Below are 144,179 nucleotides of genomic sequence, written 5' to 3'. Positions count from 1 at the left end.
TCATATGTTGGAGTTGCTGCCTCAGGTCTGTTTTCACCGCTACGACACAATTTGGTCCTCTAGCCAGCTTGTCTCGCAATTATTCCTACTCACTTGTGCCTGGTGAATCATCTTGTGCAGACACCTCTAACTCACAATCTATACAACTCAGGATGGCAACTCCTGTATTGAACTTCTTTTCTCTCCAACAACAGAGAATGTAACCTTATCCTCTTGACATTCAATGGCATTACCATTGGTGACTATCCCCCAACCTGCCCCCACACCCCCTCACCCCACTCAATAAACATCCTCAGGGTTACCATTGACCAGAAGCTTAATGGACCAGCCAAATAGATATTGTGGCTCCAAGAGCAAGTCAGAGGCTGTGAATTCTGTGGCGGGAGTCCACTAGTCTCAGCCTGCCAACCTGAGAATGACCCGTTTATTCCTACTCTCAGTTTCCTGTCCATTAACGAATTCTCAATCCATGTCAGTATATTCCCCCAATCCAATGTGCTCTTTGGGGCCTTTTTGAAAACCTCCAAATACACTACATCCACTGGTTCCCCCTTTCCCCCTCATCCTGCTAATTACATACTCAAAAAACTCAAACAGGTTTGTTAAACATCATTTCCCTTTCTTAAGTCCATGTTGACTCTGTCCAAGCCTATGATTATTTTCTAAGAGTCCAGTTATCTCATCCTTTATAAAAGATTCTAGCATTTTCCCTACTACTGATGTCAGGCTAACAGGCCTGGAGTCCTCCGTTTTCTCTTTCTCTCTTTTCTTAAATTGCTGGGGTTACATTTGCCACCTTCCAATATTCAGGGACCGTTCCAGAATCTATAGGGTTTGGAAGATGACTCCCAATACATTCAGTCTCTCTACAGCCACCTCTTTCAACACTTTGGGATGTAGATCAACAAGTCCAGGGGATTTACCAACTTTCAGCTCCTTTAATTTCTCGAGTGTTACTTTTTTGTGAATACTAATTTCCTTCTGTTCCTCATTCTCACTAGCTCCTTAGTTCTTTAGTATTTCTGGTTTTTGTATCTTCCTCTATGAAGATAGACACAAAAGGCAACATTTTCCGGTTCCGACAGTGGCAGGCATTATGGCAGGCGGAACAGGAAAATGTGGAGAACGACAAAAAGTCTGCTTCCCGCTGGTGTAAAAAAAAAGTTTGCGATTTTCCACTCCTGACTTTCTTGCTGGGAAGGGCGTTCGAATACCATGAATACTCATTAAAAAGGCAGCTTGTCAGAACCACACCCCCACTCCAGATCAAATGGCTGGCACAGGAATCACAGCCAGATATAAGTGACATGCAGCTGGTGGGCACCACTTCACTCATGGCCTGGAGGTATGTTTGCCTACCTTTCATTGTGCTGCGCTCAACACTGCTCTGACTTAGTGCCAAGTCTGCTCAGGCGAGACCAGCGGAGACTCAAGGGGGAGTTCAGAACAGGGACAGCAGGAAGGCCGTTGGGTGGGGGGAGGGTGGAAGGGGCTGGAGAGCAAAGGCTTGACTGTGGTGGGGTGAGACAAGACAGAGGCAAAGCAAGGGGCTGGAGGCAAAGACTTGTCTGGGGTGGGGTGTGACTGGGGAAGAGCACATGCAGACACATGTCAGGGGGAGGGTGGCGCAGTTAGTCAGGGCCAGAATGCCAAGACAGTCCTGGACAGTTGTGCAAAAGTAGTCAGGGCCACAAAGCATAAACAGTCCTGTGGATGTGTACCACAATTCAGAGGGCTGTGCTTGGCATGCCTGTCCTGGTGCCATTCCAGGGAGAGAGAGGGCCTGTCAGTCCTTTGCCAGTCATGCCCAGCATGGTGAGCAGGATGTGGTCAGTCCCCCACACAGGTTCATCCTGGGGATTGGTGGCTTCATATACTGGGCCGCAGATGGCACGTTCACAGTCAGGAGAGGAATCCGCAGCCTGTAGATGGGGAAAAGGTATTGTGAGTGGGGCACTCAATAGTCTCATGGCAGGAAGGGTCTCTGTAGGTCACAGTACAATGAGTTTCAAGATGGGGAGTGGTCAGGTCTACATGTGGCATTGGGGCATCAACATCAAATGGTTCGGGGGGTTGACAGGGATATCAACCACTATAATGATGAGATCAAGGATTAGAGGGGGAGAAAAGAGAGTGATTGGAGGTAGGGAAACCTGAACATGATGCTCCTCCAGCAGGATGGGAGGGATTTTGATGGTCATGGTGAGGGCTCGAAGCTGGTCTGGTAGTAATACCTCAGTACCACCATTGTTCAAGCTGATCCAATGATACAACTCAAAACCAAGCTATGAAAAACATTACCACAGGACAGCTCTCAGGGTTTGTGGGGGGAGTTGACTACTGCACTTGTGGGCCGATTGAAAGGGTACCTGACTAATTTCCACTTAACCAAATAGAGAGGAAGGCACAGCTGAGACATATTAGGAACAGTCAAATGCCAATTTAGGCAATGTGGTGTCTTAACTCTTGTTGCACATTCTGGGGAGTATATAAACCCAATTGGGACCATTCTCTGTTTGGCTTCCAAAGACTCTTTGTCCCTCTTGTGGGAAATCCTAAGTGTATGAAGGAATCAACTGAAAAGGGGCCACAGACCAAAATGCATATGCCTAATGGCCCTAAGACCTCTAAACATTGCAGCCTGCAGCTTAAGATTTTGAAGGCCCCCCTCCACCACAATACTCTCATAGCATGAGTGCAAGTTGGGGCTATTGTGTAATCCTAAGGATACAGTCTGACAGTGCCCTGACTGAGGCTTCTCTCACCTGGCAGAATTCAGTCAGATCCAAGCCCCTGTGTCAAAGCTCTGGCATTCTGTGTCATTTGAGGGGTGGTTGGTCAGTGAAGGGGGCGTGGTGTGAGGCGGGGCGGTGTTCCCTACCGTTGGTCCAGGCCATAATAGTGCTCCAAGGGATTCAGTGGGGACGTAATGGCTGGAAAGAAATTGTCCCATGGGCTCCACAATGACTCCTTAGTTAGTGATGGAAGGTGACCATTCTTCCTGAAAAATGCAGATCAAAACTGAACACAATATTCCATTTGAATATTCCAATTTGATCTCACCAAAGCCTTGTACAATTGGAGTAAGACTTCTTTAATCTTGTACTCCAATCCCCTTGTAATAAATCCCAACATGCCATTTGATTCCCTAATTGCTTGCTGTACTTGCATGCTAACTTTTTATGTTCCTTATACAAGTGCAGCAAAGTCTCTCTGAACATCAACATTTACAAGTTTCATGCCCTTTAAAAACCATTCTGCTTTTCTCTTCTTATGATCAATACTTATCCACATTATATCCCATCTGTTACCTTGTTCCCCACTCATTTAACCTGTCCATATCTTTGTGCAGCCTCTTTGTCCTCCTCACAACTTACTTTGTAATGTCAACAAGTTTAAATATATTGCTCTCTGACTCTTCGCTTAAGTCATTAATATAGATTATAAATGGCTGAGGTCCCAGCACTGATCCTTGCAGCACTCCACTATTCACTGCCTGCCAACTTGAAATTGCTCCATGTATCCTTAATCTTTGCTTCCTGTTCTTTAATCAATCCTTCATCCAATCTAACATCTCACCCCCAATTCCATGAGAGTTTATCTTATGCATTAACCTTTTGTGTGATACCTTATTGAATGCCTTCTGGAAATCCAAATACTACATCTACTGGTTCTTCTTTATCTAGCCTACAAGTTAGATCTCAAAAGCTCTAATAAATTTGTCAAACAGGATTTCCCAATTGTAAAACCATGTTAACTTGTTCTAATGATACCATGGTTTTCTAAGTGCATTGTTAAGACTTCCTGAATAATAGATTCCATTACTTTCCCGATGACTGATGTCAGGCTAACTGGCCTGTAGTTCCCTGTTTCCTCTCTCCCTCCTCTATTGAATAATAGTGCTAGATTTGCTAACTTTCAATCTGCTGGGACCATTCCAAAATCTAGGGCATTTTGGAAAATTATAGCCAGCGCACCCATTATCTCTGCAGGTACCTCTTAGGCCCTTCAGTTTCTCCTTGAGTTTTCCTCTGCTAATATTAATTGCCTTAATTTCCTCACTTTTACTTGCCCCTGATTAGTTCAGTTGGCTAGATGGCTAGAGGTGATGCACAATGCTGGTGGTTCAATCCCTGTACTGACTGTGGTAGTTCATGGAGGTCTGCCTCCTCGCCTTGCCCCACACTTGTTGAGTGGTGTCCCTCAAGCTATATATAACCAACTGCCTCTCTCTAATGGAGAGAAATTCCAATGGGTTATAGTTAATTCCCTATTAGCCCCTAGGTTGCCCTCTATTTCTTATAACTTGTACCTTCTACTGTGAAGACAGATACAAAATATTTATTCAATGTCACTGCCTTTTCTCATTCCCCATGATAATTTCTCCTATCTCTGCTTCTACATGACCGCAGTTTACTTTAGCTATTGTCTTCCTTTTTATATATGTGTAAAAGCTCTCATAATCTGTTTTTATATTCCTGACAAGTTTACTCTTGTTCTTTTTTCCCTTTTGATTAACATTTTGGTGGTTTTGAAAACACTCACAGTCCACTGAATTATTGCTATTTCTTGCAACATTATAAGCCTTTTTTAAGACCATAAGACATAGGAGCAGAAATTAGGCCATTTGGCCCATCGTGTCTGCTCTGCCATTCAATCATGGCTGATAAGTTTCTCAACCCCATTCTCCCGCCTTCTCCCCGTAACCTTTGATCCCCTTACCAATCAAGAACCTATCTATCTCGGTCTTAAATACACTCAAAGGCCTGGCCTCCACAGCCTTCTCTGGCAATGAATTCCATAGATTCACCATTCTCTGGCTAAAGAAGTTTCTCCTCATCTCTGTTCTAAAAGGTCTTCCCTTTACTCTGAGGCTGTGCCCTCGGGTCCTTGTCTCTCCTACTAATGGAAACATCTTCCCCACGTCCACTCTATCCACGCCTTTCAATATTCTCTATGTTTCAATCAGATCCCCCCTCATTCTTCTAAACTCCATCGAGTATAGACCTGGAGTCCTCAAACGTTCCTCATATGTTAAGCCTTTCATTCCTGGGATCGTTCTCGTGAACCTCCTCTGGACCCACTCCAGGGCCAGAACATCATTCCTGAGATATGGGCCCAAAATTGCTCACGATATTCTAAATGTGGTCTGACCAGAGCCTTATAAAGCCTCAACGGCACATCCCTGTTTTTATATTCTAGTCCTCTCGAAATAAATGCCAACATTGCATTTGCCTTCCTAACTACTGCGTCAACTTGCAAGTTAACCTTAAAAGAATCCTAGACTAGGACTCCCAAGTCCCTTTGCACTCCAGATTTCTGAATTCTCTCCCCATTTAGAAAATAGTCTATGCCTCTATTCTTCCTACCAAAGTGCATGACCTCACAATTCCCATATTGTATTCCATCTGCCACTTCTTTGCCCATTCTCCTAATCTGTCCAAATCCTTCTGCAGCCTCCCTGCCTCCTCAATACTACCTATCCCTCCACCTATCTTTGTATCATCTGCAAACTTAGCCAGGATGCCCTCAGTTCCTTCATCTAGATCATTAATTTATAAAGTGAAAAGTTGTGGTCCCAACACTGACCCCATGCAGAACTCCACTAGTCACCGGCCGCCACCCTGAGAAGGACCCCCTTATCCCCACTCTCTGCTTCCTGCCAGACAGCCAATCTTCTATCCATGCTAGTACCTTGCCTCTAACACCATAGGCTCTTATCTTACTGAGCAGCCTCCTGTGTGGCACCTTGTCAAAGGCCTTCTGGAAGTCCAAGTAGATAACATCCATTGGCTCTCCTTTGTCTAACCTGCTCAAAGAATTCTAACAGATTTGCCAGGCATGACCTCCCCTTGATGAAACCATGCTGACTTTGCCCGATTTTACCATGCACTTCCAAGTATTCTGAAATCTCATCCTTAATAATGGACTCTAAAATCTTACCAACAACCGAGGTCAGGCTAATCGGTCTGTAATTTCCTGTCTTTTGCCTCACTCCCTTCTTAAACAGGGGGGGTTACATTGGCCATTTTCCCGTCCTCTGGGATCCTCCCTGACTTCAGTGATTCCTGAGCGATCATCACTAATGCCTCCACTATCTCTTCAGCTAACTCCTTCAGAACTCTGGGGTGTAATCCATCTGGTCCAGGTGATTTATCCACCTTCAGACCTTTCAGTTTTCCTAGCACCTTCTCCTTGGTAATGGCCACCATACTCACCTCTGCCCCCCCCGACTCTCTTGAACTTTGGGGATGTTACTCATGTATTCCACTGTGAAGACTGACGCAATGTACCTATTCAGTTCCTCCGCCATTTCTTTGTTCCCCACTACTACTTCTCCAGCGTCATTTTCCAGTGGCCCAATGTCCACTTTTTCCTCTCTCTTACCCATTATATATCTAAAAAAACTCTTGCAATCTTCTTTTATATTACTGGCTAGTTTACCCTCATATTTAATCTTCTCCCTCCTTATTTCTTTTTTAGTTGTCCTCTGTTGGTCTTTGTAGGCTTCCCAATCCCTTGGTTTCCCACTGCTCTTCACCGCATTGTATGCTTTCTCTTTAGCTTTTATGCTGTCCCTGACTTCCCTTGTCAGCCATGGTTGCCTCATCCTCCCTTTAGAATGCTTCTTCTTCCTAGGGATGAATTTTTGCTGTGTCTCCCAAATTACTCCCAGAAACTCCTGCCATTGCTGTTCCGCTGTCTTTCCTGCTAGGCTCATCTCCCAATCAGTTCTGGCCAGCTCTTCCCTCATGCCTCTGTAGTTGCCTTTATTCAACTGTAATACCGTTACATCTGGTTCCAGCTTTTTCCTCTCAAATTGCAGGGTAATTTTATCATATTATGGTCACTTCCTCCTAAGGGTTCCTTCACCTTAAGCTCCCTTATCAAATCTGCCTCATTACACATCACTAAATCTAGAATTGCCTGTTCCCTAGTGGGCTCCACCACAAGCTTCTCCAAAAAGCCATCTCGTAGGCATTCCACAAATTCCTTTTCTTGGGATCCACTACCAACCTGATTTTCCCAGTCTACCTGCATATTGAAATCCCCCATGATCACTGTAACTTTGCCTTTCTTACACGCCTTTTCTATCTCCTGGTGTATCTTGTGCCCCACATCCTGACTACTGTTCGGAGGCCTGTTCATAACTCCCATTATGGTTTTTTTACCTTTGCGGTTCCTCAACTCTACCCACACAGATTCTACATCATCTGACCCTACTTCATTTCTTGCTATCGATTTAATTTCATTTCTTACTCACAAAGCAACCCCACCCCCTCTGCCAACCTGCCTATCTTTTCGATAGGATGTATATCTTTGGATATTTAGCTCCCAGTCCTGATCCCCTTGCAGCCATGTCTCCGTGATGCCCACCACATCATACCTGCCAATTTCAATCTGCGTCACAAGCTCATTTACCTTATTTCGTATACTGCGTGCATTCAGATACAACACCTTCAGACTTGTATTTCCCGTCCCCTTTCTCATTGTCGTCCCTTTATCTGATGTGCTTGAAGTTAGATTCCTAGCCCTTTCCAAACACTCTGGTCCTATTTTGTGTTCTGGGGACTTTAATGGTCTCTCCTGGGCTCTCCTTTCTTTTCAGTTTTTTCATAATTTTCCATGAAATTGAATCCACCCCCCCACACACTAACCTGCTGCTTTGTTTCCCATTAGTCTTACATCTTGGAGTTTTACCCTTCCCTCCCCCGCTCCACTTCCTAGTTTAAAGTCCTGTTGACCACCCTATTTACCCTTTTCGCTAGAACATTGGTCCCAGATCGATTCAGGTGAAGATCGTCCCAATGGTACAGATCACTCCTGTTCCAATACTGATGCTGGTGCCCCACAAAATGGAACCACTTTCCCGCACCACTCCTTAATCTATTATTATCCTTAATCTCCTTAGCAAACCATGGTTGGATCTTTCTTGATGAGTTTTTGTTTTATAACAGAATCTGTTTTTGTTAACAAATTCTAATTTCTTAAATGCTTCCTGCTGTTTATCTACTGCCATCTATTTTAGTCTATTTACACAAGCAACCTTAAGCAGGTCTCCTCTCAGACCTATGTAATTGGCTTTGTTTAAGTTTAAAATTCTTGTTTGTGATTGGAATATGGTATTTTCAAACTTAATATGGAATTCAGTTGTATTATGATCACTATTTCTTGGTGGATCTATTACTATGACATTGCTAATTAACTGTGCCTCATTGCACAATTCTAGAGCTAAAATAACTTTATCCCTAGTTGCTTCCACATCACATTGCTTCAGGAAACTGTCCCAAAAGCATTCTACAAATTCAACTTTCAGGCTACCTTTACCAATGTGATTGCTCCTGTCTCTATGAAGATTAAAGTCCCCGACAACTATTACATTAATTTTGTTACAAGCTGCAATAATTTCTTATTTAATGCTCTGTCCAATTGTATAACTACTGTTAGAGGGCATATAGACTACCTCTACTAGTGTTTTCTGACCATTACTATTCTCAATCTCCACACATGCTAATTCTACTTCCTGATTTTCTGAGCCAAGATCCTTTCTCACCAATGTTCTTATGTCATCCTTTATTATCAGAGATACCCCTCCTCCTTTTCCATTCTGCCTGTATTTTTGAAATGCTGTGTATCCTGAAATATTTGCTTCCCGACCTTGGTCACCTTGTAACCACCTCACTGTAATGGGAATATCTAAACTATTTATCTTTATTTGTGCCATTAGTTCATCCATCTTATTATAGATATGGTGGATATAACTATGTCAGGCTGTAGCTTGATTATTCTGTGGGACAGCCCTCCCAATTTTATTACAAATCCCCAGGTGTTAGTGAGGAGGACTTTGCAGAGTCAACTGGGCAGTGTGTGGCTTTGGTGCCTCGGTCAATGCTGGGTGGTCTATCTGATTTCATTTTTCAAGATGCATTTCAGCAACTCACCAAGACTCTTTTGACAACACCTTCCAAGCATGTGAACTTTATCACATAGAAGAACAAAGATAGCAGATCCATGGGAACTCCACCATTTACAAGTTCCCTTCAAATCACTCACCATTCTGACTTGCAAATGATGTTGTTATTCCTTCACTTTTACTGGGTCAAAATCCTGGACTTCCCTCCTTTAATAGCACTGTGAATGTATGTACACTACATGACTGCAACGGTTCAAGAAAGTTCTTCTGAAGGGAAATTAGGGATGGGCAATAAATGCTAGCTTGCCAGCGATGCTCACATCTCAAGAATGAATAAATAATTAATTAAACAAGCAAACAAATAAATAAATAAAATTTCTCCCATTTGCCTAAAAGCATAACTTTCCTTGGCAACAGTTCCATGAGGACCATCACCCAAGTAGCCTTTCTTTATTTGCGGATCTAGACATTATGGGAGTAAAATACAACTTTGGTCTGGGCACAAAACAAGCGTTAATGTCTCAACCATCTATTAGTCATTCTGTACAATTTTCCTTTACATTGTCATCTGAATAACAGATGGCCAGTTCGTTACCAACCATTACTCCCTAACCAAAATTGAATTTCACTCCAGGGGATCAGTGGACTGTTTGAACTCCCAGTCGTTTTCTTCCCAACATCCATATATGCACATTTATCAGCAGGGCCAGGAGAAGGAACCCTAGTTGATTTTCCTTTATCTAGCTGAATGTTGAAGCACCCATATAGCTGTAATGGCTAAATGTCTTAGCACTGATCTGGAACAGGACTGCAAAGCTTCTGGATTGTATGGCTCAGTACTGCAATTCATTGCTGTTTTGTAGAGCAACAAATTTGCAGTGCAGATTTTTCAGCAATAGGAGTGTAAAAAGTTACTCAGTGGCTCATGCATTAGCCTATGTCAATTCACAATATTATGGATCATATTTCTTAATTACTCTAGATGAGGAGATACCCATTTGCATTGATACTTGTGCACCTGAATTTATAGTATTTGGCCATTAACATGTCCAGGTTGCAACCCAGGCATAGACTCGATCCCTGCTAGAGTCTTATCCTGGGCAAAGTGAAGGAAATCGAATAGGAGCTGTAGGTCTGGTTGCCTGATTCGTGTAGGGGTTCAGCAGGGAATGGAACAGTTTACCAAAGTGCTGCTGGGTCCCTTCAGACGCCCCAATTTGAGGAGGGTTCCAGTGCAAACCTCACTGGCAGCTTCTTGGCACACCAGGAGTACCCCCACTTAGTTTGCATTGACACACTTACTCCACCTATTCCCTGCTCTACTCTGGCATACCAGGCAAAAGTGGGTGAGGACTCAGTTGAAAGAATCTCCACCTTATTTTTTTAACCTCTGTGCCTAAGAATAGATGTTCCATTGGGACAGGTCAGGAAAATGGATCACTATTAACTTCTGTTTCACCATTATAACATTTGTGATTTTACTGCAATTTTATTGGCTGGCTATGTGTGTGATGGATGAGAAAAAAAATGAGAATTTATTATTCTGCCCTGTAATCAACTGGAATGCGTGGTCAATACAATGCAGCATCAATAACTGAATAACAAAACAAGAATGTTGGCTACTTCTCAGTAGTTCCAATACAGAAATAATTACAACCCAAGTCCTGTCATTCCTTGGGATCTATTAAGTGACACATGGGGATGTAATTGTTACCTGCAGAGAACGTATTTTGGTAAAGCATTTTTTCCATTGTTTTCTCTCATCACTGAATCATTCTGGGGTGTGGCTCACCAGCCACTGACTCTCCTCTGGTATCTCACCTCAGCTGCACAGTCTTTATTTGTATCTGTAGACAGTAACGGTTGCCAAACTATTCAACAGGGTGTGTGTAACAGCTACATTCCATCTCCAACAAGCAAATATGCACACTTGCCAGCAGAAGTCCGTGGGAAATGAATAGGATTGACAAACCTCCCTGATGCTTTCCATCACTAGATAAATATCTCCAAATTAGTTGTTAATATTTTATTTCAAATCTGATAAAGTTTTTTTTTATTCAGGAACAAAAAACATTCAGCAAAGGTGATTTTTAGCTTGAACCATGTAACCCACAATACCTGATGTACAGACTGTGTAGGTTGTGACCAATATTATACTAGATTTATTATATATTTAAAAGGACTTGAGCATAAAATTCATAAAATCCAGTGAATTACTGAAGGGGTATTGCACTGTCAGAGGTGGCGTCTTTCAGATGAGACGTTAAACCAAAGTCCCATCTACCTGCTCATTTGGACGTAAAAGATGCCATGGCACAATTTCAAAGAAGAGCATGGGAGTTATCTCTGGTGTCCTGGTTTTTATTTATCCCTCAATCAGCTTCACAAGAAACAGATTATCATAATCATTATAGTCATAGTTTTAAGTCATTATAATGTTATATAGTTACAGTCATTAAAATCATAGTCATTATCATAATGCTGTTTGCTGATGGCAAACTGGCTGCTGTGTTTCCTACATTATAATAGTGGCTACCTCAAATAAAAGTACTTCAAATAGTTGTTTGGTAGTACAGAGCTTGAGTATTGCTGAAAAAAGAGACATTTTTTGTCAAAGCTTTTCATCTTGCACTCATCAGGAAGATTCGCAAGAAAATATCAAGTCAGGGGGAACAACATATTTATACTGTATGAGAAGAGAGTGCTGATTGGTTAGCAAGTGGACTCTGATTGGTAGCAGTGCTGTCATGGAGAATGTACCAGTGAATGGTGACTGACAGATAACTGCCAAGCATTGTTTGAAATTTAAACCAGGCAGTTTGACTCAGATTGTCAAGGCATTGCCCTGAGGAATGAACCAGCAAATGGCTGTCATTCACTTTATTTAGCTGAAAAGAGTGCTATGTATGTACATGTTCTTTCTACCTGCAAAGAACAGGGCCCTGTGTATTAATATATGTAGCTTTCAGTACATGCAAATGCACTACACTGCCAGCTCGACTAACAATCCTAAATCGGTATAGACCACATCCGAACTGCCCGGGCCTATAAAACTCCAACATTAGATGTGATTCCTTGATTGGACAACATTTGCTAAATAATTCTCAGTGTGCTAAGAATTAGGCTAATAAACATGGGAAGGATGGCAGACATCATATAGACCCTGGTCCGGCAGAACACCCAGTTTCTGCTGGAGAAACGCTCAGACCTGATTGGTTGGCAAGTGGACTTTACAGACAGAAAAAACATGTACACACATTGTGCCTGTTTCAGCTAAGTAAAATAAGTGACAGTCATTTGCTGGTTCATTCCCCAGGGTAATATCTTGACCAATTAGAATAAAGCTGCCTGGTTTAAATTTCAAACAATGCTTTGCAGTTTAAATTTCAAACCATGGTCAGCAGAGTGGAATGGAATATTGGACCACTGAAGTGTGAAGCCAAAGTAATGGTATATACATTGGATTTGCTCTTCCCAAAAACCGGAATTTCTGGAAACAGGAAAAGTTGGTAGGAATGTCAGCCAACTGGATATATGCCATGCTATCAATTTTAATATGTATGGCTTGGTCAAGGATAAATTGGCACTGTGGTCTCTTAAGAAACTTAGATGTGCTTAAATAACCTCAAAATTTTAGAGGAAACCAGAGCACCACCAGTACAGGTTAGAATAATAGCTGATGTTTAAGATCAAGATTGTTTAATATCCTTTTGTATTCTTTATGTAAGGAGGCACTAATGTTGTGAAGGTGATGAATCACTGATGCTTGATTAGCCACTTTCATATGATTCATTCTCAAGAATGGTCCAATTTGATAAATAATTGTGCTATAATTGTCAATTCTACAAATGTTTTCCCTGTGAGTACAGAACTTTCTACAAAAGGAGCTTATCGCAGGAATTCAAGCCTGGAAGTCAGCAGATTCTGCAGGATTTTCTATCTCACAATTTTATTTTTATATCCGAGGAACTGGTTGAACAGCTCCTTTTGCACTGATGGAGAATTTGGGCTCTAGGGTCTGAGGAAAGACTCAGAAAGTTGAACTTGATTTCATCAGAGAAAACTGACAGGAACCAATATCCAGCATCTTAAAATGCTCAGAGGTCTAAATAATGTGAATTTGATAAGCATTCTTAATAGTAATTGAGAATTGGATAATGTGCAAGATCCTACTTAAAGGGCAGCTGTACTCATGCAACAGGAGCTGCTGTAATTGTCTCTGGAAAGCTTGGTTAGAAGTAAAAGCAGACTAAATGGAGCAACGGGCAAAGGAGAGGGCTCCCAGGTTTTCTGATATGGCGCTGGAGGCTTTAGTAATGGAAGTGGAAAGGAGAGGCACAATGCTCCCACTGGGGATGGGGAGGCTTTCAAGACACAGCCCGTGAAGGGAATTAGAGCAAATTGTTCTGAAAGTCAATTCCCAGAGACTGGCCACAAGAATCTGGCTGTTGTGGTGGAAAACGTTCAAACGCCTCACATGGGTGGTCCAGGTCAGTGTCTTCACCTGACACCACACTACCAACTTCTCCCATTATTCAATACGCCACAGTCCCATCACTCACTCAGCAGCACTCCCTGGCACTCAGGGCCCACGCTTAACATTCTACCTCATCCTCAGCACCTATCAATGATGTCAGCCTCACACCTAGCTCTTGCTGCTTTCGCATCCATTCAGTTATTCATCTGTGCCAGGCACATCGTCCAAATATATTGTAACACAATCACTGACATTCTGCCCTCTCTCTTATAGAAAAAGGTGACCGATAACCACAGGGAGCAGCAGAGAACCAACAGGGAACAGGCGTGCCTGCATCAACTGAGCCCTTTGGGGGATACAGTGCTCTACATAATGAAGACAGCAGTGGCTGAAGCCATTGCATATGGCGTCTGCAAGAAAATCCAGAATGACAGTATGTTCCTGCTTTGTCCCCCTTCTTATGTCCTATCTCACCCTCATCCTGCCATCTGGCATGAAGTGCAGATGCTATGACCATGGACCTCTGTTTTCCACCTCACCCACTTCCCTCGCCTGATCTTCCTTTTCTGCATTTCTGCTTTCAGGTGTCCAAGGGTTGCCACCTAGCCAGACAGTGCAGCCTCATTATGAAGGGTGAGAGCTACACCAGATTACTGATTAAGAAACACCATAGCTTGATCTCACGCCCACAGCCACCAGCTCAGATACTGGCACAGCGTGAACTTTAGTCGGTGGCATAGAGCTAGAATCAACATATGTTGAATCACCGGCATAAGTGAGGAACAATCCATTGCCGGAATAAATACCTTAATTGGCCACCTGCCACTGCCAGATTGGAAACCTGCCTCCAGGAAAAGAGCATGGAGGAGGTAATATGTCACCGAGCTGGCCTGACGAGCTCTCTTCCAAATTTTCACACCACCACTGCCCAAACTGCAAGCAGCCTCCACATAGCTATGTCTTCCGCTAGCGGTAAATATTTTAAGGCAACCAGAATCACAACAGGGAGACACAACAGATATGATTGAGCTTATTGTGTATTATTGTACAGATGTTAATGTAACAAATTAATGCAGCACTTATGTGGCATTCTGCTTCAGTTCCTATCTAGTAATGAGTCTTGTGAGAAAGGGAGGCATTTTTAAATGTGTTGAGTGATAAAGATTCCCAGAAGAGGCTAGGCACATAAAAGATAAGTGTTGTTGAGAGATTCATCAACACAGACAGAGCAGTCACATTCAAAGAGAATGGTCTCGGGTCAGGTTTCAGGTTCCTGCAAAACTCACAGAGCCTATGATCTGGGAAACTGGTTTATTGTTCCTCAGATAGGCACATGGAAGAGGGGACATGTACTGTCCCCTTCATGGATAATTCCATACTTTCCTCAATTTCCAGGCGTAGAGTTAGGGCTGTACAATCCAAGCAATTCCACACGACCTGCGCCAATTAGCCTGAGTGGATCCAGCGAGAGGACACCCTGTGCCCCATGGCACACAATGCTTTACAATACAGCAATGAGAAAAATCTAGAGGGTCATTTTATTTTTTTCTGTTAATTTTTTGTCATTTTACGGAGGTCTTGTGGCACATTGGGTAGCATCCCTGCCTCTGATCCAGAAGTTCTGGATTCGAGTCCCACTCCAGTACTTGATGACCAGGGAAGGTGCACTCATAACAAAATCAAAACAGGTCGATTATCAACCTGTAAATATTTCCAAAATGCCTACTGAAGGTGGTAAAAGTGGGAGAGTTGCCTGGTCAGCCATGCTTAATGCAGAGTGGTGCCCCTCAAGCAATATATAATCTCTGATAACAGGCTGTATACCTGTGCCAGGAAAAACTAGCCATGGAAACACACATAAGCCCATGTGTCACTGGACATGGGGAACCATCTAAGTTGTCATAATAAAATAAGCAGCCAGCCCACCTTTATATTGCAAAATTACTGTAAGACATCAGTGAGACTGCAAATAAGCAAAGTGCGATTGAGTGAGGGAGAAATTGAGGGAGTGAGCTTGAGAGAATGAGACTGAGTGTGAGAGTACATATCAGGGTAAACGGGTAAGTGTGGGATGGTCACTTATTGAATGAGTAAATGAATATGAGATTAATTAAGTGATTGAGAGAGTTTGAGTGAATGAGTGAATAAAACTGAATGATTGTGAGAGTTAGTGTGTATCAGTTAGGCGCTGTGAGAGCAGGTATGCGTCAGTGAATGTGAGTGAAACATGAGAACATGTCAGTGGATAAGTTTGGCAGAATGATAGCTAGGATTCATAACCCAAAAGACACATGGTAACATACACAGCTCTGACCTCAGCTCTAGCCTTCTTATCTACCCCACTCACCCTCATGCAGTCATGGCTGAGGTGTAGAGAGGAGAAGATGAAATTCATTTCTTGCAAATTAAGTACCCCACTCAGGGTCTCAGAAATTATACAAGATCTCATTGCAGCTAAAGCACCAACATTTAGCTTCTCAGTTGACATATGGATCAAACATTAAAATAACTGTTCATTGTCATTTAATCTCACTATTGCTTACCATTTTGTAAACTATTTTTACATTACATATTCCAAACATGCCCTTTCAGAAATGTACGTGTGCAATTTGATACCATATTAAGTTGGTAGTATAGAGTATCATTGTCCAGAAAATTTGGGGCCCCAAACTAAATATTTATGCAGGGGCAAGGCAAATCACACCCCAGTCAATCTTCTATGATGCAATTCCACCTTTCTCTGTTCAAGGTTCAATGCCAAATTTAACAGTATGCTGAATAGTAATGTCATGTGATCAACCTTTCCAGGAGAAGGATGTTTTCCCGTTAAGAGGCAAGTTCAACCCTTTTGAATGGCTTTCAATCACAACCCACAGCTTCAGCCCTTGGAAAGTCAATAAACTAAAATGCACTCATTAGAAATAACAGAACCAGACAATAGATGATAACCTCTCTCTCTCCAATTGCATCAAAATTGAATGCACTGAACTTTAAATTCGGCACCATAATTGTACATCTATTGGATTTATTCATAGACTCATGGGCCCATCTGTTGTGATTCAGTGGGACCTTTATCCAAAATAATAAAATTCAGGATGGCAGGAAATGTGACAGATGCCATAATTCTATCACGCTGCCCTCATATGTATGGTGTAACCAGTATAGCACACCTCTCAAGGCTAAGTGTCAAAAAGCGTTGGTGTGGTATGTGGGTGGACTCTACTGGAATGCAACCCCAAGTTAGTTTCCAACCACTCTCGTGCCAATTTTCCAGAACCTTCTCGAGGGTAGGCAAGTGTCACAGCTAATAATTTGCTAATAGGAAGGTTTTTTTAAGTTTCAATAATGGGGGAGAAGATCAGGAGAAAATATCCCAGTGTCAATTTTCAGGCACTATAGGCGGGATTTTATGGTTGGTGTGTGAGGGTGGGCCCGACATTTATGCGCGTAAACTGACACGTGACGACGTCAGGCGTATGTCCCAACATCACTGCGCACCATTGCAATATTTTGGAAGGCGGGCCCCATGAGTTCGGAGGCGAGCCCGCCATTAATTAGCAGGCCAGTTAAGGCCCTTGAGGCAGCAATTGAAATCGATTTTGCGCAGCCTGTGCGATTTTCAGGGCATCGAGCTCAAAAGACAGGCAGGTAGGCCGCATTTTCAAAAATCTCATCCACAGGCAGGATAAGAGGGGTGAGTAGGCTTGCTAGTGCGAGTTGTTAGTACTTTGGATTATTACTTACTGCTACTTGCTTGTGTGAACAGGACAATTTCATTTCGCTTCACAGCTGCTTTGGCAGAAATAACAGGCTTCAGTTCAGGACTCCGGAGGTGACATAACACTTGGGGCCTCCCAGCCTTCCCTTACCCTGGGAATGGGGATTGTGATCTCCACTGGAGGCACCTCCTCTGAGGAGGAAGAGAGGGCCAGAAGAGGGAGGAGGTCAGGTGTCCCTGTTCGGCGTCCAGGGGAGCCAGCTGTGGGAGGACATGTACAGGCACAAGGGGCACAGGGCCAACTGGAAGTCCAAAGTGGAAGGGGTCACAGAAGACATCATTATCCTGCAGCCAGAGTTTACAGGCGGCGATGCAGCTACCTCAATATGTCTGAGGTGCAATGCCGAAGGAGGCTGCGCCTGTCAAGGTAGACTGTGACCTCCATTTGTCAGATGATTGGCCCTGAGATCAGCTGCAACTGTGTGGGTGGACACTCCATGCCAGTGGCGCTGAAGGTGGCCCTCAACTTCTATGCCTGCAGCTCTTTCCAGAGGTCGGTAGGTAATCTTTGTGGAATCTCCCAATCAGCTGTCCGCAGTTGTATCAAGGTAGTGACAGACACTCTGTTCAGGTGTGCATTGACTTTCATTCATTGCCGCACGGACAAGGCCAGCCAGGTAGAGCGAGCCAAAGGCTTCGCAGTGATTGCTGGGTTCCCCCGCATCCAGGGTACAATCGACTGCACACATGTGGTCATCAAGGCACCAGCTGGTGAGCTAGGTGTCTTTGTCAACAGGAAGCGATTCCACTTGGTGAACGCCCAGATAGTGTGTGACCATAGGATGCAAATTCTGCAAGTCTGTGCAAGGTACCCAGGCAGCTCCCATGACACTTACATCCTGAGACATTCCCAGGTGCTGATGTTCTTCAGTGCTCCAGCCTGGATGGTTGGCTGCTGGGTGACAAGGGCTATCCCCTCAAAAGGTGGCTCATGATGCCTCTCCACCATCCAAGAACAGAGGCTGAGCAGCGGTACAATGGGAGACATGCCTCCACAAGGGTGATGGTAGAGATGCACTTCCGATGCCTGGACTGTTCAGGGGCGCACTGCAATACCCCCCAGATCATGTGTCACTGATAGTGGTTGCATGCTGTGCTCTCCACAATCACTAGTGCACCCAAATGTGTATCAGTATATTTCTAACACTGCTTGGGCCTGGAAAATTGGCTCCTTATAAAATGGACTCTGTGCCAGTTGTTCTAGAAAGTGGTCTCGGCAAGGTCTAATTTTGTTCCCTACACATTCAATGTGATTTTCTCTGGGCCTGACTGGGTTCCAACTAGACACTCAATCAATGGGTGGGCAGTCATTAATATGAATAAAGCTGTGAATTTAGGAGAACTGATCACTTTCTGCGGAAAGAAACTGGGAAGCAGGAAATCATTGCAGCTGCTGAAGAACGGTGCAGGTCACACCAGTTGCCTCCATTCACTGACACAGTTATGAACCTGTTCCTTCAAGGGATGGAGGAAAAGCACTGAAGAGTTTAACGTTGGGAAAATAAAATTTGGTGAAGATTTTAGTGTGGCAATAGCAACAGCAGCAGTAATTTAGTAGGTCTGTGAAAGTTCATGAGCCAGTTAGCTACAAAAATGTAGCAATGTTAATGAGAGTGTAACTTAATCAGTTAGAGCACAGCAACACTACTGCAACTGTATGAGGAGGAGGACAGTTGGCTTCAGTTAGAGCACAGCAACACTACTGCAACTGTATGAGGAGGAGGACAGTTGGCTTCGTCACCCAAGTCAAAAGATAAAGGCAAGAGGAAGATTAATGTTAATTGACTTTAATATAGTACCTGAAAATAAAGCTAGGCCGAAATTTTACAGCCCCATTGCAGCGGGGCCAGGGCCTTAAAATGTAGCTAAACTCCATTGACTCCAGCAGGACCATAAAACCCCACTATTGTAAAATTCCAACCCCAGTGTCAGGAGGTAGAAAGCAGGAGCAAGGACAGGTGCTTCATTTAGTGATTGACCTCATAAACTCAATTTAGAACAACAAATGAATAAAATAAACCCAATTAAGATAACAGAGCGTTGTTACAATAAACTAAGGTAACTAAAGTTCAAGGGAAATGGAAAAGTATTGATGAAATGACATTAATTAGACACTGTGAGAAATGCAGGATTGAGTCATATTGAGGACTGGTATAGATAAGAGTTAGGGCCCTTAGTTCCCATGATTTTGAATCATAATCAGTCAAATGATATCTTTTTTGGATTCTCCCATCACTTCAACAGGTGAATGTTCAGCAAGGAGATCAGTTGTTCCTCGTCCAGGTTGGTGTTGGCTCATATGTGATCTTAAGCCAGTCCTGATTGCAGACAATACACATGATGTCATTGTTAGAGAGGTAGGTGAAGGCACTGGCTTTGCAGCATGCTCGCTTGTCCTGTAGAGACCTGATTCTGTTCTCTTCAAATGTTGAGATGCTTGATGACAAATATTTCTCCATTTGAATCTGTTCAGGGTTGTTTTTTTCCATAAAACAGGATTCAACTTATAAGCTCCGATATTCGCTTTCAGAATGCCTTTGTTTTGAAGTTGGGACACTCTATGAGACGGGTTCCTATGCTCAGTTGGCTATACAGTACTGCTTTTGATATGCAGAAATCCTCCATGTGAACCATATGGCCCAGCGAAGCTGAGCCCCGGTGAACATTTCTCAACACAACATCTTGCAAGAACTTCAGTGATAGGGATTTTGTCCTGCCACTTGATGTTGCAGATGGGTCTTAAGCAGTGAAGGTGAAATATGTCTAGTTGCTTTATGTGACACCAGTAGGTTGTTCATGCCTCGCAGCCATAGAGGCATGTGAGAACCACTGCCTGGTAGACTTTGATTTTGGTTTGCAACAAACTTCTTGGTCTCTCCAAAAGCTGTGGGTGAGCCTTCCAAATGCTGAGCTTGCTTTTGCCAGGTGATGGGCAATTTCATCATCCAAGGTGATGTTGTGGGAGAGGATATTCCCAAGATGGCTGAACTTTTAAATGGAATTGAGGGGTGTATTGTTGATTGTGACTTTGTGGTCTTGGAGTATATAGTCAGGAGGCCAGGTTGGTACAAGATCTCTTGTCTTTTTCAGACCTAATGTAAGGTCAAAGTGTGCTGAGGCTTGGGCAAAATGGTCAACGAGCAGTTGAATATCTCAGGAAAGTGGACTATGAGACCACAGTTGGCAGCAAACAAGAGTTCACTTAGTAACTGTTCTGTGATCTTGTGAGAGCTTTGAGACTTTGCAGATTGGTGAGGTTACCATATGTCCTGAATTGAATGTACTCTGATGGCCAGATTTTTAAGAGCATGGCAAATAGAACTGGAATCATTACCAGTCTTGCCTGATGCCATTAGTGACAGGAAAGGTATCTGATGAGGCACAATACTACATCCCACTAACCACCATACCATCATGAAATGAGCAGATGACCCCCAACATTTTTTCAGGGTAGCCATATTTGGACAGCATCTTCCACAGGCCTTCATGGTTTATTGTGTTTAAGGCCTTGTTCAGGTCAGCAAACACCATTTAGAGGTCCTTGTTCTGTCTGCGGGCTTTACTTGAATTTGACACGCCACAAGGATCATGTCAACCATTATCATCCAGCATGAAAGCCACATTGTAATTCTGGGTACATTGAGTGACAATCCTGTTGAAAATAACACTTGCAAGAATTTTTCCTGCTATAGAGAGAAGTGAAATACCATGATAATTGCCACGGATAGACTTGCTTCCTTTCCATTTGTACATTTCCATACATTTTTATGGAACATAGAAAATCATAAGACTTAGGAACAGGAGTAGGCCATTCAGCACTTCGAGACTCTTCCACCATTCAACAAGAACATGGCTAATCTGATTGTGGTCTCAACTGCACTTTGCCATCTGCTCCCCATAACCCTTGGCTCCCTTCTCTATCAAAAATCTGTCTAACTATGCCTTGAATAAATTCAATGATGCAGCCTCCATTGCTTTCTGCGGAAGAGAGTTCCACATACTAATGGCCCTTTCAGAGAAAAAAATTCTCCTCATCTCCATCTTATAAATGGTAGACCTCTTATTCTTAAACTGTGCCCTATAGTTCTAGTCTTTCCCATGAGTGGAAACGTCCTCCCGGTATCCACCCTGTTAAGTCCCCTCAGGATCTTATATGTTTCAATAAGATCACCTCTCATTCTTCTAAACTCCTATGGGTATAGGCCCAATCTGCTCCACCTTTCTTCATAAGATAAGCCCCTCATCCCAGAAATGAGTTAAGTGAACCTTCTCTGAATTACTTCTAAAACAATTATATATTTTTTTCAAATAAAGAGACCAAAACCGTACACAGTATTCCAGATGTGGTCTCACTAAGGCTGTACAGCTTCCCTGCTTTTATATTCCATTCCCCTTGCAATAAATGCCAATTTATTATTCTATTATACAATATTTATTGTAAGTATGAATTATTATATATTATATTAATATTTATCATATAATAAATGGAAGCGTCCAGAGGATGGCTAGTTTATTTCCAACCATATGAGTTCCTCTGTACTTGAATAATTTGAGTGGAATGTCCTTGGCTCCTGGAGGCTTTCCCAAAGACAGTTGCTTTATGGACCGTGATGATTTCAACTTGAGATGGACTGAGGGCCTCATCCAGAACATGATGCTGTGGAAGTGATGCTATGGTATTGTTGCACACTGTCAGTTCTTGGCTCAAGGATTTTTAAAATGCCCTGGCCAATGAGATAGAATCTCATCAAAAACAAAAATACCTGGAAAAACTCAGCAGGTCTGACAGCATTTGTGGAGAGGGTCATGCCTCTTTGTTAGAAGTTGATTGGTGTCTGCTGAGAGGATGGGTGTCATATTGTTGGTTTTAAGGCCATAGACAGATCGGAGATCTTTATGGAGAGCATTCATGAAACAGCTTCTCAGCAGCTTCCCGAAGCTCCACAGGTTTGTTCTTCCACCATTAGTTCTTCATCTCTTTCTGTTTGGCCTGCAGCATGTTTTTTACTTGATGGTCATATGTAGGATCTGTAAGCATTGTTGCAAATCAGCTTGGCTGTATCTTGGTCATTCTTGTTGAACCAACCTTGATGCTTCCATTTCATGAATCCAAGGACCTCACATATCTTGCTGTGAGTAGCATCCCTTAACTGCTTCTAACAATCTTCAATGTCTATGTTATCTTCTGGGATATCAGCAAGATCTATGACTAATTTTTGTTCCAGTTCCTGTCTCTTGGCCAAGTATTTTAGAATAATTACATCAAGCTTCCTTTGAAGTTTGATTCTGTGTCATAGACCTTTAGGTGTTATCTTCAAGGATATGATGCTCCTGAAAGACAATGGTCTGACCAGAATTTAGCACCTTTGAGGCAACAAATAGAGAGCACATTCTTGAGTCTCTCTGTCATACAATAATATGGTCAAACATGTGTCAATATTTAGATCTGGGGTGCATCCATGTTGTTTTCAGTTCGTCACTTGTTGGAAGACTGTGTTTGTGGATGGTGAGGTCAAACTCGCTGCACTTAGAGAGAAGAAGCTGGCCATTGAAGCTTACTCTTGCCATGGTGTCCCAGTACTCCCCTCCACATATTACAGTCTGTACCAACATGAGCATTGAAATCACCAAGGATGTAAATTTTATCTTGATGTGGTACTCCTCTGATGATCCTAGTGAGATCATTGTAAAATGATTCTATGGTCCCGTTTTATGTGTCATTGTTGGTGCATTGATGCTGATGAGCATTGCATTCTGGTTTCTAGCAAGACTTCTTCGAAATACTATAAGTCAATTGTTGATACCCTCGGGAAATGAGTCAAGCTTACGTGCCAATTCGGATTGGATGGCAATGTCCACACCTGACTGTTACGGCTGGCCTTGGACTTGCCAGTCCAGTAGAATGTGAAGCTTGTGCCTACTTCCTCAAGATGAGAATCCTCTGCAAATCTTGTTTCACTTAGAATGGCTACATCAATATTGTACATGCCCAGCATTCTGGCAGTGAGGGCTGTTCTACATTCTGGTCTTGAATTATTGTCCAGAAGCATTCTGATTTTTAATGAGCTGACTGTCATTTGATAGTTGTTTGTCCTTTGAATTTTATGTTTTGACCACAGTGAATAGTGACCAATCAGGAGCAGTGACCTGGCAGGTGGAGGGAGGACAGGGCATGTTTAGGGTTTCTTTTTACTCCTTCCCACAACGTTGTACTTAAAAGATCTGCTCTGTCGCTTTAGATGAACTCTTCATCTGCCCTGATCTGTGGACAGAGACCATCACCCTCAGGCTATCTTTGTGCAGGTTTATGAATGAAGACTGCCAGTATCATCTCTACTTGTTCAGTCACCACTTCCCCATTGCCACAGGGCTCAGTAGTCTGATATGTTGGTTGATTTGATTTGCTGAACAACCTGCACTTAGAGTATATTTAAGTGTGTGAAGTTTTATGAAAAGCCATTTGCACTCTCTCCTCTGAGACAGCTAATGCTGCATTAGTGCAACCTGTGCCATAAATGCGGCAGCTAAAAGGATGTAAGTTTTAATTTTGAGTTGTCCTCCCCCTAGATGAGCTAGCTAAACAAGTTGGAGAGCCTCACTGGCAAAAGAATGCAGTAGCCTACACTTCCCCCAACTTAGTCTACTGCATTCATTGCTCCCAATGCCGTTTCCTCTACATTGGAGAGACCAAACGCAGACTGGGTGACCGCTTTGCAGAACACCTTCGGTCTGTCCACAAGCATCACCCAGACCTCCCTGTCGCTTGCCATTTCAAAACTCCACCCTGCTCTCATGCCCACATGACTGTCCTTGGCTTGCTGCATTGTTCCAGTGAAGCTCAACGCAAACTGGAGGAACAGCACCTCATCTTCTGACTAGGCACTTTACAGCCTTCTGGACTGAATATTGAGTTCAACAATTTTAGGTCATGAACTCTCTCCTCCATCCCCAGCCCCTTTCCAATTTCCCCCCTCCTTTTTGTTTTTTCCAATAATTTATATAGATTTTTCTTTTCCCACCTATTTCCATTATTTTTAAATCCATTGTCTTATCTCTACCTTTTAACCTTTTTCGATTCCTTCACCCCACCCCACCCCACTAGGGCTATCTGTACCTTGCTCATCCTGTTTTCAATACTTAATTAGCACATTACTTTACTTTAGATGATATCACCACCTTCAACACCTCTTTGTCCTTTTGTCTGTTACATCTTTTGGTTATCTCCACCTATCACTGGCCCTTTATCCAGCTCTTCTTGTCCCACCACGCCCCCACCACCCCCCGTCCCTTAAACCAGCTTATAATTCACCTCTTTTCTATTTTTCCTTAGTTCTGTTGAAGAGTCATACGGACTGGAAACATTCACTGTGCTCCTCTCCGCAGATGCTGCCAGACCTGCTGAGTTTTTCCAGGTATTTTTGTTTTTGTTTTAGATTTCCAGCATCCGCAGTTTTTGCTTTTATGTTTAGCTGAGTTGTGGTGGCTATATGAGGGAGATGTCCTGAGGCCAGATCTGTGCGGGAGAAGGTGTGAAAGCTGTGAATTTGAAGCCAGAGAAGTCCTTGTTGCAGAAAACAGTCTGTTTCTGAACTTTTCTTTTGAATTTGGAAGAGAGTGAGAAGCCATGTGGCATACCTTTACTAAAGTGACAACAGTTTTTGCCTTGGGTTAAGTTACTGGATTTTTATGGTTAAAAATCTGCAAGGGAGTTGTTGGCAAGTAGTTGACATGTGTGTTCTGACCAAGTGGGGATTTTATTGGGGCGATGTTTTGTAAAACTGTTTTAACTGTGTAACTTTAATCTTGTGTTTTTATGTTCATTTTTCTTCTTGTTAATAAATCTTTCAATTTTAAAATTCTAAAAGTGTTACAGGGATTCCATACTTTTGCAATCAATAGTTCTTTCTCTCATTTTCAAAATACAAAAAAAAAGGTTATGAACAGGAAGACAAGTTTCCCTCTGGGATTTGGTTTGCTCAGCGATTAACATCAGCTATGGTCACTGTCAGAGCAGCTCCGTGGAATTCTCTGGCCATGATTATATCATGTGTGAAGGGGAGCTTACTAGTGAGCTGCCCTGCATTAATTCATGCTATTCTGTATTCCATATGTTTATAATGAAATTGAGGAACAATCCCTTCCCTCCAGCTGCTGCCCTGCCATAACACCATTACCCACACTCTCATTCATTCTTTTGCTTTCAGTGCAAAAAACGGCCATGGAAGAGGAATGGCAAATGAGTTACATCCCACCCCCACCACACCCTGCCTAAGGATGAGGCACTCAGTATAAAGGGGGTCCAGTGGCTACTGGTGTAGATATTGGGAGATTAAAACAACCAGGTTTGCTTAAGAATGACTTAATTTTGCTACTGAGCTTTATGCAGCAACAATCAGCACACAAACACAACAAAGATATACGTGAGGTAATGCCTTGGCACTCTTTCCCTCACCCCACCCCCCCCCCCCCCCCCACCCCCGCTTCCTTTCACTTAGCCAGAAGTACACTCTCTTTACGCACATTAACAGTGGTTTCATGGCATTTTGATCAATGCAACACTGATGGAGCAGCTCCGTGGAATTCCCTGGCCATGATTATATCATGTGTGAAGGGGAGCTTATTAGTGAGCTGCTCTGCATTAATTCATGCTATTCTGTATTCCATATGTTTATAATGAAATTGAGGAACAATCCCTTCCCTCCAGCTGCTGTCCTGCCATAACACCATCACCCACACTCTCATTCATTGCTTTCAGTGTCAATCCAAATACTACACCCAGAGACATCAGACTAACATCGGGAAGCTTGATGCTTTGAGTGAAACACAGCATATAAATGGCCAGGAGAAAGGGGGAATGGAGAAAAATAATAGCATCTCTAAAAAGGGGAGTTAGAGGATGCAGACTTTAGCTGTGGTGACCCGGAATGTGACCTTACCGGTTTTTCTTTCAGGATAAGAAAATTGGTGGAGCATCATCCCAATGTGTAGGCATTGCACGCAACCTCCAAAAAAGTGTTTTATCCGGTTGTTTTGCTGAATGAGACTGTCATCAGTCAGCACAATTAGAGAGTTTCTCCTCACAGCACAATTCCCAGAAAAGGATCTCGAGCCAGGGAAGGCCTGTAGAGCATGCCACTGTTAATTAAGCTTTCACAGCAACATCTGCACCCTGTAAAGCAGCTTGTGTTCAAACAATGATTGAGACTTTTCCAGTTCTATGCCTTATGAGATCAGCCATGAATGGCGGGGCAGGCTCGAGGGGTTGAATTGTCTACTCCTGCTCCTAGTTCTTATGTTCTTATTGGGTTCACCTGCCAGGAGATCAGTGGCCAATCAGGGACAACCGTTTGGCAAACATGAATTCACTGGATGTGGATTTCCCTCAGGAATCTGGTTCCAGTGAGACAATGGGCTGAATTTTACGGCAAAGTCCAAGGTTCTGCTGCCAGGACCAGAAGTGAGAGCCACTGCCTCTTGGGTGGGGCCAGGCTGGGGAATGGTATTCTGTGGTGACTGCTCAATTAACAGGCAGGAGGCAAAGGAGGCATCCAGTAAGGTGACAGTGGCAGTGTGATGTCAAGTCCCCAGATGCGCTAGCACCATATTTAGAGGGCTGCCAGCACTCAGTGAAATTGATCCATCCACAAAGAAGCAGCAGTGAAAGCCCCAAGGAAGAAGGTTGGTCAAGGAATGGCAGAAGGAAGATCCCAGGACCCTCGGTTCAGCAGTGCCTCCCTGCAGGTTCTTATCCAGTTTCCTCAGGCAAGGATCGAGGGTCTCTTCCCCCAGGAATGGGGAGACCTGCCCACCACACCAATCAGGCCTGGACAGAGGGCACAGAGGAGGTCATCCCTCAAACCTGGCTGCAGTGCTGCAAGTGGATTAAGGTCCTTATGCCGTCCACCAAAGTGCGTGCATCAAATATTGCTTTCATTAGCAGCTGACATGTGGCTATGCACTGTCAACATCCTGGGGGTTACCATTGACCAGAAACTGCACTGGACTAGCCAGATAAATGCTGTGGTTACAACAGCAGGTCAGAGGCTAGGAATCCTGCAACGAGTAACTCACCTCCTGAATTCCCAAAGCCTGACCACCATCTACAAGGCACATGTCAGGAATGTGATGGAATACTCCCCACTTGCCTGAATGAGTGCAGCTTCCATAACACTCAAGAAGCTTTACACCATCCAGGACAAAGCAGCCCACTTGATTGGCACCACATCCACATTCACTCCCTCTACCTCCGACGCACAGTAGCAGCAGTGTGTACCATCTACAAGTTGTACCGCAGAAATTCACCAAGGTTCCTTAGATAGTACCTTCTAAACCCACGATCACTACCATCTAGAAGGAAAAGGGCAGCAAATAGATGGGAACACCGCCACCTGGAATTTCCCCTCCTAGTCACTTACCATCCTGTCTTGGAAATATATCACCAATGCTTCACTGTCGCTGGGTCAAAATCCCGGATGTCCCTCCCAAACAGCACTGTGGGTGTACCTACACCACATGGCCTGCAGTGGTTCAAAAAGGGAGCTCACCACCATCTTCTCAATGGCAACAAGGGATGGGCAATAAATGCTGGCCAAGCCATAGAAGCCCACATCCCGTGAATGAATAAAAAAAGGCAGTGAGATTGGTGGAAAAGTAATGCCAACCCAGTCAGTGGCAATGGGGCAAGTCAGCAGCATTGCTTGCATATACATGACAGTCCAGCAATGGATGGCTATGAATCACCAGTGGTGATTCCTGCTCTGTTGCTTCTGAGTGGCTGCATTCTGGAGGCAATCCCATGACACCATCATGGTCAGTCAGACTGCCACCAGCATAGGCATTTATGCTTGTCTTTGGCAGACCACTAGCAATTGGTCACTTATGTGTTTGCAGAAGATATGTGTGCGCAATATCATAAGAAAGGTGAAGACTGGCAGCAGGGTCATTTACCACACAATCATGATTCCCACAGAGGAGGGGGCCCTAGAAGTTGAGGCCAACATGGGGGCCATTCCATCACAGGTCATGAGACAGGAGTGAAGACATGAAAAAGTGAGGGTCTAATGGATAGCCACAAGAGAGCCTCTGGTAAACATGAAGCATAGTATGCCCACCACTGGTCACTTGGACCTGCACAGTAGAAGAAGATAGAAGGATGTGATGGAATGTGCATTACCCTCTAATTAATCTTCTCTCTCATAGTGCAAAGACAAGAGCAGACAGTTCCAAATATTGCGGGACAGCCAGTTATCTCTGAGGAAGGGGGGGACCTCAGAGGCTGCACAGTCATAAAAACAAAAAAACTGCGGATGCTGGAAATCCAAAACAAGAACAAAAACAGAATTACCTGGAAAAACTCAGCAGCATCTCCCACGCATCCGCCCTCACGCCTTCTCCTCCCTCCCAGAAACATGATAGGGTCCCCCTTGTCCTCACTTATCACCCCACCAGCCTCCGCATTCAAAGGATCATCCTCCGCCATTTCCGCCAACTCCAGCATGATGCCACAACCAAACACATCTTCCCTTCACCCCCCTATCGGCATTCCGTAGGGATCGCTCCCTCCGGGACACCCTGGTCCACTCCTCCATCACCCACTACTCCTCAACCCCCTCCTATGGCACCACCCCATGCCCACGCAAAAGATGCAACACCTGCCCCCCCACTTCCTCTCTCCTCACCGTCCAAGGACCCAAACACTCCTTTCAAGTGAAGCAGCATTTCACTTGCATTTCCCCCAACTTAGTCTACTGCATTCGTTGCTCCCAACGTGGTCTCCTCTACATTGGGGAGACCAAACGTAAACTGGGCGACCGCTTTGCAGAACACCTGCGGTCTGTCCGCAAGAATGACCCAAACCTCCCTGTCGCTTGCCATTTTAACACTCCACCCTGCTCTCTTGCCCACATGTCTGTCCTTGGCTTATTGCATTGTTCCAGTGAAGCCCAACGCAAACTGGAGGAACAACACCTCATCTTCTGACTAGGCACTTTACAGCCATCTGGACTGAATATTGAATTTAACAACTTTAGGTCGTGAGCTCCCTCCCCCATCCCCACCCCCTTTCTGTTTCCCCCTTCCTTTTCTTTTTTTTCCAATAAATTATATAGATTTTCCTTTTCCCACCTATTTCCATTATATAAAAAAAAACATCTTTTATGCTCCCTCCACCCCCACTAGAGCTATACTTTGAGTGCCCTACCATCCATTCTTAATTAGCATATTCGTTTAGATAATATCACCAACTTTAACTTTAACACCTACGTGTTCTTTTGTACAATTGTTGTTGACATCTTTTGATGATCTGCTTCATTACTGCTTGTTTGTCTCTACAACCACACCCCCACTCCACCTCTCTCTCTCTCTCTCTCTCTCTCCGCCCCCCACACACACACCTTAAACTAGCTTATATTTCAACTCTTTCTTGGACTCGAACTCAAGTTCTGTCAAAGGGTCATGAGGACTCGAAACGTCAACTCTTTTCTTTCCTGCTGCACAGTCATACTGTTTCCCCCACACTCTCCACCAGCGCAGATATTCTCACTTTGGTGGGTATCCCCTCATGATTAGATTCATGGCCACAATCTGGTGAACCCAGCAAAGAAGCACCCAAGCAATTGATGGAGTCTATCACAGCTGAAGCCACTGACAGTTGGAGGACTCTGGGGGCGCCCAGTGATGCTGAGCTTCAGGCTGATGTGCATCTGGAGTTGTTGGCATGACAGCAGATGCTGGAGCTATAGTGCCAGATGAGGGAACATCTGGTGGAATTTCCAGAGGTGAGGTGCACTGGTGATGGAGGAGTCCATCCAGACCATGAGTGCCACCGTGTCTCTGACATGTGTGTGCTTGGTTTCTTCCACAGAGAGATTGGTGATCCTCATGGAGAGCCAGATCCAGCAAACCACCCAGTGGATGCCAGAGATGCGCATGGACATGCATGCCATTGCCAACTCCATGAGCTTTCTGCAATAGTGCCTGAGCAAGAGGTGGGCAAGGCACCTGGTCTCACTGGCAGATCTTCTCACTCCCCAGGTGAGCAGGGTGGTACAGGCATATCTTGAAAGGGAGAAAGAGCCTGATGCATTTGAAATCTCCTCAGTCCCTCTGTTAATGACATCTGCGCCTCACTTAGCTCTGAAGACAGAGGAGACTTTTGTACTTGTGCAGGAGGCCCTTAATGTGCCGGGCCTCCAGGCCTCAGGCAGCCAGAGGACAACGTTCAAGGTCATCCCAAGCAATGGGGCAGAAAGGTCAACCTGCCTTCACCTCAGCTGCCAGTAGAGTGGAGCACAACACAGAGGCACACATACAAGATTTAAGAAGAGCACCTACCTAGTTGCACCTGGGGTTCATGGGCCAAATCTTTGTTAAAGAATGCTGCCCTGAAATTTTCTTGTTTTCCAACTTATATGTGATGCGGCAAGGCAAGAGGTATCCTGTCATTTCTGTGGACCACTGAGCTTTGTCAAAGGATATGATGAGTGGAGTCACACTGCTTAAGGTCAGTGCCTTCCCCAGGCCACAGTGTACTGTCTTACTGGGGGAAGAAAAATGCAGGAAGTGGCAACAGGGCTGCAGAGAGTTGAAGCTTTATTGTACAGATCTGTCAATGAGGACCAGGTGAACTCTGCCTATATTAATGCCTCCTTTGCACGTATCGTATTGCATCTTGCCTGTGGTCCCTGGGGCTCTTCAGCATCCTGTGTCTGGTCTTCATTTCTTTACATCCTTGAAGCTATGCAATGGGGTGGAAAAGCTCTGGAACCTGGGGCAGAGCATTGAGGCTGCTTCCCAGCTATGGTGAACATACCCCCAGAAATCACTTGCATTGGCTGCAGACCTGTTGTGCTGGCCCTCTTGAAGTTGGCAATGGTGGCCATTGATATAGCCGCTGACTGGGACTCTCTAGTGGATCCCTAGAGGATTTGAAATTCAGCACCACGATGATCCTGAGCACCACTGGTATTGGGTAGCCATCACCTCCTATGGGGCTCAGCTCATCCTCCATCTGTAGCGGCCTCCGTGGGGAAGCACAGACTTTGGTGACACTGCTGCTCTGACATTTGAAGGTAGCTGAGTCTAGGATTGTAGAGCCTCTGTGAAGGGTAACCCTTTCTGTGCACAGGAGGTTAGTTGCGTGCTGCTCTGCACCCTTCCCCTGTGTCCCACCGCACACCAACCTGCTGCTGGCCAACTGTCTCTGGCTGCAGTCCTCTCGGTCTCAGATGCTCCTCCTCCCTGGAGATCCCAAGCTCAAGCGAATGATGTCCAAGCCACATTAGTCTTCACAATGGTCGTCATTTGGTTCTAGCATTGACCTCCTGCTAACTCACTTCCTCCTTATACCTAAGAGGCCCTGAAGCCCACTGCATTCTTTGAAATATTAGAAAACCCTGCTAAGATTGAAGTTAATTGCCTGTTTAACGGGATTCCCACCTTGTTTGAGCACGACATCTTCCTATCATACTGGCCACTAATCTTCATAGTATCTGGTTGCAATGTGAAGATGTGGGACTTCTGTTCTGTTATTCTGACCACCCCTGCCTCCCAGCCTGACTCCAAAGGGCTGGGAAGATTCTTGCCTTGTACCCCAACCCCCCAAAGCCTTAAGTTGCTGGGTTCAGCAGGATGGGTGTCTCATGTTGTCAAAACTGAAAATGAAAGCTGCAGCTGGTGCTCTCATTCCCATTAGTTTCTAATGGATAGAGAAGAGCTGGCATCCATTCAGGCAGCCAGGAAGCAGCTGGAAGAAGTTCACAACAAAGTTAAGAATTTAAGGCATCCAGAATAACAATGGGGTTGTGGGTTGGTGTTGGGTGGTGCACATAATGATGACTGCGCTTATTGTGCTGTGTTGTACAGATTTTATTGTAATAAATTGGTGTGGCACTATCATCCTGCTTCAGTTCATATCTAATAACCTTTTCCGATAAAGGGAGGTGTTTGTGAGTGCTGAGCGATAGGGATTCCCAGAAAAGGTAGGGCACATCGTTTGATAAATTTTTAGACACCTCAAAAGGCAGTGGAAGTAGAGTCTTAATATTTTTAAGGCAGAGTTGATGGATTCTTGATAAGCAGGGGTTATCGGGGTAGGTGGGAATGCAGAGTTGAAGTTACAATCAGATCAGCCATGATCTTATTGAATTGCAGAACAGGCTCGAAGGGCCGAGTGGCCTACTCCTAATTCGTATGTTTGTATGATTAGAGATTCTGGGTTTCTCCATGAAAAAACGAATCAGTGCATTACTTCTCATGAGCAAGGGTCACTGAGAAGAGCATTTCTCATCAGATTACAGGAACATTTCATCTGCATTAACCTAATCTTAATTCTCTGCTTCCAATGTTCCCTCTCAAATTTAGTTGTTATGCCTGGCTCAATTTTTTCAGTGTGTGGTGCCTTTGGATTTTCTTTTGTAACTATACAAATGCATTATGTACCAAAGGACAAGGTTTGCACGGTAACTTTCAGACTGTAGTGTGGTTGCTCACCCGTGCAGCTTGTTGGCAGCATTGTCCTTCTACCTTGGTGTTCCTCCTCCTCCTCTTCCTCATGCTCCCATAGTTAAATTTTTCTGGAATTTATTAGCCTGCACTGACTCTCCTGCAGGTCAGTGAATGTGCTGTCCAATAAAATATCTTGCTAATTGATCAGATTCCTGAATCTCAAACCTTTATGCACGGAGTGAAAGGCCACTCTGACAACAGAAAACACTGCCAACTCTATAGCAGGAGGTGGTAGGGAGGGTGAAAGTCATATCCACCACTCAGATGACCTATCCGCACATGAGAAAAAAGTTAAAAATAAAAACAGAAAATGCTGGAAAAACTCAGCAGATCTGGCAGCATCTGTGGAGACAGAAACAGAATTAGCATTTCAAATCCATATGACCCTTCTTCAGCTCCTTTACTGCATCACGGATATGACCATATTGCAACAGGACACACTTTCTAATGGCAAGTTAAAATTGGAATTATCACATTAAAGCTGAGCCAACAATACAAACTTTGAACAAAACCTAGTTACTTAATACATGTTAACTTATTTACTTACGCACTTGAGACATGCTGTTAAATAAATTAATCTGGAACATGAAACTACTGGTTTGCAATGAAAACCCATCTAGTTCACAAATGTCCTTTAGAGAGGGAAATCTACTGCCCTTACATGGTCTGGCCTAAATATGAACAAACATTGGTAGTTCATTGAAACTAAGAACAGAGCACTAACACCATGTGTGCTTCTTCAATCATCTCCAGCTCTAGACTTACAATTACCCAAGAATTCCCTGCTGTGTAGCGATTGGTCAATACAGTCAACTAACTACATTCTCTTAAAAGTACATAGCACTCCACTTTACCACATCCCTCCCCCTTTACTTGAAAGTACAATTGACAAACATCGCATCATCCCAATTATTTATGTGAATAACTATTTACAAGTCAAGTCTCTCAGGAGGCTTGCCCAGATATGTCGAGTGTCGTAGCTCAACGGCCTTGGCTGGTTTTTCTTAGACCCCCCTTCTCAGGGGTCAACTGTCCACCAGGTTCTTCGGTGGAAGTGGACAAGTTTGTGTCTTCAACACTCCTGGGTCCAACAGGCCCCAGCGGTACTTCCAAATCTTGTGACATTTCTTCCACATGCGGTGCAGACTCAAACATAAATGATGATAGCATTCCTTCTTGTGGGACTGTCTCTCTTCTCCGGAGATGATCCGCATGTCATTTAATTATTTGGCTGTTTACTGACACATTATAGGAGAGAGGCCCTGTCATGGCACACCGCCTAAAAGCCACTGGGCCCATCTCCAAAGTTCTTAGTGAGAACTGTGTCTCGCACCATGAAATTTCTTTCATGATTATGGCCATGATGTCCAACCTTCTGGGCCTCTTGGCTGGTCTCCATCCTCCCCACTAAGTTTGGCTTGTTAAGAGTTAGACGGGTGCGGAGCCATCTCTACATCAGTAATTCAGCAGGGGCAATACCAGTAGTTGTGTGTAGCATTGTCCACTATGCGAGCAGGAACTGTGACAATCTGGTGCTGATGGAATCCCTGTCCAGCTTTTTCATCCTGGATTTAATAGTTTGGACCACCTGTTCAGCCACACCATTAGAGGTGGGATGGGAAGGTGAGGTTTTGACATGAGTTATTCCGTTGAGGGTTTTAAACCTATGGAACTCCCCACTGGTAAATGCAGCCCTGTTGTCTGACACGAGCACCTCTGGTAACCTGTGCACTGCAAAACTCTGTCGTCAATGGCCTATGGTGACAGCAGACGTAAGTGACCGGGCTTTGTACACATCCATCCACTTGCAATGGGCATCTGTTAGTAAAAGGAACATCGTACCCAAGAAGGGCTCCACATAGTTGACGTGGAGGAACACCCGTGGCCGCCCCAGCCATTCCCAGGGGTGCAGCAGAGCTAAGAGGGTCAGCTTTTGTACCTGCTGTCATTAAGAACAACTTTTGACTAGGATTTTGATGTCTGCATCCATCCCTGGATGCATGCGAGCATCTTCGTCCTACCAGGGTTAGCACTATGTAATTTGGCTGGTAATAGCTTTTGCCCTCTCTGGGGCACGATAACCCTTGCTCCCCAGAGCAATATACTGTCCTGGCAGGTGAGCTCATGTCTGTGATTGAAATAGGGCTTCATGTCATTAGGCTTTGGCTCACCTGATCATCCGTTCAAGATCTGCTCCCGGATATGAGATAAAAGTGAATCTTGGCTTGTCCCTCACGGATTCGTTTGGCCTGGACTGGGGAGGAATCCAAAAAGTTCAGTGCTCAGACAAGTTCCTGCGGAATTGGAACCTTCACGTTGTTATCTGGCAGGGGGAGGCGGCTCAGCGCGTCAGCATGTGTGATCTGGCTTCCCATTTGGTAAATAAAAATGTATTCATAAACAGCCAATATCAGTGCCCACCTCTGGATGCGAGCAGATGCAATGGGGCGTATCGCCTTATCCTCTCCAAATAATCCCAGCAGAGGCTTGTGGTCAGATATAATGTGAAAATGGTGATCGTGGGGGTATTGATGGAAGTTCCGAACACCAGACACGACAGACAAGCCCTCCTTCTCAATTTGAGGATATCATCGCTCTGCAGCACTGAGTGTGCAAGATGTAAAACCAATGGGTCACTCGGAGCCATCCACCATCCAATGTGAAAGTATAGCCCCCTACTCCACAAGGAGATGCGTCACGAGTTAAAATCAATTCCTTCTTTTGGTCAAAGTGGACTAGTAGGGCCAATGATTTTAACAATTGCTTTACCTTCAGAAACGCATCCTGGTACGGAGCTTGCCAAATCCATTTATGGTTTCTCTTAAGCAGTGTGTATAACGGAGCCAATATGGTTGATAGATTTGGGAGAAATCGCCTATAGTAGTTTATCATGCCTAAGAAGGCCTTTAGTTCTGTAGTGTTTCTCGGTGCAGGTGCCTCAGGAATAGCCTTGACCTTTTCTTCCACGGGATACAGGTCCTGCGTGTCAACATAATGGCCCAAGTAAACTACCTCTTTGGCTTGGAAAAGACATTTTTCTCGCTTCAAGCGCACCCTTGCTTGTGAGAAGCATTTCAGCACCTCCTCCAAATTAGATAAGTGTTCTTCGTCAGTTCATTGAGTGGCTAAGACATCATCCAGCTAAGCAATGACATGGGGCAGTCCCTGAAGCAGATTTTCCATGGTACGCTGGAAAATCATGCACACGATGAAACCCCAAAGGGTAGTCGAGTATATTAATACAATCCTCGATGCGTATTGATAGTCACAAATTCTCTTGAGCCTTCTTCCAACTCTACCTATTGGTTGGTGTGGCTCATGTCGAGTTTTGAATATGTAATGCCCCTGCCAATTTCAAACATAATTGGCCAATCTTCGGTTTTGGGTGTTTATCAAGTTTGGCCACTCTGTTTACAGTTAACTTATAGTCACTGCATAAGTGAACACTTTGGTCTGGCTTCAGTACGGGTACTATGGGTGCCGCCCACTCGGAAAATTGCACTAGTTGTAAGATACCAACTTTTCCAGCATGTTTACCTCGGTCTCGACCTCGTCCCATAGAGCATAAGGAACTGGTCTGGCTCTGATAAATACAGGAATTGCGTTAGGGTGGATTTTGGCTTGTAGCCCACAAATGCTTCCTAGCTTGTCACTGAAACAATTCCTGTAAGATTCTCGTTCTGATTTGAAAAATCTCGGCCCATTGCAATTCAATCTTTTTGAGCCAGTTGTGACCAATTAAAGCAGGGTCCACCCCAGCTACTACTATAAGGGGTAGATTTGGAGGCTGATCCCCAAACTGCAACAGGGCTTAACATATCCCTTTCACTCTTATTTCTTCGCCCATATTTGTTTTTGATTTAGTGTCCAATTGTTCCAAACTGAAAGGATGGACTCCTTTATTCAAGTGTCTGAACATATGTTCTCCTATGACAGACACTGATGCCTCAGTATTGATCCGCACATTGATGGATTGTTCATTGACTCTAATCACTATCTGAATTTCTCAGTTCTACCCACTTTCAGGCTTTTGCTTCCTTTGGTTCTTCAATGAGACAGATTTCGTGATTTCTGCCTTTATTTTTAAAATGCTGACTCAGCCTATCTTGACAGTGCCGCATTATGTGACCATTGCTGTGGCAGAAAAAGCATTTGATATTTCTGAACTGTTGATCACCTGCAGGCTGCCTGGGTGCATTTCTCTCATTAATGTCGTGGGTTTTCTCTGTTGTGCTGTTGTTCTTCAATGGTCTGTACATAGTGGGCGTTCTCCACCTTTCTGCAGAGTCTGACATTTTGGCGCCTTTTGTTACTGGCCGTTCCCGCCCCACAAGATGGATGGTGCCATTTTGTGTATCTTTTATTTCCTCCAAGTCTCTAACAGCACTCTCCATGGCTGCTGCCAATTCTAATGCCTTACTGAAGTATAGATTAGCTTCAGATAGCAATCACTTTTGAATAGAATCATCCCCAATTCCGCATATCAATCGGTCTCTCAACATGTCATTAATTGAAGTTCCAAACTCACAATATTCCGTTAATTCCCTCAAATTCAATTTAAAATGCTGCATAGTGACTGAGGGCTTTGGCATCAGGTGGTTTTTTACAGTGTTTACTTACTCGTCGAAAGTCTTCGTATTGGGGGTGTTAGGTGACATGAGGCTGCGGATCACTCCATACATTTTGCTCCCACCTGTGGACAAAAGAATCACCCTCTTCTTGTCCTCCCCAACATCCCCCATGATATTGTTAGCAGTAAAGGAGAATGCTAGGCATTCGATGTAATGAGACCAGTCATCGGAAACGGGGTCGAATGGTTCAAGATACCCAAACTGCGGCATACTCAATGACCAAGGAGGCTGCGCTTTCAAACAACTTTCAAGGTAATGGCGAAGTAATGTAGCTGACTTACCGCAGCTTTCTTGATTGCCGTCAATTGACCAGATTATCCTCATCGCCAGTTTTATGCTTTTGGCTATAAGGATCGCTTTGTCTGGCGATCGCTAGCTGAGCCCTTGACATTAACAAATTAGTCAGTGCTTGAAACAATCCAGGCAGAGAGACTGATTAACTGAACAAACACTGGTAGTTTATTGGAATTAAGAACAGCGCACTAACACCACACGTGCTTCTTCAATCACCTCCGGCTCTAGATTTCCAGTTATCCAAGAATCCCCTACTGTGTAGCAATTGGTCAATACAGTCACTTGGTCAACTAACTACTTTCTCTTAAAGGTACATAGCACTCCACTTTACCACACCAAAATCAACCTAAGAAATAGACATGACAAAGGCCAGACAGCCCAGTAAACCATGTAAAGGTCTGCTCACTAACATCTGGGAGCTTGTGCCACAATTGCACAAGCTATCCCATAGGCTAATTAAACAACAGCCTGACATAATAATGTTCAATGAATCATTCCATCAGTCTACATCCCAGACCTTTCTGTCCCTTCTGATACCCATCCCTGGGTATGTCCTAACCCATCCATAATGGCAACACAGCGTACACATTCTGGAGGGAGTAGCCATGGAAGTTCTCAACAGCTTATATCCAAACCAGCCAAATATCGCCCAATCATTCTACGCTCAACAATTACCAGCAGTGGAAGGTGTCATTGACAATGCTATTAGGTCGCACTTACCGTAGATGTCAGTGTATAACTCGACTTCTAAAGCTGCAAAAAATCCCTCCTAAAGCAGGGTCCAAATTATACATCAAGTGTAAAAATGAGCCGCCAGCCTGGGTCCAAATATGGACAGAAGAACTGAATTCCAGATGTAAGAGTGACTGCACTTGACATCAAAGCAACATTTGAATGAGTGTGGCATCAAGAAGCTTGAGTAAAATTGAAATCAGTGGGAGTCGGGGGAAAACTCTCCATGGTTGGAGTCAAACCTACCCCCCACAAAGGAAGATGTTTGTGGTTGCTGGAGGCCAATCATCTCAGTCCCAGGATATCACTGCAGGAGTTCCTCGGGGTAGTGTTCTAGGCCCAACCATTTCAGTTACTTCATCAACTATCTTGCCTCCATCACAAGTTCGGAAGTGGGAATGTTAATGGATGATTGCACAATGTTCAGCACCATTCACAACTCCTCGGATAAGTTAAATCAAATAAAAAGCAAAAACAGCTGGAAATACTCAGCAAGTCTGGCAACCCCTGTGTGTATAGAAACAGAATTAACATTTTGAATTGAATGTGACCCAGCTGAAGAATAGTCATATTTGACAAGGTTTTGAAGAAAACTAGGTGAGACCGTTGCAAATGCCTGAATATAATCTTCCAAAGTCCTCTTAATTTGTTCCATTAGGTCTGAAAATTATGTATTTCGCTCACATTGAAGAAAGATGATGGAGGGAAACTGGGGAATTATAGACCAGTTAGCCTAATATATGTTGTCAGGAAATTGCTCGTGCACATAGTGAAGGATATGGTGACTGAAAGCCCGTACAATTTGCAGATACTGGTCAGAGCCAGCTTCCATTTGTAAAAAATAGGGCATGCCTGACAAATCTGACTAATTCTTTTGAAGAGGTAACTGAAGTGGTGGGCAGGGAAATGTCTGTTGGATGTTATTTATGTGGACTTTTCAAAAGATAAAATTCTTTATGAGACTGTAAGCTAAAGTTGAAACTCATGGAATTAAGGGGAAATTATTGACCTGGTTAGGAAATTGGCTGAAAACAGGGGACTGAATTCCAAACTAAGGAAATGGATGGGGTTTGGGTTAAAGTCTCAGAAATCTCTTTCCTGACTCAACCCACCCACTTCTGGTTTTAATTCTTTAATTGAAGCTTGTAAATGGGTAGGTGACAATCCCATTCAAGGAGGCTGGTTGGAACTTTGAATGTGATAAGCCTCATTGTCATTCAGGTTTTGAGTGTTAACTATTGTTGGCCAGGTTTCCAAACCTTTGGGGAACCCGGCAGCTTCATCGAGGCGAGGTCTTGGTGGATTCAGGAGGTAATTGTCTTTACATCTGCTTCCTGGATCCAGATGCCTGCCTGAGGAGCCTCTGCAATCACTGTTTTCGACAATGCTCTACCCCCTTGTTAGGGGAAAATTAAAAATGCTAAAAGAGAACACTGTAAGAATTTACTGAAGAACACTTAAAATCTCCAGGCAGACATGGCTGCTAAGCATATTAAAGGTTGACAATTACTAGATGAACATCGCACAACCTTGGGAGTCAGGTGGAAGACACAAGGAGGACATAAAATAGATTAAGTGTACTCCCCTCTCACATAGGGAAGGGGCAGATGGTTTTAGCTTAGATATGGGAAGACATACAATTGACAAAGAGAGGACTTTGATGAAACACAAGCAGTCTTGAGCTGTGAGAACCGAGGTCTTTCCGTACGTGTTTTAATTTTGATTGGATAATATAATTATGTATACATCCTTTAGAATAATCACATGTTTATGTATTCAATGCATAAGAGCAGTGTGTTGGTCACCGATTGGATATATTCAAATGTACTCAAATGTATTATGATAAGAAAAAGTATAAAAGTAATGAAATGTAATCAGTCTGGGAGCTGGGTCTTCATTCTTAGGAGTGATTGTGGCTCCCTTGCATATGCTTGAATAAAACCGGTTAAAGGAAGTCTGAGTCTCTGTGGTCGCTATGTGATCAGGGATTGTAATTTCTCCTCTTCAACTATGTGGTAGTTGCTGGATTGGAGGGAGTACCTTCTTCACTGTGGCAGCGAATTCCACAGGCTCACCACTCTCTAGGTGAAGGAATTTCTCCTCATCTCAGTCCTAAATGGTCTACCCCGTATCCTCAGACTGTGACCCCTGGTTCTGGACTCCCCCACCATTGGGAACATGCTTCCTGTATCTACCCTGTCTAGTCCTGTTAGAATTTTATAGGCTTCTATGAGATTCCCCCCTCATTCTTCTGAAATCCAGCAAATATAATCCTAACCGATTCAATCTCACCTCTGGTAAACTGCCCTCTATAGCATGAACATTCTTCCTTAGATAAGGAAACCAAAGCTGCACACAATATTCCATGTGTGGTCTCACCAAGGCCCTGTATAATTGCAGCAAGACATCCCTGCCCCAGTACTCGAATCCTCTCGCTATGAAGGCCAACATACCATTTGCCTTCTTTACCGCCTGCTGCACCTGCATGCTTACCTTCAGCGACTGGTGTATGAGGACACCCAGGTCTCGTTGTACATTCCGCTCTCTCAATTCAGATAATAATCTGCCTTCCTGTTTTTGCTACCAAAGTGGATAACCTCACATTTGTCCACATTATACTGCATCTGCCATGTATTTGCCCACTCACTCAGCTTGTCCAAAGCACAATGAAGCATCATTGCAACCCCCTCACAGCTCACCCTCCCACCTAGCTTTGTGCCATCTACAAATTTGAAGATATTACATTTAGTTCCCTCATCTAAATCATTAATGTATATTGTGAATAGCTGGGGTCCCAGCACCAATCCCTGCGGTAACCCCTTGTCACTGCCTGCCATTCAGAAAAAGACCCGTTTATTCCTATTCTTTGTTTCCTGTCTGCCAACCAGTTTTCTATCCATCTCAATACACTACCCCCAATCCCATGCTCTTTAATTTTACACACTAATCTCTGATGTGGGACTTTATCGAAAGCCTTCTGAAAGTCCAAATAAACCACATCCACTGCCACCCCCCCTCCCCCCCCCCCCCCCCCCCACCACCACCCAACCCTTCAACAACTCTACTTGTTGCATCCTCGAAAAATTCCAGTAGATTTGTCAAGCATGATTTCCCCAGAGCTGAAGTCATGCTTCAGCTATGCAACAAAGACCACACTAATTCTGGGCACCGTATATTAGGAACAATATAATGGCCTTGGAAGGAGAGCAGTCAATTTTAGATTTACTAGAATTATACCTGGTCTCCAAGAGTTAAATTAAAAGGGATTACACAAATTCACATTAAACTCACATTGAAGCATTCAAGAGGACACTAGATGATTAGTTAGACAGAAAAAATGCGCAAGGTTATGGGGAAAAGGCAGGAAAATAGCACCGAGTCATAACGCTCATTTGAAGAGCTGGTGCAGACACGATGGACCAAATGGTCTCCTTCTGCACCATAACAATTCTGTGAATTCCAGGGAAAACAAAAGGTTAAGGGGTGCGATCAAAGTTTTCAAGACATTACGATGAACAGATAAGGTAGATAGGGAGAAACTATTCCCACTGCTTGGGGAGTCTAGGACAAAGGGATATAGTATAAAAATTAGAACTAAAACTTTCAGAAGTGAAATTAGGAAACCCCTCTGCACTTAGAGGGTGGTAGAAGTTTGGAACTTTCTTTGCAAACAGCAATTGATGTTAGATCAATTTTTAATTTTAAATCTGGGAGTGATAGTTTTGTTGTTTTCCAAAGGTATTAAGGGATATGGAGCAAAGGTCCATATCCCACCATTCCATATGAAGCTAAGTCACAGATCAGTCATGATCTCATTGAATGTTAGAACAGTTTTAAGGGAGGCATGGTCAATTCCTGTTCCAATATTATGCAAGATACTTTCAAAACTCACCTTCTCCTTGGATGTGATAAAGATGTTCAAAGTCATGAAGGCTTTAGACAGAGTAGCAAGGAAGTAACTGTTCCTATTGGTGGAAGGGTTAAGAACCAGAAGAAACAGATTTAAGGCGATTGGCAAAAGAAGCAAAGACGACATGAGGGAAATTATTTTACTCAGTGAGTAGTTTTAATCTGAGATGCACTGTGTGAAAGGTTGGTGGAGGCAGATTCAATTGTTGCTGTCGATAACTTTAGATAAGTAACTGAAGGAAAAAAATGAGGGGTACAGAGAAAGGCTGAGGGAGTGGGATTAGCTGGACTGCTTTTTCCAAGAGCCACCGTAGACTCAATGGGCCAAATGGTCACCTGTCTAGTGCCCACAAGATAATATCATTCTCAGTCCCTCCCACTCACTCTGCACTCAAGTTATTTTGCAATGCTACCTTCTACTCACTGTCTCCTTCAGGTGTTTTCTGCATCCCCTCCTGTGGACTCCCCTCTACTCCACATTAATTATGGTGACATTTCTATCTTGATCTTGCATGCAACCTCACCTCTATAGCTTGAGTTTCCCCATGCCCATTCACATGTATGTTTTGGCTGCTGTCTCAGGCCCAAACTCATCGCCCAGAATTTTCCGTGCCTGCTGGCGTCAGGCATGTCCGGTGGTGTGAGCGGACAACATGGCATAATCGATTTCACAACGGCGTGAAACCAGTTTGCGATCGTCTACTCAGATCACTGATGGCAGGTGATGTTCTCTGGACATCGGGAACCTCATTGTAATACATTAGCATAATATTATTAGGCCTGCCTAGCGGACTTATCTCCCACCCCCTGATGGATTGTCTATTTCACAACAGCACATAAGAAACGTGCACTTGGTGGGCTGCACTTCGCTCAGGACTTAAAGGTTTATTTGCCTATCTTGCTTCAGTCAGCACTCGCAGTCATCAGCGCCAGGCTTCACAGACAGCACCACATCACTTTTACGGGGGCTCATGGCAGATCTCTACCTGCCAGATTAGTCATACATGGGTGGGTTTTCAATGGTTGCAGTGTTAGGGCTTCCTTGCCGAAGAGGGAGAAGTGGCCTTATGCAAGGAAAGAGGCTGCAGGATGAGGGCTGTACTGTGGAAAGAGGGTATTCCAGGATGTTATTGGGGGCACATGTTGATCTGTGCAAATGGCCTCAAGATGATGATACCTGAAGAGGCAGTCTCCAGAGGAGATGAGACCGGACAGACATGTGAGGGTACATGTGTGAGAATGGTGGTGATATCCCTTGGGCTGGCAGTGAGTGAGATGCCAGTGAATGTCTGATGGGCTTGAGCATGTGAGTTTAGAGTGATGAGGTGGTTGCCGTACTCTGGTGGCACAGGTGAGATTATTCATCCTCTATCTGAATTGGATGGCCAACCTCTTCTGTGCAGCATTGTCACTGATGATCACTGCCATCATCTACGAAGACATAGTGGTAATGTTGCTGCCCCTCCTGCGGCCAGAGCAGGGGTAGAGGACATCACAGTGTGCCTCCACAGCATCCAAAAGACACTCAAGGGCTGCAGTCTTCTTGTCTCTTGGGGCCATGTCTTGTTTGCTGCAGTCCTGGGCTGGAAGTACTGAGCGCAGCTGTACCTTACATATGGTGCCTAGCATGATGAAGCAGCGAGGGGATGGCGTGGCTGGTGAATTGGAACCCACCCACCATAGAAACAGCATTTTACGCACATACTGCAAATCTGGGACAATTCCGCCCATTAAATTTTTTTCCCCTTTTCTATTTCTGTTTTTTCTACTTTTCTTTTTATGCCTCCTTGGCAAATCTATCCTGTCGATATGCCCGCTTTAATTTCTCCCCTCTTAGGTACTTCGCCCTTCCCCCCCACCAACCCCCCCAAAATCCCTATCCTTATCCTTCAGCACTCCATGTCTTTTTTTATTATTCGTATGGCTAGGGAAGCAGTTAAAATTCAAAGTTGGTGTCAACAGTTCATGCTACAGCTCAGCTGATGAAGTGTGAATGGCTGCAATGCCACCTGGAACAGGTTTCTCAGGGCAGGAATTCAGTGTGCGGGTGATGGTCTGATTCGGGTGGTCACAGTCAAAATTTGAGCTGTTCCATTTGCAGAGATTTGTGGAGCAAATGGCCACTTCTTTCCTGGCCTATTCTCAAGTGTGTGGAGTGTGTTCCAGTAGGGACAATAGGATTTTAGGTGAGTATGTGAGTATTTTTTAGCCCCTGTCTCAATGCAAGTGCTTCATTAGCTAGTGGTGTTCTTTCAGAAGGATATTTTCTCTGCAGACATCAGGAGGTTCAATATGTGCTTGCACAGGAAATTATTTGAGCTATGTTGATCTCAACATCATAGAAATAATCCTCATGGATTCCCAAAAATGGATATCAACATGTTTGTGTGCTGGCTCCTGAGCCTGGTTGAGCAGCAATATTCTGCTCTTGGGTAGACCAGGGTGAGTGAAGCAGTGCATAGTGTGTTGGCTCTGTTGCCCCAGGTGGTACCTGTCAGTTTTCATATGAGTTTAATTTTTATTTTGACCTTGACTCCATTGTTCTGGAGATATTGCCAGCAGATGAATATATGGTCAAGAGTGAACCATGGAAAAGTTACAGCACAGAAAGAGGCCATTCAGCCCAGCGTGCCTGTGCCTGCTGCAAAAGAAAAAAAAACTGGCTGCCAATTTTAATCCCATCTTCCAGCACCTGGTCCGTAACATTGCAGGTTATAGCACTTCAGGTGCAGGTCCAGGTACCTTTTAAATGAGTTGAGGGTTTCTGCCTGACCACCAAACCAGGCAGCAAATTCCAGACACCCACCACCCTCTGGGTGAAGAAGTTTTTCCTCATGTTCCCTCTAATCCTTCTAGCAATCACCTTAAATCTGTACCCCCTGGTAATTGACCTCTCTACTAGGGGAAACAGGGCAGCCCTGTCTACTCTGTTTAGGCCCCTCATAATCTTGCACACCTCAACCAGGTCACCCCTCAGCCTCCTCAGTTCCAAGAAAAACAACCCCAGCCTATCCAATCTTTCCTCATTGCTGGAATCTTGAATCCCTGGCAACATTCTTGTAAATCTCCTCTGTACTCTCTCTAGAGCAATTATGTCCTCCTTGTAATGTAGTGACCAGAGCTGTACACAAAATTCCAGCTGTGGTTGAATCAGCATTTTATACAGTTCCATGATTACATCCCTGCTTTTATATTTTATGCCTCATCCAATGAAGGACAGCATTCCATATGCTTTCTTTACCACCTTATCCACCTGTCTTGCCACCATCATGGACCTGTGGACATGCACACCAAGTTCTCTCACTTTTTCTACCCCTCTCAATATCCTCCCATTTATTGTGTATTCCCTAGCTTTATTTGTCCTCCCCAAATGCATTACCTCACACTTCTCTGGATTGGATTCCATCTGCCACTTTTCCACTCACTCAGTCAAACCATTGATATCATTCTGGCGACAAAAGCTATCTTTTTCACTATCAACTACACAGCCAATTTTTGTATCACCAGTAAATTTCCCAATCATGTCATCCACATTTAAGTCCAAATCATTAATACATACAACAAACAGCAAGGGACCCAACACTGAGCCCTGTGGAATGCCATTGGAAACCGTTTTCCATTTGCAAAAGCATCCATCAACCATTACCCTTTGTTTCCTGTCGCTGAGCTAATTTTGAATCCAACTCACCACATTCCCCTGTATCCCATGGGCTTTTACTTTTCTGACCAGTCTGCCATGTGGGACCTTGTCAAATGTCTTACTGAAATCCATGTAGACAACATCCACTGCACTACCCTCATCAATCCTCCTTGTTACTTCCTCAAAAAATTTGATTAAGACACGAACTTCCCCTAACAAAATAATGCCAACTATCCCTGATTAGTCCATTCCTTTCTAAGTGACAGTTTATCCTGTCTCTCAGAATTAATTCTAATAATTTGCCCACTACAGAAGTCAGACTGACCGGCCCATAATTATTTGGTCTATTCCTCACACCCTTTTTAATTAACAGTACAACATTCACAGACCTCCAATCCTCTGGTACCTTGCCTGTACCTAATAAAGAATTGTAAAATGATCCTCAGAGCATCCGTTCTTTCCTCCCTGGCTTCCTTCAACAGCCTGAGATACAGTCCATCTGGCTCTGGTGACTTATCCACCTTCAAAGATGTCAGTCCCTCCAGTACATCCTCTCTCACTATGCTTATTGTATCTAACATTTCACACTCCTCCTCTTTAACTAGAATGTCTGCTTCATCCTTTTCTTAGCGAAGACCGAGACAAAGGACTCATTGAGAACCCTGCCCACATCTTCAGCATCAGAGCACAAGTTGCCATATATATCTCCAATCGGCCCTACCCTTTCCTTAGTTATTCTCGTGCTGTTAATGTGCTGGTAAAATAGTGTTTTATTTGATTTTACCTGTCAATATATTTTCATATCCTCTCTTTGCTTTTTTAATTACCTTTTTTACTTCACCCCTGTACTTTCTATACTCCACTAGGCTTTCTACAATATTAAATATTTTTACTTAGTTCTGCTGGAGAGTCATACGGTTTCAAAACGTTAACTGTGTTCCTCTCCGTAGATGCTGCCAGACCTGCTGAGTTTTTCCAGGTATTTCTATTTTTGTTTTGGATTTCCAGCATCCGCAGTTTTTTGCTTTTATATTAAGCTTTTTGTGACTGTCATGAGCTTTCTTTTTCTGCTTGATCTTACCTTGTATACTTCTAAATAACCAGGGGCCTCTAGATTTGGCAGTACCACCCTTTTTCTTTGTGGGGGCATGTATACACTATGCCTGTAGAATCTCACTTTTGAATGCCTTCTGCAGATCTGTCACTGATTTCCCTTCAAGTAGCTGTAAGCAGTCCATTTTCGCCAGATCACCTCTCAGCTTTGTGAAGTTTGTCTTTCTCCAATTTAGAACTTTTACTCCTGTTCTACCTTTACTCTTATTATATTAAAGCTAACTGTATTATCATCACTATCTCCAAAATGGTCACCCACTGCTACTTCATCCACCTGCCCAGTTTCATTGCCTAATACTGAATTTAGAATTGCACTGCCTCTTGTTAGGCTTGTTACATGCTGGCTAAAAAAGTCCTCTTGAATGTAATTCAAGAATTTTGTGCCCTCTGTCTCTATTACACTGTGTTCCAGTTGATATTAGGGTAGTTGAAGTCCCCAATTATTATTGCCCTATTGTATTTGCAGTCAGAAATTTGCCTACATATTTGTTCTTCTATCTCCGTCTCGCTATTTAGGAGTCAATAGTACAATCCTAGTAGTGTGACTGCCCCCTTTTTACTCCTGAGCTCAATCTATATGGCCTCATTTGATGATTCATTTAGTACATCATCCCTCCTCACAGCTATAATTGATTCTTTAACCAATAATGCCACACCCCCACCTTTTTTAGTCCTGCCTCTATTTTGCCTGAAAACTCTATATCCAGGGATGTTGAGCTGCCATTTTTGCCCCTCTTTAAGCCAAATTTCTGTTATAGCAAGGATATCATGCTGCAGTCGTGAGTGAGTGGTCAGTCACAGGAGTGATACAAATTTCTTCCCTGGTCGTTGAATTGTTCAGGTGGAAGGCTGAAATGATTGTCTTTACAGCATTTGATCAAAGTCTCCATTTTCTGAAGTAGACTTCCAGAGAACATAGATCTTTATTGAGTGCTTTCTCAATGTCCTGAAGTTCTTTAGCCTGGAAAGGCAGGGCCAAATTGTCAGCATGTGCGAAGAACCATGACCTTGTGGAAGGAAGGTCACTGGTATATATGTTGAGGGAGCCGGTATGAGGGCTGGTCTGTGTGGGAGCCCATTGTTGGTTATGGATGAGTGGCTGATTTGACCTTCAAGATGCACACACAACTGTCAACTGCTGATCATGGGATTGATTAAGGTTTTCGCACAGAAGATGATTTTGGAGAATTTTCAGCAGCACACCTGTGCATCAAGCTGTGTCACAGGCACAAGATAAGTCAACCAAGGTGGTTCCTGTCTACAGGCCTTTCTGAAAACCAGCCTCAACATGTGAGGTCAGTGTCAGGCCCTGATCAGAGCAGGTGCACCTGTGCAAAAAACCTGCCTGTTGGCTGGGGGGAGCGGGGTGGGGTGGGTATCACTGCTTCCAGGGTGTGACACAGTCTGTTTAGCAGGAGGCTTATGTGTTATTGAGAACAGGGTGATGGGGTGGTAGCTGTGTGGCTCATCAAGTGGTTTCCCTGGCTTGGCAATGGCCCCACCCCTTGGATTATCACAAGATGTTTGGAATTGTTCCTGTGCTATGGATGTCGGCAGCTTTTCTAGCCACTTCCTTCCCTGTGATCTGATGTTCTTCAGGAATTCAAAACCCACCGACTCCTGCTGCTTTGCCAGACTTGTTGCTGTCCACTTTCTCTTGTAAGGGCTTGAGAAATCTGTCTCTCTTGAGAGATTGCATCAGGGCTGTTTTTATCATCCACTTATCTTCCCTGCTGGCTGGTATCTTTGAGTTTAATAGGAGCCATGAAGTGACAGCATCGGTGTCGACTCTGGGCCACTGGTGTGATTGTTGCTCGGCTGCTCCCAGGCAATGCAGGAGTTTCCACATCTCTCAGGTTGAATGCATGAAGTCAATCTTTTCCCATGTTTCCTGCCATCTGAAGAGGTACTCTTCATCAAGCAGAAAAACTTTCCTTGCTTTATAACATCATAAGAAATAGGAACAAGAGTAGGCCATACGGGTCTTGATCCACCATTCAATATCATCATGGCTGATCTGATTGTGGCATTAACTCCACTTTCCTGCCTACTGCCCATAACCCTTGACTACCTTGTAGGTCAAATCAGCCTTGAATATATCCAATAATCCATCTTCCACTGCTCTCTGGGGAAGAGAATTCCAAAGATTAACGATCCTCTGAGCAAAGAAATTCCTCCTGATTTCAGTCTTAAATGGGAGGCTCCTTATTTTTTAAACTGTACGATCACCCACCCCCTGCCCCATCCCAACCACCCCAAGGGGAAGCGTTCTCTCAGCATCAACCCTGTTGCGCCCCCTCAGAAACTTATGTTTGAATAAGATCATCACTCATTCATCTAAACACCAATGAGTACAGACCCAACCTGCTCAACCTTTCCTCATAATACAGCCCCTTCATCCCAGGAATCAGCCTCATGAATCTTCTCTGAACTGTTTTCAATGCAAATATATCCCTCTTTAAGTAAAGAGACAAAACTATACACAGTTCTCTAGGTATGGTCTCACCAATGTTCTATACAGTTGTAGCAAGACTTCCCTGCTTTAATACTCCAGCCCCTTTGCAATAAAGGCCAACATTCCATTTGCCTTCCTAATTACTTGCTATACCTGCATGCTAATTTATTGTGATTCATGTGCAAGGACACCAGATCCCCCTGCACTGTAGTCTCTTTCTATCTAAATAATATTCTGCTTTTCTATTCTTTTCACCAAAGTGGACAACCTTATTTTTTTTAGCTTACTCAGTTAACCAATTGATAATCCTTTTCAGACTCTGTGTTCTCACAACTTGCTTTCCTACCCACCTTTGTATCATCAGCAAAGTGGTTACAATACATTTAGTCCCTTCATCCAACTCATTAATAAAGATCAGAAATAGTTGAGGCCCCAGTCCTGATCCCTGTGACGTGCCATTAGTTACAGATTGCCAATCGGAAAATGACCCATTTATCCTGACTCTCTGTTTGCTGTTAGTGAGCCAATCCTAAATCCATGCAAACATATTTTCCCCAATGTCATGAGCTCTCATCTTGTCTAGAAACCTTTTATGTGACACCTTATTGAATGCCTTTTGGAAATCTAAATACAATACATCTACTGGATCCCCCCTCAAAGAACTCAAATAAATTTGTCAAACATGATTTCCCTTTCATAAAATTAATTTGATTTTGCCTGATTCCATTATGGTTTTCTAACTGCCCTAACTTGTCTTTCCTACTGTCCTGCTATCATCCCAGTGTTGACTTATTTTTGGATAAGTCTGCAGCTTTTTCTATCAATCTCTTGGCATTCTCTGAAGGGCTGACCAAGGCAGTCCTCACTGTTTCCTTACAGGCAAATGCTCCACCCTATTCTCCCCAACCTTCACATCCAGTGTTCTTCCTGAGGCCTGATGGACTCTGCCAGCAGATCAGCTCTCACCAATCCTCTCTGCATCTCCCTCCATAACATGTGTTCACTTGTGCACAGGACTCGTGCAATTCATGGCCTTATTGCGGGTGATCAGGTCAGTATCATGGCCTTGATGTATTTTCCCTTATTGGAGTTCCCTGCTAGGCTACGTCATTCACCACTTGCCCTACTCAAACCATTACAGTGGAAATGGCACTAAGTCACACCTCGATCTGTCTCTCTACCCCTCTGGCAACTTCTCCTTTGAGCTCCTCAATTTGTTCCATCCCTCATACCTGAAATTTAAAATCCTTGTCCCTATTGCTCAACCAAGGTCATGCCAGGATTCTCAATGAGCCATTTGTAACACTTTCCTCCCTCAGCCTCTGCACTAAGCGGCTTTCTCATGTTCAGTGATTTAAACTTCCATTTCACCTCATGCTCTTGGACCTTTGAGTTCACTGTCATCACATAAACTCCCTGAACCATTTTGACGGCCATTCCCTCAACCTCACCATTTCATGTGGTTTCACTATTCATGTCTTGCTAATCACAGATAAAGCTATCTTTGATCACTTCCTTTTATCCTTCTCCACCTGCACCCCCTTCCCTCTCCTAAAGTTACTTATTTCTCTATCTGACACTGGAACAAATTCTCCCTCAAGTCACTTACAACCGAACTTTCAAATTTCCAATTGTCTCCTAGGTTTTGGCCCTCCATTCATTGGCATTTCTGCAGTTATCTATCTTCTCAATCACACCATCATCTCCATCTTTGATGCCCATTAAAGAATTCTCGGCCAGACTGTTCCCTGTGCCATGGCCCTCATTTCCACACTCAAGTTCAGCAGCACAGAATTGGACACCTATGGTGAACAACTGACTTGGGCCAATTAAAGCCCTATCGTGCCCAGCTCTTGTTTGTTAAAACTGCTCACTATTTACAGATCACCCTGGAATTCAAGGATAACCCCCATTTCTTGTCTCCACTGCAATCTGTTATCTTATGCCATTCCTCCCTGCCTCCATACCCTCACCTCCAATAACATGCAAGAATCTTATGCACTTTATTGTTAAAAGATTAAGACCATTCATTAGCTGCCTCTGCTACATCCCTCACTTTCCCTAACCCACTGGGCAATTTACTGCCCATCTCCATCTTCCTTTTGCTCTCCAAAATTTTTGAACAAGTTATCGCCTTCCAAATCTATGCTTACTCTTCCTGCAATTCCATATTTGGTGATCTCTCCAATCAGTTTTTCCATCTCTGCCACAGTAATAAAACAACCCTTATCAAATTCACTAATGACATTCTGTGTGATTATGACCATGGTAAACTATCTCTCCTCATCTTTCTCAACCTGTTGACAGCCTTTGGCAGAATTGACCACATTGTCTTCCAATGCCTTGCCACCATCGTCTAGCTGGGTGGGACTATACTTGCCCAGTTTAATTCTTATATATCTGATCATAGCCTGGGAATCACCTACAATGATTTTGTTCCCTATTCCTGATCTTGAATGACCTATCCTTGGCCCTCAACAATTTCTCATCAACATGCAGCCTCTTACCGGCATCATCCAAAAACATGTCAGGTTCCTTGTCTACACTGATGACATTCAGTGCTATCTCACCATCGCCTTTCTTGATATCTTCTGGTCTCTGTTTTGTCATACTGCTTATCCAACTCCAGTACCAGATGAGCAAACATGTAGTTCAACTAAATATTGTGAAGGCCAAAGCCATCGGGCTGAATCGTCCCAGATTTGCACTAAATGTGGTAGCGGGCGGGAAAACGACGTTCTGCTTGCTGGCTGCAATGGTGACTTTCCAAGCTATATCGCCCCAAACCCGCCACATTAATTTTGCATTCCCACAGTATATGCCATTTTGAAGGCGGGCGGGCTCCAATTCATCTGCCACTTGTCACCTCGCCACTTCATCATGCCAGGCACCACATTTAAAGTGCAGCCACGCTTAGTGCTTCCAGCCCAAGACTGCTGCAAAGATGACATGGCTCAGAAAGGCAAGACGACCACAGGTTTCAAGCGCACTTTGGACGCTGTAGAGGTCCGCTGTGATGTCCTTTACCCCGGCTCTGGCTGCAGGAGGGGCAGTAACATTACCGCTCCCAATTGGGAGGCGGTGGCAGTGGTGATCAGTGCCAATGCTGCACAGAAGAGGTTGGCCATCCAATGCAGATAAAGGATGAATGATCTAATCTGTGCCGCCAGGGTACAGCAAACATCTCATCACTCTAAACTCTCACACTCAAGCCCATCAGACATTCACTGGCATCTCATTCACTGCCAGCTCAAGGGACATCACCACCCATTCTCTCACGCATACCCTCACATGCTGATCTGGCCTCATCTCCTCTGGAGACTGCCTCCTTAGCCCTCGCCATCTAGAGGCCACTTGCATAGACCAACATTTGCCTCCACACACAATCTGCGATACCCTCCCACCCCAGTACAACCCTCATCCTGCAGCCTCTTCCCTTGCCTAAAGCCACTTCTCCCTCTTCCCCAAGCAAACCCTAGCCCTGCAGCCATTGAAAAATCCACCCACATATGCTGATCTGGTGGGTAGAGACCTGCTCGTGAGCCCCCCTAAAAGTGATGGTGCTGCCTGTGAAGCCTGGCGCTGATGACTGTGAGTCCTGACTGAAGCAAGGTAAGCAAACAAACCTTAAAGTCCCAAGTGAAGTGCAGCCTGCCAAGTGCATGCCTTATTATGTGCTGTTTTGAAACACATTGGCATGTTTTCCCACTGACGTGGGTGGATGATCCAGCAAAGTGGGAGGCGAGAATAATGGTATGCTTATGTATTACAGTGAGGTTCCCAACGTCTGATGGCAGCAAATGTGCCCCGCCATTGGCGAGCTGAGCAGACCTTCGCAAACTGGGTCGCGCCGTTCTGTCCACTCGTGCCGTCAGTCACGCCTGGCTCCAGCGGACATGGAAAATCCTGGCCATCATCTTCAGCCCTGCAGCAAACTCTGATCCCTAGCCACTGATAGCATCCCTCTCCCCGGCAAATTTCTGAAACTGAGCCAGGGCATTCACAACCCTAATGTTGGGCTTGACCCAGAGATGAGCTTCCGACCACATCTCTGTCCCATTACTAAGACTGCCTATTTCCACCTTTGTAATGTTGTCCAACTCCACCCCTGCCTCAGCTCATCTGCTGCTAAAACCCTGATTCATGCTTTTTTGTTACCTCTAAGCTATTCTAATGGTTCTCCTAGCCGGCCTCATCTTTCACTCAACATAAACGTAATCTCATCCAAAACTCTGCTGCCCACATCTTAACTTGCTCCAAGTCCTATTTCACCCAACACCGCTTGCTTTCCCACTTGCATTAACACCTACTCTGGCAAAAGCTCAATTTAAAAATTCTCATCCTTGTTTTCAATTCCTTCCATGGTTTCACTCCTCCCTATCTCAGTAACCTCCTCCAGCCCTATGAGACTTCAAGATCCCTGCGTTCCTCCAAGTCTGGTATCTAATGCATCCCCAATACCTATCCACCCATCATCATCTTACTATACAAATGGTGCTTGTTGTTATTTTCTAACCTCACCCCCTGCTCCTCCTCACTATTGCCTCCAGGTATTTTTCAGCCTCCCCATCTTCAAGGCCCAATTCTAGTTTAACTCTGATCTTCACACCATATTCCATTTGCTAAATGTATCTGGCACAGCCTGTACAGCTCTGCCTTTGTGAAGTGGCTGAGTCAGCAATTTCCAGAGATACCAATTTACAAATTAGATCTAGCAGCATACCCACATTTTGTCATCATGTTTTTTGATACTGGGTGTATACTGTGTTAGGCTTGATCAATGATGCACATGAGGCAAAATTTCCCCCCGTTTGGGGGTGGGCGGGGGAGGGGAGTGTGGGAGCGGGCATGGGTGGGTGGCCCTCTAATCAGTTTCTCCGATTAAGGCCTGCCCAGCGTGACGTCCACACAGAAGCACTGTGAGTTCCCTGTGTGGGTTGGGGGTGGGGGGAAGGATGGCAAATGCGGACGTGCGCTCCTTCACGCAAAGGAGCACTCCGATCTTCCTGAGACTAAGTGCTGCCTCAGGGAGATCAGTTCCCAAAGTGAAAAAGTTATTCTTTCGAAAATTTCATTCACCATCCATGTCCCCTCATGTGACAATGTCACATGAGTTGGGACATGGACATAACTTTAAGAAAAAGTGAATCTTAATTTTTTAATTCAGTCATGAAACCTCATCCCACCCGTGGATGAGGTTTCATACTTTTTCAGGTGGCTGCCAGCGTCCCCGACCTTAAGGTTGGACGGGCAGGTCCACTAATTGCTTTATGAATGGCCTCAATAGGCTGTTGATAGGACGGCAGGTGTACAGCTGACTCGACTACACCTCTACTGACCTGAAAATGCAAATGATGCAGGGTAATTCCATGTCATTTTCTGCGTCGGCAAGCAGGTCCCGGCCCCGTTCGCCGATGGGAAAATTCTTGCCATGGGCAAGTTTTAGTTTTTTGATTGTACCCACCCTCATGAGCTTAACTCAGAATCCAATTTTACAAACAAAATAGTGGTCACAGCCTATTAAAATCAACAGCTGGTATTATTCCAAACTTGATGGAATCAAAATAATTCTTACAGACATTCTTTGGTAGTTATTTAAAAATAATATTCAATTAAAACGCATTGAAGTTGAACTTCCTAATTTAAATTAATTCTGAATTTTGCTAATTGATATGAACAATGCTGATAGCATTGAAAACTGATAGCAAAACTCTCTCTCGAAAATAAATTTGCTTTTAGATCAAGATTTGTTCCCCAAGCATCAAGTATACATAGCCTTAACTGGTTGTTTACTTTGGCCAACCAGAAAACAATGGAATTTATTTGGCATTTGGACAAATAATTTCTCCATGCAGCTCAAACTCTAGAATAGGCAAAAATGAGCGAATTCCAGTACAAATTATAGCTCAACACATTCATGTCAACATTTATTTTTAATAAGTGTTAAAGCAGGTGTCTTTGTATGCAATTACCACTTTAATGGAACATTTTCAATGTCAAAGATATTTTTCCTCATCTGCTGGAGTCACATAAAATGATCAATAGTGACATTATCTTGGGCATATGATTAGGTTTCATCGTGAGGAATGACACACATTTCCACCTTATTTAAGAATTATTACACATCATATGGGGAAAAACTTCAACATCAGTTCCATTACATGTTACTGCATAAACATTAAAGGTCAACGTTAATTTTATTGTAAATACACTTTTTTTAAAAGCCCTGTTTCTAAGACAGGCAGTTTAGAAAATGCTGCGCACAATACAGTCAAGCTGTTCCTTATTGCTGAAAAACAGCCCGGCACAACTCTTTTTATTAAAAATAGCTATAATGGGCTAACAGTGAAACAGTTAATAAGTCAGGCGACAACTCGAATGCCCAGTTAAAAATGGTTGCAACCAAACAAAATGAGGAAATTAGCATTGACTAAATCTTTTTAAAAATAAGTGGTTAATTGGATTATAAACAAACGTGTAGCTTTATGGCTGGTTCATTGTCTGGTTGCCTTGTAAGGATTGCATTATTATACTATACATGCAACTTAGGGGAACATATATAGATGTGGCTATGAATGTATAGTTTGAAAGAGCACACAAATTATGGAGGGCACTGATTTATAGCCTCCAGAACGGTGGCAGGGGAGGTAGGAAGAAGAAAGGGAAAAGCAATGATGAAAAGAAGACAGCAGAAGGTTACAGAAACTGTTGCAATACAAATGGGCAGAAAGTGACCATCAACTACTCTTTTTGGGACTGAAACACTTCTCTATCGTGAAAGCCAAAATGACAAAATGCTCTAGAGGTCAATCATCTCAGTCCCAGGACACCACTGCAAGAATTCCTCAGGGCAGTGTCTTACTCACAGCCATCTTCAGCTTCATCATCAATTACCCCTCCACCATCATAAGGTCAAAAATGGGGATGTTTGCTGATGATCGCACAATGTTCAGCACCAGACACAACTTCTCAGATATTGATACAGACCGTGCTCTTAAGCAGCAAGGTCTGGACAATATCCAGGTTTTGGCTGACAAGTGGCAAGTAACATTCATGCCACACAAGTGCCAGGCAATGACCATCACCAGCAAGAGAGAATCTAACCATTGCCCCATGACACTCAGTGGCATTACCATTGCTGAATCCCCCCACTATCAACATCCTGGGGATTACCATTGACCAGAAATTGAATGGACCATCCATATAAATACTGTGGCTACAAGAACATGTCAGAGGCTAGGAACCCTGTGACAAGTAACTCACCTCCGGACTCCCCAAAGCCTGTCCAGCATCTACAAGCCACAAGCCAGGAGTGTGATGGAATACTCCACTAACCTGGATGATTGCATGTACAACAACACTGAAGAAGCTTGACACCATCCAGGACAAAGCAGCCCTCATGATTGGCACCCCATCCACAAACATTCACTCCCTCCACCACCAACGAACAGTGGCAGCAGTATTTACCATCTACAAGTTGCACTGCAAGAACTCACCAAGGCTCCTTAGACACCACCTTCTAAACCCATGACTGCTACCATCTAGAAAAACAAGGGCAGCAGATATATGGGAACACCACCACCTGAAAATTCCCCCCCAAGCCACACACCATTCTAACTTGGAAATAGATCGCCATTCCATCACTGTCGCCGGGTCAAAATCCTGGAACTCCCTCCCCAACACCACAGGGACTGCAGCAGTTCAAGAAGGCAGCTCACCACCACCTTCTCAAGGGGCAGTTAGGGATGGGCAATAAATGCTGGCTTAGCCAGCAATGCCCACAACCCATGAATGAACTTAAAAAATAATAATTATGGTTCCTCTACAGGAGAGATTTTCAATCTTTTTGTTTTTGAACTCCCCCTCCCACCCCTACTGCGCTATAAAAATTCCAAAGAGCCCCTGTAACAGCACAAGTAGTTTAATAAAAATTAGCTATACAGTTAAAGCCATATATTTAATATTTTTGTTTCACTTAACCTGAAATTTGTTGCTGGGGCTGAGCAACAATTCTGTCAAGATGTGCAGGTATTTTCAACAAGCACATTCACCTGTCACGTTCAATGTTCATCTTGGCTCAGTTACTCTTAAATTAGTAGATTGTCATTGAGATGAGTAAACTGGCACTCTGCATAAGACCGTAAGACATAGGAGCAGAAATTAGGCCATTCGGCCCTTCGAGTCTGCTCCGCCATTCAATCATGGCTGATAAGTTTCTCAACCCCATTCTCCCACCTTCTCCCTGTAACCTTTGATCCCCTTACCAATCAAGAACCCTATCTATCTCGGTCTTAAATACACTCAATGACCTGGCCTCCACAGCCTTCTGTGGCAATGAATTCCATAGATTCACCACTCTCTGGCTAAAGAAGTTTCTCCTCATCTCTGTTCTAAAAGATCTTCCCTTTACTCTGAGGCTGTGCCCTCGGGTCCTAGTCACTCCTACTAATGGAAACACCTTCCCCACGTCACTCTATCCAGGCCTTTCAGTATTCTGTAAGTTTCAATCAGATCCCCCCTCATCCTTCTAAACTCCATCGAGTATAGACCCAAAGACCTCAAACGTTCCTCATATGTTAAGCCTTTCATTCCTGGGATCATTCTCGTGAACCTCCTCTGGACCCTCTCCAGGGCTAGCACATCCTTCCTGAGATATGGGGCCCAAAATTGCTCACAATATTCTAAATGTGGCCTTATAAAGACTCAGCAGCACATCCCTGTTTTTATATTCTAGTCCTCTCGAAATAAATGCCAACATTGCATTTGCCTTCCTAACTACCAACTCAACCTGCAAGTTAACCTTAAGAGAATCCTGGACTAGGACTCCCAAGTCCCTTTGCACTCCAGATTTCTGAATTCTCTCCCCATTTAGAAAATAGTCTATGCCTCTATTCTTCCTACCAAAGTGCATGACCTCATACTTGCCCACATTGTATTCCATCTGCCACTTCTTTGCCCATTCTCCTAACCTGTCCAAATCCTTCTGCAGCCTCCCCGCCTCCTCAATACTACTGTCCCTCCACCTATCTTTGTATCATCTGCAAACTTAGCCAGGATGCCCTCAGTTCCTTCATCTAGATCATTAACGTATAAAGTGAAAAGTTGTGGTCCCAACACTGACCCCTGCGGAATTCCACTAGTTACCAGACGCCATCCTGAGAAGGACCCCTTATCCACACTCTATGACTCCTGTCAGACAGCTAATCTTCTATCCATGCTAGTACCTTGCCTCTAACACCATGGATTCTTATCTTACTGAGCAGCCTCCTATGCGGTATCTTGTCAAAAGCCTTCTGGAAGTCCAAGTAGATAACGTCCATTGGCTCTCCTTTGCCTAACCTACTCATTACCTCCTCAAAGAATTCTAACAGATTTGTCAGGCATGACCTCCCCTTGATGAAACCATGCTAACTTTGCCCGATTTTACCATGCACTTCCAAGTATTCTGAAATCTCATCCTTAATAATGGACTCTAAAATCTTACCAACAACTAAGGTCAAGCTAATCGGCCTGTAATTTCCTGTCTTTTGCCTCACTCCCTTCTTAAACAGGGGGGTTACATTAGTGAGTTTCCAGGCCTCTGGGAAGCTCCCTGACTTCAGTGATTCCTGAAAGATCACCACTAACGCCTCCACTATCTCTTCAGCTAACTCCTTCAGAACTCTGGGGTGTAATCCATCTGGTCCAGGTGATTTATCCACCTTCAGACCTTTCAATTTTCCTAGCACCTTCTCCTTGGTAATGGCCACCATACTCACCTCTGCCCCCGACTCTCTTGAACTTTGGGGATGTCATTCGTGTTTTCCATCGTGAAGACTGACGCAAAGTACCTATTCAGTTCCTCCATTTCTTTGTTCCCCACTGCTACTTCTCCAATGTCATTTTCCAGCGGCCCAACGTCCACTTTTGCCTCTCTCTTTATATATCTAAAAAAAACTCCTGCAATCTTCTTTTATATTACTGGCCAGTTTACCCTCATATTTAATCTTCTCCCTCCTTATTTCTTTTTTAGTTGTCCTCTATTGGTCTTTGTAGGCTTCCCAATCCCCTGGTTTCCCACTGCTCTTCGCTGCATTGTATGCTTTCTCTTTAGTTTTTATGCTGTCCCTGACTTCCCTTGTCAGCCATGGTTGCCTCGTCCTCCCTTTAGTATGCTTCTTCTTCCTAGGGATGAATTTTTGCTGTGTCTCCCAAATTACTCCCAGAAACTCCTGCCATTGCTGTTCCACTGTCTTTCCTGCTAGGCTCATCTCCCAGTCAATTCTGGCCAGCCCTCCCTCATGCCTCTGTAGTTGTCTTTATTCAACTATAATACCATTACATCTGATTCCAGCTTTTCCCTCTCAAATTGCAGGGTAAATTCTATCATATTATGGTCACTTCCTCCTAAGGGTTCCTTCACCTTAAGCTCCCTTATCAAATCTGCCTCATTACACATCACTAAATCTAGAATTGCCTGTTCCCTAGTGGGCTCCACCACAAGCTTCTCCAAAAAGCCATCTCGTAGACATTCCACAAATTCCTTTTCTTGGGATCCACTACCAACCTGATTTTCCCAGTCTACCTGCATATTGAAATCCCCCATGATCACTATAACCTTGCATTTCTTACACACCTTTTCTATCTCCTGGTGTATCTTGTGCCCCACATCCTGACTACTGTTTGGAGGCCTGTACATATCTCCCATTATGGTTTTTTTACCTTTGCGGTTCCTCAACTCTACCCACACAGATTCTACATCATCTGACCCCACTTCATTTCTTGCTATTGATTTAGTTTTATTTCTTACTAACAAAGCAACCCCACCCCCTCTGCCAACCTGCCTGTCTTTTCGATAGGATGTATATCCTTGGATATTTAGCTCCCAGTCCTGATCCCCTTGCAGCCATGTCTCCGTAATGCCCACCATATCATACCTGCCAATTTCAATCTGCACCACAAGCTCATTTACCTTATTTCGTATACTGTGTGCATTCAGATACAACACCTTCAGACTTGTATTTCCCATCCCCTTTCTCGTTGTCGTTCCTTTATCTGATGTGCTTGAAGTTAGATTCCTAGCCCTTTCCAAACACTCTGTCCTATTTTGTGTTCTGGAGACTTTAATAGCCTCTCCTGGGCTCTCCTTTCTTTTCAGTTTTTTCATAATTTTCCATGAAGTTCAATCCACCCCCCACATGCTAACTTGCTGCTTTGTTTCCCATTAGTCTTACTTCTTGGAGTTTTACCCTCCCCCCCCACTTTCTAGTTTAAAGTCCTGTTGACCACCCTATTTACCCTTTTCGCTAGAACACTGGTCCCAGATCGGTTCAGGTGGAGACCCTCCCAAAGGTACAGATCCCTCCTGTTCCAATACTGATGCCAGTGCCCCACGAAATGGAACCCCTCTTTCCCGCACCACTTCTTTAGCCCCGTATTTACTTCCCTTATTCTTGCGTCCCTATGCCAATTTGCACATGGCTCGGGTAGTAATCCGGAGATTATAACCCTTGAGGATCTGTTCTTTAATTTAGTTCCTAGTTCCTGATAATCCCCAAACAGGTCCTCTTTCCTAGTCTTATCTATGTTATTTGTCCCGACGTGGACCACAACAACTGGATCCTCCCCCTCTCCAATATCCTTTCAAGCCGGTCAGAGATGTCCCTCACCCTGGCACAGGGCAGGCAACATACCATGCGGGACTCTCGATACTGCTTACAAAGGATGCTATCAATTCCCCTAATTATAGAATCCCCTACAACTACCACTTGTCGTTTTGCTCCCCCTTCTTGAATGGCCTCCTGTACCATGGTGCCGTGGTCAGCTCGCTCATCCTCCCTACAGCCCTGTTCCTCATCCACACAGGGAGCAAGTACCTCATACCTGTTGGACAAGGTCAAGAGTTGAGGCCCCTCTGTTCCTGAACACAGGATCCCTCTAACTGCCTCACTTGCAGTCACACCTGCTGACCCTGACCACTGACTACTGCAGTTCGTAGATTATACATTTATAGTTTGTAGACTGTCATTGGAGCTGATGGGGCAATGATAAAAAGACAAATAGGAGCAGGAGTAGAAGATATGGCCTGTCGAACCTACTCTGCTATTGGCTGATCTTGGGTTTCAACTTCACTTTCTTGCCCACTCCCCATATCCCTTGATTCTCCTGAGACACCAAAAATCTATTTATCCTCGCCTTAAATGGATTCAACGATGAAGTATCCACACCCCTCTGAGGTAGACAGCTCCAAAGATTCATTATCCTTTGTTCTCTTTATCTCAGTCCTAAATGATTGACCCCTCACCCTGAGACTGTGCCCCCGTGTCTTAGATTCCACACCAATGGAAACAATCTCTCAGCATCTACATTATCAAGCCACTACAAATTTTTGTAGGTTTCAATTGGATCACAAGTCATTTTTCTGAACTCCAGGGCACATAAGCCTCATGAAACAAATAGTGTTAGCACTTGTGCTAGCTCTTGATTCTCCTCTTGGCCATTATAAAAGAGCTAAGTGGAGCAAGTTTGCTGAGGCTAGATATTGTCTTCTTGACAACACAGCACTGGACCAATGATAATAAGCCTCTGAGGCCATGTAGTAGTGCTGGTTCCTCAAGTCCTGCTCAGGGTCAGAGCTGGAGACTAAAGTGATTGCATAGTTGTCGATTGGTGACTTGGATCTGGTAGGTAAAACCTCTTGTGCCTTGGTACTGTAGCCATCATGGATCAGCATTGAATTTACTTTAAAACATCTGTGCTGCGAAGACAGGGAACCTTTGGAATCTTCATGCGGATCTCAGGGGTTGGGACGATGGGGGTGGGGGTGCACAAACTCCTAGAAGAGAATTTCTGCCCCTAAGCTCAAATTCTGTCAGACTATGAAATTAGTTTGTGCCCCTTTGGTAGCGCCCACTTGTGAAATTAATTTTATATGTAAAGTCTAAACCCAACATTTTTATTAATTGTATTAAAAATAAGGTTTGGCATGGAGAGCAAAGTTTTGAAAGAATGTTGCAAAATAAATTTCTGGGCTTTATGGCTGCATGAAGAGTGAAGCAATAAAAAACATAGTCTAGATTTCCTAGAAACGGAATGGAGGGGAAGCCTAGCAGGTCACCCTGTTCAGGCCTCAGGCATTAAGGGGGTGGCACCTGAATCAAGGGCCCCCTTTCCACATCGGCCGTTAACCCCTTCCCCAAGGTCTGCTCCCCACAGGTGCATCTTCCCTCGCCTGGCATACCCATCAAGACCCCATCACTCTCTCCCCACCTTCCACAGACCCCACCTTCCACAGACTCCACCTTCCACGGACCTCACCTTTCCTCCTCGCTGAAAGACTTCACACACTAACCTGGTCCTAGACACCAGCACTTTGAGGGGCAAATCAGATTTTTAAACGGCTGTGTGGCTGCCGCAGTTGGCAATGATGCATTCCCCGACGACTCTTTTGGTGGTGGGGTTTCTGCCTACTGTGTAAGGAGCTCAGGATGCGTAGAAATACACTAAAACCACAAAAAACAGAAGCAGCTTTACCGTTAAGTACTATCAACTGTGTCAAATGGGAGCCAAACCACATTTGGTCATCCAATGTTTAGTTGTGTGTGTTATCGGAAACCTGCCTATTCCAGCACAGGCATGATGGGCTGAATAGCCTCATGATCTAATTCCATGATCCTTTTCCCTCTGATCAAAATAATATTAGGTGGGTGGGGCCAGGGGGAGGGGAGGGGGAAGAGTATTTCAGGGGCACTTAATTTTTAACTTTTTTGTACCATCTAGCAATTTTAATTAAATTGCATATTAAAGTACATTCCAAATCTGACTGTTAAACAGCTGGACTTACAGCAATTACTGTTATAATTCTTTCCCCAGGCTCAGAACTTCATAAAAACACCAACAACTGGTATGGCTTGAATAGGTTCTGAGAAAGCCTACATATCTTTGATGATTGGATTAGTGAAAAGTGTACAGGATTTAATTCATACAGTTTCTATGCATTGTACATACTACACCTTCATATTATGTAGTTCATAGCTTCATCATTTACAAAGAAAATTCAGCAATATTATAGCTTTTATAAAAAATATATACAATATAAACATTAAATTTCAAGCATTTACATAAAATACATGAGGTTAAGTTAAATATAACATTCACAAAAAAAAAATCAGCATTTATAAAAATTATTTTGGCATTTATAAAAAATTCAAACCACTATTTACATACCATACAACTTGGTTTATGCTATAAGTATTACAACACTTTATACTTCTGTTGGAGAAGAGTTTCAAAGGCCTTTAGAAAATCTGATGTCTTTTTTTCTTGGAATTCTTCACATATGGTACAATTCTTTGGCTATATTAAAAACATAAGTTTAAGATTACAACAACAAAAAATATCTTTACACAACATTTTTAATGTAATATAAGTGCACAAATACAGTGCTTAACCTAATCAAATATTGCAATCTTATTTTTAAAATATTGCACAAACTAAATGGCAACAGTACAGGATTAAGACCATAAGACATAAGACCATAAGACATAGGAGCAGAAATTAGGCCATTTGGCCCATCGAGTCTGCTCCGCCATTCAATCATGGCTGATAATTTTCTCAACCCCATTCTCCTGCCTTCTCCCCGTAACCTTTGATCCCCTTACCAATCAAGAACCTATCTATCTCGGTCTTAAATACACTCAATGACCTGGCCTCCACAGCCTTCTCTGGCAATGAATTCCATAGATTCACCACCCTCTGGCTAAAGAAGTTTCTCCTCATCTCTGTTCTAAAAGGTCTTCCCTTTACTCTGAGGCTGTGCCCTCGGGTCCTAGTGTCTCCTACTAATGGAAACACCTTCCCCATGTCCACTCTATCCAGGCCTTTCAGAATTCTGTAAGTTTCAATCAGATCCCCCCCTCATCCTTCTAAACTCCATTGAGTATAGACCCAGAATCCTCAAACATTCCTCATACATTAAGCCTTTCATTCCTGGGATCATTCTCGTGAGCTTCCTCTGGACCCTCTCCAGGGCCAGCACATCCTTTCTGAGATATGGGGCCCAAAATTTCTCACAATATTCTAAAAAAAACTCCTGCCATTGAGTATGATGGCCATAACTTGCAACCAATTGAATTGTAAGAAGTTTGACACAGACACATAATACGGACAGACAAGGCTGGATATGAGAGGGCTAAAGAAGTAAAAATAAATCAAAGCACAGTACTAATCAAAAAGAAATTACGAAACAGAATACTGAAAAACACTCAAAGGGGATATCCAACTATATTGCAAGAAAACTGTGCTGAGGCATAAATTTTATATAATAGATTTAACAGTTTGCTTCCAAAAACAACTTAGCAACTGATAAGAAATAACTCTTCAAGTCTGGTGGAAAGTAGAATGGAATCAAAAAGTTACTGACATGATGAAAATATTTCTGCTCCAATCTATTTGTAATGACATTGTAAATGTGACCTTAGCACATGTGTTGATGATTTCAGTATACATGATGAACAACAGGAAGCTTCCCCCATTTAATGCAGCATAATTCTAATTAGGTCACACCAAAATGAGGGCAGGAACCTGGAGTCAAGCAGGTGAGCACTTATAACCGCTGTGGCGAAGCAATCAAGTGTTTTTCTAGGATTATTCCTCAAATTTCCTTCCGAGGTGCAATCCGCAAGTTGCAGGCAAAATGATACCCACTTTGCTAAGGTCAAGTTATGCTCAAATTTCCTGCTGGTCTCATAAGCATACGCCTGAACATGAAATGGGCGTAAATCAGTGGTTTGAACATAACTGAAACATGATCAAAGGGCATCAGTGTAGCCTGTTCCACAGGGATGATTGTACTCCTTAACACCAAGTGAGCATTCCAGTATCCCAATCCACTTTCATGGTGCTGGGGAGACTGAGGTGGTGGAGGCTGCTATTACCTTACTGCAAAGAGTGGCTAGAAAGTGGCCATGGACTGCTGGGTCAGTGAATTGTGAATTCATTGTTGAAGGGCAAAAGAGATGCCTGCTGGTCAAGACTCAGAGAGGCTTGAAGTTTCTAGGATCTATTAGCAGTAACAAGGAGCCAATATCTATGAGCAGCTCCAAGTCTACTCCAATGTTCAGCACCAGCGTCACAGATGTTATGTGAAAGCTGCAAGAGCCAATGCAACATGCCATGGAGAGCATTCATGCTTCCTCCCTGATGGAAGCCCTTGATTTATCCAACACATGGTTTCCTGGAAGAATCTAAGTCCATAACAATTGAGGGTCGCGGCGACCTTCATTTCTACATTTAAGGCTCTGATCCTGGCTCCACATTGCCGACCGCCTCCTTTATGAAGCACACTGGAACACAGTCAGCTCAACAAGCGCAGGAGGGGAGAGACCCAAGGGTTCAAAACCAGTGTGAGAGAGGAGGTCTTTTGGAAACCAGCTAGCTGAGTCTGTGAGCCGGCTACATTTGGAGCAATAAAATGAAAAGTAAAGTCACAGGGAAACAGGTAAGTGATTGGTTGGTGAGTATTTTGCTATTTTACTCATTTATCCTTCAAAACTCAGGTACTTTTTTAAAAAAAGTAATTGTAAGGTTTATTTAGTATTAGTAAATTTTACTAACAATGACAAAGCTTATTGACAGTAGTGGGATTTAGTAATTATAAATTAATTAAGAAAACAATAATGTGACTGCAAGATGTAGAAGCTCCTAGATGCCCGTGTAATTCAAGGCAGACACATCTGCGTAAATGTCTGAGGCTGGAGGAGCTTTTGACTCAAGAGTCATTGAGCTGGAGGCCGAGTTGCAGACACTGTGAAGCACTGGGGAGGGGGAAGAGTTACCTAGGCACTCTTTTTCCAGGAGGCTGTCATATTCCTTAGGATAGGGTCGTCTGATGGGGTCAGCGGTCAGGGACAAGAGGGTGTGACTATGAGTGAAGTTGGTAAGGAGACCCAGAAGTTGGAAGTGAAGGAGTCTCAGCCTCTGCAATTGTCCAACAGGTTCGAGGTTAAAGCAAGTGGTATGGATGAAAGTGGGGGCTGCAGGGTGGCTGAGCAAACTGACCATAGCATTATGCTACAGGAATACATTCAAGTCAGGGGAGTTAATATGAATGTAGTGCTGTAGGGGACAGCTTGGTCAAGGGAATAGACACAATTCTGTGTAGCCAAGAGAGAGAGAGTCCAAATGGCTGCATTGCCTGCCCTGTGCCAGATTTTGGGACATCTGCACTGGGCTTGAGAGAACCTTGCAGTGGGAGGCGGAGATCCAGTGGTCATGGTACACATAGGTACCAATGACATAGGTAGTATATTAGCATGGATAGGGGATTGGTTAACTAATAGAATATGGAGAGTTGGGATAAGGGGGGCATTTTCAGGATGGCAACCTGTAACTAGTGGAGTGCCACAGGGATCAGTACTGGGGCCACAATTATTTACAATATATATTAATGGCTTGGATGAGGGAGTTGAATGTACTATCGCCAAGTTTGCGGATGACACGAAACTAAGTGGGAAGGCAAGTAGTGAGGATGACACAGAGTCTGCAGAGTGATATAGACAGGTTAAGTGAGTGGACAAAAACTTGGTAGATGGAACATGATGTGGGAAAATGTGAGGAACTGAATATTATTTAAATGGAGAAAGACTGCAGAAAGCTGCAGCACAGAGGGATTTAGTACATGAATCGTAAAAAGATAGCATACAAGTTCAGCAGAATTTGGAATTTGGCTTTTATTTCAAAGGGAATGGAGTTTAGAAATAGAGGAGTCTTGCTAAAACTATACAAGGCACTAGTTAGACCACACCTAGAATACTGTAAAGGGTTTTGGTCCCCTTATTCAAGGAAAGACATACAAGCATTGGAGGCAGCCCAGAGAAGGTTCACTAGATTGATCCCAGGTATGGAGGGATTTTCTTATAAGGAAAGGTTGAATAGGTTGGGCCTGTACTCATTGGAGTTTAGAAGAATGAGAGACAACCTTATTGAAACATATAAAGATCCTTAGGGGGCCCTGACAGCGTAGAAGCTGAGAGGTTGTTTTCCCTTGTGGGAGAGTCTAGGATCAGAGGGCATAATTTCAGAGTAAGGGGTCACCCTTTTAAGTTAGAGATGAGGAGAAATTTCTTCTCTCAGAGGGTAGTGAATCTGTGGAATTCTTTACCACTGAGGAATGTAGAGCCTGGGTAGTTAAGTATATTCAAGGCTGAGATAGACAGATTTTTAATCAGTAAAGGAATCAAGGGCTAATCCAGGAATCCAGGAAAGTGGAGTTGAGGATTATCAGATTAGCCATGATCTCATTGAATGATGAAGCAGACTCGATGGGCTGAATGGCCTACTTCTGCTCCTACGTCTTATGGTCTTATAGGTAGAACTAGGAGAGAGGTCCTGCTGAGGGAGCATGAGCAGCTAGGGGCAAAATTAAAAGGCAGAACCTTAAAATAATAATCTCTGGATTATTACTTGAGCCACAAGCAAATTGGCATAGGGCAAATCAGATTAGAGATAAATGTGTGGTTCAAAGATTGGTTCAGGAGCAATGGGCTTTGATTCATGGGGCACTGGCACCAGTAATGGGGAAAGTGGGAGCTGTACCATTGAGGTGGTCTTCATCTGAACTATGCTGGGACCAGTGTGCTGGCAAGTCATATAACTAGGGTGGTAGAGAGGGCTTTAAATAAATAGTGGAGGCAGGGATCAAGTTTGGGAAGATGCAATAAATTAAATAGAGAAGACAAGACAAGAGGGTAATGTAGCAGTAAGGGAAATGGTGATCAAAGGGTGGCAGGAAGGGACAGAGTGTACAAACCTAAGAGTGCATCAGCAAAAAAAGGCTAAAGGTTGCAAAAATTTGAAAAAGACAGGACTAAAGGCTCTTTATCTGAATGCATGTAGCATTCGTAATAAAATAGATGAATTGAAAGCACAAATAGAAATAAATATGGATGATCTGACAGTCATTAAAGAGACATGGCTGCAAGGTGACAAAGACTGGGACCTGAATATTCAAAGGTATATGACATTTATGATGGACATAAAGCTAGGAAAAGGTAGAGGCTAGCTCTGCTAATTAAGAATGACATTGGTACAATTGAGAGAGATGGCCTTAGTTTTAGAGATCAGGGTGTAGAATCATTGGGTAGAGATGAGAAACAGTAAAGGCAAGAAGTCACTTGTGGGGGTGATTTATCGGCCCCCTAATGGTAACCACACTATAGGACAGGTATACAGGAAGAAATAATGAGAAAAGTATAGCGATAATCAGCGGTGATTTTAATCTACATATAAATTTGGCAAATCAGATTAGAAAAGGTGGCCTGGATGATGAGTTCCTAAGAGTATTTTCAGGACAGTTTCTTAGAGCAGCAAGAGAGTTTTAGAGTTTTAATTTTACAGTTGTAGAGCCAACCAGAGAATGGGCTGTACTAGATCTGGTAATATGTAATGTGACAGGATTAATTAATGACCTTATAGTAAAAGTGCCCCTAGGTAGCAGTAGTCATAATAGAAATTCACATTCAGTTTGAGGGTGGGAAGACTGGATCTAAGGGTAGTGTTCTAAACTTAAATAAGGGAAATTATGAGGACATGAAAACAGAACTGACTAAAGTGAACCGGGAAATCAGGTTAATGGATAGGTCAGTAGAGATGACAAGTCAGACATTTAATGAGATATCTCTGAATATTTAGAATAGATACATTCCTGTGAGAAAGAAAGGCTCTAAGGGAAGGATGCACCATCTGTGGCTAACTAAGAAATTAAAGATAGTATGAAGGTGAAAGAAAAAGCATATAATCCAGCAAAGATGAGTGACAGGTCAGAAGATTGGACAGAATAAAAAGAACACCAAGGAAGGATGAAAAAATTAAAAAGGGAGAAATTAGAGTATCAGAGAAAGCCAGCTAGAAATATAAAAACAGATAGTAAGAGTTTCTACAGGTATCTGAAAAGGAAAAGAGTAAGCAAAGTGAATGTTGATCCTCTACAGAGTGAATCTGGGGAATTAAATGGTGGAAAATAATGAAATGGCGGGTGAATTGAACAGATATTTTGTGTCTGCTTTCACTGTAGAGGATACAAATAACATCCCAGAAATAATTATGAATCAGGAGGTGAAAGGGAGGAACTAAAACCCATTACAATCACTGGGGAAAGGGTACTGAAAAAATTATTAGAACTGACAAATCCCCAGGTCCTGATGGACTTCATCCTAGGATCTTAAAAGAAGTGGCTGCTGGGATAGTAGATGCATTGGTTTAATTTTTCCCAAAGTTTCCTAGATTCTGAAAATGTCCCAACAGATTGGAAAATAGTGAATGTAATTCCTCTATTCAAGAAAGGAAGGAGATAGAAAGCAGGAAACTACAGTTTAACATCTGTTGTAGGGAAATTGCTGGAATCTATTATTAAGGAGGTTATAACGGGGCACTTAGAAAATCTCAACGTAATCAGAAAAGCCAACATGGTTTTGTGAAAGGGAAAAAAGAGAAGATTTTCTCTTCCCTGGCACTGTCTCAAAGAGGGGTAAAACATTCAGTCCTCTAAAAGAAGCAACTACAAGCAATTTCAAATAAGTCACTCTGGGAATAAATACCTATCAGGTAGATTAAGGGAAGGAAAACAGTACTGCTTATTTGCCTACTGGACTAATGAGATTGGATAAATGTTAATCAATTCATTTCCCTGACTAATCCTCCAAGAACTTGAGGTCTGCATGGTTGATAGTCTATCATGAAGGTAACACACAGGTATACAAATTGTTCTTACCCCTCCCCTCTCCAAAGTGTTCTATATAGTATGAAAAAGTTACTCAGGGACTTACTCTGATAAATTCCGAAAATGTTCTCGCATTTTTAGTCAATATCTTCATGTGTGTTAATTTGTAAGAGTCAAATGACAATTCAAATTTCAACACTTGCAGTTCTTGAATGAAGCAATTGAAAGCAGTTTCAAAACAGTCACGCTGGTGGAAAAATAAGCAGATTAAATATTACTTCATTAATTCTGGTATCTTCATTACATACATGTCTTTAAAGGAATTGCACAGTTTATCCCACATTTTAATAAAATGGGTAATTCTAATAGATCCTTATTGCTGGGAAAATATTAGTCTGTGCCACCTCAACACTCAATCTCTGAATCAGCTGTAGTGACACGAAAAAATGACAAGTCTGAAATATACTTTCAGCCATTTTCAAACCAGGCAACAAACCAAAGAATTGCAGGGATATGGTTTAGTCTGAACAGGTCTGAATCAACGTAGTTTGCAATACTCCTGCCACCGACAAACACAAAATGGTAATCAGGAGGTCGGCTCCTACTCAGGGCGCCAGTGCATACATGGTTAGTCCAACTGCTTACAGCAAGCCCAGGGTATTGACCTGATTAAGATATTTTCTCATACCAATTCCAAGAAGGGAAGCTACATTGAATTAGCCTTGCAAGTTTATCAGGAAGCACTCAACAGCTCTGCTAATCAAGACCTGCGTAGGAATGAAGAACAAACTTAATCAGCCGTTGTCATTGTGCATCCTGAAGCCTCAGCTCTCACTCCCCATGCCACTCTCCTTGCATCCTCCCACTCCCCTCACCACTCTCCTCATATCCTCCCACTATCCCCCGATCACCCTGCTCCCCTCGCACTCATATTCCCCCACTCCCTTCACCACTTTACTCACATCCCCCTGTGTCCCTCGCCACTTTCCTCACACCACCCCCGCTCGCCTCGCCATTCTCCTTAACCCCCCCACTTCCCTTATGACTCTTCTCCCATTCCCCCACTCCCCTCACCACACTTCTCAAATCCCCCCTACTCCCCTCACTACTCTCCTCACAGAGGGGAGCTGCAAAGGGCTGTCAGTGACCACTTTTAAAAGCTAATGAAACTGTTTCCGAAAAAAAAACAGACATTTTTGCATGACTTGCCTTGTGGAATGTAGTTGCTCCAGCAAATCGTGCACAAGTTGCATTTTCAAAGTAAAGAAAGGCTTGGTACTTTTGGGAAAATCGGCATTATCTAGTGCTGCAATACAGACTGGTATTTTGTAATTTCTCTCTAAATAGCTGAGTGATTGCCTAGTACCTAAGGGCCAATGGATTTGATTACTGATGTTGCCCACACTGCTGCTGCCAGATTTAAAGTTACAGCCGTAGCGTTACCCAATCATGTGAACAAAACATATTCAGCAGAAACACCTTGGGCAGGATTTTCGGGCTGCTGGGCGGGCGGGTCCAGGTGCGGCTGGGAAATGGTTAACGATTGATGGCAAGTCAGCGCTGTCGGGGTGGGGGAGAGCGCAAAAGTTTGTGCATGAGCAGGGGAGCGCGCACCGAAAGTTCCCTGAAGGCAGAGAGCTGTTTTTTAGCAGTTTTTTTTTGTCTGTTTTTAAGTTTTTGCTTCAGGGAGCTGATGCGTTTTAAAATCAAAAATAAAGACTTTTAAAAGCTGAAAAAAAAAACATCCTGACATGGGACTAACCCACAATAACGTGAACAAAAATTCTGCCCAAAAATTTACGTTCTTGGAGTTATGGGGCAGCATTTTACGTCACGCGGGCAGGAGCGTGCCCGACCTGCTTGGTTGCAAGATTGCACAAGCTGACATGGGGCAAGCATGCCAATGTCATCCTGCTCTCAAGACATTCTGCTCTGCGGGTGTGGGCAAAAGTCGGAAGCGTGCCCGCCAACAATTAAGAGGGCAATTAAGCCCAGTAATGGCGCATTCATCTCCGATTGCTCGTGGTCCGTCCAACCTTACTGTTGACGGACAGACGAATTGGCCAGGCAGCCTTTACATTTTTCATCAAACCTCATCCAAGGGCGGGATGAAATCTCTGTTATGAAATAAAATAAAAATATCTGTGGACAACACTTCTATTATGAGGTATATTTTCAGGGGCTTGATTGTGATGCATGGACATCTTTTTTTGTGGCTTATTTCATCATTTGAAGGTCTGCAGCTCCCTGAGGCAGCTATCTGCCTTCAGGGAGCTCTCTCGCAGCGCTCACCCTCACCCATGGTGATGTAATCGCTCACCCTCTTCTTGCCCCCGCCTCAGCTGTTAATTGGCAAGCCAGTGTGAAATCGCAGTCGGGGGCCGATCCTGGTGGACAATCCGTTTCCCGGACGATCCCGGGCCCGCCAAAAGTAAAATTCAGTGTTTAATGCAGGCCACTGCCGGGAAAATCATTGACAGGCTCGGACAGTGTCTGCGCATATTTGGGAACTGCTCCTCCTAGTGCTATGGCACAAACAGTGGAATGGTTGTTTCCCTGCCCACCCTCTGGCCCCCCAACCTGCCAATTTTCTCTTTCTTCTCTTAAAGGCACTGACCCCTATAGTTGCACGTGTATGGCATACCTCCAGCACCTCACTCAACTCCTCATGTATGAGCATTCTGGCCTTCTTGCCCATTTGAATGATGGCAGTGTTGCTTCAGAGTTCAATTTCCCAAACTTTGTGATGAATTATGAGACAAATCAGTTTCAATGCCAGGAATCACTAAGTACTTCCTTTGTCACAAAATCAGTTAATGTCCCCAAAATATACTCAACTTTGTGCCAAGTAGCGGGGGGTTCACAAGATAACTAAATCCTTACACTAACTTTATTACACAATATTATGCTATTCAGGCGCTTATAAAGAGACATAGCCCAGCCCTCTAGCAGAAATTGTCAATGCCCTTCACTTGGCAGTAGTATGTTAGAAACTAGCAGGGCAATACAGTTGAGGGATTCATTGGCAGTTCTGGATGTTGATACCAGATCACCCAGATTGATTACTGGCCAGGATGGCATATTTTGCCCCACTATGAATGTTCAGAACACTTCTATAAAATGGACAGCCAATTGCTTAGAGGAAGGAATCTGACTTTCTAGAATGTGATATTAAGAGATTACAGATTATACATCTATTTGTCACATACAATTCCATTATAAATATGGACTCAGGAACTTGCATATGGGCACACATACATACCCTACAACCCACCACCCCATCACACCCACACAGCTGTAACTTAGATAGAAAGCCAATGCTACGACTGCAGCTACTTAGTTCATAGGAACGTGAGATCAGTTTGATTATTCTATTAATAATTATTCTGCCAAGGCAATAAGATAAATTGAAAGATTGAACAATTTATTAGCGCAGAAAGTTATGGCATTCCAATGCCTAATACTTACAGGTACCCGTTCAGGAGTGTATAATCTTAATTCCTAAAAGAAAAAAGATGCACTTTGTTGAAAATATACACCAGTTATTCTTTTAAAATGTCTGTAATAACCTTAAGTTCTGTAGTAACCCCTTCATCTCCATTTGCACGTACAATGGTGTACAAGGTAGAATTCTATCAGCAGCCATTTCAATAGCCTATTTGAAACAATAATTTTGGCTAACAAAACAGCACAGGTTGTGGAGTGGTACAGTGAGAAGATAGAGAGGTAACCAGTCAAATTCTTTCTTCATTCCAACAGTGTGCATGTCAAATATATACACATTCACACACACACACACACACACACAAAGTTGATTTTAATTTGTCACAAGTAGGAAGAATTTTTTTAACTGTTGGAACATTTTGCTTGTAGCTGAGACAAAGTGGTTTGTAGGAAAAGCTGATTGTATTTGAAAGAACTTGTGGGATGATTATGGACATAGTTAAATGGATGGAGGAGGTGAAGCACTGGGGAAGAAATTGTTAGTACTTAAGGAGTCTAGTCGGGGGGGAAACTGACTAATGAAACTCTGATTAGGTGCAAGATGAAGTATTTGTGCGGGGAGTATTTAGGAAGAAGTAGTGATCAATTCAGTGGGTGGTGTTGGGAAATTTGAATTTTATAGAGGGCAATCAGTATGGAGGTGGTGGTAAATTGAGGGCGAATATTGTGTAAGGTAGCTAGTGGGTAACTAAAAGGGTAGTTAATTTTCGATAATACGAGTTGGAGCATACTCAGGAGGTTATGAGTAAAGTGAAGAAATGGAAGGATGTAGGGAGAAGAATACTGGCATCGTTGTATGGAGGGTAAGTAACTGAAACAAATTATATGCAATGATAATTTATAAAAGCTAAATTAGTAATTTGAACTGAAGTCACTTTGAAGTTTTTGGAGCTAGCTAAAGTGTTCAGAGCAGGGTGTCACTGCTGCTAAGAATGTCAAAAGTGGGAAAGGAGAAAGCAGAGCTTAAAGAGTTATAAGCAATAGTAATGGAAGAAAGTATGAGTGCAATCAACAGATATCGGCAGGGACATTGGGGACCCCCACAGAACTGTACAATCCACTTGTCATTTGTCACAAATTTCAAAACAATCTAATTCATCAGTTATCATACTTTCTTTTAGGCCTGTGCTCCACTAAAATAAGCTCTTAAAGCTTCTTTTGACCTCCTAGTAAGGATAAGGAGACTTGCTTCACTCGTTCACTAGTTTACGTTCAATTGTCTTTCTTTCTCTCTGTTTTGTCACTTTTGTTTGCCACTCTCCCTTCTCTACTTCTATTGACCTTTCCCCTCACTTACAAAGCTCACTATTCCTGCCAATATTTTTATTCCATTATAAATTTCTGTGTCCACATTTATAATGGAAACTGCCTATGTAAATTTATCACATTGTAACTGCACTCTCCCTGGGAAGGATGCAATCACAGTGCGACAAGTACATACAGAAAATTCCATTATAAATGCCAGCATAAGAATTTGTGCACGTACGCACACAGCACCACAACAGACACACACACACAGACACAGAAACACACACACAAATGCAGACACTAGAGCAGATGCTAATGCTAGAACAATATCTATATAATATATGGGACCATATGAATAGAGTTATTATTCCATTAGGTAATAAATTCCATAATAAAAGGGTTCAACCTTTGTCTTAATTGTACAGAAAACAGTGTCTAATACTTACAGGTAGACCTTTTTGAGTATACAAAAGTGATTCCTAAAAAGATAGAGAGAGTTATTGTTCTAAATGTTTGTAACAGTCTTAATGGTGCTGTAAACCCTTCATCTTCAAATGCAGGTTTAAAGATGTATGTAGAATTGAACGGACTTGGAACGAGAAAGCAGTCATTTGGAACTCTCTCCCTTTACATGTGTAACATATAAAGGGGCTACCCTGTTCAATAGTATTTCTCAACACTTCAATGTACAAGGGTTTTGTGACTTAAACCTCATTTGTGGTTTCAGAGGCAGCAAAGACTGAGGAAATTGAAACATACAAAGTGAATAAAATGCAAGGTGCAACAAGGCAAACGGGAAGGATGACTGATTTTCTTTTACATACAATAGCAGGATGTGACGAGTGGTACGCCACAGGGATTGGTGCTGGGGCCTCAACTTTTTACAATTTATATAAATGACTTGCATGAAGGGACCGAAGGAATGGTGGTTAAATTTGCTGACAACATGGAGATAGGTAGAAAAGTAAATTGTGAAGAGGATGTAACGAGGCTACAAAGTGACATAGATAGGTTAAGTGAGTGGGCAAAGATTTGGCAAATGGAGTATAATGTGGGCAAATGTGAAATAGTTCATTTCGGCAGGAAGAATTTTTTAAAAAATGATCTAAATGGTGAGAGAGTGTAGAGCTCTGAGATTCCGAGGGATCTGGGTATCCTAGTGCATGAATCACAAAAGGTTAGTATACAGGTACAGCAGGAAAGCTAATAGACTGTTATCATTTATTGTGAGAGGAATTGATTACAAAGGTAAGATGGTTGTGCTCCAGTTGTATAGGACACTGGTGAGAACACATCTGGAGTATTGTGTACAATGCTGGTCTCTTTATTTAAAGAAAGATGTAAATGATTTGAAGCAGTTCAGAGAAGGTTTACTAGATTAATACCAGGAATGGGTGGGTTGTCTTATGAGGAAAGGCTGGACAGGTTAGGCTTGTATCCACTGGAATTTAGAAGAGTAAGAGGTGACATAATTGAAGCCTTTAAGATCCTGAGGGGTCTTGACAGGGTGGATGGGGAGAGGATATTTCCTCCTGTGGGAGAATCTAGAACTAGGGGGTCACTGTTTAAAAAAAAGGGGTCGCTCATTTAAGACAGAGATGAGGGGAATTTTTTTCTCTCAGAGGGTTTTTGAGTGTTTGGAACTCTGTTTTGCAAAAGGTGGTGGAAGCAAGGTCTTTGAATACTTTTAAGGCAGACTCAGATAGATTCTTGTTTAACAAGGAGCTGAAAGGTTATCAGGGATAGGCAGGAACATGGGGTTGAGGTTACATTCAGGTCAACCATGATTTTATTGAATGGCTGAGCAGACTCGATGGGCTGAGTGGCCTACTCCTGCTCCTAATTTGTATGTTCATATGTACGTATGTTAGTATGAATTAGCTGAAATCTTTCCTAGCAACTTTCGACCAGCCAACAAGGGCACTCTTCAATTCAGTTAACATAATGGTTTGGAACTGAGTTTGTCCCAGATCCTAAAATTTGCCCAGGTTGGCAATGAAACTATTTTTTGCTTGATCTAAATAGACTGAGAGGTATACAAAAAACTAAGGACATGTTATCTTCAAGACACAAGCAGATAGTGCGGGTAAAACTTTAACAATGCAGGGGAATTTTATGGACCCCAAGTGGTGGCATGCGGGATGGCTTAATAAGCGGGATGAGGAATCTGGATCTCCCAACAGTGGGTTGAGATGAAGAGTTAAAGTCAGCGGTTAGTTGAACCTCACGCTAGCCTGTGGCGGGTTCATACTTGTACTATATTTGCATCCTTGAATATTCATGAGTGTAAAACTTTTAAAAACAAATTACATCCTACCTTCAAGATAAAGTCAGCAAAACAAGAGAATCTCGTGGCACGTGGTATACATTTGTTTAAAGGTGGAGTGCACCAATTGGTTTTATGCAATTGTGTGTAAGGTAAGAGGTTTTCCTTGTTTAACTCCATGGTACAAAGGAAGGGAGCAGGTGAACGACAGCTTGCTCAGGACTGGCCAAGGTGAGTCAATGGTGAGGGAGTGTGGAATGGGGTCGGTGGCATGGAGGAGTGGAAGGGAGATCCCGGGAGGGCAGAATGAGGGGCCGGAGGCATGGAGGAGTAAAGTAGGAAGGGCCAGCAGGGTATGGTTGGATGGGCCAGTCAGTTGAGGTAAGAAAGTGAGGGGCCTAATGGGTGGCGTGCGTACTGTCCAAATGTATGCCCATCTCAGGGTGTTTGCTGGCAGAGTCCTTACAAGGTTTGAGTTCACCTACAACACTTCAATTAACCCTACAGAGAGTGATTTCAGAAAATGTCCTTTACAATGCATGGTGGCAGGGGGGAAGGGGGGTCAGCTGAGCCTGCATGTTCAACCATGTTGCAGAGTGATGAGTACAACACTGGGCACTAACATGAACATTCAAAAAAGAGTGAACAGGAAAACACTGGCCGCAACTTTCTGGCTCCAGAGAGGCAGGTTCCCCTGTGGCAGATGCAGCAGGCCATTCAAACGTCCATTGATTTTGGTGGGATCAGAAGATCCCATCGGCGGGAGGGGTTGGAAAATTCCAGCCATTGTTTCTTCCATAATAAAGGAAAGATCCTTAACTACATTGTAACCATCAATGCATGCCAACCATGAGGCGTGCCAGTACATTTAGCATTTTGACTAAGCTAGTCTCAGCAACTAAGGATAATGAACACATTAATAAAGTGAACCCAATGCAATGTGAAATATTTACAAGTGAAATTTATTTCTGAAAAGCACCCGTGCCGTCTTTGTGTTCTCAGTCTTATGTTAATGGAGTTGGGCAGGAAAGTTATGGCTCTAATGCAGAGCTTTCCTGTATGTCCAGGAGGCTCTTTCATAGCCCGCTCATACCTGCTGATTGTCAGCTGATGGTGGGTTTCACCAATGAAACGCGTCCCTCACTGCGTGATTGTAGTTCTCTCCCATGCACGCCAGTGGCATTTTAAATTTTAATTGTAATCATGTGGGAAACGGGAATTAGCAAGAGAGCAGAAGTGGTGCACATTTCCAATTACACCATTGGGAATGGCACAGTCTTCACAAAATCCCCCTCTGTGAAATATCGCCAAAAATGACTGAAATTCAGAAACAATCGGCACATTGGGAGAGGTCAAGGGCCCTTTGGGGTTGTTAAAAGTAACATGAATGTGCATAAAAAGTGCATAAATTCATTGGAACTGTCAATCTCAATGGAACTGCCAAGAGAGCTGTCAAAACGTATTTAAATTTCCTGACATTTAAACATTTGAAAAATCTGTCTGCAGTGTTTTTTAAAAAAAAATCAGTGCTTGCTATTTCACTCTGTTCACGTAAGCTTGAGGGCAACATATGCTTAGTGCTGGATAACAGATTTCACGAGATATCATTAACACCATGGGGTGCCTGTCAGTTCACAGTTTGATTGGCAGCTTCTCGTGCTTATAACATCTTTGAAGTAGGACTATGAACACAAATGCTTGTTTTTATAAGGGATTAAAGGAAATTAAATTAGTTAGTGGGTTCGTATCAACGAGAGAGGTTTTTTGTGAAATAGTGAATTCATCAATAGGCACTTAAGAGCTTTATTTAATCTCAGCATGGTCCTGAGGTTTGCTCATGATACATATTGGCATAGGGTCTACAAAAGGCTATGGGGATGAGTGGGACATAGGTTGCCAAGAATGTTATGAGGGGCCATGAAGCATGGGTAGAGGGGCATAGGTTTGCATGGGTTGTCATGGAGCGTATGAGAAGCCCTGGGGGTGATGGATATAGTGCAATAGGTTTGCATGGGATGGCACTTGCTCCACTGTGGATGTTAAGTCAATATTAGCCCTTCTTAGTTTCTTAAGATTGGAGGGTCATACTTACATTGTTCTGCTTTTCCTCCATTTGTTTCTTAAAAAAAAAATAAAGAGCCTTCAATAAAATGAAGACAATTTTGTATAGAAAGATACATTAAATGCTTTTAGAAATACACCGAATACTAACTTGCATACTTTTCACTACTTGTAAAATTTCCTTCAACTCTGCTTTTAATTCCTTCAGTTTACTTGCATTATCACTGCTAGTAGCGTCTGCTTTTGGTAGACACAGAGCAAGACTGCTGGAAATGCAGGGGGGAAAAAAAAGCACAAAATTAAATCAGAATATATAGCTAACCTTCAGACTTGTTATTTGTCACACCCACGGCCCCACCATTTCAAGCAGAAAGCTATAGGTAACATTAAAATAAAGATCTTGAATTGGACTTTGTATAAATTGTGCCGTGTCACTGATTTGACTTTACATTTCAAACCATTACAAGTTAACCATGTACAGACACAGTTAATTTATTATTCTCCACACCTCTCCCCCCATTTAGAAACAGCCATATGGCAAACCTGAAAACATTCTGGACACATTTCGGACTGCAATGGTTCAAGAAGGTAGCTCACCACTGCCTTCTCAAGGGCAAATAGGGAAGGGCAATAAATGCTGGCCTAGCCAGCGTTGCCCACATCCCGTAAAACAAATTAAAAAGTCATAAAGCATGGACAGAAGAAAATCATGGATTGAAGTTCCACCAAAAATGTCTATGTCCAGATGCTATATATTTCTGATTTAAGTTTAAAATAATATTCTTGGATAGGATAGGACAATCTCTATAAGAAATCACCAACTACAACAGTATTGTCCAAACATTAACCAAATTGGGAATTTAAATGTGGTTATTTGTGCTTTTGATTAGTAAATAAAAATGAACAATAGAAATAGTCATTGGGCTTGTGATTTCAATACTTATATTTGCACCAAAGACTTTGGTCTTGTGTGCTTTTTGATAAAAGGGGCAAGATGAAAAGCAGTATTGGACTGCTTTGAAGAAGGTTTGTTCTTCTCTCTGTCAGGATTTTCGAATCTCTCTCTTGCCTTGTTCACCTTCATTGATTTCCATTTCTCTCCTGGTGTTTGACAAGGTGTTTACTAAAACCCGCTTTCACAGCCATATCTCCTTTCTCAGTGACTGTCTCCGTCTCCGGCTTACCCCACGTGGATTTCAACTGAAATTCCATCCCTCGTGTTTCGAACCCGCCCAGGATTAGAGGTATCTCCGGGACATAAAACGTTTCTCGGACTGCTGTTCCCGTCGCATTCTGAGATCCATACTCAGTGCCATGGGCTGCCATATGAACACACTCGAACACTCCCTCCAGCAGCACCACCGCACCCTTTTTCAAAGCTGCGCATGCCCCCAGTTTCATTTTATTCTTCGTCTCATCTGACACTTCAACAAGAAACTTTTTCTCTTTCTCAAGTGCTAAGGAACGCAAGCTCCAACAACTCATCGACACCAACACCCATCTAGGACCCTCCACCCCTGCCTGTCCCTCCGACCCCACCCCATCTTCCAATCCCATTCCCGGCTGTGTATTCACTATACCCCCTAACCTTCCCCTCTCCGACGCTGAACGTTCAGTGCTCAGCAAAGGACTTAGTTTCATACCCTTACGCCCTCATCTCAATACATTTCGGGCTCGGCACGATGCTGAACTCTTCTTCTGCTGCCTTCGTCTCCGTGCTCACTTCTTTGGGCAGGAGTCCTCTCCCCGTTCAACGGATCCTTTTACCCACATCCAATATTCTCCCTCCACCTGCACTCCATTCTCTCAGGTCCAACCCTGACATTGTCATCAAACCCACTGACAAGGGTGATGCTGTTGTTGTCTGGTGCACTGACCTCTACCTCCCAGAGGCTGAGCGTCAACTCACAGACACTTCCTCCTACCTCTCCCTGGACCATGACCCCACCACTGAACATCAAGCCATTGTTTCCAGGACTGTCACTGACCTCATCTCCTCTGGAGATCTTCCTTCCACAGCTTCCAACCTGATAGTCGCCCAACCTTGGACGGCCCGCTTCTACCTCCTACCCAAAACCCACAAACAGGAGTGTCCCGGCAGACCTATCCTGTCAGCCTGTTCCTGCCCTACGGAACTTATTTCTCGCTATCTTGACTCCCTTCTCTCTCCCCTTGTCCAGTCCCTTCCCACCTACATCTGTGATTCCTCTGACAACTTACGTCACATCAACAATTTCCAGTTCCTTGGCCCCAACCACTTCCTCTTCACCATGGACGTCCAATTCCTCTACACCTCTGTCCCCCACCGGGATGGTTTGAGATCTCTTCGTACAGAGGCCGAAACAATCCCCATCCACCACTACTCTCCTCTGTCTGGCTGAACTTGTTCTCATACTGAACAATTTCTCCTTTAACTCCTCTCACTTCCTCCAAATAAAAGGTGTGGCTATGGGTACCCTCATGGGCCCCAGCTATGCCTGTCTCTTTATGGGGTATGTGGAACATTCCTTGTTCCAGTCCTACTCCGGCCCCCTTCCACAACTCTTTCTCCGGTACATCGATGATTACTTCGGTGCTGCTTCATGCTCGTGTCGGGACTTGGAAAAATTTATTAATTTTGCTTCCAATCTCCACCCTTCCATCATTTTCACATGGTCCATCTCTGACACTCCCCCTCCCTTCCTTGACCTCTCTGTCTCAATTTCTGGTGATAGACTGTCCATCAATATCCATTACAAGCCTACCGACTCCCACAGCTACCTGGACTATAGCTCCTCACACCCCGCTTCCTGTAAGGACTCCATCCCATTCTCTCAGTTCCTTCGCCTCCGTCGCATCTGTTCTGATGATGCTACTTTCAAAAACAGTTCCTCTGACATGTCCTCCTTCTTCCTTAACCGAGGTTTTCCACCCACGGTCGTTGACAGGGCCTTCAACCGTGTCTAGCCCATCTCCCGCGCATCCGCCCTCACGTCTTCTCCTCCCTCCCAGAAACATGATAGGGTCCCCCTTGTCCTCACTTATCACCCCACCAGCCTCCGCATTCAAAGGATCATCATCCGCCATTTCCACCAACTCCAGCATGATGCCACCACCAAACACATCTTCCCTTCACCCTCCCTGGCGGCGTTCCATAGGGATCGTTCCCTTCGTGACACCCTGGTCCACTCCTCCTTCATCCCCTACTCCTCAACCCCCACCTACGGCACCTCCCCATGCAAACACAAAAGATGCAACACCTGCCCCTTCACTTCCTCTCTCCTCACCGTCCAAGGGCCCAAACACTCCTTTCAAGTGAAGCAGCATGTCACTTGCATTTCCCCCAACTTAAGTCTACTGCATTCGTTGCTCCCAATGTGGTCTCCTCTACATTGGAGAGACCAATCGCAGACAGGATGACCGCTTTGCAGAACACCTCCAGTCTGTCCACAAGAATGACCCAGACCTCCCTGTCGCTTGCCATTTTAACACCCCACCCTGCTCTCTTGCCCACATGTCTGTCCTTGGCTTGCTGCATTGTTCCAGTGAAGCTCAACGCAAACTGGAGGAATAGCACCTCATCTTCCGACTAGGCACTTTACAGCCTTCCGGACTGAATATTGAGTTCAACAACTTTAGATCTTGAACTCCCTCCTCCATCCCCACCCCCTTTCGTTTCTTCCCCTTCCTTTTTTTTTCCAATAATTTATACAGATTTTTCTTTTCCCACCTATTTCCATTATTTTTAAATGTATTCCACCCATGGTTTATTTCACTCCATCCCCACTAGAGCTACCTTGCTTGTCCTGCTCGCCAATCTTAATTAGCACATTCTTTTAGATATCACCACCTTCAACACCTTTTTGTTCTTTTGTCTGTGACATCTTTTGGTTATCTCCACCTATCACTACTTGTTTGTCCCAACAACTCCCCCCCCACTCTTAAACCAGGTTATATTTCACCCCTTTCCTATTTCTACTTAGTTCTATTGAAGGGTCATGAGGACTCGAAATGTCAACTGTGCTCTTCTTCGCCAATGCTGCCAGACCTGCTGAGTTTTTCCAGGTATTTCTGTTTATGTTTTGGATTGCCTTTGATCATTGTATTTGCACCCTTTACTTCCTTGGTTACTGCCCATTGGTTACCTGCTAGCCTGCTGTGTAACATGGGTGAAAAAGCTGAACTTCAGCAACAAAGAAGCACGAGGAGGATTGTATGGAGAGGGAAGCTATTGTAATTAGCTTGATTAGTCAGAATGACTCCTCCAGGCCAGGAGAAAACAAACCAAAACAACAACAATCAACACTGACAGACCAAAACAAAAACAGAATTACCTGGAAAAACTCAGCAGGTCTGGCAGCATCGGCGGAGAAGAGCAAAGTTGACGTTTCGAGTCCTCATGACCCTTCAACAGGCCATCTGGGTTACTACAGAAATCTGATTTCATTCTACAATGTAGGAATGCAAGTTAGACTGAACTTCTCAATCATTGCTGGGAGGTAATTAGGTGTTAAGAACATAACCAAAATGAGCAAGAGAAGCCATATGCTGCTAATCAACAAGTTCATTCTACTTCATTACTTCTCACTGAGATCACCTCTCATTCTTCTAAACTCTGAAAAATATAGGTTCATTTTACACAATCTCTCCTCATAGGACAGCCCAGAAATCCATCTAGTGAACTTTTGCTGCATCTGCTCTAAGGTGTTCCTTCAGTAAGGAGACCAAAACTGCAAACAGTACTCCAGATGTGATCTCATCAACGCTCTATAAAATTGCAGTGAGATTTCCCTACTCATTTACTTGATGTTCCTAGTCACAAAATAATTGCCATTTAAAATGAAAGTCAGGCAGTCAGGTTGCTTTAATAGCACACCATCAATAACTCAGCAGTGCTGGAAAGTGAAGGCAAATGCATAGGTGGTTGTTGGATCGGCTTTGCTTGACTTCTTTCACAGTACAGTCTTGTTCTGACAAGCTCTTTCCTTAAGGAGTGAACGACTGTAGGCTTCTTCTCAGAAGCTTGGTTCTGAATAGCAACAATGTGGTCATCCTTCAAGTAGACAAATTGTCTAATACATATTATTCTTAATTGTTCTCAAGAGTAGGTCTGTCTGGATTTTGAAATAGAATAAGCTAGAATTTCTGTGGGCTTTTGCACTACAGTACGCAGTTATCAGACAGTCAAAAGCTGTGCGGTGCCCTCCACTGGGGATTTTGGGACCTGTGTAAACAAGGTAAGCAACTTTGGCTAAGATTTTCTGCACCTGCTGGCGTCCGGCGGATTCGGTGGCGGGAGCAGACAATATGGTGTGATCGGTTTCATGACGGCATGAAATCAGATTGCGATTGTATAGCAGGCCGCATTTTCTGCCATCGGGAACTTCATTGTAATAAATCTGCATATCATTATGAGGCCAGCCGGCCGGAATCGCTTCCCGCCCTCACCCCCTGCCACCCTACTGGATTGTCCGCCTACATCGGTGGGAAAACACACCGATGTGTTTCACAACAGCACATATAAGGCGTGCACCTGGTGGGCTGCACTTCAAGGTTTGTTTGCCTACCTTGCTTCGGGCAGCACTCGCAGTCATCAGCACCAGGCTTCACAGGCAGCACCACATTACTTTTAGGGGGACCCACAGGCAGGTCTCTACCAACCAGATCAGCCACATATGGGTGGCTTTTCAATGGCTGCAGGGATAGAGCTTGCTTAGGGAAGGGGGAGAAGTGGCCTCAGGCTAGGAAAGAGGCTGCAGGATGAGGGCTGTACGGTGAAAGGAGGGTAACCCATGGTGTGTGTGGGGGCACACGTTGATCTGTGCAAGTGGCTTCAAGATAGTGATGCCTGAGGAGGCAGTCTCCAGAGGAGATGAGGCCAGATGGACACGTGAGAGTATGTGTGCGGGAATCAGTGGTGATGTCCCTTGAGCTGGCAGTGAGGGAGGTGCCAGTGAATGACGTGGTGGGCTTCAGTGTGAGAGTTTAGAACCATGAGGTGGTTGCTGTACCCTGGCGGCACTGATGAGATCATTCATCCTCTTTCTGCATTGAATGGCCAACCTCTTCTGTGCAGCATTGGCACTGACCACCACTGCCATCACCTATCAAGCCAGAGTGGTAGTGTTGCTGCCCCTCCTGTGGCCAGAGCAGGGGAAAAGGGCATCAGAGCGGGCCTCCATGGCGTCTAAAGGGTGCTCGAGGGCTGCAGTCTTCTTGCCTAACGGGGTCATGTCTTCTTTTCAGCAGCCCTGGATTGGAAGCACTGAGCGTGGCTGTACTTTAAATGTGGTGTCTAGTGTGAAGCATCAGTGAGGTAATAGCATGGCAGGCAATTCAGGGCCCGCCCACCATTGAAATGGCGTGTATCCTGGGAATGAATAATTAATGCAGTGGGTTTGGGAATGATATGGCGTGAAAAGCTGTCATGGTGGCCAGCAGGTAAAGCTTCACTTTTCCCACCCGCTGCCTCACTTAGGTGCAAATCTTGGACGATTCCACCCTTGTCTCTGGAACAAATCAGATTGAAGAATCCTTACTGAGGCATCGAAGAGTATAAACCAGGAAGCCCAAGATAGAATAGTTAATTAGATATAAAATTATATAAAGCAACGGAAACAGTGAGAGGGAAAGAAAGGTGGGAATAAGAAAGGGAGAAAACATATAGATTATTTTAACTTTTAAATTATTTTAAATTATCAACAATGGTTAAAATCTAAAGTATCGATAGGCCACATTCGTAAAAGATAATTTTCAGTCCCAGAGAGGTTGCTCAACAGCAAGTAAAGCTGAACACGCCATTATAAATTAATTTATGCTTGCATGCATATGTCCTAATTTTTTCTGCCATAGTTAGTGGGTAAGTGCTGCAACTTCACGATCTTTAGGTGTTTGAATTCCAAGTCTCTCCGTGAGGTACTGCCATAGCAAAGTCTGTGGAGCAGCAAGCCAAGTCAGCCAAAAACTTCCTGGTTTTTGCATTTAACTGCACATGTGCAGGTGCAGGAAAGTGTTCTCTAATTTACTCTGCGATTTCTGATAGTCTCACTGTTATTTCTATCACAAAATCAGGGCCATCATTGAGAATTTAAAACTCAATGCAGTCACAGAATGGTTGCAAGCAGCATGGGCTGAATTTTTCCAAATTTTTTTGGGCATCAGGGCCATTTTTGGGTTGCGAATCCGATCACTGGATTAGGGAGCCTTCCGGTTGCCCGTTGCCAGAGCAAACCAATTAAGAGTTCCCCTCCAGGTTTCCTGACCAATTACAGAGGGAAGGCAGGAGGACCGTGACCATTTTGTCTGAGGAAGGGATTCTAATGAAAGGAACCAGGCCATGTTTCAGAGAGGCCAGAATTTTACATCATATGACACGCGATGATGTTGGGTGTATGTCCCGACATCATCGAGCACTCGCACGATGTTCCGTTCAGTGGGCACGTGCCGAAGTCGGCTGGGTGCCCGCTGATAATTGAAAGGCCTATTAAGGCCATCAACAAGCTCGTTAACTTGAAATTTACACTGCCCATCCAACCTAACAGTTGGCGGGCAAGCGAAAAGGCCAAGCAGGATGAGGTTTCCTAAAGCTAATACAAATTGAATAAAAACAGTATTTTGAAATTAAAAACACGTCCCATCTCATGTGACTGTGTCATGTTTCGTTAACTTTTTACTGTCTTTATTAATGTTTTTAAAAAGCGCTTCAATCTCCCTGAGGCAATTGAAGCGCTCTTTCACGGGCATGCGTGAACTGCATGCCAGGCCCGGTCTCCCTCCTCCCTCTGCCCACACAGGTAGCAGTCAGCGATGCCACTCGCGATCCACGCCCGTGTGAAATCGCGGTGCGGAGCCAAGCGTGAGCGCCAGTCAGCTTCCCGACCACCCCCACCCACTCCCATCGAGCCTGTCCGACAAGGGAAAAATTCTGGCCCCAGGGAAATGGAGAAGACATGGGATGGCTGGCCCCAGGTCTCCCATTCTTAGTTGGAGGTGCACCTAAGGGTCTGTAGTGAGGTGGACTCGCCTAAAAGCAGGAGGCAGAGGTTATCTTCTTCAACCAAGCAAGGCAGTCAGCAGTGGCTGGGGAATGAACAGCAGCAACGTGGCCTCTCAAGCTTGGAGGCAGTGGATCCTGATGACCTAGGACTTCAAACAGATATGGCAATGCGCCAAGCCTCAAATGCTGACTTGCATCGCAGATAAACATACCTTGCAGCTCCACTTATTGCTCTCTCTCCAGGCACCTCACATGCCCAACTGAACAGCCAACACTTACAATGACGCTCACCCAATTGTCCTCTCGCACCTACGCCTCACAATCACAATATACAAACATTTTCCTTCACTCGCCTGAACCCCAGCCATTCCTAACAATCTCACCTCCATGCTTTCTCTGCTTAAGGGAGAAGATATCACACAAGTTGGTGAGAGTCAGAGAGTCTGCGTTGTGAGATGGGGGGAGGGGGGCCTTCAGTGACTGGCACCTTTTGGCTACAGGCAATGGCCATCTGCCTGGTCTACTTGGAAGGCAGTCCTACACCATGAAAATATCAGCAACGACATGCCATGATGGGCTGAGCCTCAATGCCTTTAGACCCTCTTTTGGAGGTCTCACCTCTGTCCACCTGCACCTCGGTGGCCATCCCCTCTTCTGTACGGAGGGGCGTGTGGTTGCAGGGAGTGCGGTTGGTGCTACAGCCGGAGAATTTGCAATGGAAAGGCCCCTGCCGTGGACCATCAGCAAAGAGGACTATGTAGCTGCATAAGCCTCTCCCAGTGCCAATTTGAATACTGGAGGCAGGGAAATGCAGTTAAGCGTGGGTGAAGTGCTGATTAGTTCAAGTGCCTTCCAGGCAGTCGGCACTCACCCATCAAGTAGTGATAGCACTCCCTGGCAGGAGGACTGCTTTGCAAAGCTGCCTCTCAGTCTAGCCATCTCTAAAGCTCTTTAGAGAAACTGATGAAATAAATCCTTTCCACCTCATTAGTTTCACTGAGGCAGTCCCTTCTGCCACCTCCTAACTGCCTGGGTGGAGACACAATGGGAGACTGTTCTGCTATTGGGAAAGAAGGATTCTGCTCGGCAAATCCCTAATTGCCTCCTTATCTTGAACTCTCTACCAACCCGTTGCTGAAAAAAGCAGCCAGAGGTGGAAACATGCCAGCATGCTGACCCAAGCACTTTTTCTGATTTTTCTGATCCCTCCCCCACCCCCTGCGAAAATTCAGTTCAATGTCTTTTTCAATCACGGCAGGAAAAAATGTGAACAATTCAGTCTGGACAAGAGATTACACTTCCCCTGCAATGAAGGTCAGAAGAGATAAGGCATCACTGGAATACACAACAAAGGAAAGCAGCTACATCAACAGGAAACACACAGAGGTAGTCACACTTGGCCTAGCTTGCTGCATTGTTCCAGTGAAGCTCAACACAAATTGGAGGAACAGCACCTCATCTTCCGACTAGGCACTGAACACTGAGTTCAACAATTTTAGATCATGAATTCTCTCCTCCATCCCCACATCAAGGAAAGCGGTGCTCCCGAGAAACCCCCCTGTATTCATTCCTCCAGTCCGAAAAACAATCACTACACTGTACTTCCTGTTTTCTAGCCAATTTCGTATCCATGCTGCCTGCCACTGTCTCTTTCATTCCACAGGCTTCAACTTTGCTGACAAGTTTATTATGTGGCACTTTATCAAATGTATTTTCGAAGTCCATAAATACTACACCAACCACACAACACTCAGCAACCCTGTTACTCATCAAGAGTTCAAACAAGTTAGTTCAACACAATTTACCTTCAGCAAATCCATATTGGCCTTTCTGAATTAATCTACGCGTGTGCAAGTGACTGTCAATTTTGTCCCAGATCATCCTTTCTAAAAGCTTCCCTATCACCGAGGTCTGTAGTTTCCGGATTTATCCCAAATTATACTGGTGACTTATTAAGTACAGCCAGCCATTCTAGTACTCCCTCTTTAATCAATTTTTAGCCCATCCAGTATTTCAAATAAAACTTCTTTCACTATGACTTTGGCAACATCATGTTCCTTGATAAAGACAGATGCAAAGTACTCATTCGGTACATTAGCAATGCACTGTACCTCCATCTGTAAGACTCCTTTTTGATCCCTAGTTAGCCCCACCCTCTTAAGTATATAAATAATAAGAGGGTAAAAGACTTCCCGATTTCCTATTCATGTTAGCAGCCGGTTTCTTGTCATGCTCTCTCTTTGGTTCTCTTAATTCCTTTATCGTTTTCTTTCTGAACTTACTATATATAGCCTGGTTCTCACTTGTATTAGCAACCTGATATCTGTCATACACTCCCTTTTTCTGCTTCACGTTACTCTGTATCTCTATCATCATTTAGGGAGCTCTGGCTTTGGTTGCACTACCTTGCTCTGTCGTGGGAGTTTATCTAATGTGGAGCAACTAAAATGCAAACTTTAAAAAATTCATTCACAGGAAGTGGGCTTCGCTGGCTGGGCCAGCATTGCCCTTGAGAAGGTGGTGGTGAGCTGCCTTATTGAACTGCTGTAGTCCATGTAGCGTAAGTACACCCACAGTGCTGTTAGGAAGGGAGTTCCAGGATTTTGACCCAGCGACACGATGGTGAGTGACTTGGAGGGGAGCTTCCAGGTGGTGGTGTTACGAACTATCTGCTGCCCTTGTCCCTCTAGGCAGTAGTGGTTGTGGGTTTGCGCAAATTCAGTCCAACTCAGAAGGAAGAAAATATGTAGCCAATATTATTTAGCTTTGCAATTAAATACAGGAAAACATTAGCTATTCAGTCTTCCAGGGAATCAGGTCAAACATACTGTAGAGCTCCTAATAAATGGTTCCCCTTCTGAATCCAACTCAAGTTGCAAACAGAACACACTTTCAGCACAATGCTCCTCACATGGTTTACTTTCATGTTTATCTATATATAGCCATGAATTTTAAACACTGAAGCCCTGATGTGTTTGTTCTGATGGCACAATACAGTAAAGCAGAGCTGTCAACCATCCAAATGGAAGATCGCAGATTATGGGGGGATGGGGTACCTTATTTGGTTGAGGTTGCCTTTATGAACATGTCAGTTGCACCCACTCTGAGGGCGGAATTTACCGTGCCCATTGGCATCGGGCCTCATGGCAGGTATGAGCAGACAATATGTTGGCAAGGCCAAAGATCGGTTTCACAATGTCGTGAAACCAATTTGCAACTGTCTGCTCCATCCGTCAATGGCGGACGGAATTTCCCACTGCCGCATGTTGGGACTTTCGTTTTAATATATTTCCATATCATTATAAACCCTGCTCACGGGAGTGATCCCCCCCACGTCGGATCATCCGAGCACGTTGGCATGATTGCACACTGGCGCATTTCACAACAGCATATATAAAGGCGTGCACCTGGCAAGCTGCGTTTTGACGGGAACTTGGAAGTGAGTGACTTCAAAGTTGAGGCGCCGCGCATTCAGGCGAGGGTCCAGGCAAGTCACAGTTTCCGGGTTTGCTGACAGTGTGGTACAGGGGCAAGGGCTGCACTGCGGTTGAGGTGGTTTGGGGGGGGCCAAGACCTTCACTGCAGTTGATGGTAGTGTACAAGTACATGCAGTGGGGTGGGTGGGGAGGGAAGTGGCGACAAATTAGGGAAAAGTGACCATTCCTCCACAGCCGAGACAGTTCAGCTGCAGCCACATTGACATGCTTGGTGACAGGCCTGTGGCCTATCTGCCCACTCAAGCAAATCAGAGGCCTGAAAGTGCCACTAAATGCTCCAGAACTTTTCACCCCTCGGGCACAGACCGCAAACTAATGATCGTTTTTAGAGAACTGCAAAACAATGGACACTTTTTACAATCTCCTTGCTAAAGCTGGCCTTGAAGCAGTCACTTGTGGAGGTGCTCACAGCCCCTTGCAAAGTCATCATTCAGGTTTGGACCAGTCTCCCTCATGGTTCAAGCTAACAGTGCAGCTGACTGAGGAGATGGAGGAGCTGCACATCTCCTCTGGTGAGGAAGATGTCGACGAGTTTGAGGGTGAGGAGGTCCTCGAAGGTGAAGATGACAGCAATGAGGCCATCGCACTGGCTAGACAAGGCAGGCGCGCTCAGTAAGCCCTCATAGCTACTAGATGCGTGGATGACTACATGCAGTGAGGAGACACCATAGATCCTCACATAGCTTATGTGAATGTCTAACTCCTGCCTGGCTGATGATACCTTGCTTGCGCTCTGTGAACAGGGTCATATCATGGAGATGCAGCAGGGCAACTTTAACTTCTCCTGATCCTATGGCATCCTTTGTGAGCTGAACCCTTCAGGACCGCACTGATGCTAAAATGATGGGGCCAGCCACACCTCAAAGGTCCTGGGAGCAGAGAGAGAGAATGACGGAACTCTGCCCCTGGCCCAGGACATTCTGACAGCAATGATAAACGCCATCGAGGTGTTGGCATGACTGATGTGACCATTGACAATGAAGGTGCACCAGTGTGCTGCAAAGGTTGCACAAAGCACAGGGAAGAGGCCCTGGACTGAGACACTTGCCTTTATCTTCTGCAGGGACCAAGGTCCATCTGAGTGACACGAACACTACTCATTAGAACAAGGTGCCATAGGCAAGGAGACGTTCTTGGGAGCTTATTAACAAAGTGAACTTTATGTACAAGTGATTAACACCCATGCCCAAGATGTGCAACTACATCTTCTTAACTCCCTGATTTTGTTAATTTAGTTTATTTGTTTGTAACCAGAAAGAGAGAGTTACATCTTCTCAACCTTCCTAACCCTGCTGCTACACCTTGGTGCTCCCCTGACATCCACAGCGGAAGTGCAGGCAGCCTGTTGATTGTGATGACCTTGGTAGGCGTCCTCTGGAGCGCCGAGATCTGGAGAACCCCGATCTGCTTTCAGGGTCCTGCTGTATGTCGGGGACGCCCTTCTTGGCCTGTGGAGCTGCAGTTGCTGGGGTCACAGGAAGATGGGATTCAGGTGGGCTGGATGCTCCCAGAGTCATCTGGGTGAATGACCCTGGGATGTGCACCTGCTAATCCTCCTCCCTATGGGTGCCCGAGGACCCCTGGCTGACTCCTTGAGGAGGGGAGGTAGCTGGAACGAGATCGAGTGCCCTGTGTCCCTGTCATGTTGACACAGTTGGAGGCTAACTATGGCGTCAGCAATGGAGTTCGTCCTGCGCAGCAGTGCAGGACCGATGTCCTGGACCAAGGTCTCAATGGCAGCCACCATCCTACCAGTGTTGACCTTGATTTGTTGGTATATTGGCATCATCACCTCAGACTAAAGGCAGACAGACTCCTCCATCGTGCCTTGTAATCTGAGGAATGCAGTGGACACCCCTTCCTGATGTTCCCGAGCTTGCCTTTGCAGCTCCAGCAACTGTGTCATCACTGAGTCCAGAGGCTCGTCATCTGACTCGGACTCAGCAGATTTCTGGTCTTCAACAGTCCTCTGAGAGCAGGAAACCTGGGAAGTCCCTGCTGCCACCTGTTGTGGATCACACAGTGTGATGCGCCCAGACTGTGACCCCGAGGCTACTCTAAAGCCTGGTCCTAGCGAGGTGTGTCTCTCTGTGCTGGTGGAGGGTATGGGTGAGTGCTGTGATCTGTCTTCAACAAGGGTTTTAGCAGATTTCTCTTCTGAGGCTTCTTCGGGGCTTCAGTAGAAGGTCTGGGTCATGGACTACGTTAGCTGTTTCCCACATGTGCCTGGGAAAGCAAGGGGAGATAATTAGTGCATGGCAGGGGACTGTGAAACTGTGAAATCACTCACAGCATGGTTGTCTGATGAATGTTGCACTGCTGCATCCTCACTTGGTAGAACACCGCCGACCTCACTGTCAGCGCAGGAACGGTCCTGATCTTCGCCAGCCAGCTGGATGATTCTATTGTCAAAGTCCGTGAGGATTTTGACTTCAGGCATTCCTCCATCAGTCTGTGACCTCCCCCTTTTGTTGTGTGCCAGCTGATCCTGCATGAATAGAGATGGAGAGAGTGTAAGCAGGACTCCTGCCAGGCAGATGATAAGTATGCCTGGCATGTGTGGGTGATGAACGGTCTCATTAATGGGATGAGGACAATGAAGGTGCGTTTGAGAGTGTTAACGGTGAAGTCTCTTGAACTGGAAGTGAGTGAGGTCCATGTAGATGTGTGATGGATTTGGGTGAGAGAGTTGAGAGTGGTGAGAAGAGTGACTTACCCTGGCTGAACGGGGGAGATCGTTCATCCTCTTTCGGTACTGTGTGGCTGTCCTCTTTTGCAGCCTTTTGGCACTGACCACTGCTGCCACCGTCTCCCAAGCCAGATGTTGCTGCTATGGCGAGAGCGAAGGTAGAGGATATCATAGTGGGCCTCCACAGCATCCAAAAGGCATTCCAGTGACGTGTCACTGAATTGGGGGGCTGCAGTCTTCTTGCCTTTTGGGGCCATGTCTTCTGTGCAGCAGTCTTGGCTGGAAGCACTGAGAGGTGTGCGCACGGCTGCACTTTAAATATGGTGCCCGGCATGAGGAAGCAGTGAGGTGACGGCATGGCGGGCGAATTGGAGGCTGCCCGCCAGTGAAACCATGTGTTTCCCGGGAATGCATGATTAATGAGGCAGTATTGGGACGATATAGTGTGAAAAGCTGCCACTGCGGCTGGTGGGTGAAACATTCTTTTTCCCACCCACTACCGCACTTAATGCAAATCTCTGATGATTTCACTCTCATAGGCTGTTAGAAGGTTTAAATAGAGGGCTGACAAAATCTCATTTATCTTCAACGAAGCGTGCCTTCAGTGCCGTGAATAAAGTAATCAACTTACTTGGAACCTTCTGGGTCTTCTAAGGGCTTCTACAGAAGCACACCAACTATCAGGATACACGTTGATGCATGAACTGCCTGTCATCTCTGTGGGATCCTGTCAGGGCACTCTGGAGGACGGCTGCAGCTCCTCCGCCAGTGACCATGGCATCCGATGAGTCTGTGGCGACTCAGGAGACGCCAGCCGTGGCACTGGTCGCACCATCCCAGGTGGGGCCAGCACAGGCTCCCATGGCCAGAGGACGACTGCCAAGGGCATCAAGGCCAACAATACAGCAGTCAGCAGGCTGTCTCCAATGCTGGTGCCAGCAAGGGGGGAGCACCTAGACATAGCACCTGCAAACATAAGTTAAAAGGCGCCATCATGAGCACACAAGAGGGACAGGTCACAGGTGATTTTACGTTCATTTTTGTTTATTTTATGTATACTCGTCTGATGTTGAATGCCAGATATGTTTATATCTGATTATTATCAAACTATCAGAATGACATAAATTGTGTTTTTGTCATCATGGCCTGAGTATGCTTCACCTTTTTATTTCATTGGCCAGTACGCAATGCTGGACGTAGATGGCTCTGAACTTTATTGCACAGGCATAATTTTTTTTGGGTTCAAATGAAAGGGTCCTTTCAGACATCCAGGATGGAGGCAGCAGCCCTGGCATGCATTTGAAGCTGACCTTTGGCAGCCTAGCTGAAGGACCGTCAGATCAAGGCATCCCTGGTGTCGCTGCTTCCTTGTAGGTTACCAAGGTCTGGCTCCACACCCTCAGTGTTCTCCACACTGTACTCCTCTTCGGAGTTGCTACTGGATTCATCATGTGTGGTCTGTGGAGCTGTGTCAAGGTCCTCTTCCTCCAGTGGGACCCCCAGTGCCAGATTGTGGGGATTGTAGCATGTAACCACGATCAGTGACACCTGCTCTGGGGGTTATTGTAGTGCTCACCCTGAACGATCCAGGCATCAGAAGCAAAACTTGAGCAGACCTATTGTCCTCTCTACCACCACCCTTGTGGAGGCATGACATGTATTGTAACGCTTCTCTGCCTTTGTTCTTTTCAACAGATAGCCCTCGTCACTCAGCAGCCATTCATCCAGTTAGATGAGCCTCGGGAGTGTCTCAGGATGTATGCGTCATAGGAGCTGCTGGGGTAACTTGCACAGATTGCAGAATCTGTATCCTGTGGTCACACACCATCTGCACATTCATGGAGCTGGAAGCCCCTCCTGTTGACGAAGGCACCCGGCTGACCTCCTGGTGCCTTGATGGCCACATGTGTGCAGTCAATAGCACCCTGAATGTGGCGGAACTCAGCAATTGCTGCAAAGCCTTGCACAGCCTGGTTGGCTTCCTCCGCATGGTAAAGAATAAAGGTCAGCACCTGCCTGAACAGAGCTTCTGTCAGCAGCTTGACACAGCTGTGGACAGCTGGTAGGGAGACTCCACACAGATCCCCAACTGAGCCCTGGAAAGAGCTGGAGGCATACAAGTTGAGGGCCATTGTGGCCTTCAGAGCCACTGGCATGGGGTGTCCACTACACAGTTGGAGCTGATCTCAGGCCCAGTCACCTGGCAAATGGAGGTCACAGTCTCCCTGGAGAGGCGTAGCCTCGTTTGGCATTGCACCTTAGACATATTGAGGTAGTTGCATCACCGCCTGTAAACCCTGGCAGCAGGATAGTGGCACCTTCTGCAGACCCTTCTGCCTTGGACTACCTACTGGCCCTCGTGCCTGCTCTTCTCCTCCCACAGATCCCTCCCCTGGAAGCTGCATGGGGACACATGGACTCCTCTCCCCCTCCTCAGAGGAGGTGCCAGCAGCAGAGACTACAATCCCCATTATAAGGGTGACGGAAGGCTGTCTGATACCTGGAAGGGTTGACATGGTCTGATTCCTCCAGGGGCCTGGCAGACAGCAATGAGTCCTGAAATGAAGCCTAGAAATACTAAGAATGAAGCTCCGACAGAGATGAAGCTGCCAAGTAACAATAAGCAACCAGCTGCAAACTACCTCCGAAGTTCCTCACTACTCATACTGGCAATGCTGCTGATCCTTTTTATCCTGCCCTTGGATGAGGTTTGTGAAAACGTTGGCTGGCCACCTGCCCATTTTGCCCGTACAGCGAGCAGAAAATTGCACGGGCAAGGAAAAATCAATTGGACTGTTAAGGATCTTAAGTGGACACTTAACTAATGATGGGCACCCGTGCCCACCCGGCGAGTGCACGATGATGTCAGGATACTTGCCCGACGTCATCGGGTACTGCTTCACTCCCATTTTGGTCGGGCGCACAAGCCCGCCCGTGGGACCAAAAAAAATTCTGCTCTATGTATGTTTTTTTTAAAAATCAGACTACAGCATACATATCAGAAATTCTGCCACCACAATAAACTGAATAAATGCCATCTACCACACTGCAAAGAGGGTCCAACTTGCTTTCTGCCAAAATTTCCATCACAGTTTTACACTTTTACACAACAATCTAGTCGCTGCACAGTTTCAGCAGTTCTGGTAACCAGGTCGCACCTTCTAAAACTCAGAGGGAGCACCATTTTCTATATGCTTGGTACTGAAGGGATGACCAATTTTACACATGCAGTAATCTGCTTGCTGGATTTGATAGTTACATACCATTTACCAAATCTTCCACAACAAGTTATAATTAAATATAAATTACAAATATATATAGATTAGCAATTATTAGTGGTGTCATTTACAATGATTCAGAGGATGTATTGTTTAGTAACAATACGGAAATTACGGACAAAGTGTTCAAGGAAATAAGTTCAACCCTTACATGATGTGTGACCCAAGTACAAAATGGTTAATATAGGATATAAATAAAAGCTCCATAATGAATCAATTGGTCTTTAGGAATGTTTTTCAATTTTATGCAAGACACAGCAAAGATGCAATGCAAGGAATTCTAGGCTTGAGCAAAATAAATTCAGCTGGTTTCATTCTCATGTCACAATCCTCCATAATTGATGCACTCAAGTGGGAAGTGAAATTAAGCTCTTCTCTGATCATCAGAATTTGCACTGTCTGCCTTGCTTCAGATTGCTGGTATTTTCCCTCGGAGGTCAACTCCTGTGACATGGGGATTTCAGTCCAACTCAAAAACACTCCAACAATTCAAGAAAACTGATGGCAAAAATGCCATGTTGAATGCAGCAAGATATAAACACTGCATTATGGCCAGCATGCAATGCTATAATATGAAGCAATTTATTTCAGTTGGAAACAAGGTTGGTTATTAAATCATAATAAGCAACACATTCAATTGCTGAGTCAAAAACATTGTGAATGTAAAGAACATGTCTACAGTGTCTCTGTGCCTTAATTAATAAAACAAAAATAAAGCATAGAATAACACAGTCACACAGAAAATTATAAAGACAGTTGATGTGTGGTGTAAACAAATGAAAGCACGGGATTTGGTGGTTAAGAAGAATTACTCATTGAACCTTTGAACTGTCTACTGTTACAATCCGCGTACAACCCAATATTTAAAAAAATTCAAACTTCCAGTTAATTGCTAATAGGATAACTCTACAAGATTCCATGTTTTAAGACTTACACTGTAACACCAGACTAAAAGCACTATTAACTAAATACTATTTCTGTAGGCAACTTACACTTTAAAACACAGGACAGAGTTTTTCCCTTTTTACTTTCAGCAAAACAGATAAAACACACTTCACAGTTATACTTTACACTGTTCTTTAAGTAGATTTTCATTTCTCCCAGAGTCAGCCCAAAATGATTCTTAGCTACCAAGGATTTACTTATGATCTTTTTCTTTCTCAGCCTGGACACTAACTCTGGAACTACCTTTTACAGTGTGAGGTTTCCTGGAGACTTCTCTCTCTAGATATGCTAGGCACATATTCCAGCCTGGTTTTAACTCTTTAAATTTGGTTTTTCCAATCTGAGCATGGGTTCCCACCCACATTCCTGCACGATGAACCATAGTGTCTTGGGCCAGTGGTTTTTTTCTTTCTCTTGGACCCCAGCAGATTAGCATGCGATATTCAATGATATTTTAAGAAAGTCTGTAACTGACATCACAATGGCTTCCTCTATACACTTCCCATCTTAAAGCCCATCACAATGGTGAAGTGAATTACATGGGCCTTGTATCCAGGTAGAGGTGCTAATTAGCTATCCTTGAGACCCCAACTCTCTCTGATCTTGGAAGTAAGTGGACAGTTTAAAGCACAGCTGTTCACAACCCAACATTCTCAAAGCTTCTCTGGGAATTTGGAGACTCTCAGTTTATCCACCTTTAGCACATAGGCCGCTGCCATTGTCTCCAGGTGTAAACACCTTGTACCTTCTTCCCAGTAAAGCAATCTGGATCCTCTTTAATCTCTAACAATCAAACCACCCACACTGTCAGGAAGGCTTCAGAACATGACCCCCTTCATTTTTACCTTAAAAACACAGCTCCAAAACAAATCTTATAAACCTCATAATTGTAACACTACTTGACTTTATCAAGTGATTTGTTAAGTAAATCAAGTCTTTCAACGTATCTGTGATTTAAATAGAATATAATGTTACATCAAAAATCTGAAACTTCTCCTGGCCTATTAACTGATTTCTCCACAGGATGTGTTAGCTACTACAAGGTCATCTCTGGTTGCAACTTATTGAATGTAACTGAGGTATACCTATTAAGAGGGAAGGAAAGTTGAAATCCTTCCACTTAGAACAGCATTACAATAGTGAACCAGCTATCCTCTAGATCAGAGGTAAGCAAATTAATTAATAGGTGAAACATATGCAGCAAATGTCCATTTTGTACAGTACAATGCCTTATACCACTTTGATAAATGCTTGACATCATGCGATTACATATTTCATTATGGTAAACAGATATCCATAAATAAAAAGTTACCAAAACAAGAGTAGAGAAATCCCAGTCTCAGTGTTTATGAATGTGAAAATATGGCAGTCCAGGCTAAGATGGAGGTAACAGTAGAAACAAACTCGCTTCACTTGCCTTCTCTGCAGAGAGAACAAAAGATGCATTTAAAATGAAAAATAGCTGTGCAAAAATACTTAATGCCTTACAACCCAGCCAGAACTAATAACCATTCCAATATCCATATAGCCAATGAAAATCAAATTAAACACTTTACTCTCATTGATAAGGATCATTATCCATAGCAAGAGGCGCAGCCCCCTAATAAATTGTTGATAGGGCAGCTGCACATTTCAGAAATTCTTTACTTCACATTATGTACACATAGACAGAGACATCAGTTACAATTCAGAAGACATATGTCACCGTTCAAAGTGCCAAAGTTATTTTTAAAAGCAGTCATTTTCTGCTGTTCTTTTGCTACTTCGTGTTGTGGACTAAACAGCAGTCCTTAAATAGAAAACTAAAGGCCCCTTTGGAAACACTATAAAAGTCAGTGTGGCACTCAGTTGCCCATCCGCTGCTAGACATTCAGTGCACTCCTTCCTCAGGATTCTCTCTTCCCATTGACGTTTCACCTCCAATTTTGCTTGGCAGGGGGGATACTAAATTTCCTAAACTGCCCCCCAATTGTTAAATGTGAATAGCGAGCCGCCAGAATTTAAAAGTTGACCCAACCATGAAGGCCTCTCGCTAGTGCCAATAAGCAGACAGTGCCATCACTCAGCCCACCACTTGCCTGATGCACACTCCACATCAAAATTGCTGCACCATACTCTCCAACTTGCCATAAACAATACTACCGAAGCCTGCAGGTTATATTTTAAAAATAATATAGGCAAACAGGTTTGAACTTAAGAATTCCTAAATTTCAATATTTTGTCTTCACAATATAGAGGTGAAAGTCAAGAACTGTGAACTAAACCAGAATGCATAGCATGTATTGAAGGATAAAATACACTTTAACTGGATGAGTCCAAAATCCCTTTGTAAATCCAGATCACTGGTAACATTTAAATGTAAATGTGTTAGTGCTCTACAAAACTGCCCAATAATTAAAAGCATAAGACTCCATTTAGACATTTTCTAATAAGAAGTTAATGTGTTCTCCATGTTTAAATTCTAAAGCATAGTAAATAAGGAACCAGTCCTATATTCTATATTCCTCTCATTACTTTCTCAGTGTTAAGGATATAAAGTGGTGAAGAAGGTGAAGGGTGAATTAGTGGATCCTGAGGGAATAGCAGGGATACTAATGAAGTACTTTGCCTCAGTTTTCATAAAGGAGGAGAATATTGAGATTATAGGACCACCAACGATGGGTGTAAAACAGTTAGTGGAGCTTATTACTGAAAAGAGAATTGGGCCCAAATGAAGGTATTTCAAATAGACAAATCAATGGGTCATGATGAAAACCCAGAAGGTTCTGAGGGCAGTTAGAAAAGTAGAAAAAGCTCCAATTATAATTTTCTGAAATTGTAGTGTAAGAAGATTGATTTGTGGCCTTCCTCAAAAAAGGTAACTGGGATAAGCCAGGAATTTCTAAACCAGTTAGTTTTACTTCATCTGTTGGTAATTTATTAAAGGTGGTGTTACAGGTTGAAATTGCTAAGAGCTTAGAGAATCAGAAGTTACAACAAGCCCAGTCAAGCAGAGATTTTTAAAATGTAGGTTTTATGTCACCAACCATATAGAGTTCTTTGACAAAATAACAGAAAGGAAAATAAATGTAGTTGAAGCAGATCAATTGGATGTTCAAAAAACTTTTGATAAGGTACCATAAAAGAAACTTATGATGAACTTGATGGTATTGGAATTAAGGAGAAGGTGGTCACTTGGATGGAGATTGCTGGGGGTGGAAAGCAAAAGGGAAATATAATTATTTTAGCAAGATGGACAGATAGGTGTGAAGTACAGTTCAACATAGATAACTGTGAAGCAACACACTTTACAAATATCACAGAACCACAGAATTGTTACAGTACAGAAGGAGGCCATTTGGCCCATTGTGCCTGCATATAGGCTCTCTGAAAGAGCAACTCACCTAGTACCATTGCCCCTCCTTCTCCCCATAACATTGCATACTCTTCATTTTTAGATAATAATCTAATTCCAAGTAAGAATCAGGTACAAAGTCTACTATAAATGGTAAAATTTTAAATGGGGCAGAAAGAAGGGGAGCAGGACATAAAAGGTGGCAGTACAAATAGATAAGACCACAGAAGAGTCAAATGGAAATATTGGCTTTGTATCCAGAGATATAGAATATAAAAGTAAGGAGACAAATATTGAGATTTGTCCAAGATCTTGCCGCAGTTGCACATTAAAGAAAGGATATAAAAGGCAAAGGCAAAGGCAAAGGTGAGTCACTAGGACATTAAGAAGTATGTAATAGAGGTACGAAGAGAAACTTGAGGACATATAGGTTTTTCACTCAAACTGAGAAGCTTAAGGAATGACCTGATGGAGGGAATTAAATAGCGGCTCAAAAAAGAGGACTATTAAAGACTGGGTAACCATGAGGAGGAAAAAATCCCTGCTATATTATGCTATGGTTCAAAATACCCAAAAGGGATTATAAGCTTGAAAACAGAAAAACAGATAGCTGACACTTGGGTGATACTCTTTGAGAAGTAACAGGTTGCTCTTCATAAAAGTACAAAACAGTGTACAATTCCATTCCCTTCCATATGCTGCAAAGTAATATTTGCTCTTCATCCTGATAGGAGTATCGCCCAGTGTGTGATTTCCATTTTACAAAGACAAAGACAATCAATCAGCTCAATCAAATGTCAACTATTAAAGCAGAAAATCAAGATGCACTTTTTCCTAAGAAAGCAAGATGCGGCCGGTGAGAACCAACAATGGACAATCCTCGAGCTGCAGAACCCCTACATGACACTTATTAATGCTAATCCTGATATCTATACATCCTCATTGTTCAGATGGAGGAGGCAGCAGAATAATTATTCATCATGGGAAGCCCAATTATGCGTACAAAATTGTAACTGCTAATTCCAGGTCTAACGTTATGTGCATGCACTGTCTGACAGGTCTTTAAAGTTTCAAAATAGCTTTTACTTTCATTAACTTCTGAAGGAATGTAATCATTAATGTGAATGCACACTGTGAGCCACAACTTTTGAATCCCCTCGCAGCAGATGGGGGGTACCCCAAAGATGTGTGGAGGAATCCCTCTCAGAAATTCACAGGTAAGGGTTTGCATGACAATTGCCCAGAAGCACAAACTTCTTCTGGGCAATTGCTCTGCACTGGGAACCATCTGAAAATATGATTTAAATAGCAAACTTTGGATGGTTCCGAAAGGGTTACACCAAGTTACTCAGAAAAAGTTAGCAGAATTAATGCCTCTCCCAACTTCTGGGTATCTATTGTAAAGACCCCAAATTGATCCCCGTACAACCCCAACCACCCCAAGGGACTCCCCCACAACTCGACTCCCCCAGACGACACTTCCCACACCCCCGACTCCCCAGGGAACTCCCCCCACACCCCAACCAACCACCCCCCACAGTATTCTGCACCGGCCCGATCCCCCATGGGATTACCCCCACCCACAAGGGACTCCTTGTCTGCCCCCCAAGAGCCCGACTCTCAATGGCTGCTGACACAAATCCCCACCCCCGCGCCCCCCGCAACTTGCAGGCCCGATGTGATACCCCCCCACCCGACCCACCCACCCACCACCCCCTAACCTACGACCCATTCCCCAATCTCCTGAACTCTGACCCACCCCACACCCGATAGCCCCCATCTCGCTACCCCCCCCCCCCACCCCCAACTTCAGACTCTCCACCACTGACCTCCAACCCCTGAGGTCTGATCCCTCCCAAGGTCCAACCTCACCACTCATTCCCCTCCGCAAAGGTCCAATCCACCCAGCCCACCAACACTTGCCCCCCCACCCCTCTCCCAAGATCTGACCCCACCCCCATGGTCCAACCCCCTCCCCTCACCATCCCCCGACGTCGGGCTCTGTCTCCTCCCCACCCAGAGGTCCGAACCCCTCTCACCCCCTTTAAGGACTGAACCCTCACCCACGCCACTGACCCCTTCAAGGTTCAGCGCCTTACCTCACCCCCCAAGAGCCACCCCTCAACCCCCGATCCATCCCCAAACCCTATCTACTTACCATAGATACTTACCTTCCCCTTGGCCTGTCAATTTTAATGGGGCATTTAACTTACCTGGTTTACAGCAGCTCAGGCCATATAAAAAGGGGCATGCCCCCTTCAATTCAATGGAGCTGGACTTCGACACTGGGCCTCGGGGACAAGCTGTGCGATTGAATCTCGTCCGACCTGAGTCAGAAGATCAGGCAAGACAGGCTTGGAAGAAAATCCACAAAAAATAATTGGGCACAGAGTGGCAATCCGATGCTGATTGCCACTCCAAGGAAGTTACAACCCTGTATGTTGTAAGTGAAAGAACAATCCAATTGCAGTTAAATGCCTACTGTCCTGCTGGAAGGGAAAATATACCTAAATGGTGCACGCTTGGAAATGTGAATAAAATCAGTGTATTCATCACAGAATCACACAGAGCAGAAGAGACCCTTCGGCCCATTGAGTCTGCACCGACACGTGAGAAACACCTGACCTATCCCATTTACCAGCACTTGAATGTTATGATGCTTATCCAGGTACTTTTTAAAGGATGTGAGGCAACCCACCTCCAGCACCCTCCCAGGCAGCGCATTCCAGACCGTCACCACCCTCTGGGTAAAAAAGGTTTTCCTCACATCCCACCCCCTAAGCCTCCTGCCCCTCACCTTGAACTTGTGCCCCCTCGTGACTGACTCTTCAACTAAGGGGAACAGCTGCTCCCTATCCACCCTGCCCCTCATAATCTTGTACACCTCAATCAGGTCGCCCCTCAGTCTTCTCTGCTCCAAGGAAAACAACCCAAGTCTATCCAACCTCTCTTCATAACTTAAATGTTTCATCCCAGGCAACATCCTGATGAATCTCCTCTGCACCCCCTTCAGTGCAATCACATCCTTCCTTTAATTTGGCGAACAGAACTGCAGCTGTGGCCTCAACAAGGTTCTATACAACTCCAACATGACCTCCCTACTTTTGTAATCTATGCCTCGATTGATAAAGACAAGTGGCCCATATGCCTTTTTCACCACCTCACTAACATGCCCCTCTGCCTTCAGAGATCTATGGACACACACACACAAGGTCCCTTTGTTCCTCAGAACTTCCTAGTGTCATGCCGTTCATTGAATACTTCCTTGTCAAGTTACTCCTTTCAAATGTATCACATCACACTTTTCAGGGTAAAATTCCATCTGCCACTTATCCGCCCATTTGACCATCCCGTCTATATCTTCCTGTAGCCCAAGACACTCAACCTCACTGTTAACTACCTGGCCAATCTTTGTGTCATCCGCAAACTTACTAATCCTACCCCCCACATAGTCATCTATGTCGTTTATATAAATGACAAATAATAGGGGACCCAGCACAGATCCCTGTGGTACGCCACTGGACACTGGCTTCCAGTCATTAAAGCATCCTTCTGTCATCACCCTCTGTCTCCCAGATCTAAGCCAATTTTGACTCCACCTTATCAAATTACCCTGTATCCCATATGCATTTGTCTTCTTTATAAGCCTTTCATGTGGGACCTTGTCAAAAGCTTTGCTAAAATCCATATAAACTACATCAATTGCACTACCCTCATCTACACATCTGGTCACCTCCTCAAAAAATTCAATCAAATTTGTTAGGCGTGAGCTCCCTCTGATAAAACCATGCTGACTATCCCTGATCAAACCTTGCTTCTCCATGTGGAGATAGATTCTCTCCTTCAGAATTTTCTCCCTACCACTGACGTGAGACTCACTGGTTTGTAGTTCCCTGGCTTCTCTCTACAACCCTTCTTAAATAGCGGAACCACATTAGCTGTTCTCCAGCCCTCTGGCACCTCCCCCATGGCCATAGAGGAATTAAAAATTTGGCTCAGAGCCCCTGCGATCTCCTCCCTTGCCTCCCTTAGCAGACTGGGACACAAATCATCTGGACCTGGATATTTGTCCACTTTTAAGCCTGCCAACACCTCCATTACCTTGTCACTCCCTATATCAGTTTGCTCAAGAACCTCGCAGTCTCTCTCCCCGAGTTCGATACCTTCATCCTCATTCTCCTGAGTGAAGACAGGTGTGAAGTGTTCATTCAACACTATACTGATGTCCTCTGGCTCCACCCATAGATTTCCCCCTTGGTCCCTAATGGGCCCTACTCTTTCCCTGGTTATCCTCTTCCCGTTGATACACTTGTGAATATATTGGGGTTTTCCCTACTTTTACCAGCCAGAGCTTTACATATCCCCTCTTTGTTCTCCTAATTGCTTTCTTAAGCTCCACCCTGCACTTTCTGCATTAGTTCTCCACTAATGCCTCCGTTGATTTGCTCACCTTGTACCTGCTAAAAGGCTCTCTTTTCCTTCTCATTGTATCCTGAATATCTCTGGTCATCCATGGTTCTCTGGGCTTGTTACTCCTTCCTATCACCCCAGAGGGAACATGTTGAGCCTGTACCCTCCCCATTTCCTTTTTGAACGCACCCCCCCGCCCACAACCACCCGCCCCACTGCTCCTTTGTAGATTTCCCCACAAGTAGCTGTTCCCAGTCTACCGTGGCCAGGTCCTGTCTTATTTTACTAAAATCCACTCTCCCCCAATCCAAAATATTTTTTTGCAACTTATCTATTTCTTTGTCCATAACAAGCTTAAACTGTACCATGATAAAAGCAAAATACTGCGGATGCTGGAAATCAGAACAAAAATAAAAATAGCTGGAAAAACTCAGCAGATCTGATAGCATCTGCAGAGAAGAATACAGTTAACGTTTCGAGTCCGTATAACTCTTCTGATGATGAGTCATATGGACTCGAAATGTTAACTGTATTCCTCTCCGCCGATGCTGTCAGACCTGCTGAGTTTTTCCAGCTATTTTTATTTTTGTTTTAAATTGTACCATGTTGTGGTCGCTATTAATAAAATGCTCCCCCACCACCACCTCAGCCATCTGCCCAGCTTCATTCCCAAGAATTAGGTGTAGCAATGCGCCATCCCTTTTTAGGCCCTCTACATATTGACCTAAAAAGTTCTCCTGTACACATTTCAAGAAATCCACTCCATCCAAACTCTTAACACTATGTCTATCCCAATTAATATTGGGAAAGTTGAAATCACCTAATATAAATACCCTATTGTTATTGTTTTTACACACCTCCGCAAATTGTGCACATATTTGCTCCTCAATTTCCCGCTGACTATCTGGGGATCCATAATAAACACCTAACAATGTGGCTGCCCCTTTTTTATTCCTAAGCTCTACCCACAAAGCTTCATTTGATACCCCCTCTAAGATATCATCTCTCCTTACTGCAATAACCGACTCCTTAACTAATAATGCAATGCCTTCTCCTCTTTTACCCCCTCCCCTGTCTCGCCTGAAGATTCTATATCCTGGAATATTGAGCTGCCAATCCTGCCACTTCCTCAAACACGTCTCAGTGATGGCTACTATATCACAATTCTACATGTCAATCCTCACCCTTAACTTATCTGTTTTACCTGTAACACTCCTGGCATTAAAGTAGAAGCCATCCAGCGTTGCCTTACTCCCTTGAAATTTAATGCAGCTGTACTCCCTCTGACTTGATTGTTTTACTGTGTTATGATGTGTCCCTATTCTGCTAACAATCTGTGTCCCCTCCTCCTGCCGAATTAGTTTAAACTCCTCCCAACAGCAATAGCAAACCCGCACACAAGGATGTTAGTTCTGCTCTGATACAGATGTAAACCGTCCTGCTTGTACAGGTCCCACCTTCCCCAGAAACATCCCAGTGATCCAGGAATCTAAAACCCTCCCTCCTGCACCAACTCTTATGCCACGTATTCATCTGCATTATTCTCCTACTTCTGAACTCGCTGGCATGAGGCACTGGGAGTAGTCCAGAGATTACAATCCGAGAGGTCTTGCTTTTTAGTCTACTGCCTAGCTCCCAGAATTCTTGATGCAAGGCCTCATCCCTCTTTCTACCTATGTCATTGGTACCAACATGTACCATGACCTCTGCCTTATCACCCTCCCCCTTCAGGATGCCCTGAAGTTCAAAAAAATGCTAAAATGCTTCTCTCATTCCGCTCAACATGTCTTATTTTAATTGACTTGTCAACTGATCCAACATTGACTGCTTGACACCATCACCCAAAATCAAAATTACATCACCTCCACCCCAGCACTTTACAATGGCAAGTTTGAATATTGCTGATAAAAAAAGAGACATCTGTCAAAGCTTTTCGTCTGGCACTCATCAGGACAGAATTCACAAGCATACCAATTGTAAAGGGAAGAACAATTTATAGTGCATGAGAGGAGAGCACTGATTGGTTGGCAAGTGTACTGATTGGTAGAAGCATTGCCATAGAGAATGCACCAGGGTGCTGTTAACTGCCAAGCTTTTGTTTAAATTCAGACAGGACAAGTACAATTTCTGTACTAACTAATGACTAAATGTCAAATTTCTTGACTAAACATCAATGAATCTCTGACTGCACATTAGATTTGGTCATTTTAGCAGGGCAGAGATCCACTTAAGCAGGCTACTTTTTGTATAACACAATTGCATGGTTTAATTGTCTGTCCTTACAATTGGGCTCACAGTCCAATTAATCTTCAGCCAGAAGTGCTAAGCAGATGGTCCATCTCTGCCTCCCCCTGAGGTCCCCAGCATCACAGATGCTAATCGTTAGCCAATTTGACATACTCCACATGACATCAAGAAACAGTGAAGGCACTGGATACTGCAAAGGCTATGGGCCCTGACAACATTCCAGCAACAGTACTGAAGATTTGTGCTCCAGAACTAGCTGAGCCCATAGCCAAGTTGTTCCAGTACAGTTACCACACTGGCATTTACCCAGAAATGTGGAAAATTGCACAGATATGCCCTGTCCACAAAAAGCAGGACAAATCCAATCTGGCCAATTACCATCCCATCTAATCTTGTTCCAGCAAAGTGATGGAACAGATGGAACAGTGCTATCAAGCGGCACTTACTCAGCAATAACCTGCTCACTGATGTTCAGTTTGGGTTCTGCCATGACCACACAGCTCCTTGCCTCATTACACCTATAGTCTAAACATGGACAAGAGCTGAATTCAAGTGGTAAGGGGAGAGTGACTTCCCTTGACACCAAGGCAGCATTTGACCAAATGTGGCATCAAGGAGCCCTAGCAAAACTGGAGTCAATGTGAATCAGGGGAAAATGTCTCCACTGGTTGGAGTCATACCTAGCACAAAGGAAGATGGTTGTGGTTGTTCGAGGTCAATCATCTCAGCTCCAAGACATCACTGCAGGAGTTCCTCAGGGTGGTGTCCTAGGCCCAATCATCTTCAGCTATTTCTTTATTTTTATGCCTTCATAGGACGTGGGTGTCGTTGGAAAGGCCAACCTTTGCTGTTCATCCTTAAATGCCCTTGTCTTGCTAGGCCATTTCAGAGGGCAGTTAAGAGTCAACCACATTAAGAGACTTGAGTCACATGAAGGCCAGACCAGGTAAGGACAGATTTCCTTCCCAAAAGAACATTAGTGAACCAGATAGATTTTTACAACAATCGATAACAGTTTCATGGTCACCATTACTGAGGCTAGCTTATTTTATATTCCAGATTTTATCAATTGAATTTAAATTCCACCAGCAGCCATGGTGGAATTTGAACTCATGTCCTCAGGGCATTAGCCTGGTCTCTGGGTTACTAGTTCAATGACCTTCCCTCCATCATAAGGTCAGAAGTGGAGATGCTCGCTGATGATTGCACAATGTTCAGCATAATTTGCAATCCTCAGATGCTGAAGCAGTCCTTCCCCATAAGCAGCAAGAGCTGGATAACGTTCAGGCTTAGGCTGATAAGCGGCAAGTAACACTCATGCCATTCAAGTTACAGGCAATGATCATCTCCAACAAGGGAGAATCTAATCACCACCACTTGACATTCAATGGCATTATCATCACTGAATCCCCCACTAGAAACTGAACGGGACTAGACCTATAAATACTGTGGTTACAAGAGCAGGTCAGAGGCAGGGAATTCTACAGAGAGTAACTCACCTCTTGACTCCCCAAAGCTTGTTCACCATCAGCAAGGCACAAGTCTGGAGTGTGATGGAATACTCTCCACTTGCCTGGATGAGTGCAGCTCCAACCACACTCAAGGAGCTTGACACCTTCCAGGATAAAGCAGCCCACTTGATTGGCACCCAATCCACCACTTTCAACATCAACTCCATCCACCACTGACATACAGTGGCAGCAGTGTACACCATCTACAATATGCACTGCATCAACTCCTTCGGCAACAGCTTCTAAACCCACAACCTCCGCCACCTTAAAGGACAAGGACAGCAAACACATGGGAACACACCACCTGCAAGTTTCCCTCTGAGCGACACATCATCCTGACTTGGAACTATACTGCCTTTCCTGCACTGTCGCTGGGTCAAAATCCTGGTACCCTCTCCCTAACAGCCATGTGGGTGTACCTACAACACATGGACTGCAGCAGTTCAAGAAAATGGCTCATCACTACCTTCTCAAAGGCAATTAAGGATGGGCAATAAATGCAGGCCTAGCCAGCGACACCAACATCCTGTGAAAGGGTAAAACAAATGGTGAACACAACCAGATATGGTAAAACTTGCAAATATGTTAAGGCGAGTCTAGTCATGTGTTATGGAAAAATTTCATGTAACAAGTTTTTGTGGTTGCTTCAACATACGAATTTGGAGCAGAAGTGGGCCACTCAGCCCCTCAAGCCTGCTTCACCATTCAATAAAACCATGACTGATCTGATTGATCTTTTATCTTGTATTTCAATCCATAGAGATTCTGTTTCTAACCTTGTTAGTGAGGTCCTTTTTTACTACTGCCATTATGTTGTCTCTAATTAGTACAGCTACCCAACCCTCTACCCACCTTTCTTCCTTCCCTATCTTTTTCTGTTTATGTTATAACTGCAATATTTAGTTGCCAATGCTGTTCCTTATGTCGCCATTTTTGAGTTAGCTGATTTCAGCTGGGCCAGAAAAAGCACATTGCAAATGGCCTCAACATCCTTGGAATAGCGAGGGTAAAAAAAGGGTAAAATTTCTAGTCCAAATCAAGCTCTAACAGCCCTCTACTTGAAGCATATAGGAATCAGAAACTAGAGGTTAATCCAATTATTCATCCTTTTATTTGGAACTGCAAAATAGTGCAAGCAGTTGTAAAAGTAAAATGAATGAGCATGCTAAGACAAAAAAGGGTTTATCATCCATGATCTTCTGGCACACCACAATGTACATTCAATTCCTCAGACAGAATTAGCAGCAATAAAATATTATCCTCCACATGCAAGGCACTTATTAATGATTTTACATAGAAACTAACATTTTCTAGGGCATATTTGTACAGCTGGATTATATTGATTAAATGGTTGACTAAAGTCCCTACGTTCGTTAAATCTGGGTATGTATGGGCTGCCCAAGGCACACAAAAGTGATGTCCCTTTACACCTCATCTATGATCGGTTCTGTACAGCATGAATTGGCCAAACGGGTAAGCGAGTTGTTATAACCAGTTTTGACCAAGTTTTCCATGTACATGGTGAAGGACTCTTTCACATTTGCGGACGCCATACAGGACTTGCATATCGATAGCAATGGTGTGACTATGTGCTCATTTGACATTGCTAGCCTATTCACCAATGTTCCACTTAAGGAAGCAATAGGTATTTGCAAAAAACAAAAAACTGCGGATGCTTCTGTCCGCAAGAATGACCCAAACCTCCCTGTCGCTTGCCATTTCAACACTCCACCGTGCTCTCTTGCCCACATGTCAGTCCTTGGCTTGCTGCATTGTTCCAGTGAAGCCCAACGCAAACTGGAGGAATAACACCTCATCTTCCGACTAGGCACTTTACAGCCTTCCGGACTGAATATTGAATTCAACAACTTTAGGTCTTGACCTCCCCACTCCATCCCCACCCCCTTTCTGTTTCTTCCCCCTTCCTTTTGTTTTTGTTTTTTTTCCCAATAAATTATATAGATTTTTCTTTTTCCCACCTATTTCCATTATTTTAAAATATTTTTAAATCTTTTATGCTCCCCCCACCCCCCCTAGAGCTATACCTTGAGTGCCCTACCATCCATTCTTATTTAGCACATTCGTTTAGATAATATCACCAACTTCGACACCTATGTGTTCTTTTGTTCTGCTGTCTGTGACATCTTTTGATGATCTGCTTCTATCACTGCTTTTGCCTACAACCACACCACCCCCCTCCACTTCTCTCCCCCCACCCAACTCCACCCCCCCCACCACCTTAAACCAGCTTATATTTCACCCCTTCCTGGGATTCACCTAGTTCTGTCGAAGGGTCATGAGGACTCGAAATGTCAACTCTTTTCTTCTCCGCCGATGCTGCCAGATCTGCTGAATAGATATTTGCACTGTAGCACTATAACATGGCAATCTAGACCCGCCACCATTGCGTGAATTAGTATTCATTAAGCTCATGAACTCTGCTACTCGCGCAGTTGGGGTCAGTTTTAATGACACCATGTAAGCCCAAATAGATGGTGCTGCCAGGGGATTCCCTCTAGACCCAACTCTCACCAACATCTTTGTTGGCTTCCATGAAAAACATGTCTTTGATGGAATGACATCTACACTCCCCCTGGCACATTTCCAATATGTGGCTGATACATTTGCTATATTTAAATCCACAGCTGCATGTAACAATTTTCTTACATGTCTTAATAGACTCCATCCTGCGCTCAAATTCATCTTTGAAATGGAGCAGTCAAATGAACACACTTCCTTGACGTACTAATTGACAAATCTTCCAGGGGGTTCTCTACCATGGTCTACCGCAAGCCTACCTTCACTGGTCAATATACGCTTTGGGGTTCTTACAGTTACTCACACTATAAGACTGGTCTTATCGGCAACCTTGTAAATAGGGCCCTAGCCATTTGCTCGCCATGCAAGCTTGACGCTGAAATAGGGCTTATCAAAGGCATCTGCAGGATAACGGCTGCCCTGATCAGATCATTTCGCGTTGTGTATCACGCAAATTTATGAACGGGCCTAAAGCTATCGCTTCCAGCCCTGAAAAATGTCCATGTGAACTTGTGTAAGAGTGATGGGTTACCATGTGACTATATATGACACGGTTTGTCACGTCCGTGTATGTATGGGCTGCCCAAGACACACAAAAATCATGTCCCTCTACACCCCATCTTACCCATGACTGATTCTGCACAATATGAATTGCCAAATGGGTGGGCGAATTGTTACAACCAGTGTTGACCAATTTTTCCACATACGCGGCGAAGAACTCCTTCACATTTGCGAAGGCCATACAGGACTTGCATATCTATAGCGATGCTGTGTCCATGTGCTCATTTGACATTGCTAGAATATTCACCAATGTTCCACTTAAGGAAGCCACAGATATTTGAGTTCAAGCACTATACCATGGCGATCTAGACCTGCCACCATTGCATGAATCAGTATTCACTGAACTTATGAACTTGGCAACTCGTGCAGTTCAATTTTAATGACACAATGTATGCCCAAATAGATGGTGTTGCCATGGGATCCCCTCTAGGCCCAGCTCCTGCAAACATCTTTGTTGGGTTCCATGAGAAACACATCTTCGATGTAATGACACCCAATCTCCTACCCCTCACATGTTTTCGATACGTGGATGATACATCTGCTACATATAAACCCAGAGCTGCATGTAACAATTTCCTCACTTCTTAATGGGCTCCATCCTGTGCTCAAATTCACCTTTGAAATGGAGCAGTCAAATGAACTCCCTTTCCTTGATGTACTAGTTGATAAACCTGCCAGGGGTTTCTCTACCACGGCTTACCACAAGCCTACCTTCACTGGTCAATATATCCGTTGGCATTCTTACAGTTTCACGCATTGCAAGATTGTCTTATCAGCAAACTTGTAAATAGGGCCTGAGCCATTTGCTCACCATGCAAGCTTGATGCTGAAATAGGGCACATCAAAGGCATCTGCAGGATAATAGCTACCCTGATCAGATCATTTCACGCTGTGTATCACGCAAATTCATGAACAGGTCTAAAGCCGTCACTTTCAGCCCTGAAATGTGTCCAGTCTACCTCAGATTACCCTGGAAGGGCAAGGTGTCTCAAAAATTTGAGCAATAGGTGAAACTAGCTGTTTCACGCCGCTACTATGCAGTAGCAACACGAGTGGCATTCGCCATTAACAGGATTCTGTCGTCAAGCCAAAAACACATTCTGACTATCACACAAACGAGTAAGTAATGTGGTATGTGAATTGCAGTGCCAGTCTGATGCTAGATATGTAGACTGTATGTCCCAAAGGATCGTATCAAACAGCATGTTCCTTCCACTGTTCTTAACGGGCAAGGTACTGACCGTACCGAACCAGCTTACAAACTCAAAACACAGTGTCAAACATTAGATGTGATTCCGTTATTGGACAACATTTGCTAATTAATCCTCAGTGTGGTAAGAATTACACTGATAACCAATTTAAGATCGTCAGTCGGACTCTTAATGTGGTGCATTTGCATGTGCTGGAAGCTACATATATTAATGCAAAGAGCCCTATTTTTGCAGGCAGAAAGAACATGTACAGGTTTTACCTGCTTCAGCTAAACAAAGTAAGTGACAGCCATTCGCTGACTCATTTTTCAAGGCAATGCCTTGACCAATCAGGGTCAAACTGCCTGGTTTTAATTTCAGACAATGCTTGGCAGTTGACTGTCAGTCACCATCAGTGGTGCATTCTCTTTGACAATGTCACTTGCCAATAAATCAGCACTCTTTTCACATACAGTATAGATTGTTGCTTTCTCCCTTACATTGGTATTCTTGTGAGTGTCCTGATGAGTGCAAGATGAAAAGCTTAGCCATGTCTCTCTTTTCAGCAACACTCAACTTACATTTTTGTTAATAAATGCTGGCCTGCTTCGTAATTCTAGCATTTTCAGTTTTTATTGCAGATTTCTACTGTTTGTGGTTCTTTCTTCCTTTATTTTTTAGTCAGCTGTCTGATGGATTCAAGCAGTATGAAGAAACTGAGTTACAAGTACTTGCTAGAGTACTTGTTCATAATTCATGTGGTTAGAATTCAGTCAATGAATGGAAAAATTTAGACTACCAAGATGAATATACTTTTTGGAAAATTAGAAGGACATGGAATTTTGGGCACTCTCCCTCCTGAGTTGTTATTTTAAGGCTACAAGTTCATTTTTGCACTGTAAGCAGACGGCATTTTTTTTTCAAGAATCCCACATTTCATCTAGATGATCAGCGGGACACATGGTGAGAGAAGAGTTACTTTGCTTATTTCAGTTAAAAAACAAACTGCTGTTGCGAGGCTGTAGTCTTGTTGAAATTCGCTGAAAGCACCTGACTGGAGCAAGTTATCTTTGGACATTTTATTTTGAACTCACTCTGTGCGAGTTGTGCCTTGAGAAGCAGACAGTGAAGGAAGTCTGTCTGTCTCTTTCTCCCCCTGTACTGTATGCAGTCCAGAGTGAGTTAATATTCAACCACAAAATTCTCATCTGAGAATAACATACTAACACATCTGTATTTTAAAAATCTGTGAAGCTGTAACACGTAAGAGTTATCAAAGACAGTGTCTGTAAGGACTTCCAGATCCACTGTGACCAAAACTCTGTCAGAACAACATCAAGACCTTTTCAAACATAATTGTTTTTAAAAGTGCCTATTACACCAATCTCTGCACAGAGCTAATTTGTTGTGTCCTTTGTGTGTGTGTGTGTGTGTATGTTGGGTTTTTTTTAAAAAAGGTTGTAAATTGTTATACTTTACAATTACAAATTTTGCAACTTGATTGTTATTTGTTCATGGGGTGTGGGCATTGCTGGCTAGGCCAGCATTTATTGACCATCCCTAAATGCCCTTCAGAAGGGGGTAGTGAGCTGCCTTCTTGAACCACTGCAGTCCTCGTGGTGTAGGTATGCCCACAGTGTTATTAGAGAGTTCCAGGGTTTTGATACAGCGACAGTGAAGGAACGACGAGATATTTCCCTATCAGGTTCATTAATGTCCTTTAGGGAAATAAATCTGCCGTCCTTACCTGGTCTGGCCTACACTTGACTCCAGACCACAGCAGTGTGGTTGACTCTTAAATGCCTTCTGAAATGGCCTAGCAAGCCACTCAGTTGTATCAAACTACTAAAAACAAGTCAACAAGAAATGAAACCGGACGGACCACCCTGCATCAACCTAGACGCCGGAAATGACAACGGCAAACTCAGCCTGGTCAACCCTGCAAGTCCTCCTTACAAATATCTGGGGGCCTGTGCAACAATTGGAAGAGCTGTCTCATAGACTACTCAAGCATCAGCCTGACATAGTCATACTCACACAACCATATCTTACAGATAATGTCCCAGACACCAACATCACCATCCCTGGGTAAGTCCTGTCCCACCAGCACACAGACACAGCAAAGGTGGCTGAGTCCTAAAGGACATGGTTGCTAGACTGGGTCTGCGGCAGGTGATGATGGAACCAACAAGAGGTAAAAAACATACTTGACTTTATCCTCATCAACCTGCCTGCCACAGATGCATCTGTCCATGACAGTATTGATAGGAGTGACCACCGCACAGACCCTGTGGAGACAAAGTCCCATCTTTACACTGAGGATATCCTCTATCGTGTTGTGTGGTACTACCACTGTGCTAATTGGGATAGATTTCAAACAGATATAGCAACTCAAGACTGGGCATCCATGAGGTGCTGTGGGCCTTCAGCAGCAGCAGAATTGTACGTGAACACAATCTGTAATCTCATGCCCTGGCATATCCCCACTTTTCCATTGCCACCAAGCCAGGGGACCAACCCTGGCTCAGGAGGGCATGCCTGGAACAGCACCAGGCTTCCCTAAAAATGAGGTGTCAACCTGGTGAAGCTATAACACAGGACCACTTGCATGCTAAACAGCATAAGTAGCAAGCCTTCGACAGAGCTATGCAATTCCACAACCAATGGATCAGATCTATGCTCTGCAGTCCTGCCACACCCAATCGTGAATGGTGGTGGATAATTAAACAACTCACTGGAGGAGAAGGCTCCACAAATATCCCCATCCTCAATGATGAGGGAGCCCAGCATATCAGTGCAAAAGATAAGGCTGAAACATTTACAATAATCATTGGCCAGAAGTGCCGAGTGGATGATCCATCTCAGCCTACTGTGGAGGTCTCCAGCATCACAGGTGCCAGTCTTCAGCCAATTCGATTCACTCCATGTGTTATCAAGAAACGGCTGAAGGAGGCTATGGGCCCTGACAGTATTCTGGCAATAGCGCTGAAGACTTGTGCTCCAGAACTTGCTGCACCCCTAGCCAAGCAGTTCCAGTACAGCTACAACACTGGCATCTACCCAGTATTATGCAAGTGTAACAATTTTCATAATATTGTGATTTATTGTAAAAGTATGTTAATATTGGGGTTTAGGTAGTTTTTCTGTGTGTGTGGGGCGGATTTCATTGAATTAGAGACAGCTGATCTGGATGTTTGGAAGAGGTTAGGTAGAGTGGGGTTCGAAATGCTAACTATGTAAACATGGCTGAAGTCTTAGAATGTAAGGTGTGAGGAGAATTTGCATTTTTAGATAAATTGTGACAGTTTGAATTTAAAAGAGATAGTAGTATGTTTACATCTAATAAGGTCAAGCAGTGAGTTTATTTTTCCCAAAGGTTACTGATAATATTAGCACCATGAAAAGTTTTATATTATGGGAAAGTACATTTTCAAAGACATATGGGACAATGGAATTTACAGATTAAGAGAGAAAATGTACATAAGGGAGAATGAAAGGTATACATCTAGCAGAAGCTGGTGAAACTTACTCAGAAACACATCCAGCCACATCTGCATTGGAGTATGTTGCATCCAGCCCTTAAAGATGATAATTGTGCTAGCCTGTTTTTTTAACTTTAAAGTCTAATTTGGGGTGGTGTACTTGGGAGTCAGGTTAGGTAGGAATTTTAGTATTTACTATGGTATTAAGTAACTAGAATCTTATGTATGTGTTTGAAATCTTTCCTTTTGTTAATAAATATTTCAATTCAGTTTTTTAAAACAAAAATCTCTAAAGGTCTCAGTGGCCATATTACTTCTGAATTCAACGCACGTATCTCAAAATAAATGCAAATTGCAAAATCATTGTGATAACGGGATCAAGTTTCCCTCATGGATTTGATCTGCCTGGCAGACATCATCTGCCACATCATAACACCCAGCAATGTGGAGAATTGCCCAGGTATGTCCTGTACACAAAATTCAGGACAAATCCAACCCGACCAATTACTACACCATCAGTCTACTCTTGATCATCAGTAAACAGATGGAAGGGGCCATCAACAATTCTATCAAGCGGCACTTGCTTAGCAATAACCTGCTCACTGATGCTCAGTTTGGGTTTGCCAAGGTCACTCAGCTCCTGACCTTGTTACAGCCTTGGTTCAAACATGGACAAAAGAGTCGAACTCTGGAGGTGAGGTGAGAGTGACTGCCCTCGACATTAAGGCAGCATTTGGCTGAGTGTGGCATCAAGGAGCCCCAGCAAAACTGGAGTCAATGGGAATCAGGGGGAAAACTCTCCACTGGTTGGAGTCATACCTAGCACAAAGAAAGATGGCTGTGGCTGTTGAAGGTTAATCATCTCACTTCTAGGACATCACTGCAGGAGTTCCTCAGGGCAGCGACCTAGGCCCAAACATCTTCAGCTGCTTCAACAATGAACTTCCTTCCATCATAAGGTCAGAAGTGGGGATGTCAGTTGATGATTGCACAATATTCAGCACCATTCTCAACTCCTCAGATACTGAAGCAGTCCATATCCAAATGCAGCAAGACCTGGACAATATCCAGACTTGGGCTGACAAGTGGCAAATAACATTCGTGCCACATAAATGCCAGGCAATGACTAGCTCCAATAAGAGAGAATCTAGCCATTGCCCCTTGATATTCAATGGCATTACCATTGCTGAAACCCCCACTATCAACATCCTGGGGGTTACCATTGACCAGAAACTGAACTGGACCAGCCATACAAATACTGTGGCTACAAGAGCAGGTCAGAGGCTAGGAAACCTGTGAGGAGTAACTCACCTCCTGACTCCCCAAAGCCTGTCCACCATCTACAAGGCACAGGTCAAGAGTGTGATGGAATGCTCTCCACTTGCTTGCAGCTCCAACATCATTCAAAGAAGTTTATTTTATAATAAATAAATTATTGTGTTTATTGAAAGAAGCCTGGTTAAAGTCTTCCTTATGCCAGGTACAGCAGTAGCAAATGTAAACAATTTGCCATTTTCGTGAATAAATTAAACATTTAAACTATTATTGTGACCTTTGGAGAAGTGGGGCTAGAATTAGCTGTGCACTCCTCCTATCCTGAACTCTATAGAAGTTCACTCTGATCAGCACATTGAAATGTGATATTATACTAAGATTACAAAAAGCCTTAACTTTGCACTCTGTGTCATACCCCAAAGATGCACTTGAACCACTAACCCCCCCCACCACCCCCCCACCGCACCACCACCCCCCACTCCAACCCCCCCACCGCCCCACCCAGCCCCAGGTGTGGATTGCATGGCAATTTTCCGGAAAGTTCAAACTTCCACTGGGCAATTGCCTTGCACTGGGAACCATCCAAAAGTACAATATAAATCGCAAAATTTGCATGGTTCCGACTGTCTTACAGCAATAGTTACCCAGAGAAAGTTAGAAGAATTCAAACCATATTTAGCTTCGGGGTAATTATAGCACTGCCCTCCCCACCTCTCCCCAACCGACTACCTCCGAGCCTGTCCCCCAACTAATCCACCACCTGCGCCAACCACACTCCCAACCCCCAAAGGGATGCCCAACTGCCCTCCCTTCCCTTGGCTACCTGCCCCTCTCCCTCAATGACCACCCAACTCCCCTCACTGACTGCCTGATCCCCCCCCACAACGACCATGTCTGCTGACTGAGCCCCCCCTACTGACCGCCTGACCCCCTTCCACTGACCATTCCTTGATCGCCCCTCCCCCGAGCACCCCCCAATGACCACACCCCCACTGACTGACCAACCGCATCACCCCATGACCATTTGAGCCCCCCACACTGACCACCTGTGCCCCCGCCATCCAACTCCCGACCACCAAATCCCTATCCCCTCCAAGTATCTCCTGCACACACCCCTCCCCCCCTACAATCCTACCCACTTACCTACTTTCTCCCTGGCTTCTCAAAGTGGCTGGACCTTTAAACCTACCTGCTCTATGGCAGCTATTGCCGTAAAAAAGGGGCATGGCTTCCTTACCTTTGACTCAGCTGCCCTCGACACAAGGCCTTGGGACCCATTGTGCTACACAGTTCACGCCCGGCCTGAGTCAGAAGGTAAGGTCAGGCAAGAAAGGAGCAGCTTCATTTCCAGGTGAGTAACTAGGAGCAGTGTGGTAATCCAACTACGATTGCTACTCCACAGAAGGTACGGGCCAATATGTTAAATTGAACTCAGATAACACTGTGCTGTCCAAATGCTAAGGATTTGAATTCTACTGAGTCATGCCAACTATTAGTCATCTTTTTGCAACTAAATTTTACAATACATTGAATTGCACGCTGTTGAGTCCTTGAGAATTCTGAGTTATTTATATATACTATAAAGACATGCCACCTGGAATATTTTCTGCTCTGGATTTTGACAATCTGCCCCTACTAGATATGGCAAAATATTATGGTCTCTCATCTTGCTCTCGGTCCTTAATCTATCACATTTTATTGGATGTGGACAAGTATGTAAAATTCCAAGATCAAAAGTCATAACTTGTTTTCTTATATAATTAAGTATTTATGTTTCCAATGTCCTATGAATGGCTAAAAGCAGGATAAACAAATGTACATGCCACACTTAACAACTTATATTACTGCCACTGTTTTGAATAACATTGTTCCTGTTACCTTCCACATAAGCAATAATCCTAGTGAGAAGTCATAAGGAATAAACCCTAACTTTCATATGCATATCAACCGATTGACATTATTCAGTTCACCATTGCTCACATTTAATTACAAGTGTGAATCTTCTGGTTCCATTTTAGATTCTAAATTTACATCAGATTAAACTTCTTTTCTTCTCAGATTGCTGCGCTATAATGATGAACTTATTAAGAACCTATTCTGGAGGAAGGAAAGACCATATGGCCATGGAACCTACTCCATCAAAACTTGCAGTGTACTTTTATTTGAACATGAGATGGGCAGCTGGAAAGTTTTGTTAAGCAGCAACCATAACTGTCATCAAGTAACTAATAAAAATTGCAAATAAATTAGTGACTATAAGGGGAACATGATTTTTTTTTATTCATCCACAGGATGTGGGAGCTGCTAGTAAGGCCAGCATTTAATACCCATCCCTAATTGCCTTTTGAGAAGGCAGTGAGGCACCTCCTTGATTATAAACGGAGTAGTTTGTTAAGCCATTTCAGAGGGCAGTTAAGAGTTAACCACATTGCTGTGGGTTTGGAATCATATATGCCAGACTGGGCAGATTTCCTTACTGGACATTATTAAACCAAATGAGCTTTTACAACAATCTAACGGTTTCACAGTCACTATTACTGATGCTGACATTTTATTCCAGACGATTTCCTTTAATTACGTTTAGAATTCCCAGCTGCCATGGTGGGAATTTAACTCATGTCCTTGCATTATTAGTGCAAGCCTCCGGATTACTAGTAACATAGCCATTATGCTACTGTACCCCTGATAATGGAATCCAATGTTGTATTTGTCCGTCTTGGATTTGCGCAGCCATCTATCATTGCCTGTCGTATTTCTGCTTCTAAAAGGAACGCCAAGTTTCTCCTCCAGTTTTGAATCTAAAGTTCCTTTTGACAATCTTTGTTGACTTAAAAAGACGTGCAGCATATGTTTCTACAGTAGTACAACTGGCTGCCATAAGGAGGGGATGTTGAGGGTAATTCCAGCACTGGGAGATGTCCCTTTCATCATGTGGAAGAAACAGCAACATTTTAAGCATTTTCATGATATATGAGCTTTCAGGTTTTGGCATGTTAGCAGTTTCGTTTTTTCCCCCCAAACATGCTGATTTAGAGACTTTTGGAAAACACATCAGACTAAATATCTTAACTTCATTCAACTATTTCCATTCAATCCTATTGAAGTCTTGTCAGGGGGGTAAACTCCATTCTGCAACTTTTCCTGTTTATTAATTTGGTGGAAATTCAAGAGCAAGAAAATCTATTTGGCAACTTTCTCTTTGTATTACTTAGAGAAAAATCCAATATATATGTAGAATTACTTAACTAAAGCACTTCAATTATGGAAAAGGTATTCTATAATACTTAGCCCCTGGATTTCATGTCCTGTTAAACGGAGTTTGCTGGTGCATTACTGCGAAAGGGAAGTGTTGAATTACATTGCTCCCATTGCTATTGAGATGGGTGAACTGGAGGTGCAGGTTAAGATGAGCACATCAGTGCAATTCACGCTTGTGTTGTTACAGAGCATGTCAGTACTGGAGGTCGAGTAAGCTTTTAAAGGAAGGTTATCCCATGGAGAGGGGGATATTTAAGAATTATGGAGCTATTAAGTAAATCTTCTATCTATCAATATCTCTATAATTCTCATTTTTTCTCTTCCCAATGGGATTGCTTTCCTTAAAAAATTTACTCAACCTCCGATTGACATTCTCTGTAACAACACAAGCATGAATTGCATTGATCTGCTCACTGTAACCTGCATCTCTGTTCACCCACCCAATAACAACGACATAACTTTAACTAAGATAAAAGCAAAATACTGCAGATGCTGGAAATCTGAAACAAGAACAGAATTTACAGGAAAAACTCAGCAGGTCTAACAGCATCTGTGGAGAGAGAAACCGAGTTAACGTTTCGAGTCTGTATGACCCTTTTTCAGAGCTCTGGAGAAGGGTCATATGGACTCGAAATGTTAACTCAGTTTCTCTCTCTCCACAAATGCTGCCAGACCTGTTGAGTTTTTCCAGCATTTCCTGTTTTAGTTTCAGCACTTTAACTTTTCACTTTCCACTGACCATGCACCTAACATTGTACCAGCAAACTCAATTTAACAAGCCATGAAATCCAGGAACTAGATACTATAGTTTTCTTCCTTAGCACTTTAATTGCATTTACGTTGTATTTGGAATTTCCTCTAAAGGCGCACAAAGAGAAAATTGCTGATTAGGCTTGCCTTTTGCCCCTGAGCTACTACCAAAATAAAAGTTACAACATGAGTTCCCCTCCTCAAACCCCAAATAGGGCTGAACAGAAATGGTCAGCTGAGTCAAATGAAGTTATAACATTTACTTGGATATGTTTACTGAAAGCACCTAGAAAAGTATATTTGAACTTGGGGGGGGGGGGGGGGAACACCACAAAAATGCCAAAACCTGGAAGTTCACATCATTGTGAAAATAGTTAAAATGTTATAGTTGGTTCTTCCATTCACAGGCACTAAAAAGAATGATGGGGTGTAAAATCAGAAAATGTTGAAAAAACTCAGCAGGCCTGGCAGCATCTGTGGAAAGAGAAACAGAGTTAATGTTTCGAGTCCGTATGATCCTTCTTCAGAGCTAAAGACAGATAGAAATGTGATTGATGATGGGGTCCTCTCCCCAAAGCCAGAATTACCCTCACCAAGCCCTCCCTATGGCAGTCAGTTGTAGCCGCTGGAGAAACATATACTGCATGTAGCTTTTTTAAGCTACGAAATCACTGCGTCAAAGGGAGATTGAATTTCAAAGCTGAACCAAGTCTACATTTAGTAGCTGTGGAACCCCTGTACCAATTAACACATGTCATTGCTAATACGGATAAAAGCAAAAAAAACTGCAGATGTTGGAAATGCAAAACAAAAATAAAATTAAAACTACCTGGAAAAACTCAGCAGGTCTGGAAGCATCTGTGGAGAGGAACACAGTTAACATTTCGAGTCCGTATGACTCTTCAACAGAAAAAAGTAAAAGTAGAAGAAAGGTGAAATATAAATTGGTTTGGGGGGGGGGGGGGGGGTAGAGCTGGATAGAGGGCCAGTGATAGGTGGAGATAACCAAAAGATGTCGTAGACAAAAGGACAAAGAGGTGTTGAAGGTGGTGATATTATCTAAGGAATGTGCTAATTAAGGATAGACAACTGGCTGCATTGTTCCAGTGAAGCTCAAGGCAAACTGGAGGAACAACACCTCATCTTCCAAAACAAAAACAGAATTACCTGGAAAAACTCAGCAGGTCTGGCAGCATCGGCGGAGAAGAAAAGAGTTGACGTTTCGAGTCCTCATGACCCTTCGACAGAACTTGCGTTCGAGTCCAAGAAAGAGTTGAAATATAAGCTGGTTTAAGGTGTGTGTGTGGGGGGCGGAGAGATAGAGAGACAAAGAGGTGGAGGGGGGGGTGGGGGTGTGTGGTTGTAGGGACAAACAAGCAGTGATAGAAGCAGATCATCAAAAGATGTCAACGACAATAGTACAATAGAACACATAGGTGTTAAAATTAAAGTTGGTGATATTATCTAAACGAATGTGCTAATTAAGAATGGATGGTAGGGCACTCAAGGTATAGCTCTAGTGGGTTTTTTTTTCATCTTCCAACTAAGCACTTTACAGCCTTCCAGACTGAATATTGAGTTCAACAATTTTAGATCATGAACTCTCTCCTCTATCCCCACCCCCTTTCCGATCCACCCCCTTTTTTCCAATAATTTATAAAGATTTTTCTTTTCCCGCCTATTTCCATTATTTTTAAATGTATTTCCATCCATTGTTTTATCTCTACCTTTCAGCCTATTTCGATTCCTTCACCCCACCCCCACTAGGGCTATCTGTATTTTGCTTGTCCTGCTTTTTACCCTTAATTAGCACATTCCTTAGATGAAACATTAACTGTGCTCCTCTCCACAGATGCTTCTAGACCTGCTGAGTTTTTCCAGGTGTTTTTATTGCTAGTACGGAATTGGTGAACATGCAGCTTTTGAAGATCACTGACTGAATTCGGCGAGATGACTTTAAGGTCTGTGCAAAAAAAAAATAAGCACAGCTTAACCAGCCTCTGGACTGGTCGGCACCTCACGCACGACTCATAGCTGCGCGCTGCCGGGTGTCCCCCTCCCTCGGTAGGTTTTTCCTAGAAACCACGTCACAGCTTCACCGAGCCTGGTTGCTCGAAAAGGGAAAAAAGACCAATAATCGGGGACCCTCATATTGGTCATTTAACGCAATAATTAAAGGGGTGAATTATGCCCTTGACATTTTTTTTAAGATTGGCGTCTTGCGCTTTGAGGTAAAGTTAAAAAAAAGCGTCAAATGGAGAGCACGGTGCAAAATACGTTTTTTTTTAAAGTACCTGTGTAAGTAGAGCGAACTGCATAAGCAACAGTCTGGTGAGAGTTAAAGCGAAGATGTAGAATAGAGGGTTCATCCGCCCGCTTTAATCCCTCTTCACGCCAATGAGGGCAGTGGCCGCAGGCTGGTGCTCATGGTCCCGGCGATCTGTTTCTCAGTCCCTCTGCACTCCCGCTAATCTTGGACAACGCTTTCCTTCCCCGCACCCCCCCCCCCCCCCCCCTCCCTTTCTGTAAAGGTAGATCTTCTGGAGTGACGCAAAGTTCCTCTTTCTCTCACGCGTGCAACACACACCAAATGGGCAACTCGAACACTTAGAAAGGTGACATCAGCTTGCGACTGTGCAGCGGAGAGCCAGCAGCAAGTCCAGATGGCCCGAACTTACGAAAGAGAAAGTTCAAAATGCAAACATAGCCGAGGCAGCCCCGCAATGTCACGTATCGCGCCCAGACGCAACGTGTCTAACGTTTCCAACCAGTTCTTTACATCGTCTCAGCCAGAGTTGTGATGAAAGGACATCGACCCTAAAACGTTAACTCTAACCCTCTCTCCACAGATGCTGTCCGAGCTGCTGGTTATTTCCAGCATTTAATGTATTTCTTTCAGATTTCTAGCATTCGCAGTGCTCTGCTTTTGTCCTGAAATTGTTTGATCACCTCATCAACCTCCCAAGGCGTTTCACTCTATTAAAGGCGCTAGCCAAATGCATATTGCTGTCAGTTACTGTTGAGTGGCAGGCAACTCTGTCCTTGCCGGTTTGCTTTGTCCTTGGCCCTCTTTTTTAAGTGTTGCAGTTTATTGATTGCAATTATTGGGTACCCACTGCCAACGTTGTTATTGTGTAAAATTAAAGATTAAAAAAAAACACATTCAGCCGGTCAAGCAGTATCTGTGGAGCGAAACTGGATTGTTGACCGTTCTGTGAACCGGGAAATATAAACAGTTTCTAAGTGCGGGGAAAAGGGATGCTACCACTGCAAGTCCCTCTGAGATCGTACATCCCCTTAATTTGAAACTGTGATAGTTAGATTTATGGTTGGAACAAAAATATCACTGAAAGGTGGATTTTTTCAAGCCTTATTCCCACCAATTCCCAGCCAGACTTAAACAGCAATTAGCCATCAGCTTGAATTTAATTCAAATAACACCGGATAAGAAATGCCAGAAAGATCTGCTTCAAAATGGGAAATTGGACGGTCTACCAGGATGAGTATGTTAAAGCACTTTTTAAGTGACTTTATTTGATTTTAAACTGCAGTTCTTCCTGCAAATTGACATGCTAACTTTATTTTAGCACATCTTAAACTGATTTTGTGTTTGAACAAGAGCTGTTGAGTATGCTAAGCATGTTAAAACTCAAATAACTTCCTAACAGCACTTTGTGTGTACCTACACCACAGGGACTGCAGTGGTTCAGGAAGGCAGCTCACCACCACCTTCTCAAGGGCAATTAGGGATGGGCAATAAATGCTGGCCCAGCCAGCGAAGCCCACACCATGTGGATGAATGAAAAAAAATGACTTACAACTCCTAAAATATAATGGACATCAATGCACACAGCTCCCCTTAAGACCACTATTAATATTTGCTTATATTGACCTACCAATCTGTAATACACTGCCTGAGAATATGGCGGAAGTAGATTTAATCAGGGCTTTCAAAAGGGAATTGGATAAGCACCTGAAGAGAGAACATTTGCAGGGCTACAGTGAAAGAGAGGGGGAATGGGATGAGCTGAGTTGCTCTTGCAAAGAGCCAGCACAGTCACAATGGGCCTAATGGCCTTCTTCTGTGCTGTAGACATTCTATGATTCCATGAATACAGTAGTATTTAAAAGCAAAATACTGCAGATGCTGGAAAGGTGAAACAAAAACAAAAATTGCTGGAAAAGCTCAGCAGGTCTGACAGCATCTGTGGAGAGGAAGATAGAGTTAACATTTCGAGTCCGTATGACTCTGTCAGAACTGAAGGGAAATAGAAATGAGGTGAAATATAAGCTGTTTGAGGGGGGTGGGATAGGTGGAGCTGGATAGAGGGCCAGTGATAGGTGGAGGCAAAGGAGAGATTGCCAAAGATGTCATAAACAAAAGGTCAAAGGGGTGTTAATGGGTGATGATATTAGCTAAAGGATATGCAAATGGTGACATTAAGGGTAGAAAGCAGGATGAGCAAATGACAGATAGCTCTAGTGGGAGGGGGAAGGGATCAAAATAGGCTAAAAGGTGGAGATAAAACTATTGATGGAAATAAATTTTTTAAATAATAATAGAAATAGGTGGAAAAATAAAAAAAAATGTTAAAAAATGTAATAATTATTTTTAAAAAGGGGATCAAAAAGGGGGTGAGGATGGAGGAGGGAGTTCATGATCTGAAGTTGTTGAACTCATTGTTAAGTCCAGAAGGCTGTAAAGTGCCTAATCGGAAGATGAGGTGCCGTTCCTCCAGTTTATGTTGGGCTTCACTGGAATATTGCAGCAGGCCAAGGACGGACATATGGGCATGAGAGCAGGGTGGTGTGTTGAAGTGGCAAGCGACAGGAAGGTCTGGGTCATGCTTGCGGACAGACTGAAGGTATTCCGCAAAGCGGTCACCCAGTCTGCGTTTGGTCTCTCCAATGTAGAGGAGACCACACTGGGAGCAGCAGATGCAGTAGACTAAATTGAGGGAAGTGCAAGTGAAGTGCTGCTTCACTTGAAAGGAGTGTTTGGGCCCTTGGACAGTGAGGAGGGGGGAAGTAAAGGGGCAGGTGTTGCACCTTCTGCAGTTGTATGGGAAGGTGCCGTGGGAGGGGGTTGAGGTGTAGGAGGTGATGGGGGAGTGGACCAGGGTGTCTCGGAGGGAATGGTTCCTATGGAATGCCGACAGTGGGGGTGAAGGGAAGATGTGTTTGGTGGTGGCATCATGCTGGAGTTGGCGGAAATGGCGGAAGATGATCTTTTGAATATGGAGGCTGGTGGGGTGATAAGTGAGGACAAGGGGGACCATATCATGGTTCTGGGAGGGAAAGGAATGTGTGAGGGCGGATGTGAGGGAGATGGGCTGGACATGGGGGCAGCAAGTGAATTCACTCTTGAAACGTCACATGTACCCGCAAAAATGCAAAGACTGGATAATAAAATCCAAAGAAGGTCACCCCATACAATATTATCTTACATTCTGGCTCCTCCATAGTCCAAAAGCGGCTGATGCAGGCATCTCATTAAGTGGGAAAACGATGCAGAGTTTGATTGGAGGATCAGCCAGCATGGGGGAGACAGAACCTGTGAGTGACTGCTCCTGCAATCATAGATTCTGTTTCTCCCATACTCACTGCTCCAGCTCCTCCAGTCAGAGGTTCCCTCCCTCCTGCTCTTGTTGCTCCTCCAGAGACAGAATCTATGATTGGAGGAGCAGCAAGAGTGGGAGGGAGGGAACCTGTGATTGGGGGAACTGGAGCAGCAGCATAGGAGAGAGGGAGACCAAAATGGCAGCTGACCCAGTGCAGGTAAAATAGCTCTGGCTGTGTCTGTGAGAAGGAAGGAGAGAGAGAGAGAGAAAGCGAAAGTGAAAGTGTGAGACAGAGAGAGCGAACGTGTGTATGTGAAAGAGAGGGATAAAGAGTGAGAGACTAAGGAAGGAGCAGGGGAATGGGGGGGGGAGGGGGAGAGAGAAAGGGTGTGGGCAACAGGTAGCATTGTTTACTCTCTCACTTACAGCTTATTTTATTTATTCATATAATTTAGCTACTTTTTCTTTAATCTTTATTTTTCCTTCTAAAACCTTCCCCCTGAGTCTGGCCTTCAAGTTTACAAACAACTACTGGACTAACAATAACCAAACAGAAAAGAAAAAACAAAAACTCAGCAGGTCTGGCAGCATCGGCGGAGAAGAAAAGAGTTGACGTTTCGAGTCCTCATGACCCTTCAACAGAACTATCCAGAAAAGAAAAAAGTTAAATCATTTCCAATGGCTTTCTTCCTCTTTTATATTTTTCCGGTAAATTATTTTGGGAGTAAAGTTTAAAGTAGAAAGATCTGGGATAGAGGGAGAAAAAAATATTGTGGGGGAATTAAATCCTTTTTTTTTTATTTCCCTTTGATTTTTCTTTAAATGTTTCTGCGATAGAAGTGTCTGTAAAAAAAGCTTATTTTGGCTTGTTGTGCATGTGTTTCTCGTTTTTTTAAAAGAAAAGTTTTGATGTGTAGAAAAAGTTGGGAGTCCAGTGGATCTAGAAGAGCCCTCCCTTCCAAGCCTTGAATATATTTTAATATAAGACATTGGAGGAATATGATGGGCTGGGCGAATGAAAGAAGACTATTTAATTATTTTTGGATTCTTGGTTGCCTTCCCAGCACCGAGTCTCTTGTTTCTTTAATATCTTGTAATGGAAATGTAGAGGGAGTTTGTATATTCCTACTTTGAGAACTGTTTGGTTTCTAGCTTAAGTCTTTAGATCTAAGGAACCCACACAAAGCATAAATTTCCAAAAAAAACCCTTGAAAAAAGAAACATTTTGTTCCCCAGCGGGTAAGCTCTGAATGATCTATGGCCCTCACATGACACACAACCTTGGAGGTGCAGAAAGGAAACAGCTAAAATTGTAGATTCGTTCTTTCCAGCAGGCACTGGATTATTCCTAAGGCTCTCACAAAGCTATTTTGACACTCAGAAATGGAAGGCAGCAGTTAAATGGCATACTCACTTGGTGTTCTACTGATCAGGTGGGCAGAGCAGTGGCAAATGGAGTTCAACCCAGAAAAGTGTGAGGTAATGCACTTGGGGAGAGCTAACAAGGCAAGGGATTACACTATGAAAGGAAAAACCTTGGAAAACACTGAAGGTCAGAGGGACCTTGATGTGCATATCCACCAATCCCTGAGGGTAGCAGGGCAGGTAGATAAGGTGGCTAAGAAGGCATATGGGATTCTTGCCTTTATTATCTGAGGCATAGAATACAAGCACAGTGAGGTTATGTTGGAACTTTATAAAACACTCTGAGGACTCACTGCCTAAAAGGGTGGTTGAGTCAGAAACTCTTGCAACTGGAGTACTGCGTGCAGTTCTGGTCACTACATTATTGGAAGCATGTGATTGTACTCAAGAGGGTGCAGAGGAGACTTACCAGAATGCTGCCAGGGCTGGAGGGTCTGAGGTATGAGGAAAGATTGGATAGGCTGGGGTTGTTTTCCTTGGACCAGCGAAGGTTGAGAGGGGACCTGTTAAAGGTGTATAAAATTATGAGGGGCATAGATAGGGTGGATAGGAAGGCACTTTTCCATTAGTGGAGGGGTCAATAACCAGGGGGCATAGATTTAAGGTAAGAGGTAGAAGGCTAAGAGGGGAGTTGAGAAATGGTTTCACCAAGAGGGTGGTGGGAGTCTGGGACTCACTGCCTGAAAGGGTGGTTGAGTCAGAAACTCTCGTAACATTTAAGAAGTATTTAGATATTCACTTGCATTGCCATAACCTCCAGGGCTATGGGCCAAGTGCATCAGGCCAATCTGCTGACATCAGGGAGCAGGATTCCAGATGTTGTTCCATGGGGACATGGGGAGCAGGTGGGCTTGACTACAGGCAACTGGCTTGTGTGGACTGACAGTGATTGATTGCATCATGGGCGGATCGTCCTCGGCAGTGTGAGCCTCAGAGTGGAAAGAAGTGGCCTTGTAAACATCTGCCTTCCTGCTCGTCAGCTGCATATCCCTCATAGCCCTGGACTGCCTCTGCAGTGGGTGGCCCTGCAAGTGATGAGCCAAGAATTTGCTGCAGTACTGTTGAACTTGTTGAAAATAAGTCAAAAGCTGACACAACAAACCACCAAAGCTTTTACTCCATCATCTAATACAAGAGCATCATGTGGTGATCAAGAAACTGCAGACACTTGTAATTCTCCCAATCAACTTCCTTTTCATTCTTGGGCACCAATAACCTTCCTCGCAGTCATTCTTATGTCAGGCCCAACATTCACACCTTTTTCCTTTCTTACATGGGGCAGAGATGCATGACCACCACCTCCCAGTGGTCCCTCACCCCACTACCAACAGCTCAGACTCAGACTGCAAGTCCCCTCTCCCAGGCCCCAAGGCAGCAGATTCACAGCTGTCCGTGGGAATGGATGCATGTGTGTCTTGTGCAGAGCCAAAGGGGCCTGGAGTTGGAGAAGAGGGTGGGCTCCTGAAGGGTACAGGGAGTTGGTTGTGATTAAATGTCCCCCTCATCATATCAGTATCCCCTTACACTAACAACACTCAAGAAGCTGGACATCATTCAGGCATCCCACCCATCATTTTCAACATTCAGTGCCTCCACAACCGATGCACAGTGCAGCAGTGTATACCATCTACAAGATGCACTGCAGTAACTCACCAGGACTCTTTCAACAACTTCCAAGCCTGCAAAGTCTACCACCTAGGAGGGCAAGGGCAACAGATGCATGGGAATATCGCCACCTTTAAGTTCCCCTCCAAGCCGCACACTATCCTGACTTGGAACGATATTGCTATTCCTTCGCTGTCACTGGGTGAAAATCCTGGAACTCCTTTCCTAACAGCATTGTGGGTGTACCTACACTACATGGACTGCAGCAGTTCAAGAAGGCAGATTACCACCACCTTCTCAAGGGCAATCAGGAATGGGAAATAAATGTTGATCTAACCAGCCATGTTCACACCTCATGAGTTAAGTATATTTAAGTATGGTCATGAATTCTTCTTTGAGGGGCTGTTTCTTTTTCTTAGCTTTTCCTCTTCTCTCTTGAAGGTAGAAAATTGTGTTGGTTTCACAGGTCCCACACCCCTCTGATAACTTATCCCAATGAGCATTGTTCACTTGATAACGAGGAGTCATAGCTATAAGGCAATACAAAATAAAACCAATGAAGAACTCAGGAGAAACTTCTTTATCCAGAGAGTGGTTAGAATGTGGAACTTGCTACCAAGTGCAGTAGTTGAGGTGAATAGCATTGGTGTTTTTACATGGAAGCTAGATAATTGCATTGGGGAAAGACATAGAAGAATATGCATGTAGGGCTAGATGAAGTAGAGTGAGGGGAGTTCTGTGTGCAGCATAAATATTGGGATAGGCCAGTTTGGCCAAATGGGCTGTTTCTGTGCTGCAAAAGACCTTTTAGTAAAGGATCCTCTAGGTAAGTGATCATAACATGATAGAATTTCACATTCAGTTTGAGAGTGAGAAATTTGGATTTGAAATTAGAGTCTTGACTTTATATAAAGGCAATCAAAAGGGCATGAAGACAGAGTTGGCTAAAGTGGAATGGGAAACTTGGTTAAAAGGTAAGGCAGTAGAGCAGTCGTGAAGAATTTAAGGAGCTATTTCATAACTCACAACAAAGATCATCACCCTCAACAAAGATATATTCCATTGAGAAAGAAAGATTCGATGAGAAGGATACATCATCCGCAGCTAACTAAGAAAGTTAAGGATGGCATCAAATTGAAAGAAAAGATGTACGATGCTGCAAATATTAGTGGCAGACCAGAAGGTTGGGAAAATTTTAGAAACTAGCAATGGATGACTGAAAATAAAGAGGGACAAATTAGGAAAAGAGAGAAAAAATAGCAACAAATGTAAAAACAGACAGTAAAAGCTACTACAATACATAAAAAGGAAAACTGTACTGAGAGTGAGCTTTGGTCTCTTGGAAGGTGAAACTGGGAATTTAATAATGGGAAACAAGGAAATGGCAGAGACTTTGAACAAGTATTTCATATCTAGAAGACACAAAAAGCATTCCAAGAATTATAGAAAATTAAGAAGGGAGGGAGGAACTTAAAACAATCACAATCATTAGAGAAAAAATATTGAGTTAACTAATAGGACTAAAGGTTTACATGTCCCCTGGACCTGATGGTCCGAGGGTATTAAAAGAGGTGGCTGCAGAAATAGTGGATGCATTGATTGTAATCTTCCAAAATTCCCTAGATTCTGGAAAGTCCCCAACGGATTGGAAAATCACAAGAAAGCAGGAAACAATTGGCCAGTTAACCTAACATCTGTCATTGGGAAAATGCTAGAATCCATAATTAATGAGTTAGTAGCAGAGTAGCAGGACATTTAGAAAATCAGAATACAATCAGGCAGAGTTAACATTGTTTTGTGAAAGGGAAATTATGTATAACATATTTATAGAGTTCTAATGGTGAATTATTGTTTGAAATCAATCTTTTAAAAAGTCTGTCATCTTCCATTGCATAAATGAAGAGAATGACTTGGATGGAGGGACTGACTGTATAATAGCTAAATTTGCTGATGGTACAAAGATAGTAAGAAAGCAAGCTGCGAGGAGGATACAAAGGGCAAAATTTTCCCATGTGGTGGGTTTCATGGCGGGCAGGAGCGGAGAATCCAATGGCAGGCAAAAGGTCAGAAATCTGCCAGCGTAAAAATACTCGTAATTCTTCCGATGGCAGGTTAGTTATCCCACCACCTAGTTGCGCGAATGCCATTTGTGTTCTGTAACATCTCCTGAATGCTTATTATAACAGCTGCTCACCAGAATCTTGTCACGCCTTCCAATCTTGCACCATGCCAGCGAGAAATTAAGTCAGCCTCAAACCCATTTGAAAAGGGGTGGCATGCACAAGTCGGGCCTCAGTTTATTAGTAACTTCGAGGTGAGTGCAACATACATAGCCTACCTGCTATAGCGCTGCACCGGTCTTGTTAAAGTGAATGCCACACTACTGGGGCTGTAGGGTTGGTCTACTCCTGCTGTTTGCCTACATTTTCATGAAGGACACCACTATGCTGTGGTACTCGTGCAGGCCTCCACTTTCAGACTGTGACCAGTACTTTGGTTGGGGTTGGGAAGTGCAGAGGTCTTCTACTCCAGGTGACTGAGACAATTGTCCACAAGAACACCACTGTGCAGTGGTAGTCAGACAGGACTCTACTTTCAAAACTAGCACTTCATCCGGGGGTGGGCTGTGAGGCAAGACGGGATGACGAACACAAGTTGGGCAAAAGGGAGGGAAGGCTGTGGAATGGCAGTGGCGGTGAAGGGTGAACACGAAGGGGGCAAAGGGGAGGGATGGCTGTGGAATGGCAGTGAGAGGGAAGGGCGGATACAAGTGGGCCTTTCTGGGGTTGCCCTCTAACTTCATGTTGCCGCAACAAAACCATGTTGACTCTGCTTGATTGTATTCTCATTTCTAAATGTCCTGCTGTTAACTTCTTAAGTCTGCTTAGAAAGAAAGGAGGAAGACCTCCTTGCGATGAAAGCCACTGAAAGCCAATGGCTTCATTAGCACTATTAAAGGGCTACGCAGAACTGAGCAGCTTCACATCACTGTCGCTGCATCTCAAGAGTAATACACAGGAATTTAGAATTTGGGAATGTAGGCAATAGTGAAGGAGGCACAGCTGGATCATATATGGCATTCCATCAATGAAGGCCTGTCACGTGTTCACCAGATTTGAACTCCTGATGGGCCAAACAGCATCCACTCATTGACCATGAACAACTGATTGCTCATTAATATGCCACATAAGAGATTGGAGCATTGGGCTAGGCTGAGTCACTCATCTCAATTAAATCTTAGGATCGCACGCAGGACTCAAGATGTTACATACCTACAATGCCAACTTGGCCACCTTGATGTGTGCGCTAGTGTCTCAGGGACAAGGCGGTGTTAGGGGGAAGAAAGTAAGTCAGAATTTATAGAAAGGGAGAACTTATTGAAAGGGAATGAATTACTTAAAATCTCCAGGCAGCCAGTGCTACCAAGCACATTAACAGTTAAAGGTTACCAGTTGAACCTTGTACATCCTTAGGGCTTGTAAGCAACAAAAAGGCCTTGGGAGCCAGACGAGTCAGAGGATGACAATAATAACTGAGATTAAGTGTACTCTTCAACAGATAGGGGAAGAACAGATGGTCCTAGTTTAGATTGAAGGGCAGGTCTTTTCCTGGGTGAAAACCAGCACATTCATCATTAACTTTAATGTGCTTGGTAGCACTGGCTGCCTGGAGGTTTTAATTAATTCATTACCTTTCAATAAATTCTCCCTTACCATAAATTTTTACTTACTTTCTTCCCCCTAACAGCGGCATCAACTAACATGCAAGGAGGGCAGGAAAATCCATGGACCTTTCCAGTCTCCATACATTTCATCTTCTGAGCTTCACTTTCTTGCCCCTTGAATCACTAATGTCTTCAATGTTTCTTTTCAAAGGGAAGACAAAAGTACATATGGATCCAGGGCTCAATGCTGTCTTTGTTAGGGTCCTAATGCAATGAAGGAGGTGACGGAGGGAGAGGCGACTCTGTGTGTAACTCCAGCATGAGGGACATGGCAACTCCATGTGTAACTCCAGCCTGAGGGACATGGTCAAGCAGAGCCAGAGCATGAACAGGAGGGTCAGGAGGAGAGGCCTGGACAACGGAGGCGACCTCAGGTTTATGGTAGAATAATTTCCTGTTACAAATGAGCGAGAGGCAATGCCATGCACGTCTGTGCTTGTCCTGAGCTCTGGTACATCACATTTGCACATTCTTCGTGAAGGCCTGACACCACATGGAGTTGGAGGGTATCCCCGTGCCAGTGGCTTTGAAGGTGACCACAGTGATAAATTTCTTAGCCTCTGTGCCTTTCCAGGGATCAATAGGGGATCTGTGCGGCATCTCTCAGTCTGCAACACATCGACACATAAATGAGGTCACAAATGCCCTTTACAGGAAGGCCCATCATTATGTCAGGTTTGCTCTGGATGAAGATAGCCAGGCTGCGAGATTCACCATCTTCACCGCCATCTCAGGCTTCCCATGAGTGCAGGGTGCAATAGACTGCACGCATGTGGCTATATGGGCTCCATGACAGCACACCCTAATGTTTATAAACTACAAGGGCTATCATTCCATCAAAGTACAACTGGTGTGTGATCACCAAAAGCATATACAGCACATTTGTGCACCATGCCCTGGGGGTTGTCATGACTCCTGCATCTTGAGTCACTCACAGGTGCCTGAGATTTTCGAGGGGCCATTACATCTGCTGGGATGGCTGCTTGGGGATAAGAGGTACCTACTGAAGCGCTGGCTGATGACACTGGTATCTTTCTGAGGAGAGGTACAACACTGCTCACAGCTCCACATGCTCCCTCATAGAGCACATAGAGCAGACCATAGGGCTTCTGCAGAAGCGCTTCAGGTGTTTGGACCACTCAAGTGGCTCATTCCAATACACTCCCGATGGGGTTTCCGGCATCATTGCAGTGTGCTGCGCCCTTCACGATCTGGCAATGCAAAGAGGTGAACCCTTGCCAGAGGATGAACTGGAGAAGGATGAGAGCTCATCGGAGGATGAAGATCCGGAGCCCCAGAACCTCAGGAGGCTTCTGAGGGTCAGTATGAGCATGATCACACAATGGAGGAAGGAAGACATGGGAGACTTGCCCATTAACTGCTGACAGGTTCAAGGAAGAGTATAGTTAAGTCAGGGAATATGGCCACATCTCTCCTAGTCCTCAATGCCACCCCCTTTCAGGGGATGTCCAAGCAGTTGCAGTGAGAATGAGTCCCGCATTCACACTTGTGCGTTCTGCTCTCATGAATCGCCAGGCCATGATCTATGCTTTGGTCCTTGGTGCTCTGTGAGTGAGCTCACTCTGAGAACTGAGGAACAAGAGCGATGTGAGAGAAGACTTGAAGTCTTCTCTGTCATCTAATGATGCAAGCACTCAGTTGCAACTGAGATGTTGACATGCCTAGGGATCTCCTCCTCCCATGCATGTCTTGTCTTCTGCCATTACCACTGAGGAGACACAAATGCAGCTAGAATATCAATGCTGATGAGCTGCCCTCACTCAGTGGTGTTCCTTGAGAAAGAAGGGTTAGGAACGTTTACATCACACACTTCAAATACAGATTTAAACACATCTCCCTGCTGTCAAGGGTGCGAAGACTAGTTCAACTGAGCTTGATATCACAGAAATGTGAATCTCACAGTGAGACACTATCACTGTGTGGGAGGATGGCTAAATTTCAACATAAGAGGATTCCAATGTACAAAATCACAATGCCTTCAGTACCCAAAACATTCACATAACCATCAAATGTATTCACAAAAGTGCAATTTCTTTACTGTGATAGCACACCCATGACCCAAAAGTGACATCAATTTTTCTTAACTTTCTTAACTCTACTGCTACGCCTGGGTGCACCCCGACATCCACAGCAGAGGTGGAGGCAGCTTGCTAACTGCTATGTCCTAATGTCTGCAATGAACTTGGCTGACGTCTTCTGGTGGCCTGAGGCCTGGAGAGCTCTGGCCCTGATAAGGGTCACCTGCTCTGGGGCAGAAGTGCTCTAGGTGGCCTGAGAAGCTGGAGTGGATGGAGTCATAGGCAGAGGGGGCTGTGAGCGTATGCACACCCTTGGAGTGCCCTGGGAGGAGGCCGCCGGAGTGTCCGGATGACACTCATCCTCCCTGTGTGTGCCCGAAGGCCCCGGCCTGCCTCCTGCAGGAGATGGTGCACCTGGAGTGAGGTCAAGGTGCCTCATCCCCATGTCGCCTGCATCTTGATGGTGCCCATCATGGAGTGTGGGGCTAAGCACAAATCCGGCAAGACCTCCTGGACCAAGGTCTCCATGGTGGTCACTAGCCTACCCATGGTGACCGCGAGGTGCTCGCATGTCGGAGCCACAACATCAGGCAGAACACGGATGGACTCCTCCACCGTTTGCTCTAGTCTGCTGAGTGACTGTCGAACTTCTGCCTGATGTTCCACCGCTTGTCATTGCATCCCCAGCATTGAGTTGGAGGTTGCTCCCAGAGTCTCATCATCTGACTGGGACTGAGCAAGAGGCTGGGCTCCAGCAGCCCTCCGAGTGCCGGTGACCGGGCTGTCCCTGCCTCCGACTGCTGCAGGGACATGTCAGCAAGGTGGTCACTAGAAAATGAGCCCGAGCCTAATCTAGAACTGTGCCCCACCGACATGTGCGTCTCTGAGCTGGTGGAGGCTGCCTGCGAGTACCATGACTTCTTCAAGAGCTTCCTCTTCAGACACGGCTCGGGGGCTCGGACTGGTGCTCAGCTGGCTTGTGGGCCTTGATCTGCTGGTGCCTAGAAAATCGAGTTACAGTTAATGAGCATGAGCTTTATAAGACTGTATGTGAGTCACTGTGATTGTCAGGATTAGCTGAAGCATGGGAGTTGTGATCTGTACTGGGTTGCTGCGAGAGGCCGATCTCGCTTTCCCCACAGGAATGATTCCTGTCCTCCCCAGCCAGCTCAGCTGCAGCCTTCTCAAACTCAGTGAGGGTAATGATGTCGGCTGTCCCTCCCTCGGTCTGTGCTCTCTCATGCCTGTTGTGTGCCAGCTTGGCCTGTATGAAGAAGAAAGAAAAGCACATGATGAGAAGGGATAGGGCAGAGGTTGGGTCACACGCATGCCCCCTTTGTGTGGTGAGCCCTCCCCAGAAGGGCCAGAGGATGGAGTGTGAGCAACATGATAGATGGGATGGTGGTGATGTGAAAGTCTCGGTGAGAGGGAGAGCGTTGATATGTGTCCCCCACTAATGGTTGCGTGAGATCCCTGAAGAGAGTAGCCATTTGCGTGCATGATGCCATGATGAGAGTTTGATATTGGAGGGAGTTGAAGGATGACTTACCCTGGCAGAGCGGATGAGATCATTCATCCTCTTCCTGCACCGGGTGGCATTTTGGGCACGGTCGCCAGCCGCACTCACCTGCTCTGTGATGGCCTCCTTGGCCAGAGAGGTGAGGCTGGTTTACTTGCTGCAGCCACCCTTGGGATTCAGAACATGCCTGTCTGCCCGCACTCCTCGGATCAAGGCCTGGCAGTGGGTGAATCAGAGTGCTGCCGCCTTCTTGTGGCTGGAAGTCACCTCTGCACGTGTTCTGAAGATGGGTGGGCTGGAGAGAGTGAAAGCATATATTGGACTGGCGTTTAAATGTGGCGTCCAACCTTTGACTTCGCCAGCTGATGGCGAGCAGATGAATCAGCCCCCGTCCCGCCGGGTGATTCGGCCTGATCCTTGCCTGTGCATAATTAATGAACTTCCGAGCACGGAATGAGGTGCGAGTTGCCGCCATTCCAGCCAGCAGGGTGGGCGCTGCCAAAACTGCCTGCCACCCGCACTTAGCCTCATAAATTGAACATTCTGCCCAAGGAGTCTGCAAAGGAATCTAGATAGGTTAAGTGAGTGGGCAAAAATCTGGCAGATGGGGTATATTGTGGGAAAATGTTATTTTTAAAATTTATTCACGGGATGTGGGATTTGCTGGCCAGGCTAGCATTAATTGCCCATCCCTATTTGCCCTTGAGAAGGTCATAGTGAGCTGCCTCCTTGAACCGCTGCAGTCCATGTGGTGTAGGTGTACCCACAGTGCTGTTAGGAAGGGAGTTCCAGGATTTTGACCCAGCGACAGTGAAGGAATGGCGATGTATTTCCAAGCTAGGATGGTGAGCGGCTTGGAGGAGAACTTCCAGGTAGTGGTGTTGCCATGTTTCTGCTGCCCTTGTCCTTCTAGATGGTAGCAGTCATGGGTTTGGAAGGTGCTGCACTGCATCTTGTAGATGGTACACACTGCTGCCACTGTGCTTCAGTGGTAGTGGGAGTAAATATTTGTGGATGGGGTACCAATCAAACAGGCTACTTTGTCCTAGATGGGGTCAAGCTTCTTGAATGTTGTGGGAGCTGCACTCATATAGGCAAGTGGAGAGTATTCCATCACACTTCTGACTTGTGCCTTGTAAATGGTGGACAGGCTTTGGGGAGTCAGGAGGTGAGTTACTCGCCACAGGATTCCTAGCCTTTGACCTGCTCAGGTAACCATGGTATTTAAATAGCTAGTTCTTTTTTGGAAATTTTCTTCAAGGGCAGCAGTGAGCACCATTACTTGCTAACTGCAAAATTCAGCAGGAAAGTCAAGGGTACGGTTAAGGAAATGCAATGACAGTGGTTTACAACTTAAGACTGGGTGAAAATTAACAGCTCAAATAACAGAATACAACAGTAGCAGCAATTCTTAGCAACATAGAAGTGCACTTCTAACCAGTACTTGCAGAACAGAATTAGTCATTGCTCAACAACAACAGAAATGGAATCTTGAACTTTCTCACCCTCCCTCGTCCAATAATCTTGGTCCCAATAATACAAAGTGTATGCCCTAGCATATTTCATGATGGAGTAATTTGGTGTGGAGTTGCACTGTGACCCTGACATTAGAAGGAATTTAGGAATGCCAAGTGTTGGGAAGTGCAGAATTAGTCACTTGGCTTTTTGCCAACAGAGATAGAAAAACTATAAAATGGAGACCCAGGGCTATGCTAGCATACCCTCTAGTGGTAAGCTGTATAGCAGCGCTTGTGGAGTTGATCTCCAGCTTTTCCGCCATTCATTCATGGGATGTGGGTGTCACTGGCTGGGCCAACATTTATTGCCCATACCTAGTTGCCCTTGAGAAGGTGCTGGTGAGCTGCCTTCTTGAACCACTGCAGTCCATGTGGTGTGGGTACAGCCACAGTGCTGTTAGGGAGGCAACAGTGAAGGAACAGTCAGGATGGTGAGTGTCTTGGAGGGGAACTTCTAGGTGGTGGTGTTCCCATCTATCTCCTGCCCTTGTCCTTCTAGATGTTAGTGGTCATGGGTTTGGAGGATGCTGTTGAAGGAGCCTTGGTGAATTCCTGCAGTGCATCATGCAGGTGGCATACACTGTCAGTGGTGTGGTGGAGGGAGTGAATGTTTGTGGATGAAGTGCCAATCAAGCAGGCTGCTTTGTCCTGGATGGTGTCAAGTTCCTTGAGTGTAGTGGGAGCTGCACTCATCCAGGCAAGTGGGGAGTATTCCATCACACTCCTGACTTGTGCCTTGTAGGTGGTGGACAGAGTTTGGGGAGTCAGGAAGCACTATTCCTAGCCTCCAACCACTATATTTATATGGCTAGTCCAGTTTCTGGTCAGTGGTAAACCCAGGATGTTGATAGTGAGGGATTCAGTGATGGTAATGTCATGGCATTGGTTGGATTCTCTCTTGTTGGAGATGTGCAACATCTTTTCCTTCCCTAAAGGGAATTAGTTTTACAACAGTCACCAATGGTTTTATGGTCATTATTAGACTTTTAATTCCAGATTTTTATTGAACTCAAATTCCACCAACTGCCATGGCAGGATTTGAACCCAGGTCCCCAGAGAATTACCATGGGTTTCTTGGATCACTAGTCCAGCAACAATACCACTACCACTAACAATGCCATCACCTCCCCAGAGTAAGGCAAGGTTTCTGGGAGAGAAAAAGGAGAAAATGATATGAATAGTGAAAACAATCCATGCTAATTGTTAGAGTCATTGTTATATTTATTTTTCCCTAAAGTAATTTTTGATTGCCTTTTAAAAATGTTTTGTGGGAAAAATGTTTATCCTTATGGATTTTCTCATTTGAGCAATTTGCTGGTGTTATTTTGGACAACACAGCAAATGATTTGTGTTTTCAATTCAAACATAGAGGGAAACGGATTCGCATATCCTCATGTTGGGATTTTTATTGTAATAGTGGAATTGCCAAACTTAAAATAAGGTTAATTTAGAAGTTGCAACAAATCTATCTTAGCTTCTTTTGTTCACTTATCAATCATTTACAAGTTCTTAGCTTCTAAGAACATGAGAAAAGACTTCTATTTAATTTAGCAAGGATTTTTCTTTAGAGTATTGGATTGTCAGACGACTTATCCAACACCCAATCTTGAGTGTGGTGCCATTTCATCTGGTTAAACATCGGGAAGATCAAATAAATTAATTTGAGCCCCCGTCACAAAATTTACAATCCTCATCACTGATTCCACTCTCTTCCTTGTCTTTTGTCCCTGGTTGAACCAGACTCTTTCAATTTCAGCAATTTGACCAACTGGAATGTGAGTCCCTGGCTCCATATCTTTTCCATCACTAGGACTGTATTCTTCTTTCTCTGTAACATCATTTGTCTTCACTCCTGCTTCAGCCTGCCTTCACCTGAAGCCCTCAGTGCTTTTGTCACCCCTAGATTCAATTTTTTAAATGCTCACTTGGCTTACCTCCCATTCTGCAACCTCTATTGCCTTAAGCTCATACAAAACTGTTGCCTCTATCTATCCTGTATCCTCTATCTATTCCTTGTTGACAGTCAACAGATGCAGGGATCTGAGCAGCCTGTCCCTACCTCTGCTGAAACCACAAGGACTATATCACATGGCAGCAGATAAATATCCAACACACCCACTCACAACCACCACCACCCCAATACTGCACCACCCGCCACCCCCTCCCCCTGACCACTGAAGTTAATATTGGGGCATGTGTTTCTTGAAATCTCTGACCCAGAGGTTGTTGTGAGCATTGGAAAATTCATTTACTCTTGCTTTAAGATACTTTACTGGGGCAGAGTGAAGGCATTATTACTTCGAATCAGGGCCATGTGAATAACTGACCTAAGAGTGCTTGACACAGACATTGCACCCATAGTGGAAAAATACTCCATTCTCCAGCACTGTCACTACTTGCCATAATAAATAGAGTCATAGAGGTCTACAACACAGAAAAAGGCCCTTCGGCCCATCAAGTCTGTGCCAGTCAAACAAGTACCTAACTATTCTAATCCCATTTTCCAGCACTAGGCTCATAGCCTTGTAAGCCATGGCATCACAAGTGCACATCCAAATATTTCTTATATGTTATGAAGGTTTTAGCCTCTACCGCCCTTTCAGGCAGTGAGTTCCAGATTCCCACCACCCTCTGGGTGAAAAAATTCTTCCTCACATCCCCTCTAAACCTCCTGCCCTGATCTTAAATCTGTGCCCCTGGTTATTGATCCCTCCACCAAGAGGAAAAGTTCCTTCCTGTCTACCCTATCTATGCCCCTCATAATTTTATACACCTCAATCATTTCCCCCTCAATCTCTTCAGCTCCAAAGAAATTAACTCCAGTCTATTCAATCTCTCCTCATAACTAAAACTCTCCAGCCCAGGCAACCTCCTGGTAAATCTCCCCTGCACTCTCTCTAGTGCAATCACATCCTTCCCATAATGCAGATTCCAGAACTGCAAGCAATACTCTAGCTGTGGCCTAACCAGCCTTTTATACAGTTCCAGCATAACCTCCCTGCTCTTAAAGTCTATGCCTCAGGTAATAAAGGCAAGTATCCCATATGCCTTTTTAACTACCTTAACTACCTGTCCCACTACCTTAAGGGACTGGTGGACATACACACCAAGGTCCCTCTGATCCTCGGAACTTCCCAGAGTCCTACCATTCATCATGTATTGCCTTGTTTGTCCTGCCCAAGTGCATCACCTCACACTTATCTGGATTAAATTCCATTTGCCACTGATCAGCCCATCTAACCAAGCCATCTATATCCTCCTGTAATCTAAGGCTATCCTCCTCACTATTTACCATTCCATCAATTTTCGTGTCATCCACAAACTTACTGATCAACCCTCCAACATTCAAGTCTAAATCATTTATATATACCACAAACAGCAAGGGACCCAACACCAATCCCTATGGAACACCACTGGACACAGGCATCCAGTCACAAAAACACACCTCTCGACCATCACCCTCTGCTTCCTGCCACTCAGCCAATTCTGGATCCAATTTGCCAAATTGCCCTGGATCCCATGGGCTCTTACACTTGTTATCAGTCTCCCATGCGGGACCTTATCAAAAGGCTTGCTGAAGTCCAAGTAGACTACATCAAATACATTGCCCACATTTACACACCTGGTCACCCCTTCGAAAAATTAAATCAAATTGGGCAGACATGACCTCCCTTTAACAAAACCACGCTGACTGTCCTTGATTAATCCCTGCCTCTCCAAGTGTAGATTAATTCTGTCCCTCAGAATTGCTTCCAATAGTTTCCCCACCACTGAGGTTAGACTGACTGGCCTATAGTTCCCTGGTTTATCCCTTCCTCCCTTCTTGAATAACCATACCACATTGGCTGTCCTCCAGTCCTCTGGCACCTCTCCTGTGGCCAGAGAGGTATCGAAAATTATTGCCAGTGCCCCTGCTATCTCCACCCTTGCCTCAGTCAACAGCCTGGGATACATTTCATCCGGGCCTGGAGATTTATCTAGTTTTAAGCCTGCCGGACCACTTAGAATCTCCTCTTCTTCTATGCTAATTTCTTTAATTATATCACAGTCCTTCTGCCTGATTTTCATACCCACATTTTCCCTCTCATGTGTGAACACCGACACAAAGTATTCATTTAGAACTCTACCTACTTCTTCCGGCTCCACACACAAATTACCACTATGGTCTTTAATGGGCCCTACTCTTTCCCTAGTTATCCTCTTACTCTGAATGTATTTGTAAAATAACTTTGGATTTTCCTTTATTTTACCTGCCAATGTTTTTGCATGCCCCCTTTTTTCTCTCCTAATTTCTTTTTTAAGTTCCCCCCTACACATTCTATGTTCCGCTAGGGCTTCCGCTGTTTTGAGCCCTTAGTACCTGCCATAAGCCTCCCTTTTTCTCTTTATCCAATCCTGTATATCCCTCAACATCCAGGGTTCCCTAGATTTGTTGGTCCCACCCTTTATCTTTACTGGAATATGTTGGCCCTGTACTCTCCCTATTTCCTTCTTGACTGAGTGCCACTACTCTGACACAGATTTAACTAAAAGTACTTGCTCCGAGCCCACTCTGGCCAAATCATATCTGATCATATTAAAATCGGCCTTCCCCCAGTTTAGAACTCTGATTTCTGGCCCATCCTTGT

At 44.1% G+C, this 144,179-nt stretch overlaps 1 protein-coding gene across 4 annotated transcripts; it reads right to left on the bottom strand.

Moving 5' to 3' along the window:
• Positions 1 to 61,293: 61,293 nt before the first annotated feature.
• On the bottom strand, positions 61,294 to 124,642 carry LOC121283069 (interleukin-15-like). 4 transcript variants are annotated; one of them, XM_041197107.1, is made up of 8 exons: positions 124,456 to 124,642; positions 98,918 to 99,027; positions 79,373 to 79,487; positions 79,253 to 79,279; positions 75,341 to 75,373; positions 73,611 to 73,643; positions 70,249 to 70,389; positions 61,294 to 63,781 (listed from the first exon to the last, which is right to left on the bottom strand). In XM_041197107.1, the coding sequence occupies exons 1-8, from the start codon at positions 124,528 to 124,530 to the stop codon at positions 63,680 to 63,682; spliced, it is 636 nt and encodes a 211-aa protein (XP_041053041.1). In that variant the 5' UTR covers positions 124,531 to 124,642; the 3' UTR covers positions 61,294 to 63,679. The 4 variants fall into 4 exon arrangements, with proteins under 4 accessions (XP_041053041.1, XP_041053052.1, XP_041053072.1 ...); XM_041197118.1 differs by having other exon boundaries at positions 79,373 to 79,484; XM_041197138.1 differs by lacking the exon at positions 75,341 to 75,373.
• Between the last annotated feature and the right edge of the window lie 19,537 nt (positions 124,643 to 144,179).

The sequence above is a fragment of the Carcharodon carcharias genome, chromosome 1 (genome assembly GCF_017639515.1).
Source record: "Carcharodon carcharias isolate sCarCar2 chromosome 1, sCarCar2.pri, whole genome shotgun sequence".
Classification (NCBI taxonomy): Eukaryota; Metazoa; Chordata; class Chondrichthyes; order Lamniformes; family Lamnidae; genus Carcharodon; species Carcharodon carcharias.
This window is presented reverse-complemented; position numbering and strand designations above follow the sequence as displayed.

Bases quoted from the DNA above. Each gene is read 5' to 3' on its own strand.
- LOC121283069 (XM_041197107.1), bottom strand. From the start codon at position 124,530: ATGAACCCTCTATTCTACATCTTCGCTTTAACTCTCACCAGACTGTTG. The intron at 79,488-98,917 runs GTAACTTTTTAT...CTGCATTTCCAG, and splicing joins ATTTCTCTACTCTTGTTTTG to CAGTCTTGCTCTGTGTCTAC. The intron at 63,782-70,248 runs GTAAGTCCCTGA...TTTTTAATATAG, and splicing joins CATTTTCGGAATTTATCAGA to CCAAAGAATTGTACCATATG.